Source organism: Pholcus phalangioides, unplaced genomic scaffold (genome assembly GCF_987345545.1).
Source record: "Pholcus phalangioides strain wild (caught in Gottingen) unplaced genomic scaffold, Ppha-v1.0 ptg000015l_1, whole genome shotgun sequence".
NCBI lineage: Eukaryota > Metazoa > Arthropoda > Arachnida > Araneae > Pholcidae > Pholcus > Pholcus phalangioides.
Genome location: NW_028301608.1, coordinates 16,289,857 through 16,434,035, shown reverse-complemented (window position 1 = coordinate 16,434,035; position 144,179 = coordinate 16,289,857). Strand labels below are relative to the sequence as shown.

The 144,179-nt window shown below is 34.2% G+C and overlaps 6 protein-coding genes and 1 long non-coding RNA gene across 16 annotated transcripts; 4 read left to right on the top strand and 3 right to left on the bottom strand.

The window, feature by feature from the left end:
- Nucleotides 1–5,669: 5,669 nt before the first annotated feature.
- Nucleotides 5,670–11,462, top strand: LOC149075558 (uncharacterized). Its single transcript, XR_016194187.1, has 3 exons — nucleotides 5,670–5,779; nucleotides 7,725–8,030; nucleotides 11,364–11,462. It is a non-coding gene; the product is annotated as an uncharacterized LOC149075558 (long non-coding RNA).
- Nucleotides 11,463–28,676: 17,214 nt separating this feature from the next.
- Nucleotides 28,677–68,317, bottom strand: GramD1B (GRAM domain containing 1B). The gene is made up of 17 exons (XM_089243041.1): nucleotides 67,731–68,317; nucleotides 65,733–65,831; nucleotides 61,362–61,755; nucleotides 57,669–57,753; nucleotides 53,855–53,958; nucleotides 48,309–48,485; nucleotides 46,147–46,380; nucleotides 45,263–45,419; nucleotides 44,665–44,811; nucleotides 44,339–44,457; nucleotides 41,713–41,908; nucleotides 40,173–40,226; nucleotides 37,995–38,147; nucleotides 36,873–36,948; nucleotides 35,510–35,620; nucleotides 31,943–32,063; nucleotides 28,677–28,913 (listed from the first exon to the last, which is right to left on the bottom strand). The coding sequence occupies exons 1-17, from the start codon at nucleotides 67,919–67,921 to the stop codon at nucleotides 28,749–28,751; spliced, it is 2,583 nt and encodes an 860-aa protein (XP_089099167.1). The 5' UTR covers nucleotides 67,922–68,317; the 3' UTR covers nucleotides 28,677–28,748.
- Nucleotides 68,318–71,808: 3,491 nt separating this feature from the next.
- On the top strand, nucleotides 71,809–72,904 carry Manf (mesencephalic astrocyte-derived neurotrophic factor). The gene has a single exon (XM_089243040.1). The coding sequence runs from the start codon at nucleotides 72,016–72,018 to the stop codon at nucleotides 72,544–72,546; it is 531 nt and encodes a 176-aa protein (XP_089099166.1). The 5' UTR covers nucleotides 71,809–72,015; the 3' UTR covers nucleotides 72,547–72,904.
- A 3,985-nt stretch (nucleotides 72,905–76,889) lies between these two features.
- On the bottom strand, nucleotides 76,890–85,135 carry LOC149075555 (ATP synthase peripheral stalk subunit F6, mitochondrial-like). Its single transcript, XM_089243039.1, has 4 exons — nucleotides 85,025–85,135; nucleotides 82,713–82,889; nucleotides 80,545–80,678; nucleotides 76,890–77,020 (listed from the first exon to the last, which is right to left on the bottom strand). The coding sequence occupies exons 2-4, from the start codon at nucleotides 82,880–82,882 to the stop codon at nucleotides 76,986–76,988; spliced, it is 339 nt and encodes a 112-aa protein (XP_089099165.1). The 5' UTR covers nucleotides 82,883–82,889; nucleotides 85,025–85,135; the 3' UTR covers nucleotides 76,890–76,985.
- A 346-nt stretch (nucleotides 85,136–85,481) lies between these two features.
- LOC149075554 (uncharacterized) lies at nucleotides 85,482–91,367 on the top strand. The gene is made up of 3 exons (XM_089243037.1): nucleotides 85,482–85,701; nucleotides 90,888–91,100; nucleotides 91,244–91,367. The coding sequence occupies exons 1-3, from the start codon at nucleotides 85,620–85,622 to the stop codon at nucleotides 91,309–91,311; spliced, it is 363 nt and encodes a 120-aa protein (XP_089099163.1). The 5' UTR covers nucleotides 85,482–85,619; the 3' UTR covers nucleotides 91,312–91,367.
- A 69-nt stretch (nucleotides 91,368–91,436) lies between these two features.
- Nucleotides 91,437–125,337, bottom strand: AMPdeam (AMP deaminase). 8 transcript variants are annotated; one of them, XM_089243029.1, is made up of 18 exons: nucleotides 125,043–125,249; nucleotides 121,539–121,758; nucleotides 119,806–119,826; nucleotides 117,460–117,607; nucleotides 116,374–116,557; nucleotides 113,144–113,182; nucleotides 110,842–111,061; nucleotides 109,389–109,518; nucleotides 108,379–108,510; nucleotides 99,709–99,771; nucleotides 98,771–98,902; nucleotides 98,522–98,685; nucleotides 97,364–97,490; nucleotides 96,721–96,884; nucleotides 94,690–94,810; nucleotides 94,071–94,244; nucleotides 93,100–93,210; nucleotides 91,437–92,610 (listed from the first exon to the last, which is right to left on the bottom strand). In XM_089243029.1, exons 1-18 carry the CDS (start codon nucleotides 125,110–125,112, stop codon nucleotides 92,422–92,424), a joined length of 2,409 nt encoding a protein of 802 aa, XP_089099155.1. In that variant the 5' UTR covers nucleotides 125,113–125,249; the 3' UTR covers nucleotides 91,437–92,421. The 8 variants fall into 8 exon arrangements, with proteins under 8 accessions (XP_089099155.1, XP_089099156.1, XP_089099158.1 ...); XM_089243030.1 differs by having other exon boundaries at nucleotides 110,842–111,043; XM_089243032.1 differs by lacking the exon at nucleotides 119,806–119,826 and having other exon boundaries at nucleotides 110,842–111,043; nucleotides 125,043–125,328.
- A 57-nt stretch (nucleotides 125,338–125,394) lies between these two features.
- On the top strand, nucleotides 125,395–142,029 carry IFT57 (intraflagellar transport 57). 3 transcript variants are annotated; one of them, XM_089243025.1, is made up of 11 exons: nucleotides 125,395–125,680; nucleotides 126,510–126,685; nucleotides 127,969–128,077; nucleotides 129,298–129,351; nucleotides 129,515–129,633; nucleotides 133,480–133,576; nucleotides 133,977–134,078; nucleotides 134,681–134,803; nucleotides 137,719–137,985; nucleotides 140,960–141,026; nucleotides 141,524–142,029. In XM_089243025.1, the coding sequence occupies exons 2-11, from the start codon at nucleotides 126,525–126,527 to the stop codon at nucleotides 141,688–141,690; spliced, it is 1,266 nt and encodes a 421-aa protein (XP_089099151.1). In that variant the 5' UTR covers nucleotides 125,395–125,680; nucleotides 126,510–126,524; the 3' UTR covers nucleotides 141,691–142,029. The 3 variants fall into 3 exon arrangements, with proteins under 3 accessions (XP_089099151.1, XP_089099153.1, XP_089099152.1); XM_089243027.1 differs by having other exon boundaries at nucleotides 125,422–125,439; nucleotides 141,524–141,949; XM_089243026.1 differs by having other exon boundaries at nucleotides 125,482–125,736; nucleotides 141,524–141,949.
- Nucleotides 142,030–144,179: the final 2,150 nt, after the last annotated feature.

The window sequence follows — 144,179 nt, the reverse complement described above, 5'->3', positions numbered from 1 at the left end:
TACCAAAGGATGTTTAGAGGTGTCGCGAGTTCGATACCCGGTTCGTCCTTGTCAGAAATTTTCTTGACACAGGGGTGCAACAGAAATGGTGTCATGACCACAGAAACACATTACTACCGAGGCAAGTCCCACATCGAGGAGCTAACGCACCAACTCCTCGGTGAGTGTAAAAAAAAAGGTTGCCGTTCAGAATCGGCTATAAATTGTAGGTCCCGGTCTAATTAGTCTTCGTGTGCAGAAAATGACCGTGGTGCGACAAAAATGATCAAATAAACATGGATATGTGGACGCATGAGCACGCATCTTTGTCTAATGTTTCTTACATATGTCTACAACAGAAAGTACAACTTTTTTCAACCAAAATAGAACCGCTTTTAATATGTATACATTTTTAAAACGGAGCTTCTCAACATTTATTGATTATCAGGCATTGAGTGCTTTCACCCATTTTGTTTTTCTCTTAATTTGATAAGGAAGTGATTGTCTGATTCTTCGATAAATTAGCTCGGGGCCGTCCTCACACATGGCACAGCCCGAGGGCCTTCTCGGGTGCATAAGGACACTCCACGACATTAGGATCAGGTGCTATGTTAAATAGCAGGTGCCACTTGGGTAAATACCTCATTTTTCCACGTGGAAATTCGAGCATTTGACAAGGTCCAAATAATTTTAGGGCCGGTTAGGGCTTCATCCGAGGCCATTTCAGGAGGGAGATTTATGGGGGTTCTCTGTGGGATACACAAATTTTGTCACCCTTCACCTATTCTACTCTAGTTTTCCTGAATACTCGTTCCTCCAAATTAGCTGTCTTGGACTATGGCTGACTTAGCACAACCCCCCCCCCCCCCGTAAATGTGACTCTGCGCCTAATTCACTTTTTTGAATAATGTTGTACACTGTCTAGGTCAAAACGTTTGAAAACGTAAAACTTCTTGGGAAACCCTGGATAAGGCTGTTCCGCGGACCTCTTAATGATATTGAGACTCTACGGAACTCACACAAATTTTGAATATTTACCCGAAAAAAAAGTCTCCTTACAGCATCTTAGTCCACAAGGCAAAATAAAAGAGAGCTTGGCACCCTAATTTCTTATTACAAATACAAAAACAACGCCACAACAGGCAAAATGCCCAACTAGGAGGATTTTGATTTTAATTTAGATATTTATTCTCATAAATCATTGTGCCAGATCTTATCGTGGAAACCCCTATGCAACGTGTCGTTCCGGGGTGACTCATGTGTAAAGATGGCCCTGGGTGTCCGTAAAATACCCGTAAATTCTGAAATTCTAAATCCTTAGTTCTGGTGGATAGAAAAATCGCAAAAACCATCGTTTCCCCGACCCGCGAGTTTCGTGTGATGTTTAAATCTGCCCGCGGTGTCTGACAGGTTGAAAACCCCTGTTCTACAGTATATGGGGACCACCCATTATTAACGCTATAACCGACGCCGAGGTATCGTTATAACCAAATTTGACTACATATTGCGCAGTACATAGGTATGTAGGACCGGAAACCCCAACCTGATCAGCTGGAGGATAAACGAAGATGCAGAAATGACAAGCCAATAATTAGTGGAAAACTATTTTTTTAACTATACTTTACACGAGGATAGTACGTGTACACGTTCAGATTCACAACATGCTCTAAGTTCTTACCATCCACGTCGCAAGAATCTCCGTCGCAGCTGCAAACGTCCGCGAAATGCCGGGTATTTTTGAAAGGGTTCGACAATCAATACAACGCCGTTATGAAGTGTGCATAACTGTGGATGGTAAGAACTTTGAGCACTTTATCTATCAGCTTGTCATCATTGCATCTTCTTTTATCCTCCATCTGATCAGGTTGGGGGTTTCCGGTCATACATTCCTATGCGATTCTGTTTTGTTTTCTACCTCCCCTGAAAGTTTGTACGTTGATTTTTCAATCACCCTGTACAGCGATCTTCTCCTACGTATTCTGAACCCGATTCACACCATTAAAAACATACATAATTCCTATAAATAAAAAATTCTGTTTTTATTAACACAAAAAATGTTTTCAAATTTTCTCTCCAAACTATTTAAATTTCCAATTTTCAATTCAAATTATAATACTCAATAATACAAGTCCAAAATAATTAGTATTTGCAAAAGCAAATATTTACGATACGTAATTATTTCCGGTATATTATCTCATAAGACAATCTTCATCTTATACGAAATTAGATGTTTCGATATTAAGGACGGTAATATAAATTTCGATTTTTTTCCTTCAGGAGGGAAAAATATAGAATAATTATTATAATAATATTTCATAATGTGAATAGAGAGAAAAACGACGCCCCAAAATGTAATGAGATATTCCAACCAGAGGAGAAAAAATAATAATATTTTAGAAATAAATGCCTATTTCTCGGCAAAAGAATTTGTCATTAGGAAATTGTTTTTCGGAAGAGAATTTTTCCTGTAAACGGCAAACACACAATGGCGTGAGAAATTCGTCAACGGATTGAACAATCGGCAATTTAAGACTGATTTCCGCACTATTCTAATTCGATTTCCGGGAATGAATTCCATTGGAAATCTCTCCCCTGGGAATCCCATTAGGAATGAAATAAATTGCGAAAACAACTGCAGCTGTTGTTTTGTTTATTGCCGATTGTTCGATTGATTGCTGCGAATCTTCCGACTATTTTTCCAAGGGGGGCCAATGTCGTGGGAGAAGAAACAGGCTCAAGGAACAACAGGTGTATAATACCTCTTCTGGTTGGCCATATGACCCGTATTTTTCCGTAATTTTGACGGTCCCGAGCCGCTGTGGGGGTCGAGTGGTTATAGTGACGGACTCGCGATGCGAGGATCCGGGTTCGAACCCCACAGTGGTGGTCGGCTGAAGTTGGTTTTCTGTGGTTCCCAACTTCAAGGCGCAAATGCGAGCCGATCTCCCCGTTAAAAAGTCTCGCCACAGAGAGCAACAGTCCTACAACGATAAAGCATTCAGTCATAACGCTTCACTCATAGTTAGAAACACTGGTAGCAGATGGCAGCACTACACATAACAAGCATTACAGAGAAACAAAAAAAACTTCACGTCAGGTTTCACTACACGTACACGCACATTCCCGCATGTACCGATTCGTTGGGGGTTCCGCGGGGGGTGTGTGGGCGGGGTGCATGTGTGGTGTAGCAGTAGTAGGTAGGGCCTCCAAAAAATGGCTCGGGGATCCATGGATCCATGATGTTCTTAAGTCAGCCACCTCGTTGGGCAATTCGCCTGTTGTGGCGTTGTATTCGTATAATTTACTTTCATAGACATATGCCGTTTTTCCCGGTGTTATTTTTTCTCAAACAAATATGATCACCCTAATAATATGCATTGCTATACAGGATGTTCTACTATTAGTACTAAACCACACATGCACCTCGTTCTTGTTCCTCTATGGAATTTCTAACGAATTGGTACATGTTGGTGTATATTTGAATGTGTGTGTATACGTGTAGTAAACCTAACGTGAAGTTTGTTTCTTTGTAATGCTTGTTATGTGTAGTGCTGCCATCTTCCGTCAATTTTTCAAGCTACGAGTGAAGTGTAATGATTGAATAATTGTATCGTTGTAAGCCTGTTGCTCTACAGGATGTCCTGTAAGTCCTAATGCGGCCTTCATTTCATGAACCGTTCATCGTAGAGGAATGATTTCAATTTGAAAAATACTCAAAATGTGTTCAGAAATCACCCTGTGAAAGTTTTGAGTGAAAATACAGTGTTACAAAATAAAAAAATTTAAATTTTTATACGGACACCGTCCTAAAAAATTCAATTTATTTCCCTGTCCCTCCTGAGGCCAACAAAAAAATTAAATGTTTTTAAGTGCAATATTCACTGAGATATTTGAATTCAAAAATCGGTAGAGAAAAATAGGGAAAGAACGGCATATAAAAATGAAGGAAAGAATCACATTGTCCGTTATATATAGTTTATGTTTATATCAATTTTTCCCCCTCAAGAAATATGGGGGCAACAACTTTCTCATTGGGTTTTTTAGAACAGGGTGACTAAATAAAAGGGTAATTTTTGTGGCACACTGTATTTTCACTCTCAAAACTGGTAAAGAGTGATTTTTGAACGCATTTTGAGAATTTTTTAAAATGGAGTCATACCCACTACGACAAACGTTTGATGAGATAAATGCCGCATTAGGACTTATTGCATTATGCGTGACAATGCGACCAAACGTAGTTGTGTGTACCCCTAAGTTTGTAAGTTTGCAGGAGGCCTACATATTCCTAGAAATGTGCACGAGGCTTGGGTACGCTTAGAAATTCTTAAGGGACTTGCGACCGCTAGAAATTCGTAGAAAGCGTGTGTACTCCAAGAAGTGCGTGAGACTTTTCGATCGCTATAAATGTCTAATAGTGTGCGTAGGAGACTTACCAATCGCTAGAATTGATTAGAAAGCGTGTGTATCCTTAGAATTGTGTAGAAGACCCCTAACCTTCAGACATGCGTACCCTAAAAAATTCGTGGGGAGCTCTTGTCCCTCCCTCCCCACCTAGTGTGATGACATAATTAATGTGTGTGTTGGACACTTTTTATTACTTTAATAGTGGTTTTCCACCGCATTGCTCATTATTTTTCACGTGACCTTGAATCACCCGTTACTTATCCCCAGAAGTAATACAGGTTGAAAGCCACGCTATTCCTAATTTCCATTCTAATTTCGTCTTTAAATTTGGACACCATTCATGCACGGTATCGGAATAAAGAATATGTGCTCAGAACATGGAGTATCCGTGTTTGAATGGTTTACGGAAACTTTGCCCCATGACATTTCACTGCCCTGGCCGTATGAGTGACCAAGTGAGTGAGTGACAGCATAAGTCACCAAGTGCGTGACTATATGGGTGTCCGAGTGAGGTGATTGTGTAAGTATCCAAGTAAGTGACAGTATAAGTGGCCAAGTGAGTGGGTGAGTGAGAATGCAAGTGAACAAATAAGTGACCTTATGGGTGAGCATGTGAGTGGGGAGTGACCAAGTGAGTAGTAGAGTGATCTTTGTGAGTGATTATGTGAGCGGGAGACCATTTATGTGACCAAGTGAGTGGATGAGTGGACAGTATGAATGACCAAGTAAGTGACTATGCATTACCAAGTGAGTGACCGTATGAATTACCAAATGGGTGATCGTGTAAGGAATCAAGTGAGTTGGACATTTATCACTGGGCATTTCAACCCTGACATTTCACCTGCACTGACTGTATGAGTGACCAAGTAAGTGGCCATCTGAGCGATCAAGTGCGTGACCGAATGAGTGACGGTCATTCAATTCGTCACTCATACGGTCAGGGCAGGTGAAATGCACCCGGGAACGGAACGTACCAGATGCGAAATATCGGGGACGAAATTTCCGGATCCCGTATGGAATTCCGTCGTATTCTTCCAAATTGTTGCTCATTGTTGTTCCTTCGATACAGTAACTGACAATTTCAATTTGCCTCTCATATTCATGTATCTATATATATAAAAGTTGAATCATTCGCGGACTCACTTTGCATTTGTTACGAACCCGGAAGTTCTGTGGAGATTATAGATTACAGAATACACCCGTATATGGCGAACCATCATCATTATATGTCTCTTCAGCTAGTGGCATACTGACATCAATGTGTTTACGCCGTCATCATTCGACTCTGAAATAATGTCCTGAGCATGGCAAAATTTCTTACCTCGCTGATTCCGTTTGTGATTAGAAATTTCCGATAATATTAACACGGGGTCTGTTTTAGAAAGAGAAAATCAAGGTGAGTTCCGATTCTCGGGATAATTATTATAGCTCAAATCTCATATAGTTTAGAGTTATCGTGTGTATAATTATCTGTAGGTTTTAAATTATGATTGATATACAGTAGAACCTCGTTATAACGGACTAATAAGGGCTGAAGGTCGTCCGTTATAATGGAACTCCGGTTTATAACAAATAATTCCTATAGGGGTGTAATGCTACAGGGTGTGTATCAATGTATCAATGAAAGTACAGTAGTTAGCTGTAAGGAGTGTTTATTACACAGCGTGCATAGCAAACAGGGGGTATGGCAATTTACTGGCGAACCGTAGATCTTAGAGGTATACTTCCAATTAGAAAACGTTTCCAAATAACGTGTAGTGCTCAGATATGCCATTCATGTTTCAAGTGGTTGTGCAGATATTAAAATATAAAAAAAATTAACTTTTTATACAGTCATATCTAATTATAGAGTTGTTGCCCTGTCTCTCCTGATGCCAAAAAAAATCAATGTTTTTAAGTGCAATTCAAACATCACTGAGATATTTGAATTCAAAAAACAGAGAAAGTTTGGGTAAAATACAGCGTAAAATACGGATAAACCGTTTTACCCGCAACAAGTTAACGCTGTTTTTTCTCAACTTTCCTTCATTTTTCGAATTCGAATATCTCAGTGAATATTGCATTTAGGAACCTTTTTTTTTTTTTTTGCATCAGAAAAGACAGGGCAACAGCTCTATATTTAGATTTGGGGGGGGGGGCGTATAAAAAGTTAATTTCTTTTATTTTAATATCTGTACAACCACTTGAAACATGAATGGAATATCTGAGTATTACACGTTATTTAGAAACTGTTTCTAATTGGAAGTATACACACCTCTAGGGATCAACGGTTCGCCAGTAAAATGCCATACGCCCCTGTATATCAAATAAAATACAGCCTTCAACGTAATTGAAAAAGATGTGTACGGATAAAAAAAAACTATATTTTTTCATTTTAATTTTTCTAGCTGAACTATGAGTCATTAATTTTAGTTTCACTTTAAAATGAACTACAGTCGAACCCCGTCGTAGCACCCCCCGATTTAGCTCCAACCCCGCCTAGAAATAAAATTTTTCAGTGAGAGAATCTTCTATATCTATGCATTACACGCGTTAATTTGTGATTCGATATAACGCCAAACTCGTCATACCGCCAGAAATCTGCGAGACAAATGGTGGTGTTATATCGGGGTTCGGCTGTATATGATACAAGCCTCAAGCACTCTTCGTGAAACACTATATATATTTTAAGGATGATTTTTCTAGAAAACAAAAAAAAACCCACTTTTTTTTTAATTTTAAATTTTAAAAATATTTTTCATAAGGTTCATACTCAATCTGTGACCATCATTTAAACCAGTGGTTCCCAAATGCGGGGTGCCTGGACCCCCCAGGAATCCACAGCTTATTTACCGGGGGTTAACAGCTCAATTGTAGAGTTATAAAAAAAATTAAAATGCGAAGTTGAAAAAAAAATAGTGTAACATAAATGAATATTACTAAAAAAGTTTGAATTAACTGGCAAAAGCACCGCGGCAACGTTGATAGACTGCAGTAGTGATATTGTTATGATTTACAAAATTTTAGTTCACAAAAATATACCCTACAAGTGGTGAAATTTCTCGATAGGAGTATGAAACATTGTAGTCTTTAGATGGCCCTTTTGTAGTCTAGTAGATGGCATTGCTATCGCATCATATTTACTAGAACTGGATGGAATGCTCCCCATTGTTCGAGAACATTCTCGTTGAGGGAATGACTGCAGTTTCATTATAAATAGGGATCTATGGTAGATTCCAAGATTTCCGAGGGGGTTGGGGCGGGTGAACGACTAAAAGTATTTTCAAATCTCTGAGATTTAAATGATAGATTCTATACATATTTCTATCACTTTTGATTTATTCATGGTTTTTTTATCGAAGGTTTTGAAATCCGTTTGGCTGTAGTGGCTATTACAGGAGCTCTAAGATGGCATCCGCATTTCGAATGTTTCACGTTATGCTAAAGATCTTGGTGGTGTGTGCGATGGCAGTTAGCGGCCTGTTCATGCCAGTCTTCAAACCTCGGGTGGTGATTCTGCCGATGAACCTACAATACGGCAGCAGCATCATGAGGACAGCGATGAACCAACAACGGCGACCACCGCCAATGTTACCGAGCCCTCTGATGCCGAGACCGGTTCCGATTCCACCGCCGTATTATCCCGTCGAACCTTTCCCGAGCGATAGGTATATAAAGTTCGTTTTTTCTCTATTTATTATACAATATAACATTATTAAACAAAAACTTCGCGCATCTGATATTTGATACACTAATTCTTATGGATTTTTCGGATGTTTTTAATACGAATCTGCCTTAAGAAATAGTGCACCATTTTTAAGGTATTTCGTACATTAGATTTAGTATTATTTTTAATTATATTTTCTCTGGAACTATGATTTTTGAGAGTAACAGGCTGCAATTTGGTAGGCTGGTAATTTCAGTCAGAAAGGAGCTCCCGGAACATCACTACATCCGAGACCCATGTTACTATTGAGACGGCGCTCTAGATATATCTACTCATTTTCCCCAAAGCAGAATATTTTGCATTGTTCTGCAACGAGCCCTCTGTTGAATGGAAATGTTCTGTGTGCATAAAAAACCACCATAAAATAGTGTTTTCTACACCTTTCCTTAAAATTCTTCCAAATTGTTCTTCAGTGGCACTGATTGTTCTGCGACGTACGTCACATATTTCGGCATATTTTGCTTTGGGGCTCATTTTCATACCTTTGACCTTTGAAGACCGGACACACCCCGCTTCCCATCTCAGAGAGATATCGAAGCATTCCCGAAGGATAGGTGTGTCCGGAAAGTTTTACATTTTCATACCAGATGCAGTTTTAATTTCACCTATTTCAGTGTAGAACCTCGTTTATAAATCGGTCATCTATACCAGTGTTGCTCAACCGCCGGGCCGAGGACCGGTACCGGGCCCTGATATCATTCATACCGAGCCGCGAGTGATTAGCCGTTTCATTTTTCCCTCATTCATTTTCCGTTGGTCGTGTGTTTGACCGGGACTCCGACTCACAAAAATGAATGAAACCGGGCCGCGGGCTTGAAAAGGTTGAGAACCACTGATCTATACGACTTCCGCATTTAAACGACATTTGGCTTTGGTCGTAGTTGGCACGCGCGCGCGCTTGTGTGTGTGCGTGCGGGCGTGCGATCGCCTATACATTTCATTGATAAAGTAATTCATTTATTATACGCAAAACCTCAATTGTTCGACGTTTTCACTTCGACTCGAACTCCATATTTTCTAAAAAACGTCATTTATATCCATCAAATGCGCGCAGTTTTTGTACATAGTGAAAACACGTGTTGCTGTAACAATTCTTCTTGCATAATGTCACCGCAAGAGCCATAAATTTTAGGGTGATTGCTACTGCCACTACTCGCACTCGCGCCTCGAAGTGGGGAACTACATTGAATATTGAAGGACCGGACACACCACGCTTCCCATCTCAGAGAGATATCGAAGCTTTCCCGGGGGATGGGTGTATCCGGAAATTTATTAATTTAAGTGAAAATAACAAACAACGATATACATATATACAATAAAGAATCTGGAGTAAAAATTGTGATCATAGCATCATCCACAGATAAGCAGTCCGTAATCGTAATAGTCCTTATGTAAATAATCAAAGAATAATTTTGTCTTGTATGTGGTAGAATCTGGAATTAAGTTTATCCAATCTAGAATATACCAATCTCATCAATCAAGCTGTAATAAGATATAAATTGACGTCTATATGGCGGCACCTCCATTTCATTCCCACCCGATGGAAAATGATGAAACCGTTGACACTTGTCTTCTTGGGCGTAAATTATATCGATTATCAGGTGTCTTGGCTCCTAAGACGGGTCCTCCGGTCGCGAATGTCGTCCCCTTGATCCCGCAGCTCGCGTCTTATTGTGCATTATATGTAGGTTACGGTTCAGGAATCGAATCAACCTCTGCAAACGTTGAAAGTTCAGAGGGCTGTCTAGAATTCTTATCTTCCAAGCCAGCATTCTGGACTCTGGCAGTTGGCCAAAGTGGAAGTCTCTCGTCTGGAGACATGTGGTGATGTAGTGCCATAGGTAACTATTTGAACCGCAGTAGGGAATCACAGAAAACCAACTTCAGGCCGAACACCACTGTGGCGCCGATGGGGTGCGAACCCGTGTACTCACGATGTGAGTCCGTCACTATGACCACTCGACCACCATACCCGCAAGGTGATTGCTCAATTGCGAATGTGCGTGTACGTATTGTGAACCTGACGTGAAGTTGGTTACTGTGTAATGCTTGCTATGTGTAGTGTTGCCTTCTGCCATCAATTTTTCTAACTATGAGTGAAGTGGGATGACTGGGCTCCAACCTCTTGAGTAACAACCATGAGTTCAATCGGGTACGGCACAGAGATCCAAGACCCCCCCCCCCCCCTCTCCCACACCATCCTCAGCTCCTAAGCTATCTTTGTTGGACTCCCAAGTCAGTCTCATCACACGGAGTCTCTCTATTATGAACTTATAGCGTGAAAAACAAAAATGATGAGAATAATCTCGGGCTCTGGGTTGGAACCCCGCCAGCTCCAACCCCTTGAAGGAGCCATGCGGGGACCTGTATATTAAGAGCAGATATTTGCGCAATGGGAGGGAGATAGGCGGTCCATGCCTGACCAAAATAAAAAAGTTGAAATATTTCTGTTAAAAAAATTAAAATACCAAAAGAAAATACCTTTTATATGCTATTTTAACCTATTTCTGTTGATTTTAATGCTTTTTGGAGAGTGGTAACTAAAAATTTCTCGGGAAGACAATTTTTGTACTCTTGAGCATTTTGTGCCCCTTTCAAGGGTCGGTCCTGCGTACGCCCGATTAAGAGTTACGCCCTCTTTCATTTTACCCTGGAGCTATGAAGCTGTTGAGACGGCAGTAGGGACGCATTTTCTGGATAAATATTGAAAATGTTGTTTGAGATCCGTAGAACAGCCATCAAGGGTTCCGCTAAATATCCTTATAACTCGCAAGGATTCCGCCAGAAACTACGTTGTAAACCCCTGACTATATAGTTGTAGATACTATGTGTGATGAGGGCCATATATACTATATAGCCCTGATGTGTATAATTTTTGTGTTGTCCTGGTTGGTATACTTTGACGAGATTTATTTTAAACGAAAATTTATTGAAGTTTTCAACTTCAGTTATAAACCGCATTATATATTCGACCACTACTGTGTAACCGTTGGTACTGTACTTGAAAAATAGACTTGTATGAAATAAGTCAGAAAAATTTATTATTTTTCGTGTAAAATATTTATGAATTGTTTTTCGTGTAAAATATTTATGAATTGTTTTTCGTGTAAAATATTTATGAATTGTTTTTCGTGTAAAATATTTATGAATTGTTTTTCGTGTAAAATATTTATGAATTGTTTTTCGTGTAAAATATTTATGAATTGTTTTTCGTGTAAAATATTTATGAATTGTTTTTCGTGTAAAATATTTATGAATTATTATTTTTTGATAGGTATTACCCACCCATGCAGTAAGAACAGCACTTCATCAAGCTGAATATGTGTGAACTATTGATCAGAAAAAAGTTTAGAGAAAAACGTCTCAATAAAGCGAAGGGGAAAAAACAAGCGAAAAAAAAATCCATTCTAATTTCTTCACTAATGAATACTAATTTGCACTAATTTCACGCTAATTATATATGTTCACAAGAATGTGTTTTGCCGGTAAAGCTTTTACGAACACGCTGATTTCACACCGAAAGGTATGCTGAGATCTTTAATTATAGCCGGCAACCAGAAATCACTAACCCCCCGCCCACTTCCGTGCAAAATGCTACATCTTTTTTTAATGACGTAGGCTTCCTTCCGATTTTTAGCAGGTGCAATGTAAAAAGCTGATGAGAAATCAGATCTAAAAAATATTTAAGCTTGTCATTGATTAAATAAAAAAAGGTTTTCTTGACCGGGACATATCACCTCCTAAATTACAAACTTATCTTTATTAGAGGGCGCCGGCAGTAAGGGAATGACTTGGGGACACCATTAGACGATGGGAAATGCGATTCCTCACCCATAGGATTTCGTTTCTGTTTATTTTCTCTTGTTGGAGACCAAGACCAGTTCTTCTTTATGATCCGCCATTGGTGCCAGAGAAACTAAGGTGAATGGGTAAAGGGCTTACATCCCGGAAGGGACACAGCCCAGGTCGTGTCTGGTCTGAGGAACTAAGGTCCAGTCTTTATAGATTTTTTTTTTTCCGTGGACATATGCAGCCTCACCCATTGAAGGGTTAATTTGAAAATTCGCTTCAATTCTTCAGTGAGACATCCCTTATGTTTTATAATTTTTTTTTTTTTTTGATTAGTTTAGGTTGCAGAGAGCTGTGAATACACAAATTTTAATTACAGGCACCATGTATGCAGGGACTGTTCCTCATAAGTTACAAGTTACGGCCCTGGGCAAATACGAATTTTTGAAGACCCCTTGTATTTTGTGTCGAGGCAGAGACATGAGCGGGGGGGGGGGGGAAGAAGGTTATGTGGGCTTTACCTAAAATACAAAAGGCAACTAATTTTGGAACCTTGAGCCCGTGTCCACGCTTGCCCATGCGAGAACAGGCTCTGCTTATACGTGAAGCAGATTAACCAGTGGTTTATAACATAAAACGATATGACCCCCTTCCAGTCCCAGAAAATTCTAAGAGAATTATGGCAAGTACCTGAGAGAAGCCCCAGAGAGCTGTGAAGAAAAGTTCAGATATGAAGAAATGGAAGATTTCAAGTGAAATACCGAGGGGAAAAAAGAATGTAATTGAACTTCAGAATATCCAGCAAAACTGCATGGAAAACCAGTGTCATCTCAACACGGAGGCCCTATCAAGACCTCATCTCCATGGGGGGGGGGGGGGGGGAACTATATAATGAGTTCCGGTACTATGATTTTCAAAAGTAAGTGATCATGCAAGCGTTTACTCCCACCCAAGTACGGGGCCCACACATCATCAATCTGCGTGGCGGGCATGATTTTGAGACGGCCTAGAGGTTTGGCATACAGAATAAAAATTTCCTCCCCCTAAGAGGAAAGCTCACTGATCTCTTCCTCAGGATTCCAGAGATTGATTTCATTTGCACAATTTTTGCTCACAATAAATTTGTTCGAAAAAGACATTCAATAAGTATAAACGACGTCACTTCTGGATGAAGACCTGGAGCCACGAACAAAACGTAGTCCAGAGAGGTGGCCAGGGGACAAAAGAAAGGTTATGAAATCCTGTCATATACCAGTGACTGATTGTAAAATCGAGCAATGCCTATTATGCATGATGAGTGTTACGCTAGGAAAAAGAAATGTACGTGATCATGCATGCATGCATTTAATTAGCATATCAACAGCAAAAAAAAAAGTCGCATTGGGTAGTACGCAAAAGAAAAAATTCTTCATAGTTTCCTTTTATTTCATTAACTCTTCTTCAGTTACATATGTACATATTATACATGTTAACCATCCGGTAAGCTACACGCAGTATTAGCAATCATACATCACCTTATATGGTTGATATACAGATACACATCGTATTATTCATCATCATCATGAGCATAACTCGAGTCCATCCATGAGCAACAAGACGTTTTTAATTGTTCCAAAAAATATTTCTTCATACAAATAGTTGGAAATCAAACTCAAAAATTGGGCAAACAAAATGGCCTAAAATTAATTAAAATTAGTAATTAATTAGTTTAAAAAAAAAGTTAGACTCAAAACGAAATCGAGGAAATTTGTGACTCCCTGCACAGCATACACAATTTTTTAAGACTGATTTAAAAAATTAATAGGAAATTATTAACTGACGGCAGTTTTGGTAAGAGTTTTGTGAATTCTTCCTGGCGCACACAATTTCATTACCCATTGAACTAATTACGTATATATATATATATCATATTCCAGATATTGCATGTTACGGTAAATGCGATAGATTATACATAATAACCGGTTATCGTGCATACTTACCGATCGCCCTGGTAAGTTTGATAAATTTATCACACTTTTATCGGAGATTATGCATAATACCCAAGCGTCGTTGGTGAATTTAATACTGAAAACAATATCGCTTATACCGGCGATTATGTATAATAACCAAATGCCGTTGGTAAAATTCTGAAATGTTTGAAATTTATCGTCTTTATCTGATTACGCGTAATTGGTGAATTTGATATGAAAAAACTCCAAATGAGTTCAGTATGTGGGATGAATATACTTGGACCCCGATACAATAAATTTTACGATCGTATCCCGATATAATGATAAAATACATGTATGAATTATCATGTACAGTATATCGTAGAGTACAATTTATCATATGATTGTCATACGATATAAGATTATAGATATCATAGTACGATTTATCATGCCGAAATGTTCGGCGATTATTCAAAACACCGGATTTATCTCATGTACCGTAACATATGCATCTTTCCCTGCTGTATAGCTAACTCTTCAACTGGACTAGCCGTCCTAATTTGTTTTATGCAGATGTCTTGCGGATAACCCACCACCGAACAAAATGACAGTCTCTATAAGACAGTCAAACTCAGTTAAAACTATTGTTACGACACCATCACAGCACTTTCTGTCCCGATATTGCAATATTTCCCTACTCAGAGAGTAACAGAACCTCTCAGTACAAACATTCAACCATTAAACTTCCATCAAAAATTTAAAATATGTATGGCAGCTTTAACTTCTTCGCATTTCCAGCACAACTCCCTTACCCCTGACAGATGGTAAAAACGGTAGTGAATTGCCCAATGTTGTGATAGACCAGAGCTGTACTCGGTTTAGAAGTTATTTTTCCCATGAAATTTAGAATTTGAGCTTTGACACATTCATGAATTGTTTGTCTGCATTTCTTACTAATAAATATGCCAAAAAAAACCATGATTCGTTATATGATTGTCAACCATTGTTTCGTTTTCATCCATTGCATTTTGACCCTTAAATGCACTTTTTAAAATAATTATTCTTTAAAAATTTAAAGGTTAATATCACAAAAGAATACATTGTCTTTTTAAAGTACATAAATGGTATGCCATATTTCCTTTTCCTACCATATACATAAAAAAATGCATAAAATTTATACGTGTAATATTAGCCATATTCAAGTTTAAAAAAAAAAATGTTGCACATACACAAAGCTATGCATGTAAGGATTAAGAACATCCGCATAGTTCTTAGTAAGGTCAAGAATCTAGACTTCAGAATTCTCCCAAACTTATGTCTCATCGCCCCCTATTTACAGGGAGGGGAAAAAATTCCTTCCTCACCCTTGCTAAGCTAATCCCATAAGATATTACGTCCTATCTGTGGCTTGTACTTCCCAAGAGGCAATATGGCCCACTTTAGGAAACACTGCATTGCTCTCTTGCTAAATCCATGCATTTGCTACCTCTTTTAAGCTTTGTCTTTCATTTCAGTGAACTTTTCGAATTAACTTCAGGATAATTTTTTTTTTTAAATATGTACTCTCTCTGCATCTGTGTGTATGAAAACCATTTCCTGAGGCAGAATAGGCAGGCTTGTATTAACACATGGGCCCATCCGGGCAACTCAGGTGCACATAGGGTCCCCACAACAAGATCTGGTGCTATGATTTCTGAAGGTAGGCATATAAATTGATATCATGGCGCTTCCAGCCAGGTAGGGAAGCTCATGGTTACAGGCTTTTCTTTCCTAATGTGGTGCATATAATGGTGAAATTAAAATTTCATGATAGCATCTGATAATGGGTATATCTAACACATGTATATCAAAAACCTTCACCTCTGTTATGAAGACAAAATTTTCCGGTCTCTTTAATGTCATCATAACAAAGTTTAATTGCATGTACTTATATGGTCTATGTTATACCGGTTCAATGCAAGTGTTTGATAATGAACCTATATTGCTATGAATGCTCCACATCCTGTATTATCAAAACTATATTTTAGCACATTGAGTGGATGGAAAATTTGGACAGCTGCACATAATTACAAAATCCATGTGTCAAAAAGATATAAGATACATAGTGGAGACTTAGAAATGGCTCAATCATCATTCCTCATTCAATACCGATGATTCTTATCAAATACAGTAGAACTTAGTTAATTCGAATTTCTATGTTATTATTAGGTGAATTTCTATATTCTAATGTAATGTTAAAAATTTCTTGTTTAATTTGAACTTTTTTTGGTAATTCGAAGTTTGAGGGAAAAAAACATGATTTCTGTAAGAGCAAATTTAGTTTTGAAAAATTCTAAAAGAAGTCAGACATTTTTTATCTCTATCAAATTGTTAAACAATTTTTTAAAGACTAATAAAAATTTGAAAATTGTTTTTCTTTACTGTTTCTTAGACAATTTAATGTCCATTTTATCATCATTGTTCAGATGAAATGCAGAGACTGTGTACCACTTAAAACTGATTGTGCTTTTCAAACTTATAGATCAAGGTGTAATATTCAAATTCCGAATCCTTTTGTCATCATTAAAAATATGGGAAGTATCAAAAAATACAAATTGAAAAAAAATTTAATGAGAGTACCGATATGTTTCCTTGACAACATAAGAATGATGAGCAAAATTCGGAAACAGTTCCATAACAGATGATTATGAACTGTTAATGAAAATCAGGCTTTGAGCATAGTCAAGAAATTCTGCAGTGATGCTGATTCCAGAACGGTGTAATAATATAGTAGATAAGAAATCAATTATTATAATCATAAATTATTAAAATTTGGGAATCAACTTCGTAACTGATGAAATTTTTTTTAATAATTGATAATTATTATCCTATATGAATGTTAATAATTAAGTTGCAATTCATAGCAATTTCACAGATCCAGAACAGATTAATTGGATAATTCAAACTTCTTTCCAGTGTGACTTTGGACTTCGAATTAACCAAGTTCAGCTGTAATATCCATGTTCTGACCATATAATGAAATTTTAAGACAACAAATCACAAGCACCACTATATTCTCAATAAACTGAGAAATTAAACTCTTTTTCAAATTGAATTTTACAATTTATGGTATTCAGTTTCATGTTTATTTTCATATTTAAAAATTAGTTTTGGTATTTTTATTGCACACAGATATGTGTGCAGAGAGTTCTAATTTTCATGCCTTTGAAAATTTTGATGCACAAACAAAATGAAAGTTTTGATTTTATTTAAGAATGGAATCAATGAAATAATTATTTTTCCCATCCGAGATATGCATAAATATTTGACTATGTACAATAAATAATTTAAATCTTTCTCTTCTTTTCACCATGAAAATACAACTCGCAATTCATTTAAAAATATTTCCTTACAATTGTCTTTCGGGTTCCAGAACAACCACCAAGCCAAAAAATGATGCAGCATACATCATAATAGTTTCAGAATGTTATTCATACAAGATAAAATAAAATGCTCAGATGGAATTTTGATTCCCATTGATATAATAATTAATAATTTTAGTTGAACAAAGATTTTAGTGTCAACTAGACAAAATTAACTATCACATAAATGAACTATGAACAAACCATTCTTCAAGTATGATACATCAATGTAACAAAAGATTCATCTAATTAGTAAAAAATATTACCCAACAACAGGGCTTGACCATTCAGAAAAAAACTTAGGTGCCAGGCATCTTTTTTATTGACAGAATTTGTCCAAAAAAAAAAAGTCTATTTTTCACTTGTCCAGAGACCTCTTTCCACACTAGCATACAAACTTGACATAATTTCCGATAATTTTGTGCTGTCCCAAGATTTCAATTCAGTTGTGGAACAATAGAAAAATTAGGTGTCAATTTTTTAATTGCCATGGCGACCTGGTGCCTGGGATTCGTCTAGCCCTGTCTAACAACACACATAAATGTTGAAAGAATAAACAGTCACAACTCCCTACATTATAATGATAAATTCTATCTATAAATAAACATAGAATATCTGATGGCTATTGGGATCAAAACTTTAATCATTTTTGTAATCAAAAACATCTTGAAATTCCTTCAGAGTACAGTACAATCGTAGCAATTCAAACAGTTTAGCTTACCTTGAAAACCTGAAGGCGATATAATTTGGTTTAAAAATCAGAAAATTCATATTATAAATCACTGAGCACTCTTTAAAAATCTTTAAAAACATCTTTTATCATAAAGCTGCCTTTCTTGTAATTTTCAGCAAGTACGATGAATGATGGGGGAAAAATATTCTCTTGAAAAATCAGTTTTCTGAAATAAAGGGGCTGTATACATTGAAAAGAAGATAGAATTTTTTTAGGAAAGCTAGATATCTCATCAATACTAGTGAGAGGGTTTAGAAAATACCACTTTCGTTAGCAGTGAACTCGAATATGGATTAAAAATAGATAAGGGTACTGGAATGCAACATTCTGCTAGGAAAATAATGTTCTCATAAGTCCATAAAAAGCAAAGAGAATATAAGCTAGGAATCATTATCTAAGTACTTTGAAGCAATGAAGTATTTGAACAAAATTTTGAAACATATGAGATGAAATACAATATCTTAGAAGCAATGACCATATAATGTGATTCTTACTACAAATTTATGATCAAAGGGAAAAAATGCATATGCACACATATATACATCAAAACATTCTAAATTAAAACATTACAATAGTTGTTTGGTTATTGGGAATGAAGGGCCGGGAAAATTTAAATCAGGATATACTGTATTGTTGGGTGAATACTACAACTAGTCAACTCAATTTGAGATATTCTGAGGAATAAAAAAGTGTTTGAACAATAAATGAAATGCAAATTGCATTATCTACAATTGAAGTAACAAATATAACCCTAATCTGAGATGAGCTACAAGTTGCGCTGTTGTAGTAGATTGCCAGTGTGCGGTCATGTGGGCTCTCATTGCTAGAAACCAGGTTCAAACTTTGTTGACGATATAGTGGTGGCCGGCTAGGGTTGATTTTCAGCGGTTTTCCAAGCCAATCTCCCATTAGAAAAAGTCTCTCTGCAGAGAGTAGGCAGACCTTCAACATGATACTTACAAGTGCTTGAATTTTCATGTTATGTATTTTCACTTTGAAATATGGGAGGCAGATGGCAGCACTAGTATAGCATGTAAAAAAAACAACATAACTTTGTCAACAGAAATATGTTAGGGGACACATATGCACTCAGAGCACACATTCTGGTATGTGCAGATTTGTTAGAAATCTTATAGAGGAACGTGTACGAGGTGCATATACCATTAAGTAGTATCAGTAGTAAATTGAAATGCATGCAAAGAGGCTTTGTCTTTTGTGGCTAGTCAAAAAAAAAACAAATTTTTAAGTTACATAGTTGTAGTATTCACCCTTACATATGCAGTTTTATTTGACTGGAAACAAATCCCTGAAGGCAAATACTTGTGTATTTAGTTTTATAGCTGGAATGTTGTAAGAATTAGCAATTAGAAAAATCTATTCCTACAAGTGGAGAAAAATCTTTTTCTAATTCTAAGTTTTTGAATGCATAACCTTTTTTGGATATCATAAAATTTTGACAGAAGCGAAATTTTTCATTAAATGGTCCACTTAAATTGTCAATTGGCCCTTAAACCCCAAATCCAAATTTTACTGAGCAACTTCTCTCTGCAAAAACAATAACTATATCTTAAAAAATTAAATATGGGTACAAAAGAGTAAGATTATTTTCTATAGAAACATTACAAAGCACAAGTGTGTGCTTTATTAAGCAGTTGAACGTAAAAATTATAAACACAAAAGGTCCACAATAGGCAATAAAGCCTAGTGAGGTGACTTAGACTAGGAATTCATATTAAGGAAAACTGACTGAAGTCTGTTTAAAATATACATAACTTGACAAAATAGTACATTAAAAATATTACCATTATTAAGTGAAGCTATGGGAAGAAAATTATGAAAAAAATGAAAAAGCAAAATACATTCAGACTTTGGTATAACATCACCTTTAGGGACTGAATAAAAGTGAATTTATCAGTAGGATGACTTAAAATGAATAATGATGTTATACCAAGGTCTTACTGTATTGACTAATCTCATCTGATTTGAAATGCATGACAATCATCACAGTTTGTACCAGACAAACATCTCTAAGAAGAAATGGGTTGGAAAAGTTGCAAACTTCACTAAAATTTCAAAAAGCATATATAATTTTATTAAGAGTTGAATATTTCAAAAAAATAATAATCTAGCTTTTTTCCTTTAAAAGTATTAATGTGAAAGTATGCGTTGACATTATATCATGTCAATACACTTTTCCTTTGAGCTATGTAAGTCAACAGCACTCAACATTGATCTTTGTCTTCCCAAATAAATATGTATGGTTACGAAATAAATTTCTACAATGTCTATTAATCACATCAGATATAAAAAAAAAGCAAACAAATTATCACCATATTTGTTTTCTGAAGTGACCACCATGCACATTACATTGAATATGTCTAGTAGTTTGTAAATGGCATACAAAGTATGTTAATGCATCACAACATGGCATTTAATACAAATCGAAGTGTGCAAATTAAACATACCCAATCAATGTTTAGCACTAATATGTAGAAAAGCATGTATAAGTAATTGTGAATCTTGGTTAACAAAAATTCAAATTCACTTTACATTCTTTCAAAAAACTGCATGCCACATCATCTTTCTCACCTTGATACATTCAGTTCTTGAGTATTGAACACAAAAACTCAATATACCCCCCTTTTTTGAACAGAATCATCAAGCGTTTAAGCAGACCCCCGATATCAATGAGTCAACTAGAATGATTGTCAAATTGTGTGGATTTTAATTTTGATTTGAAAAATTATATTCTACAGAATAAAACAAAAAAATTAATCATTCTTCAATGAAAAAAAGTCAAAATTAATAAAAAATAAAGTAATATTAGTAAAATAAAATAATCTAAATTGAAATTATTACTTACTCAAACTGAAGCAATAAAAATTCAAGAAAGCAGGAACAATGCAAATTAATCAATTCTTTTCCAATTACCTTTGCTTGCTCAATAGAAATAACATTCGCAATATACAATAACCAATTCGTTATGAACAGAAGGTCAGTTCATTCAAAGCAATTTTGTCAGAAATTATTTTATTATTGAACCTGATTTTGTTATCACCAACGATATTTCCACCTACCTCATGTTTCATACTAGTAGTACGCAACACATAAGCAAGAAAATTTCATCAATTATGTGTAATAATGCATATAAATGATAAAAATCCTTAAAACATTTTTCGCCATGCTCATCCAAAATTTAAATGATTTTCTTTTCATCAATCGCAGCTTTTTTTTTGTTTCATTCAGAATTAGGGTTTGTAAAAAAACTTCGTGCAAAGTAAATTGCTGACATAAGTCTGGCACCCATTTAAATATTCTGGGCATCACGTACTGGATACGTTACAGTCATTCACTTAATTGATATTTAAAAAATATCAGTTTCTCTAAAACCTCAATATAATGATATTCTGTGAACCAAGAAAAAATATCGTTCTGAAGAGATCATCGTTATATTGAGAGACAATATTAGCATCATGTGCTATCAAATTTATGCTTTTTTCAAAATCAGTGTTGTTAGTATCACCAGAAAATAAACTTTTGAGTATTTATCCACTTCTCTCTCTTGTATTATAATTGATTAATAAAATTCCATTAGATGCATTGCCCCAGTAAATGGGTTTACCACATTGCACTTGTGAATCTTACATAGAAAATAGCAACACCTATAACTTTTTCGGTGGTCTTGTGGTGCACAATACAGATGTTATTAGATGCCCTCAGAAGAACGAAAAAAAGTGACAAGGTTAAAATGGAATACAAGATGACAGAGCGAGCAAAATATAAAAGAATATTGTTGTAACAGTTTCAAAATTTCTCCTGAAAATATCAGTATATAGCAGTGAATTTAATATATAAATTAAATAAATGATAATTAAGGAAAAAATATAGGTATTTGTCTCGCATATTTTTCAGGTTCAGCATTTTTCCACAATTTTTCAGCAATTTCAATAAAAATTGGTGATTCTTACTCCCGGCAATGTTTTTGATGGCAATTGGTTATGTCCCGAATTTTATCCTATTTAAGATCACAGTTTACCATATTTTTTTCAATGAAATATGGCCATCTGATCATCTGAATATTTTTTTGTGAAATACATTTTTGTTTACTGCGATTAGTAGCAGCCCTTCACCCTCCCCCCCCCCCTTAAAATTCAGCAATTTCAGAATTAATTAGCAAATTGCATTTAAGGCAATATGTGAATTGCATTTGTTGGTAAAATTTAGTGATATCTTGAATTTACAATCAAAATTTCCCGCATTTTCCTCAATGATATATGGTGAATATAAGTATGAAGGTATAATTTTTATTTGAACCCATATGGATATCGCCAATATCAATTACAATGGTAGAATAATTTTTCATTCAGTGAGAATTAAATTACCAAGTCTGCCTGCCCGCAGACCATAAGTTGAGAAATGCTGGTATAGAAGGATTTACCATAGTAAAGGATATCGTTGTATCGAAGGAGTTTAACTTTAGACTATATATTAGACCAAACAAGATTTGAAAAAATATTGTATGAAAGGGGGAATTTATCATTATATTGAGTTTTTTTTTTTTTGTAGTGAGCTTTGAATGCATTTTCTTGCATTCCGTAGAAACTGATGGTTAATTTTAAATTAAAAATATGACAAAAATAGATGGTAGAAACATGGTAAATTTTGGTTTATAAAACAAAACTTCATGCATCTGAAGTTAGCAATTTACGATGCATCAGCAAATAAAGATTTTGGATATTTTGTGTGCTCTTCTTTATATTTGATTCAAAGAAAGGAAACAGGTTCTTAAAGCTGAAATATAGTCAATCAAAACACCCTTATTCAACTTGAAATAACAATTTATGAACCAAATATTACGCATATCACAAAAACAATTTCTTTATGCATACAAAACATATTTCGCAGTTTTATAAAAGAAAGATTTGTGAAGATGATTAAAATTACCACACATTAACGATTTAAACTTTAATTCAAATGCACTTTTTACACCTTATCAGGTGTTAAGCTCCACTCTCTGTTGCTCAACACAACTAACCATTTCTTCTTACAAGTAAACCACACCAATCCTTCACATTTATCTGAACCTGTTAGATTCAGACAAGCGCACAAATCCACTCACTCAATTTTCAACACGAATTACAATAAGATACACTATAACATACAAAATCAAACAAATGGATAGAAAGGATTCAGTGAAAAATAAAAAATTATAATTGAAAAAAGAATAGTTTCTGTAACAAATTCTCAAGTATTTTAATGTAACATATTTAAGTAGAATTTTCACTGATTATATTGCCTTATTATTCGAAGTAAAACTACTTAATATTTTCATAGTGAAAACGCATGAGTTCTATCGATTTAAACTGAAAGTGAAATAAATAAATACAAAAAATTCTGATTTTAAAACCATTCATGACTAGATTTTAACACACTCAAAGTGCGGGTGTGCAAATAAACTTAATCACTTAAAATAATGGATCATAATTCCAAGAAAATACAGCAAAAGATAGAAAGTTATAAATAAATAATAATGAAACTCACGAAAATCAATTCACAGATATGAAAAATTTATGCTGAAAATAACCAGGTGCAGAAATATTGTTTTATTTTCTTGTTTTTTTTTTTTTGGACCCTATTTGAAGATTTTGCACTGGTAAAACCTTGAAAGAAAAACTAATTTTTTTTTTCCACAATCAATGATTTAAAGATGAATGCAACAAAACATTGCACATACATAAATATTATGTAAAATAACACTAAAAAAGACAAAAGAACTGTTGATAATTTATGATGAATATTTTGCTTGCTTTCAGGTTTTTCCTCAACCAACAAAATGTGTTAAAATCTTTGGTACCAAATTGAACACAACACAACATATTTAAGGCTTTTGCGGCAAAAATGCAACAACTAAACTTTTTAACATAAATAGTGCACTAACAAATAATGCTGTCATTGAGATCAAGAATAATTTTAGGACAAATTTTTGATAAATTATTCGTAAAAAAACAACAGTTGTATTGGCTTCACGAAATATTTTCAGTAAGTCACTGAAAAATAGATTTAAATTCTTTTCTTCACAGGTAATACAGACCGGTTCTTCTCAGTGAACTATTCACTTGCTAGGAATGATAAAAATTGTGTAAATACAGTATCCACAACTGGGCACGCTTAGCGAACAATCTGTATATATGAAATTTATGTTCTGTCTGTCTGTATGTATGTATTCCATACAAATCTACAATTTTAGACTAATCATTGCCAAATTTCGCACATGCACCAAACAGGACCCGACTTGAACGATAGCTATTTTAAAAGCTCGTCAGAGCTACACAAATGCCTAAAATGGGCCAAAAACTATCGGGTTCGAAAACGATAAATGGTTCGAAAGCCTCAACAATGGCTTTCAGAATGTTTATTTGGCTACCATGGTTCCTAGCAATGCGTTTCAGACATGAATATATGCCTTTACAATGGTTTGTAACTTCCAGAGTAAGTTTGCCAGTATTATGTATTTCTTTTGCAATGGTTTGCCACTTTTGGTTTGCCCGGGTTGTGGGTGCTGCCCACAACTCGGGCATCACCGGGTATTATAGCTAGTTATGTCATAAAATGTTTCCAATGTTTCAAAATTTGTTTTATGTGCCCAACAAAACAAAATTATGCTCAGCCCATATTAACATAAGTATATGAATGATACACATTTTTTCTACACAGATGTTTGCCCAATAACCAAAAAAATTAAAGACAATGTGGAAAAAATAAGTAAAATTGAAAAATGTTTCTCCCAATATTGAAACTGTGACTGCAAAGTGGTACACAACCAAACACAAAGTTTTTATTCAAGTTTTTTTTTAACTCTGAATAATCACTTGGGCTCTTTGAATGCTTTATATATATACTTCCAAGACAAAGCTTTCTCTCCTTCACTCAGAATATGATCACACATTTTATTTCATTCAGATTAAAAAACCATGACTGCACCTGCCATCAGAGACTTTAAGAGTTTTCACGATAAATGTTCATATAATCTTGAAACTGAGCACCAGAAGCAACCATGTTTGTTTTGCTGTGGGGGTTTGACGTTGCCTCTTTTATCCATATTATTTGTAATTATTAGAATACCAATTAAATTTAGAATTATAGTCCGTTTCAGGTTAACTTTGCAGTAAAGAGAAAGGTAGAGAGTATATTCCTTCGTCGCAAAATATAGTTCCCATATATCAGAGGTTTACGATGATCCTTTATACAGAATATTTCAATTTTTTTTCTATGATTTTGAAAAAAAATATCATTTTAAACCCATGTTTATTCATTTAAAATTTTCAAATTAGAAAAAATATTGGTTACCATTATCAAAAATCCATAGTAAGGGCAACATTACTATGGATGGTTAGATTACTATTCTGGCGTGATATCCTAGAAATTTTCCCCACCAATATCACTGTCGTATTTCTTTGATCATTATTTGGTGAATTTTCCATAACGATACAATTTTTCATTCAGTTTTGCATGCAATTATAGGCTTACATTCAGACGAATATTCAATCATTTTTATTTTCTCCCGAAAATAGGCTTCAGTGAATTCAGATATTCACTCAGTAGATTACAGGAAAAATTCCTCTTCCATGAGAGAGCAGATACCATTGTGAGAGGCTCTTTATGGATGCAGAAGTTTTGGTTTTAGGCCCTTCTTTTTTAAAATTACTTATTTCTTGTCATGTTTTTACATGACAAGAAATAAGTAATTTCTTGTCATGAAAATTCTTAAATAATAAGGATAGTAGTGATTTCCGAATCCTCCCCGATCATGGAGAGTGTTGACAAAAATCGCATCTTCCACCCACAGCAGGGGCCACCTGTTTCTTCAGATGCCCCTTGCTTTTACTGTCTCCTCAGATAAAATAAGCAAGAGAGGGGGCCCACAGTGGTTTAGGCTTGCATCTTTTATATATGTGAAAGTTGTATCTTACTTTTCACTGGAAATAGTGATTCTAAAAAGTTCTCTGCTCTTTCATTCCTGGATACTATATTTTTGGTTTTTGATTATTTGCTTTAAACAAAACTTGATAACAATAATCCGTAATAACCACGAGCAGCACATCAACCATAACAAAAGACTAAATCTGTTGTGAAAACAAGTAGCATCGACGTATACCATTCGGGGGAAGGAGGTGGGCAACAGAAACTTTGGCAAGAAAAATGAGTAAAAAATTCTAAACTTTTCCATATCATTATTCGGTGCTATTCATGCATTTACACGTGAAAGCAGAGTTAATCTGCTTGTTCTTAATTGATTAATTTGTTTATTGGTCTCAAAAATTTTATTTAACGTTCATTTCTTCCACATAAATTGAAGAAAAAATAAAAATCCCCAAGTTTTTGAGAGCCATGGTTAATATAGTGTTTTAAAATTATACATTGCTTTTATATTATTGTTTGGAATTTTTTTTTATAAATAAATTTCAGCTGAGGGAAAGGAAATATTGCAGAAAAATATTACTATGTTTTTCGAAATTTTTAGTGTTACTTACGGCACATCAATGAAGAGTAAATGACACACAGATAATTATTTTTTCTAAATTTTAAAACACTTTTCAATCAAAAAAACAAAACAAATGATTTCAAAAACCTTATTTTAATTTCTGAAAGTATCACGCAGCGTTTTTTTTTTTTTTTAAATTCTATATTTATTACTAACTTACTGTGAAATTTTTTTACACGCATTATGTTACACGTAAAAAAGATTTTTCTCAGTGAGATTGGCAAGAATCGGCCATACCTTATCAAGGCCATGCATTGATACATTGGTTAAGATGCTTTCGTTCTCATAGCAATGAGTGATGCGGTTCTCCCATAGCTTCCCCTTATTCTCACTGCAAAAAGTTAACCTTAAACAGACTATAGTATGTATAATTACAGTAACCAGATTAATGAACCAATGGCACAATGTTGCCATACTACCAAAGGTATTCTACGCTAAGATTTTTTGACAAGTAATAAAACAACCTTATCTCTTCTCTGTAGCTAAGGTTATTTCATTACGGAAAATAAATTTTTTAACTAGGTCTTCTTGAAAGGAAAAAAAATTGGATCTAAAAGAGTCTCAATAACTGGAAAATCACAAAAAAAAAACTTTATGATCAGTTTAACCAACTGATAAAAGGTCATAGCCAAGGTTTGATAAAAATCTACTTGAAGGTGGCTAAGGGTATTTTTAACAAAACTTGCTGCCACTGCTAATGGATGATGGGCCCAATAAGCTGCTCCAATCGCTTATTCATGATTGTGATGCTGAGGTGATAAGAAAAGACATTTTTGCCTTGCATATATGGTTATGATGAAGAATATCTCAGACCATTTTACGGACTTCAAAAACTTAATCTTTCAAGTAAAGGACTTTAAAAATGGTTCTGGTTCCTTTTCCACATGAACAGTAGGATATGGAACATTAGGAAATACAAATACAGTATTTTCTCTTACAGATATGTGCAGAACATTTGGAACATAGGAAGAAGGAAAGTATGGCCTATGTACAAGGTCTGGCCAATTTACAAAGTGGCCAGCCATTTTGCACATTTACCAGACTTTGAACAATGGCCATGACACACACACTCAGGACTATCAGGATGTTTTTGAGCAACGGTCTTCAAAAAAAAAACCCCTTTCAATATTGCAGCTTATATTCTTTTTATACTCAGAGAAAATAAAAAACTCAGAGGCAACAATGTTTTTCTTCCTTGGTTACCCAACTCATTGAAAACTTTGATGCACTTATAATAAACGAAGATTTCTGTAAAGTTTAACTGTGATTTTAAAAAAAACTAGATTTAAAAAAAAACTATATTCAAGAGTAATATAGCAAGACTATATTCATGTATATAGTTTTCAGTTTTTATAATTGTATTTTTAATTGGGTTGCTGTATTTTAGAAATATATAACATCCATATTTGTTATGGGCATCTTTTCCTCAGCCACCTCATTGGGCATTTTGTCTGTTGTGGCCTTATATTTGTATAAGAGACAAGACTGGTATAAGCAAAACTTTGTTATGGACACATTCTATAAAAGAATCTGTACAAAAACAAGTGATACAAAAAATACAAGAAACTATATTTTAAGCAAAATAATATATTTAATTAACATAATGCCTGTAGACGCTAAACATATATGCCTGTGATACCATTTATTTCTAATTTTTTATTAAACTTCATGTCATTCAAGTATGTCTTATTTAAAGGAAACTTAAATAAGAATACTTTTATTGATTTTTAATGATAGTTAAGATTAGGATCATTACTTAAACAAACTTATGATTTTGATTGAAAATTAACAAAATTTTGGCAGCTTTATTTTTATGTATATGAGAGTAACAAAATAAAAAACTTTTGCTGTTTTGATTACAGTAAGTAAAAAGTCACATCAATGCCCATGAATAAGCATTTTATGAAGTTCCCATCAACCACTATTTTAAAAAATCTCCCATTTATTTCATTTTTTAAGCAAAAATCATCATAAATTATCAACCGGTTAGAGTACTAGTGTGTTTTTCTTTTCTGCAATTTCAATTGAACATAATTCAACACACACAATATAAACTATACTCTTCACAAATTATTTATAGATAAATAGTCTATCAACATACACAACAATGACAATATACTTTTGTATATATACAATATACCCATTCAAATCCAGACAGAATATTCTAAATAAACATGACAAACAGACACACAAATGTTTGTTAACACATTACAATACAAGCACACACATACATAATTCTTTTACTCTTACATAATTTTTTAAATAATCAGTTATCATCTAGGTTTGTAGGTTTTTCCACTGATGCAGTATTATGAGAGCTCTGCTGAGAGTCCTCTGTAAATAAAGTGTTCCGAAAACTGGCAGTTTTTAATACTGAGTTGCTGTTATAAATGTCAATGCTGTTTCTTAGGTCAGATAGTGAATTTTCAACCTAAATGGTAGAAAAAACATGACAAGGAATGTCAGCAATTTACATTACATAAAAAAAAATCATACTCTGTATAAAACCCACCATTACTCATAAGGAGAGTTGGAATTTTATCAGAAGAAAAAGATGTATGCAAATGACCATATTGAAATAATTGTTTTTCCCTGTTATTTATTAAAATTATTATAAATTATCTTATTTTAACATGCACAAGGAACCCTTCTGCCAAAAATTGGGTCCCCAAAAATACGGGGAGAGGGGGGTTCTTATACATAGATAGTAAGCAACAACATGAATGGTACTGACGATGATACAATTTATGATGAGAGTGACTCCGATGATGATAATAGCTAGTTGATATAGCTGATTGCAGGGCCATGTTAACAGCATTACTGGCCCACAGGCAGAGTGTTTTTTCTGGGTTCTCCCCCCCCCCCCCCAACTGGCTAGAAATACCTGCTACCCTAGCTTACAAATTCATTGTCAAAAATTTGACCAGATCACATTTTCATGAGGCCCTTTTTGCACCTGAGTGAGGTCCTCTTCCCCTTCCGGGATCATGCCCTGGTGGAATTGTGATGTATCGGATGATAGTGGTGAGGAATTCAATGGTTTCTATGATGAATAACAAATATACTTTTTTATATATCTTAAAAGAAAATATTTTTTATGAAAACTTTTTTACAAATTTTAAGCCAAAAAAATCAGGGGGTTTATTATACATGTTAAAATAAAGTAGTGGAAAGTATTCTAACATTACTAAAATATGATCTTTAATGTTACAAAAATTATAAAAATAATTATTTCTATTTTAAGTTATAAAAGGTTTATCAAAACCAAACTTTGGTAAACTAGTATTAACACATTTTTAGGGCAAGAATATTATATGAAAAATGTTCTTCAGACGCTTAAGCTCTTGATGACTAATACAACATATTTCCTGAATATAGAGTTTTGTATTTGATTCTATTTCTTTATACTTGACTAGGGGTCTTCAACCCGTGGCCCGCCGTCGCTATTTTGGTGGCCCACCAAAACATTTCGATCGATTGACACAATATCATTCAAAAATAGGGTAAAACAAAGATTTCAACAAAAAAACGTCACCCAGCTTCATATAGACTTATAACAAGGACAGGCTGATCAGTGTACAGTATTTAGCTTCTTAATAAGGCTTTTAACGTAAAAGAAAACACACCATGCACTTCTTTACTATAAATAACTTAGAGTACATCCCATTCTCCTTGAGTGGGAGAAAGCAGAAATGAACGGAATTTCCATGGTATCGTATTTCTCGGGTGCATGGTTGGGTAAGGAGCAGGTGGATGTATGCATCTTGATTGGTTGGAAAAGGATTTGTACAATATTGGTACAGTTCGTTTAGTTGTGTTTTAGGTCTTTGAAGCCTTTCATCAGAAGCCTTTTAATGAGTGCACGATGGCAAACCGTGATAACAAAAAAAAGGAAAGTTGAAGAAAAAAATGAGATTTTTTTCAAGAAAAGTGGTCATCCCTAGATGCTTTAGCGCCTGTTGTTTTCCTTGAAGGAGGAAGGCGATGAATTCATGAAATCCAAAAGAAAACTTACTGGAGAGTTTCAAGATAAAAAGTGGGTGGGAGATTTCACATTTCTTGTCGATGTCACTGGTCATCTGAATGATCTAAACTACCACTTACTGGGAAAAGACCTATTTGTCCATAATTTTTATGACAACGTAAAAGCGTTCAAAACTAAATTAGCCCTTTGGAAACGTCAATTGCAAAACAAAAACTGCATACAAAATTATTGATGTTGGTAAACAGATCTACAACTTAGAAACCGGACAATTATGGACAGTGCATTTCAAATCTGAGAATGGAATTCAGAAGCAGATTTTCCGACTTCCGCGAGAATGAAATTTCTATGAAAACATTTTCCTGACCATTCTTGGTCGATATCGAAAGTGTTCTACCTGAGCTACGATTAGAATTTGTGAATTTGCAATGTGACTCTGCAGTTAAATGCAAGTTTTTTTTTTTTTTTAAATTCCTTCATTAATTGATTTTTATTCTAAGTATATGTCCGAACAAAAGTATCCAGAAATACGCATATATGCATTGTTCATATCTTCTATTGTTCATATTTTCTATATATAGGCAGCATATTTTTATTATATTTCCTGCCTTATAATTTATTATATTCGGCAGCACTCACATATGTGAATAGTTGTTTAGTCGAATTAAGAATACAAAATCAAAAAATAGAACACGTCTGACTGATCAGCATTTGGAAGATACTTCACGAATAGCAACAACACAAATTTTGCCTAACATTGAAGCTTTAGTCAAGCAAAAACACAGTCAAGTTTCGCATTAATTTAGAAATTACATCCACTCACATTCGTAATGTGATTAACCAAAGATTTTCTCTTTTATTTGGTGCATAATTAATTCAACATATATATATGTATAAAATCATCCATTTTCATTCTGTTTCATACAATGCAAAAAATACCTACTATAATTGGTCTTACTTTAATACAGTTTAATTTTTTAAAAAGAAAATGCCACATAATGGAATCATAAAGTATGCAGTACGCGTCTCATTTTAATTTGTCCTATCTGAGCGTACGTGGGATCAACCTTTGGCAGGGGGGTTGGACGCACTGAGATTGATTGGAGGCACAACAAATCTCTGAGAAAAATTCAGATTTACCAACTTTCAAAAGCATTTTCCAATGACAGAAATGTATTGATATAGCAAAAAAGAAATTTTTTGACACTATAATTTGAATTTTTTTTTTTAAATCATTCAAAATTAATATTTGTTAAAATTAATTGAATTGAATGTTTAAATTCTATAAAATATTTTGAAATATATTTAATTTGTGATCATCTTTGGGGGGTCACCCCCCCCCATGCCATTAATGAGTGGCCCGCGACAAATTTTTTATGTGGCCCTCGAGCGTAAAACGTTGAAGACCCCTATACTTGACAGTAATAGTGAAAATTTGCTGACAGCACATTAAAATAAGAATGCTTCGAAAAATTTACCAAATGTATGAGCTTCATAATTTCACTAAGAGCATCTCTCCACTTATCAGTTTCAGCTCTATGCAATGTGTCTTGCTTCCTCAATAACTGCAAAATGTCCTCTTTTTCCAAGGCAGATAAACTGCAAAAAAAATTAAGATATATTAAAATGGAATAAAGAACATTATACTCAAATTATTCTATCGAAAATCGCAATACGCTATGAAATAAATAAATCATACAAAAAAACTATTAATCGTTACAAAATTTCTGTATTAGCCAGTCAATTAAATTAACTTGTTGAACAGAAAGGTGTCTATCAGTTTTTGACAGAAAATTGAAATTTAAGTTTAAAAAATTTTTTTTTTCAAAATCATGAGAGAAATTTCACTGTCCGTCAAATTTAATTGAATCACTCAAATCTATTATTGATTTGAAAATTTTGCAAGAAGAAATATGAATTACGCTATCGGAATTAAAAGAAACAAAAAACTTGCTTTTAGCATATTTATATGAATGCAAGAATATCTGAATTTTCTAACCACTGAGTTTTCCCCTATAATCAGCAGATTATGTTTAAAAAAACATCTAAATTTCTTAGTGCAGATAATATCTTATGCAAACTGAATACTTTCTATAGCTTCTTTTCTGAAAGAGATCGGAACAAATATATATTTTTTAAAACAATCTACAGTTGGCTCATTTTTACAAACCCATACAGACGTGATAATTAGTTTTTAAATGGGAGAGGCAATAAAAAAATGCGAGAAATGAAAAATGTCAGTCACGGTTATTTGATGATTTTCCAAAAAAAATCATATTTTCTAAATTTATTATGCGATGGAAGAGAATCAAGATTTTTATTTAGTGATTTAAGATTCATATTATGATTGCATGATTTATTTATCTTGATTTATCTGGACTCCTTGATTTTTCTGGATTTTATGAATCATTTCACACTCCCCGCGAGTGTTGTTGTATACTTGAGATTTGTATTAATAAATTTCCGGATCCATGCACCCTTCAGGAATGCTTTGATACCTCCCTGAGATGAGAAATGGGGTGTGTCTGGCACTTCTCTCTCTCATTCTTCATGTTAAAAAATCTTCATGGTCAACCCCCCAAACAATCAAATTCTTTCTGGAAGATGTTTGCAAAACCCTTGTATGTTGGGATGACAAATTGGTGAACCTCGTCCCCCTCTTCCTAAATTTTCTCTTAAGACATGTAGAACATCCGAATTAAAGTTTACTTTTGGTTATAACGAACTCTGAGGCAGCTGGAATAAATAAATAAATATATATATATATCAGAAGAAAAGTTCGTAAAATAGGGAGTTAATAGAAATGAGAGTTTCTAAAATAAAGTGGAATTTAACATTAGCTCTATGGTGTGCTGTTCAGGACAGTGGACCACTTCGTAAAACAGAGCATGTTCATAAACTGAAGGGTTGTAAAATCAAGCATCGACTACGAAAAACTATTTCATCTGGATGTCAGGTGGGGTATAATAGGAAGACGATAATTTTGACAATCCGTTTCTCTGTAAAAAAAAGTATCACCAATAATCCCTTCCATTCCTTAAGATTTTATTGGTGGCGATATTGATAGCTACAAGTAGTTTACCTAAGTAGATTATGTGCCACTACAGGAAATTACAATCTCATCATAGTACTATAGAAATAAATATAAGACACAAACTATTGGTTTGAGAAAGGAAAATTTTTTAAGATTTATCATTGCAGATGTGCCAACTTATAGAATCCAGAAATCTGGAGATTCTCACAAGGGGGGGTATCCCCCCTCCGGTACTCATACTCTATCAAAAAAAAATTGTAATCAATTAAGAAGAAGGTCAATTCTTCCACTCCCCCCCCCCCCCCAAGGCAGGCTCTGCATTGCCCGAGTAGAATATAATTCCAAGTCAGTCTTTCCATGCAGAATATAGAAATCGCATCTACATACTGTCCATAAAACATAAGTGCTTCCTTTCGTGGATGCTATCAGTGATTGATAACACTGGATATATGAACTCTTAAAAGCTTTATATTTAGCTTTATATAGCTCTAAAGGTTTTATATTTTCTTTCTGAAGACATATTTAATTGGAGGAAACAATTTAAAAACTTCAAAATACAAAGCTGCTGATGGAAAAATTTGTGTTTACTGGAAGGCAGTCTGTTAATGGAATGCAATAACGATTATACAGGAATTTCGGTAACCAAGGTCATGCCCCTGATAAATGCTACATAAACAAAGTCACATCTTTGCCAGTTGCTTAAATGTGGTCACCAAGACTTTTTTATGGCTGCTCGATGGAAATGAGCACAGCTGTCCTCTATGGGTGTTTTCCCTAACGATGACGGCAGTCATTGATGTCACGACAACGTGAAAGCTCGCATAAAATCTAATTTTCTGCCAAAATCCAGAGAAATTTTAACAAATCCGGAGAGCAGGAGGAAGGATGGAAAAATCTGGAGTTTCCCGCCTAAATCCAGAGAGTTGGCAGGTCTGATTGTTATTTAATTATTGTTATTATTATTGTTGCTTATTATTATTGATTTAACAGTAAAACTTTTTTTACCGCTATTGGAAAAACTCATGATACTGCTATAAATGTTGATATATTTTTGGATTAAACGAAGTGGCATAAGAACTAGGGGGTTGCCCCTGTATTGAAAAAGTGTCACATGAGGATTTTTAGGGAAATGCCCCCCCCCCCCCCAGCTCCAACCCTGTAAAAAAATTTATGCTAATATTTTTTGGAATGTATATTGCGTATTCACTGATTTAAAAATTTTGGAATGTAAGTTTCTTCTCGGCAATCAAGTGACACCCCCCTCCATCCGATAAGGCAAAACAATGAAATGTTACTAGGGCTGCCAGACTTTTCGTATATAAGGAATTTGACAAAACCTGCCGGGGGGGGGGGGGTATGTGCATTGCTTTGTATGTTCATGAATTATTTATAGCTTACTTCACAAAAACTTTTTGGGGGAATCAAGAACATGAATTTTTAACTGGCAAAAAGAATGTGAGATACTGTTGCATACAGCAAGAAATTTTATCATTTTTCATATTATATAAGGATGTCACAAAAAATTTCAAAATTTCCAAGTGGGGTCAAAATTACTGCTTGATAATTCTAGTGTTAAACCACCTCTCTGATCAGAAAATTTTTTCCCATCACCTCCCTTCGAGGTGATCCTATACTGTATTTGTAACCGTTATCATCCCCAGTTTATTCCATAGTCTCCAAGGGACAATATTGCCCACATTGGAAACCACTGATTTAAACTGATGATTCACTTAAAACACAATCTCCAATAGGATTCATAAATATTTCTACAAGATTGTGTACTTCTATTTTTTCAAATAGCACCGTCAATTCTTTAAAATGCAATTTTTGATCAGCCATATAGTAACACCAATCATGATAAAAGCCAGACTGAACATCTCTGCAAACTTTGAACTTTCCTTCATTATATGAAAATGTTCATTTTAGCTTCAAAATATCAGCAGTTTAAACATGCACCCGCCAAAAATGCTCAAACTTTTGGGAATAATCCAATATAATAACAAAAACAAACCTATCAATACTAAATTCCCATGAAGTGGAAGGCATCTGTTTGGGAGCCTGATCTTCCAGTGACCAAAGCTTGTAAAACAATAACATATTCAGAAATAGAAGGACAAGCAACCTGAAATAATAACAATGAATTAAAGAAATATATAATACTCATGTAAAATAATAATTTACATGACACAATGGAGTGGCCATATGAAGAGTGTTTTGTGATTAATGTAAGTTTACAAAAAACATTTAATGAAAATTAACCCAAATAAAATTCTTGTATACAAAAGCAAAGGTTTGAGACCTGCTCACAAGACCTGTAATCAACAAGGTTGCTATTGGGATGGAGGAAGAATTTGTAGGTTTAGGTTTGATCTTTTCCTAAAAAAACTGAGCAGGAGAACCTACATGCAATCATATTTTTAAAAAAACAAAAACCCTTGAAATTTACTCACAAATGCGCGGTCTTCAATTTTGTTGTCAATTACATTTGCACAGGGCGTTCTGTTAATGGACTGGCAAACTCAGAGGGTTGTTAGTAGACATCAAGAGGAACAAAAATTGCAATGGAACATGGTGTTACAAACTACGATGAGAGGATGAAAATTGCAAAAAATGCATGCAGGTTTTGACGTCGCGCTGGAACTACAAAAATATTTATTTGATTAATTATTACAAGAGTTGTTGAAAGTGGTGGCCGCTGACGTCATTGCACAGCCTACAACACAAAAATGATTCCCGGATGCACTCAAAGATACCAAGTATGCCTTTGATGTCTGCCGCAGCAATGATAATACGCGCAATGAGATCCTCCGGTGTGTCCACAGGTGCTGCTTACGTCAGATATGGTGAGCGAACAAACAAACACATTCAGCGATCAACTGACGTCCACCTTTCATCTCCTTTGGACTCAGAGCATGCATTTTTTCTTCTTTTTTTTTGCGATTTTGACCATCTCAACGTGGTTTGCAACACCTTGTTCCTCTTGATGCCAGCTCGTGAGTTTGTCGGTTCATTAACAGAACACCCTGTATATTTACTTATGTGTAATTAACAAATTCAGATATATTCATTCATTCAATTTGAGCACAACTCTAGTCTATCACCATGGGCAATTTACTAAAAATTCAGATAAAGTGAATCACTAAAATGAAACATAACAATAAATCACTCAACACGATATTTTTAAAAAAATCTTGTTTGGAATTGCCTAAAATCTAATGTTAAACTTCTACAGATTTGACCATTGAAAGATGAATGGAAACTTGATAGTTTGAGAATTTGATTCGGTGAAAATGAATCTGTGAGAGTTGGCAATATGCTATTGACACTTGATTATATAGACAAAACTGAAAATAAAATGAAAATTATTAACTTACGTAGCAAGTATTACAACAATAATTATATCAGGATTTGAACCAACTCTAGTCATGTCAAAACCTAACAGACTTTGACCTAAAAAAGATTTAAACACAAAAAAAAGAAGACACATAAAAATCATATTTTCACCATGAAAGCAAACATTACAACATTCAATAAAAAACATCAAACTGCATGGAAAAAATCAAAACTATGCCCCTCCAGTAAAGCAATCAACCCTTACAGTGTTTCAATATAAATTTAAAGAAACGCATGCTATAAATACCAGAACCAATAGTCAATACCAATTTTGTCAATTATGACAAAAAAATAATTCATCTGCAACATTAAAAAAAATTATTTATATTAATTAGTAAATCCTATTATTCACCAAAAGTAAAATAAAAACACTAAGCTGCCCTAAACTTAAATGTAATTGTCTTTTTTCCACATTTTTAATAACATACAGAATGACAATATTGATATTTTATGAATTTCTAAGATGTTTCTCAATAACATACAAGTTTCAAATAGGCATTCATTTACATGTGTAGTAGTAAATTTTAAGAAAAAACATTGATAATATATATATTTATTTTTTTTCCAATTTCATTGATTTCTTCCTTTGAAATGCATCAGATAAAATACAGAAAATTCTTCCTACTAAGCTATATCATACGTGACTTGACAGCTGACAAAATTTTTCAAATGTCCTTTTTATTCAATACTTTATTTCAGTGGTCCTAACCTGTGGTACACGATGGGTCATTTAGGAGTAAACAAAAAATAGCCAGCTATGATAAAAGCTTGAATGGAATGGAAAAACAGGTAAAGTAATAACAAAATGCAAAGCATTGTATCACATATCCCTCATATATTATGCCAACATACAAGACAGCAGTGATATCTTAACAGGTGAGCCCTAGGGGAAGAGGGACTGATTCTTTTTTTTTTTTTTGGGGAGTTCCCAAATTAATGAGGGATTTATTCATTCTGAAAATTTTTTATAGTGTGTGCAAATTTTTTTAAAATTATTTTTAGCATTTTTGTATGTTCCAAGTATTCGAAATATTCCAATTTTCTAAGCATTCCAAAACACTTCCAGATAGTTACAGACAGAAAGTAATAATAATAACACATACCTATTTTTCTCAATGTAGGCTGTCTTTGAAGAATTCTAGGAGTTTCTTTCATGCTATCACATTTTGACTGGTCCACTTTCATACGCTTTCTTCGCCTAATCTTTTTACTGGATGGTTGACTAGAACATTCTGCCTCTTTATTAAGTGCTGTTTCTGTAATCAAAAGTATTAAAATTATTCCCTCGTGAACAGATTAACCCAAATTTTCCATAGGATATGTTCAACTTCTAAAATATATTTGTTTTACATTCAGACATGCTAACATTAGCTTAAAGCTTGTTAGTAGTGATGAATGTTCAAATTTCCCCTTGTGACGGGAGTACCCCCTAGGACAACATAATCATAGTAGAATAAAAAATAATCAATCAAAATTTTAATTCAAAGTTCATTAAAGACAGTACCTGAGTGGCACTAGAACCTAGAGGGCTCAGGCCACATGAGCCACCCCCTCCCAAAACAACATTCTGAGGTAGCCAAGTCCCTTAATAATTCATGAATATTCAATGCTATATGCCAACCTGCATGTGCCCTTGTTGGCGTATATATGGACGTCTAGCAACCCCAGACACCCCCATCCCCGTTTTCTTCATATCAGAGCTACGATGAAACAATCTTTTCGACACAAGTTCTACAAGCTCGACCATGCAGTATGCAAATGAAGCTGGGTCTGGACCCGCCATGCTGAACCATTCAAAAAACAGTTTTTAGCCCACATCGTGGGGCAGCTTTGATGGAAAACAGTTTTTTGCGCGTTTGGGCATCAAGTGTGTGTATATGTGTATCTCTATGAGCATGTACGTAGTCATGTGAGTATGTATGTGTATATATGAAGGTTTTGTGAAACGAAAAGGAAAATTCATTTCATAGACTAATTATTTATACAAGAAATATCGTGATTCAACAATTTCAGATCTCACAATTCAAATTTTTAGTGTGCATAAATTTTTGAAATATTCATATACTATTACATAACATTTATTAACATAATGTACGGTACTTAGAAAAAAAAATGGCGGCAAAATATAATAATTTAATCCATAGGGCTGCCTGGAAGGACGTTATGTCCCTTGGGGTTCAATATCACTATTTATTGTGTTCATGTGTTGTTCTTTCTATGTGCTTTTGTTCTGTCTTTTATATGTATTTTGTGTTTGTTTTTGCAAATAAAATAAAAAAAAAAAAAAAGTAGAGCCAACATCTTCTATAGCAGAAAGCCTTCGGAGAAGCTTTGACATCACTGAAGTCACCCATTTCACCTGCAGCCATTGGATAAAGCAGGCCGACGTATGCGAAATCGTTACTTTTTTGCCGTATATGCAATGACTATAGGTAAATTAGACGACTTCTGTTGTGTCACAAGCTTCAACTGGAGGCTTTCTGCTTCAGAAGGTGTTGATAGAGCATTAGGTTTAGACGTGGCTTTACAGATTGCCTTCCGTGCACAAACACAACGGATCGGCTCCAAGTTTGTCTTCACTCGAACTCTCTACATGCGTATACAAATTCATCGTTACTGTAAAGATCGATGCAATTTTATAAAAATAAGTAAAACACTACAAGAAATTCAAAGACCCAATTTTTTTAAACTAATTTCCGTAGTATTGAGAGTGTCTCCAGTAGCTCCATAGTTTATTGTGGCCATCCATAGAAACTACTGACGTTCTACCTTTCTAAACTACTGACTACTACAACTTGCAGTTGGCAATTCTGTACATGATATCATTTGAAGTTTTAAAACTTTTCTGAGATCTCATTAATTTCCACAGAAGTTTTAATACTATAAATCACAGATACTTAATGGATTTATTAAAATGCTTGATAATTTGGTGGCTATAAAAAAATATTTGGTGATTTTTCATTATAAAGTGTCACAAAAAATTCTAGCACTTTTAGCACATCTAAAGTATAACCTCCTGTCTCTGCAATCCCTGTGGGAGATACTAAACCACACTTTAAAAAAAGAGAGCTTCACCTAGCTAAATTAAATGCTCTATGTGTGCCTCAAAATTAGTTCTAGATGTTATATAAATATTTGGTAGCCATATATTCATACTAATCTGTCAGTAGGAACTAATTTTAGGCAGTTTCAAAGTTTAAAATAAACGTGAAATTCAAAATGACCTTGAGGACTAAGAATGAAGAGAGCAGAAGATTTTTGAGGAGGCATAAATAACTTACCTAAATCTGTAGCATAATCAGCCAAGCCCTGCATTGCACTCTTCTCAATAAGAGCTAAAAAATTATGATATGACCCATTATTTTCATGGATTATTAAAAATCAAGTTTTTATACAGGGTGATTCAAATTTTTTGGTCAAAGAACTATATTTGCAACTGTTGACTTGGAAGTATGTATACTTCCCCCAATTACAAAAACTTTTCAACTGGTACACAGTTTATTATGATGTTAATGTTTTTGAAGGGTTATCTATATAAAAAAATTGAAAAACTAACTTTTTATACCGTTCTTGTGTGCTAAAACTTCCATTGTGTGAAATGCAGAACCAACTGTGAAGTCATTTCCAGAAAAATCTATATTTTTAAATGCAATACTTGCAAAGATATTTGACTTTGAAGTTTCAATGCCTATGGCCAATGATTGAGGGTGTGATTCACAAATAAAATGCTGTAAAAGTGTAATTATCATTGTGACTAAAAAAATGTTTGTGTTAATGCTAAAAAAAAATGTGAGTAAAAAAAAGTTTCACCCATCAATACACACAAAATTGTGTAGAATAGCCTTTATAATGAAGTGGTTTCCAAACAAAGCCACCTTTTCATTTGTGTTTCTCATGTGACCCAGTGACTTGATATTAGAAACGAATGCAGCAAACATTGATGGCTCCATCTGCCAGAGAGACATTTACAACACATTGTTTATTTTTTCTTTCATTTCTCTTTTTTCGTCTTCCAAAAGTTGAACATTCTATAAATCTATTTCTATAAATCAAAATAATTTTTTCAAGAAGTATCTTTTTTCAAGTATAAGTATAATAAATATGAAGTATAATTTTTTCAAGAAGTATTCTTCTGACACAGCAGAAGAATGAGCACATGAAAAGAAACTTTTTTTTTTCAAATAACAAAATAATCTAAATAAAATAAAAGACGAAGAGAGTTAAGCTCATTTTATTTGTGTACTGGAAAAATGGATATTTTCAAGCCAATGAAAATGTATCAACACAGTAATAATCACCAAAACATGGTATGCATATAATTTCAATACCTCAATAAATATTTCATTTAAAATATGGAATTTATTGTAAATGACTTCTGACAGTTTGTCCTCGTTTTGTTATTTAGAGGTTTTAGCACATGGAGGTCTGTATAGAAAGTTATTTATTTACTTGTTTCTTGTGTACACAACCCTTCAAAAAATATAGCATTTTAAAAAACTGCATATTAGAGAACTTTTTTTTTTAATTTGAAGTATGTTTTTAAAATCAATGGTTGCAAAGATAATCTTTTGGACAAACAATTTTAATCGCCCTGTATACTGTATGCATATACACACACTTTCAATGATAACATAATTATATCACGGGCTGTGAAAATACCTATAGGTGGTTTGCAACAATTGCTGCCAAGAAATCCAGGGAAAAAAGAAAATATAGAAAAAACTAGAACTAATACTAGAAATTTAGAAATGATATTTGAATTAAATTGCTGAAAAAAAAGTGTGCAGCAAATTATAACAATACATTAATTCCAGAACTCACATGTAACAAGTCCCCACATGGGCTTTTTCTTGTACTGCACAGCCCCAAAGAGTCGTAACCGGCACTCTTTCTTAGACACTTTGGTGAGACAGTAAAGGGATTTTACCAGAAATGTATCGCAATATGGTATACCAGCATTCACAACATCACAGTCAATCGAGTACAGAAAGCCAGGTTTGGTATGTTTTAGTAACCTCTGCAAATGAAGTTGTAATGTTTTCTTCAGATGAATCAAACATACCATGCATCTGCTTTACAAACAAACCACTCATGACTAAACTACAAATCGAAATCATAATTCATAATATTATAATATTTCTCTCACACATTCCATTCACCAATACAAAACACAAACTACTATGTACAAATACAGATATTTCTCACTTAACAAATTTCAGCCCCTCAAAATTAAACGAATTTCATTACATCATGCAACATGATTTTTTGATCTTGGCTTCATTTCCCAATGGATTATGTTGGTGCTCTCAAACAGGTTGAAGACACTCGCTTTCTAAAGTAAGGAGTTTGGATGGTTTGAAAGATTATCATATACCTTTATCTCTATTGCCATTTTTATCAGGGAAACTGGAAGTTTGGAAATATATGGGAGGATACAAGTCTGTTAATAAGAAACAGGGACAATATCAGTTGTTTTGTTTCCACAGTAAACCTTCCTTTGATAATGGTGTCTTGCTTGGTAACAGTCAGATCCACTGTTCCCAAAATGGAAGAAGCGAATGACCATCTTTTGCTTTCTATCAAAAATAAAATGAGATTTCAAATGAAAACATCATCGAGAATTTTGAATTATTAATGAAAGTGGAACTTCCAAAAGGATTAAGAGTCTAAAAGCAATTTTTTGGAAATGGTTGTATTGCAGAAAAATAAAATCAAAAAGCTGTTGCGGATCACATTTTCAAATAAACTTTAAAATTATATTTTTTGTCTTGAAAAATATCAGGATACACTAGACTTGAGTGTGTCTTCCATTTATGATTTTTTTTCAGTTATTTAATAACAGTATATTTTGGAATTTAATTTCATGTGTTTGTGTATCCAAATGATTTTCAAATAAAATCCAGAAATGAAATGAAAATGTTGAATTTCTATAATGGTGACATGGAACAAAAAAAAAGTGGAAGATTACTCTGATTCCACAAACTGAATTTCATTTACATAACTTCTCGCATTTACATGATGTTTCAACATTTTCCTAAAAGTTATATAAACTGGGTTCCAGAAAACTAGGAAAAAATAAAGGAACTGAAAAAAAAACCATAATACAATAGAACCATTCTAATCCAGGGGGATCCATAATCCGGATACTTTTGAACTTTTTTCTCAAAACAAACTTCTATGTACAAATACAGATATTTCTCCCTTAAAAAATTTCAGCCCTTCAAAATTAAACTGAATTTCGTTACATCATGTAACATGATTTTTTGACCTTGGCTTTATTTCCTAATGGCTGATGTTGGTGCTCAGAAACAACAGGTTGAAGATGCTTGCTCTAAAGTAAGGAATTTTAACTAAACTGGAAAGTTTGATGTTTTTCCTTTATTCAAATTGCTTCAGCTTTTTCTAATGCATTAGCTATTTCATTTCTTTTTTGTGCCACTAATTGTTGGTGTCCACCAAAGTTTTCGGGCTTCTGAGAAAGTGGAAACAATGATGACATCTGTCTGTCTCAATAAATATGATTGTAAGACTGCCAGCTTTGATTAAAAGAACTTTTCTTTCTTCCTTTTATTTTTCAACTCTATAAAGTAAACTTTAATGTTTTATAGCTTGTTCACAGCTCTATTATTTTCTATGATTGAGTTTCCAAACATGCCAAAAACGTTGAGTGGTGTGGCAGGTACAAGCTGCAAATGGAAACATAACACTTTAAGCACATGCAAGAAAATTGAACTTCTGATTTTTTGAAAATTGAACTTTGAAAAAGTTAGAACATGAAACATTAGTACAAATGTTGTATAAAGAATATGGAATCAGAAAATCTTTACAGTTTGCGATATTCAGATTCAGAAACTAAAAAAATATTTCTGTTTTTTTGAATCCACGTAATGCTCACCAAAAATGTTTAAAAGCTAAAAACAGATTTTGGATAACTAGTAATGATATGTACTAGTAAAATATTTTTCAAAATTTTTAATTTTAATATGTAAAATGTTTTTTAAAGTGCTCACAGAAGCTTATTACTGCTTTAAATATAGAAACTTGGGAAATAAACAAAACTTGATCCTTAATCCAGAAAATTCCCTCTGGATTCTCATAGATCCCGAGGAGTCCAGATTAGGGAGGTTCTATTGTATTTAGAACTACCGGAATAAAATATATACACTAAATTTTGACAAATCACCAGAAATGTACATGCCTGACAGGCATATAACTTGAAATCACACGTGCCTGAATCAGTATTTTGCAAGACAGCATTGGGCATGTTGTTGAAAAAAAATTCCTGGTTTAAATTTTTACATGCCCAGGAATGTTGGGTAATAAATTTGTCCAGCATGGCTAAATACCTATTCACTTCTTTAAAAATACAGTAGAAATTTAATACATTGAATTTAACTCAATTCTGGAAAAGAAAAAATCTAGTTAATGATTGTAAAGCTTCCCATACCTGTGTTTCTGTAGTATGTGTGCTTTTTGCCATGGAATGATTTAAGGTAACTGTGTATGTTATTTGCCGCATTTTCAGTCCAATTTCAGGACAAACCTGCCATGGGCTATCCACTATATCTGTAATATCAAACATCAACAATTATTTCTTAAATGTAGTACTTTTACTCATTCAGTTTTAAGTATTGTCATATTTATACAAAAACCAGTTTTAAACATTCAAACCTCTTTCAAAACATAAAAAAACTATAATTTACACGAATTACAACTTTTGCTCATGAGTTAACTGTATTACAAGACATATTGATTTAAATTTTTCATACTTACCATATGTCTTTCTGGACGCTAACAAATCATAATAAAACTTTGAGCCGGTGAATACGAGAGAAAACACCTGATCAACAGGCATAGGAAAGACAGCATTAAGGAACTCTTTACCTTCATGATTTGTACAAGGGCATTTCACCTCAGCTTCTAATGAAATATATATACAAAAAGCAATATTAAGCAAGTAAGCTTCTTAACTAATACAACCACGTGTAATAAAATTTTTGTATCAACTATTTTCTGAGGTTTCTTAAGCATAATATTTACAATCTTGAACAATAAAAATTTACATATTATAAATTACGTGCATTCTATCTGGGGGTCATACTTAATAACGTGTAAGTTTGATTTAACAAGTAAACATGACCTCTGAGGAAGGTAGACATATGAAAATTCATTTCCAAACTTTGTTTTACTCATTGCACTTTAGAATTCTTATGCTGTGATTTCAGCTAGTGAAATACTACTTTATTGATGAATTCTCGGAATGAAATATAGTATTTACAAATATGTAAATATTTTTTAATATCTTAATCAATTTTTAAGAAAGACAATGGGTTGTCATGTTAATAATAATTAAAGAAAATATATTATTTACCTTCAATATTCTCTTCTGATTCTGTGGTATCACTCATGTCTGTAGGATTCTCAGAAATCTTTCGGCTTACCAATACCTCTCCTTCCTGTAAAGGCTCTTCATTAATACCTTCAAGTGAAAACTGTTCACAGCTCTCTCCGAAGCCGGTGATAGACTCCTGATTTGAAAAATATTGAAACAAAATTAGCATAACTAATTAACAAAAAATATCAAACATGAATATTAAAAAGATGATACAAATTAATTAACTGGCTCCGCAACCAAATACACATGGAAAGTAAGTCATGTTGGCAGCATCTATTTCTTATCACCATACAATACAATTAAAATTTTGAGAATTTCTAAAATAAATGGTGCAAAAAAAGATTTTTCGACAACTGCATTACTCATTGAAGTAATGTTACATTTACATGATAATGCTAAGTGTCATCAAGAGTGATACATACGATTGAGACAAGCTCCTTGTTGAGCTAGTAAGAAAACAAAAAATTTCGAGAACCTCTAGTATAGTGAATTTTTATCCAATAAACTACGTCAAATTCATAAACACAGACAATGTAAAGTAAAAATGAATGTTCTTTGCTCAATAAATGTTACATGTATACATTTATAAATACAACAAACACGCATCCTTCTGATTTCAAATCAGTTGTCATGTATTATCAGAGTGCATTGTAAAATATTCATTTTTTTTTCATTAATTTCCCAAGGCATTTATTACAAGATATCAAAAAATATAAATCAGAAAACAGAAATCTCTTGGTAAATCTTTGTGATTTATAGGTATTATGGGGGGTTTTTTTTCCATACTTTTTATTCCTTTTTGTGTGCTTTTGAATTTCTTTTCTTTGTTGATTTTGACATACTTTAAATAAATTACTTACAGCAGCCGACAGATTGTCACCATCTCCAAGGACCTCACTGGCACTTTCAGAAGGATTCAACATGCTAGATTTATCAAATCCCCTATCACTGCATTTGGAATTATCTTGACTTTTACTTCTAAGATCTTCTTCCAAGCTGGGAGGAGCTACATAATCATCATCATCACTTGTCAAACCAAGTTCATTGCCATAACTGATATGAACTAATTTCCACAACTGTTGGGACGACAATGGCTGCAAAATATAAAACAAAACTTTGAATGTGCATATTCATATGCGTATAACATATTTATTTAAATCCATTAGAGATTATTGATCCTGAAGAAATTATATATATAGTTTCCTAAAAACTTACATTGCATTAATTTTGCATTATACAGAGAGATTATATCTCAATATATAAACTCATATTGATTGAGTATATGTATCATATCATATATTGATTACATCTCGATATATAAATATATAAACTAATCTCTATTAATTTATTAGAGATTATATAGCTATATAGACAGTTTATATATATATTATTACTTAAATCCGGTCTACTTGGGGACACACGAGTCCCAATTTTGGGTCAGATTGTGTTTATTTCATTGATTATTTTTGTCGCACCACGGTCATTTTCTGCACACGAGGGCTAATTAGACCGGGACCTACAATTTATTGCCGATTCCGAACGGCAGGCTTGTTTTTCATACTCATCGAGAGGTTGGTGTGCTAACCCCTCGATGGGGGACTCCCTGCGGTAGCAATTTTTGCTGCGGTCAAATCGCCGGTTTTTTTTTTGTTGTACCCGTGTCAGGAATGTTTTCTGACAAGGACGAACTGGGTATCGAACTCGCGACACCTCTAAACATCCTTTGGTACTTTAGGCGAGCATCTTATCGACCGGGCTACCGCGCCCCGTGTTCATTTCATAAAATTAACTTGGCTGAAGTAATCTGAAGTCCCAAATTTTATATTGTTATTGGCAATTGACCCCGTATTGATCAGATATTACAAACATTGATATAAAAAACCAATTCAATGCCAAATTTATATAATTATATTATGCACTTTGAAGCATAGATTCAAAAACTGTCTGGTGGAATTTAGTTTACTTCATCACTTCCTTTACCAACAAAGTATTGATTTTGATAATTTACATATATTGAATATACAAGTTCCTTTTAAATTTAAAAATAAATTTTCAATTTACTACTTTTTCAAACAATATTACAGATTTCCACATTGGTAAATTTTCAATGGTTAGGATGCATAGCTATCAATATCCATCATCTTCTCAATGTATTTATATTTCCAATTACAAAAAATAATTGAAATTGATTTTCGATTACAGAACAGTTCCTACTGACTTGACTAGTGAATACATACTAGTTACATTGTTTTTTTGAAAATTCAATTCTTACACCACTGTGCTGATCACTCAAAGATGATGGATTAGTTTGAAGGTAAATTTACACACATCGATAATTTCTTTTTTCTTACAGAGATTATTATTGTCATCTGTTTTCTATTAGCCTATTTAATCACACTTGTCAAGCACAGTTCAGAATCCAATCCATGTTTCAGAGAGACAAGACATTTCTCTTAATGGAAATGGGCTATGACTGTTGTATTTGAACAGACCTTTAGAAGTCAAGAAATTTTTTTCCCCTCCCATTTATTCTTAGTATGAAAGGAAGAATGACTAACTCTATGTCTTGGTCTAAATGTGATGGTTTTCCATTTGAGAGGTATTTAAACTAGCAATGCTTCAGGTATCAAGTCCTAGGTATCAGGTATCAAAAGAGTATTTGTACAATGTAAGCCAAGAAATATTTTAGGTGTGAATAATAAATAAAATTATGTTTTAATAGATGCTGCAAGAAAATTACATTTTATAATTGGATAAAATCTTGTGTACACAAGGAAGCTTAAAATATCCAAATTGATATTTTACAAGCAATAATTATAGTGCATTATTTCAAAAATGGAAAAAAAAAAATTACACATCTATTGGGAAAAAATTATTTGACTGCATTGATAACAAGTCTCTGATGGTTGAAACCAATTTTTAACACATCTTCTGATGGTTGAAGCCAATTTTTGGTGCTTTGTCACCTCACAAAAACCCAACCATGTTTATGTTATGTGAAATACGATGGAATTGTACTCACTTGCTCCATCAATGCATTTTGCCAAATACGAAAGAGCAAAAGAAATGTCTTGTCCCTAGCTCCAAAAGAAGTGAAGAAATGTTTTTCTGTCTCTGTTGTTACTTGTATAGCATTCGGTATAACCCTTGCTGTCTTCTCCTTTGTAATGCTAGTTACATCTTTACACTGTATAAGTAGCTAAAAAACAGGGGAAAATAATTCAGATACATGGGTATCTATTATAAATAATAATGTCTAATTAATCTAAATACAATGAAACACCTCTAAGATGGCCACTCAGTGTTCCGTAAAAAGTGGCCATCTGCAGAGGTGACCGCCAAATAGAAGTTGTATGACAGGAAAAAAAAACATTTCAGGGAGGCATATCGAAATAAAAATTTTTAATGTCACAAAAAAATTGAATGCTCAATTTATTTACAATGCCAAAAATGCAGATACATTTTCTGTGAAACTTCGCTACAATGATACTCAATATAACGATAAATCCTTCTATAACTGTATTTTTCCAAGTCTTGTTAGGAATCCCCCCCACAGTCTAAGAGTTTAAACTACGATAAACTCTTCTATAACAATATTTTTTAGGAGAGTTTGAAACCATTAGAATATGTTTTAATTTTTTGCATAAAATATCTTTCAATATATTTTTAAACTTGTCACATATTTTAGTTCTTCAGAGGATGTCTAATAACATCAGCATTCTGCTTACTTAATCACCGAAAGTGTGTGTTTGGTATCGCTATCTTTTTTTTAAATATATACCAAAGTGTATCACAACAAAATTATTTGCCAGGGTAATACATTTCACTGAATTTTCAAAGGAAACATATATTTTCTGGATATTATGCCGAAGGAAATTCGGAAATGAAAGCCACCTAGTCTCTGCCGGAACTCGAAACCAGGCCCTCTAGCAAACTGGGCAAGCATGCTACCATCTACATCACTGGAGACACAACCCTCTCTGCCTTTATTTCCTGAACTGTGGCACGAGATGCTGAAGTAGAGGCATTAGTAGCCTCTCTTAACTTCAGCAAATGGCCCCCAGGTGGGACGGTGTAAAGAAAAACAGAGAGAGAAAGAGAGAGATACAGCTTTTTTCTCAACCCAATATATCAAGGAAACAGATATTTTCTGGATATTATGCTGAGAGGAACTTAGAATACAAAGTTATCTGGCTTTTCTTTCTGAATTCACCTCAATTAATTTCATTTCATTTTATTGCTAAAAAACATAACAAAAATAAATTTGTCATATCTTTCCAAAGATTTATTGATGTATGTTTAATTACAGTGACACCTCAAGATAAAAGTCTAATTTATTCCTGAAAATGACTCGTTATGAGATATTTGTATCCTGAAACAAATTTTCCCATTTTAAACAATGGAAATATATAATGTGTTCCTCACGACATTATTAATTTAAAAAAAAAACGAAAAACAATTAGCATAGTATAATGCTTTTATGTGTTTAATGAGTTTTTCCCACATGTTTCAAGCTCATAAGTCAACCAATTTTTAAATTGCTTGGAAGTTGGGCACGTTTTTAGCAAATAGCTTTAGCCCATAACTTGGATTACATACACACAGTAAGACAATTGCAACTTGGGGAGCACTGTATATAATGATAAGATAAACCTACTAACGTCTGAAATTTGTGAAAAAGACAAAAAAAAATAGGGGGCTAATATGTTCTTTTTTGACAAAAAATTCTAGAAAGATCGGATAAAATAATAATAAAACTTGATGCGTCTGGTTGCTTGATCAGATAAATTTAAAGACAAAGTTCCCTGATACAGGCTTTCACAAAGATTGAAACACAAGTGCATTTTTTAGAAAAAAAAAGTGTTTCTGCATATACATTTTAAAACACTTAGAATTTAGGTTTGCGAAACTCACAATGATGCAGTGCATAAATTATTTTTCACTTCAAAAAATTATCCACAAGACATTCACAACTAGCATTGCCTTGTGTAATTCAAATATAAATTAATTTAACAGTATTCCAGCCATCTCCCCATTAGCAGACAAAATTTTCAGTCTTAAAGGTGTTCATTATTGAGAAGATACACTTTATTTGAATTTATTTTGAACAGTTGAGAAAACACAAATTAAACTTTATCCTGGAAAGGTGTAGCATGTACAATTATGTGTCATGTTAAGCATACAAATATATTTTAATTTTCTGGCAGATTGTCACATTCTCAGTAATACAGTATTTCCCACTGTAAATGTAGCCCCAAAGTCTATATATGTGTTACTTACAATAAATATAAATATATACAGACACTGATCAACTTATGAACATTCAGACCTAAAGACTTTTTGGAAGACTTTTTTTTTGGGTCAAGTCTCAACTGACTCAACCAATATATTTGGTGCTGCTATAGAAAAATTTTAGGTTGACCTTATTGATAAACAAAATTATTCCAAACAGACCCAAGCCTCCTCCTCCAATTTAGTTGTAGCCATTAGTAGAGAGTTAAGAGTATTCAACAAATATAAAATTCATTTACATGTCATGTAAACAATGTTTGCCATATTGAATACATTGCACAAATTGAGCATTCAAGACATTTATGTATGAATTTTAAAATATATCTTCAAAATACCTCTGACATGGCCATAGCAGCAACAGAAAATAATAATCAATCGACTGCTTTTACAAGTGGACACAAGTGTCAATTAGTAAGGGCCGATGTGAGGTTATAGTGTCAAAGAGAATTTTTCTCTAATAGGGTTTCTAATAAATGAATAGCTTACCCCCAGGGGTAGTAAATTCTAAAACAATTGACACGTTTAAAAAGAAATATGATAAACATGTTGGGGTAAATCGAGAAGCTATCCATACTTAGAATAAGACAACCATAAGTATTCTTTATGGGCATTGAATAATATTTTATCATATATATATATATATATATATATTGTTTGCATTTTTTAATTGGGTTAGCATTAAATTGCATTTTTAATTGGGTTGCTGTATTTTTGAAATGAATCCATATTTGTTATGGGAATCTCTTTATCAGCCACCTCATTGGGCATTTAGCCTGTTGTAGCATTGTTTTTTGTATTCGTATTTGAAAGGCGAATATACGTTCACGCCATTCATAACTTAGCAACTAAATGAGATGAAGTGACTGAAGAGAATGTGTGTGTGAGAAAAGAATTCAGGGGAAAAAACGCAAATGATCCATAAACCATTTTGAAAACCTAATAGAATAGAATTTGAAGACATTAGTGAATATAGCAAATGAGTTGAATTAAAAAATGGAAAATGGGGACATGATCCAACTCCAGGGTTCCTAGCAAAATCTGCTTGATAATTTCCCCGACTTTTCCTGACCAAATTCAAAAATTTCCCTGACCAAAAGCATGTACACAGTAACATGAATTATAATTCTAAACCATCCAATATCACTCTAAATTATCATCCCCCCCCCCAATATTCATGGGGGTTACATTCCGGGGGTGGGGAAAATACGGGAAATCTGTGAATAACCGAAAACAGTTTTATTTGTTTATCTCGTTTCTTGAACATTATGAGAAGAGCAGGACGACGCAAAAGTATAAGGGAATGTAAAAGAGGGTGCAGCGATTGATTGTTGGTGATGTTTTCTGAAAGAACATTGCAATTTCTGTTTGTTGTTTCTTTTTCATATCATCAAGTATGTTGGAGTGTGTTGACAAGACTTCCTCTACCAATTTTTCTACATGTGAAGAATGTACCATAGAGGGATCTATATCATGAAAATAATCTATCGCTGATTTCAACTTGTGAAGCCCTCCCCTATGTTACTCATGGTGAACTTGTATTTTACTTCTTTATTTTGATTCATCTGGTACTGCTTGTTTCATGAGCAATCAACTGCATTAATTCTTCCTCTGTCGATGCCTCAGAATTGCTATTAATTAGCTGTTCGACTTTTCTTCTATATCCATATCATTGAACCTTTCTCCACCCACCTGTTTCGCTAGCACGACAATGTCTTTTATAATCTCTTCAGTTGGCTCTGTAAAAATTGTTGTGTCTTGGAGTGCACATTGTGGCCAAAGATCAATCCAACCGAGTTGATTGTTTCTCTCTTACGAGCTGTCATAGTTCTATTGATGACAGTAATGGCATTAGTGATAGCGTAATTCTTCCATACCTTCAAGATATTTTCTGCATTTGCATGCACAATCATCTTCATTGAGTGACATGTATAGTGAGCCTTGAATGCTCGCATTATCCCCGATCAAGGGGGCTAAATGATAGATGTTGTATTAAAAGACATATAACAGACTTCCACACCATCAACTTTGAACTAATTGACATCTGGGTGTCCAAGAGTTCAAAAAATATCCAAGAGTTCAATAGAGTCCAAGAGTTCATTCAGTACCAAAAAAACTTTGAATGGCATGTCTTCCCTCTCAAGGTACTTCCATACTTTTGGAATGAAACATTGTTTAAACCAATCCAGGAAAAGTGTTTTCGTAGTCCAAGCTTTTCTAATGTTCGTCAAAAATACTGTGCGGGAGATTTTACTTATCCTTTCCCTTCAATGCTCACGGATTCATAGATTTAAAAATGATGGTGGGCTTTACCATGTACCCATACGCATTTGCACAAACAACATAGTAAGTCTACCTTAACTACCGTAAGTCTGCCTTAAAACCAGGGGCTCGCTTTTCTGCATGGGTGATATATGTTTTCTGCGGCTTTTTCTTCCAAAATAGTGCAGTTTCATCAGCGTTAAACATCTGCTGAGGTGAATATCAATTCTCCTCAATAATTTTCTACAAAGTCTTTGGAAATTTTCTAGCTGCCTCCTGGTCAGCAGTGGCTTGATCGCCAGTGATTTTTACATTGTGTAATCTAAATCGTTTATTAAACCAATGAAATCAACTTTTACTTGCATAAAATTCTGATGAAAGAGACGTTTCACTACCCCTTCCCTTTATAGAAGAGTAAATTAATCTTTTCGATATTTCCCATTATAATATTATGATCAATTGGACTACCTTCTTTGTAGCAGAAGACTGCTACAAAGAAAATGCTGATAAGGATTTTTTTTCCTCCTTCTGAGGATCTGAAAAATAATCTTCCATGGAAAAAAGTGAGGGTAAACCACTTGAATGTAGATTTATCCTCTGATTTTTTTCTCCTTCAGATTTTCCCTGACTTTTCCCAAGTATTTAGAATTTTTCCTAACTTTTGACAAATATTTAACATTTTCCCTGACTTTCCCTGACCAATTTCCAATTCCCTGACTTTCCAGGTTGCTGGGAACCCTGAACTCATTGAAGGTAGTAAGAAGGAATATATTAAATGGAATCTAATAGAATTAAAAGCTCTGAAAAGAAAGAAAGAAGAGAACCATGGAGTTGTGGGGTCAGAAACATTTTCTGAGACAAAATGTAGGTCTGGCTTTAAGTAAAATTCACGAAGGCTTACAAATGATTTAAAAAAATGGGTAAAAATGCAAACAAAATACACATATCCTACTGTTCATTGACGATTGAGTAGCTTTTAAAAAATTTAAAAAAAAGTTTTCTAAGATATTGACTTACGAAAGTTTCCCATCGAAAGATATTAGCATAGAAACACATATAATTTTGAGACACATAAAGCCGACCATGGACTAAGATATCTTTCTGCAGAGCACAAGAATAATCTGAAATTTCAAAATATAAATATTTTAATATCAATAATTGATCATTATTAATCACAACCTTAAAAATTCCCATTATTCATTATTGGGAACTTCAAGCATGATTTTATAATTTATTTTTAAAACTTTGAAAAATCTTCAATGCTTCCAGTACATGGAGAAAACTCAGGCAGTACCGTGTATTTTACCGCTAGTTCAAAATACAGTGAAACTTGTATGAAATGAAACGTCAACAGGCTGCAATAATATTCCATTTTAGACAGGTTTTATAAGGGCATAGCTGCCAACTTTTGAAAATGAAAATTCGGGAGATTTTCGCGCAAACCCGTATTTTATGCTAAAACCACTCCCTAATAAATACAATAGGGATTTTTCCAAATGAAATAGGGATTTTCCAAATATAAAAGTTAAAGCGTAGGGAATAAAATTCCTACTGAAGTCAAATGAAAATAGGGATTTTACACACATGGAAGTTAAACCCTTGGGAATAAAATTCCTACTCAAAAAACGAGTGAAATTGGAGGCCAAAACTTCAATGATGTAAAAATAAATATTGTGTTCAATCAGAAACGCTGTGAACAAACATTCTGCGCGAATGACCCCAAAATCATCGGAAGATGAAGGAAAACACCGTCAATTTTTGAAGAACACTGACTTTTTGTGACACTTGCTTGATGTTTTTTTTTCATTTCACGAGTGATGATGGCAGTCTTTCCATGACCAATGTTTATGTCCGTAACACAACTTGTACAAAAAGGAAAAGTCGGCCCTCTTCTGGAACGTTTGATGAAAGGAAATTCATCGGAATAAGTATCTTTAAAATTGATTAAATATGTTTTTGCTTATCATTATTCATGCTTTGTTATATCGCACGTACGCAACTTCAACAAAAGAAATTTTGACCATATGCGCGTCACTAGAATCTTCAATTATTATCCAGGACTATTGGCTGCTAAGCCATTTCCCTGCACGATAAGACAAACAACTTTTAACTTTCTTGTTACCATCAGAGGGTTTGTAAAACTTCCTTAAAAAGGGAATTTCCCCATTTACGACGTGTGACGTCATTTCAAAAGGGAAAAAAAAGAGGCTTCATGCCCCACAAGAAATTCCTTAGGGATTGTTTTCATAAGCGGGGATTTTTTTTAATGAAGTAGGGAATTTTTAGGAACAATTAGGGATTTTCGTAAAAATTCGGGAGATTTAAGAACTTTTCGGGAGGTCGAGCGATGAAGCTAAAATTCGGGAGTTTCCCGAAAAATTCGGGAGACTTGGCAGCTATGTAAGGGTGTCAATCAAAGCAATAATCATTGAACAGATTATATTTCGATTCCGTTAAGACAGGTCTCCATCTCATACAGAGTCTGTCTTAGACAGAGGTTTCACTGTAATTAAGTTATTAAAAACACTACATATTATCACGTTTATATGACACTGCATGTTGATGTTTAGCGTTGGCAAGTGCATGGTAGCTCATTTTGGTTCGAACAACCCATTTTCTCTTATGAGTTGAATGGTGTCACTATCCCGGATGCAACTAGGGTCACAGATTTGGGAATTCTCATTGACGAACAGCTCAGGTTTTCTGAATATTGTTCAGCGGTGGTCAAAAACGTATAGAATACTGATTTCATTTTCAAAAAGGTCTCTTTGCATTCTCCTAAAGTCATTCTTCTACTTTCCAAGGCTTAGTTTGTTCTGGACTAGAGCATGCTGTACAGTTTTGGAGACCATACCTACAGAGGCACATAGACTTGGTTGAAGGGGTACAGAGAAGAGCAATGCCTGTACTTATTGGTACACAGGACTTGAGTTATAAAGAAAGACTTCATTTTTTGAAAGTGTTTACATTGGATGAATTCAGGTGTTTGGGAGATATGATTGAAATGTTCAAAATTTTCAACAGGATGGATAGCATGAACCATGAATTACTAGTACACTGTCAATCGACTGCTTTTATAAGGGGACACCAACATTGATTGTAAGGGGACAATTCTAGGTTAATGGTGTCACAGCGAATTTTTTTTCTAATAGGGTTGTTAATAAATGGAATAGCTTATCCCAGGAGGTAGTAAATTAATTCCGAGGCTGTGGGATTACACTATAAAAGTTTCTCTATAAAACTTCAAAAATGCAGCTAATAAGACTATTGGTTGCATTTGCGCGAATATAACTGGTACGATTATTGTGTGGTTGCATTTTCAAGTCTCATAAAAGAACTTTTATCCAACTTCATAGTTTAATCCTGACCTAATACAATTGACATGTTTAAAAAGAAATACGATAAACATGTTAGGGTCAATTGAGAAGCTATCCATACTTAGAATAAGACAACCAAAAGTATTCTTTATGGGCATTGTATAATATTTTATCATGTATATATAAACAGGGTGATTATAAAAAAACTATCCCGACATATGGGCCCCTAAATATCATACCATTCACAGAAACTGAATGAAATTTTGGCATAAGGTATTTTGATGTATGCTCTCAAGAATGATATGGAAAACAACAGTGTCACTCTAACAGTTACGGTTACAGTGAGAAAATTTCGAAAATATCAAATGGCAACACCAAGTTTTTTGTATATGAATATGATCTCCATTGTGAAAAACCCTAAATAGCGTTCGAACGGCAACTGTAGCATGAAAATCACCGGCGGTAGATAGGCTAAAAGTGAGGACAACCAATAAGGACAGAGAAGCAGCATAAAATAAAGCATTTTATTGTGTTTCACAAATTTTCCACGTGACCTTGTGGAGGACTAATCAGGCTGGGATCTCAGCCGAAGAAACGGTGTGACGAATGAAACGAACATTAATGCTCTGGTGCACGGCAAAGTCCTTTTTACTTTTTCCTTGCCTAGCGCCGGGGATTTTCGTGCTACAGGTGCCATTCCAATGCTATTTAGTGTTTTTCAGTATGGAGATCGCATTCCAATACAAAAAACTTGGTGTTGTCATTTGATAAAAAATTATACAAAATTTTCTCACTGTAACCGTAACTGTTAGAGTGACACTGTTGTTTTCCATATCATTCTTGAGCGCATACCTCAAAATACCTTATGCCAAAATTTCATTCAGTTTCTGTGAATGGTATGATAGTTAGGGGCCCATATGTCGGGATAGTTTTTTTTATAATCACCCCGTATATATATACAGTCTAACCTCATTAGTGCGTCTACCGGTTAACACGTCACTCCGCTTACCGGGTCACTTTTTGGAAGTCCCAAGTGTCCTCAGGCAGGAATTGACACAGCTATGGCTTACTCCGTTTAACGAGTCACTCCGCTTACTAAGTCATATTTTTGCTCTCCCAAGAGTGACTCATTAACGAGGTTTGACTGTATATTGTTTTCAATTGGGTTGCTGTATTTTAGAAATATATGACATCCATATTTATTATGGGCATCTTTTTCTCAGCCACCTCATTGGCCTCACAGGCATTTTGCCTGTTGTGGCCTTGTATTTGTCTAATTGATTTTTTTTATATCTTCATAATTGCTAATTTAAAAGTCACCTTTGAAATAAATGTTTTTTTTTGTTTTCAAACATTTTCAAGAAAACATTTAAAATTTAAGCAAATAATTAATGATTATAATTAAATAGTTAATAAATAATAATTCAAGCAAATAAAAACATTTATTTTTGAAGGAAACAATGCAATTAATGGTTGTTTTTGGTTGTGTAAAAAATTAAATTGACGCAACTTACCAACAATGAGCCTCTCTGAATCTGGTAAATCTTTGAACAAACGTCTGAAATCATCACTTTTGGACTTGTAAGTAGGATTCAGCATCTAATTTTAAAAAAATGAAACAATACAAATTATATAATTTTTTAATTTTCTTTATAACTTCAATCTTCATTACACAAATTTTCAAATCTTAAAAAACATTTGATTAAATTTAGAACTTTGTTTCTATCTCATATTACATTATGCAATTTGATGTAAAATTTACCATCTAGATCATGGTTTCCCAACCTTTTTTGCCCCCTTCTTCAGAAATTTTTTCTCACATCAGCCCCCAATGCAATCCTACCTATAGGATCCTATGTTATCCTCGTAGCTGTTAACGTCCACATTGGGAATCACTGATCTAGATCAAGGGGAATCTAGATCAACTGACCCATGACAGATATCAATGCAGCCCAGCAAGCACTTTCAAACCAACACTTGCTAAAATACTTTTCTAGTATTTTCAATACTACAGTCGTTTTGCGAACTTTTGCTCGTTTGTGCGAACCTATACAGACTTCATAATTAGTTTATAAAATCAAAAGTGAGGCGAGGGAGCCCAGGTTGATAAGATACTCGCTTAAAGTACCAAAGGATGTTTAGAGGTGTTGACAGTTTGATACCAGGTTCATCCTTGTCAGAAACTTTCCTGACACAATGGTACAATAGATACGGTGATATGACCACAGGAAAATATTGCTAGGGGAGTCCCACATCAAGGTGTTAGCGCACCAACCTCTCTATAAGTATAAAAAAAGGCTGCCATTTGGATTCGGCAATAAATTATATGTTCCGGTCTAATTAGCCCTCATGTGCAGAAAATGAACGTAGTGAGACAAAAATTATCAAATGATCAAAATCAAAAGTTCATAATGGGAGAGACAATAGAGAAAATGTGGGAAATAAAAAATGAGTTAGTCATTCATCTTTATCGATGATTTATATAAAATGCTTGCTTCATCGCAACATTTGGTAAAAATAAAGATTCTGTAGAATTGATGCAGGATAAACATTACACACAAATCTTGCTTTTCTGAAAGCTTTAACCACTTAACAGTTTCGTTTTTTTTTTTTTGCCATATTGTGTCCAAAAATAAGAACCTTTTTTGATAAACAATTTCGTACTCAAATCGATTACATAAATTCAAATCCGCAGTCAAAACTGTTACAAGTATTATAAACTTATTAATTTCTAATCATTTTTAATTACAGCGAAAAAAATGACATTTTTACCTAAAGTTGACTTTTTTTCTGAACTAGCTGAACTAGAATGAACACTTTACAGAAATGGATGTCAGCATTGAGCATGCATTTTTTGATACTTGCATCTTTATTTCATTTCAATACTCAGCTTTTGTATGGTGAATTTTAAAACATAGATAAGCAAAGTCCTATATCCCAATCGGGACAAAAATATCTGGTTCTTTTTCTCACCCATTTCCTGCTATCATTCCTTATTTGAACAACACACAAAGCACTGCCTTGTCTGCCTCAGTTTCTTTATGGTGGGAAAAATCACTTCTAAGAAATCTGTCAGTTTTATTTGATCACAAAATTAAAAAGAAACAGTATTCACAACGTGTGATACACTGAACACATGAAAACAAAATTTGCTCTTTTTCCAGCATCAACAAAATGCAGTAAAACCTGTCCTTGAAACTGGTTTACACTAGTTTTGATCCAAACTTTTTACTTGACAACTACAGCCTCCTATTAGAAACACTGCAAACAAAAAGACAAAAAGCTGGGTAAATCAGAGGATTGGCATAGAAAAATATGCTGCCCGAGTGGCATACAGGCAAATCAGAAAAAGACCCTTTTGCAGGACCCGAACGATGTCCGGCAAAACTGTCAAGTGGTTAACTAATTGCCATAGAAACAACCTTATGTGCTGATCTTTGATTAGACGACTTAATGTAATTTTTTGAATCTTGTAGTTTTTGGAAGTTTTTGCCTTTGTAAGAGTTGACACATTTTAATTTATTTCAAAATCTTTTTTTCCCATCTACTGTCAAGCACAATCTTTTCAGTTTTGTTGACATTGCAAAGAGGAAAGTAGACGAAGAACAGCTGGTTGAAATAGAGTTTGATTGACTCTTGACTTTGAAATGGTCTATCAATAACCTAATGTATCATACCATTTCTAAACCAGTCAAGTGGTTACGACAGCGTTTGCCGTCGCTGATATACGTAATGGTGTTGCCTATGCGCAGGCTTTTCAGTCTTTTTCACATAGCTATGACGAAATAATTTGTCATACATGTGCTGCCATCTCTGTACATCTATCCTTCTACTTTATTATCTCATCACTAGATGGAGTTGACAATTATATTTCAAGGTCTGAGATTATTATTACTATTATCTTTGTCATGCTTTGCAAAGCTGCATCCCCATCGCTTTTTTTTTCCGATTTCTGATCCCCTTGCGAAGATGCATCTGTTTTATTACTCATATATCTTTTAGCAAAGGTTCAACTACTATGGTTCCACATAAATCCAACAGCATTTCTTTTAGTCACAGGACATTATGACCCCCCCCCCCTTTTGGGATGTCATATTACGTCTCGACACATTCGAGCTATAAAAAAAACATGCTATAAAAAATATTTTAATATTTCAAATTTCCAAGAAAAGGGAAAAAGCGTGCGCTTTTCCAAAAAAAAGTGGACACTGCAGTTAACGCTCGGAGAAATTAATTGGACAGTTGACTGGTTAAACCACTGGTCTATCTAATCATAATGCACAAAGAATGAATTACATTGTCAACACGTCTAATTCATGGTCACCCCCACTAACACTTGAGCCTTTTTCCTGGCACATTTAAAAAACACCTGTAAATTGGAGATGACAACATACAGGTGAATCTCTATACCTCTGTCGCTCTTCCTCTATTTTCTCCCAAGACCGATTGAATTGAAGTTTACTTTTGATTACAACAAACTCAGCGGTGGCTGGAAGAACAAAACAACCAGAAAAAAAAAAACGGGAGAAAAACCAAGTTCGTAAAATATAGAGTGGATAGAACACGAACTCATAAAATATAGCAAATTTTAACATTAGCTCTATGGCATGCTGTTTGGACAGAAGACCAGTTTGTAAAAAAGAGTGTTCGTAAATTGGAGGTTTGTAAAATCAAGCACGTACTGTACTTTATACTTTTATACTAAGTGGATTTTAGTAGGGGCAGCCTAGATAATTGTTACATTTTTTAAGTAGAATTGCTAATAAGACTTCAAAATTCCCTCATTGATATCATTTGCACTTTGAACCCAAACAGGACCAGTGCAAGACATTATGTCGAATGAGCTGAGGTGAGCTTTTGTAAATAATTGTTGATATTCTCCAGAACACTGAGGGCGAGACCTTCGTGGACCACCGTTTAAGAATTCTTAGTCTAATGATTAAATCTTTATAGGTCACTAGGAGTGAATTGTTCAATTCCTTTCCAGACACCTACAGAATCGCAAGATCAGTAACACTAATAACGGTGGGGGGGGGGGGGGGGGTCATTGCACTGCTTGCTTATTGAAGAGCAATACTGTATAACTTGAAAAGACAAAAATTTTCAGGCAAAGTAAACATATTAAACACTTCAACATGCCATTGAAACTTGATTAAAACTTGAGTGGTTATTATCGATAAAGTTGAACATTGTCATACTGAACTTACATTATACCATGAGGATTTTTTCTTTTCTTTCTTATCACTTTTTACTGACTTCTCCTTTATTATTTCTGGCTTATATTCAGGCGATTTCTGAGCAACGAAGTCTCCTGACTTTCCTGACTCAGATGATCGACTGATATTATCAGGAAACTGGGAGCTCTCGTGACTTACTGCACCAGGGGAGGGGTTAGAAGTACCATCAACAGCAAAGTGATTGTCCTGGAATCTATCTAGGATGGCATCATCTTTGGATATTGGAGAACTATTGGCAAAAGGGACTGGTGTATCAGATAAGCTTGCATTTCTAGATGGCGGAGTTAGTGGTACATTTGACTTAGAGTCGGATGTTCGGCTTTGACGATCATATAGATCAGATGATATGTTGGAAGTGGTATTTCTGTTGAAGAAAAATAAGTAAAAAAATAATATTTTTCAAGCATTCACAATATTATAGAATCTATATAATTTGAACATAACAAGTGAAAATGTGAACAATTGATTTTATGATAGAAAAATTGATCAAACTCTTGTTATTATTGCCCTTGTCACACCAAGAATATTTTCACATTCAACAAGTAACTTTCTCTTTGTTTCAGGATCTTATCTATACATATAAAATAACTGACTGAGTAAAAACCACTGAAGCTATAAACATGAAATTTGGTCAGTGGTTTTACTTCATGATGCTAAGACTCACTAAGATGGGGCTTTTCGAACTTCGACTCATAAGGGGTCAAAAGGTTACATAGAGAAATCACGTTGAGCCAAAATCGCTGAAGCAACAAATATGAAATTTGGCCAGCAGTTTTATTTCATGACGTAAAGACTCACTAAGAAAGGATTTTTCAAAATTCGACCCCTTAAGGGGGTTTTTGGGGAGGGGGTCCAAAGGTTATATACAGAAATCAGGACAAACCGATGAAGCTAGAAATATGAAATTTAGTCAGTAGTTTCATTTAATGATAAAATGACTAACAAAAGAAGGGTTTTTCAAAATTCCACCCCTAAATGGGTCACAAGTGTGTAAAGGTTGTATACAGGCATCACGCAGAGTTAGTACCGCTAAAACTATAAATGTGAAATTTGGTCTGTATTACATTTTATAGTGTAAACACCTCTGCGGTGGGATTTCTAAAAATCCAATCCCGCAAGGGGATCACAATAGGTTCCAATGTTATATGGGCAAATCATCAGAGTAATTTTCAGATTAACAAATCCATGTGAGCGAAGCCACGGGTAACAGCTTTTCCATATAATTTATGTCAGCCAAGTAGACATTAATGTCACATGAAAGTAACAATCAATGTCACATGAAAGTAACAATCAATGTCACAAGTGTTGCAACATCAAAATGACAAGACAGATATTACTATCACAGCAAAAATTTTCAATTGGAAACTTCACAGAAATTCAAGTTATAATGATTCCATGATAATGTTTCTGGTTCATTGCAACATAAAAAAGTTTCCGGTTTTGTACCGAATGTGTCATTTCCTCCGACATAATTCAATAATAATCAAATTTCAGGTTTTCTCTGACGTATATAGACACTGATGTTTTACTTTGCTCACCTCTCCAAAAAAATAAATAACACTGAATCACTGTAATTTTCTGCATATAATCCACAGATTATACTAAAAGAAACATCTGAACCCCGAAGCAGAATGTTTAGCATTATTTTGCAATATTTCATACTCTCTCGGATATAATAATCATAATCTCTTTCTCTAGCATCATAAGTCAAGAAAACTCCAGGTGTTTTTTTTCACTATTTTTTTTAAATTCTTCCAGAGATTGTTGTGTAGCACCACTGATTGTTCTGCAACACACACATCACAGTTTTCAGTAGCATTCTGTTTCAGGGAATCTGAATTTCTTAATATAGATTAAAGATGCTGCATACTATCTGCAGCTTTTATTGGAAAGATTAGAACAAAAGTTAGTATTTTTAGAAATAATTTAAAAATTAACAGAGGATCCGAAAAATGCATATACAAAAGTTTTAATTATCATTTTTTTAACCATGGACGATGGGGTTTGGGTGAAGTTGGTTTCCTGTGGTTCCCAACTTTGAGGCGCAAATGCAAGAGCCAATCTCCTCATTAAAAAGTCTCGTCACAGAGCAACAGGCCTACAACAATACAATTATTCAATCATTACACTTTACTCATAGTTAGAAAAACTGGTGGCAGATGGCAGCACTACACACAAGCATTACACAGAAACAAACTTCACGTACACACACATTCCAACATGTACCAATTCGTTAGAGGTTCCGCAGAGGAATATGGACGACATGCATGTGTGGTTCAGTAGTAGCCCCCTTCAATTCTTCTAAACTTCATCATAATTCGTGAATGAAATTTGAATATTCGGAAAGTAGAAACTTATGGTGGTAGGCAGGGTGGTATTCCCCAGTGATGTATATAGCACTGGGGTAGCGCTACCTCAGGTCGTCCGGTCGTCAAAGGTTTCTATACTGAGCTGAACTTAGAAAGAAAGGTCATCTGGTCTCCACCAGGACCCAGGGCCTCTTGCAAAACTGGCAAGTGCTTTACATATAGCACAGTGAGTGAGGTAGCGCTACCCCAGTGGCCACTGTGGTCATTGTGATGAACTCTCTCATAGCGAGGAACCAGGTTTAAACCCCAGTGGCGAAGGTGGATTGGTTTTCTGTGGTAACCAACTTTGAGGCGCGCGAATGAGAGCAGATCTTCTGTTAAAAAGTCTTGCCACTGAGAGCAACAAGCCTCTACAACAATACAGTTATACAATCATTACACTTCACTCATAGTTTGAAAAATTGATGGCAGAAATGGCAGCATTATAACAAGCATTACGCAGAAGCAAGGTTCACGTTAAGTTCAAAACACATACACGCACATTTACCAGCATGGCCCAGGACTTTGACCAACTGCTAAAATCTTTTCGTTGAAACAGTGGTGGGCCATGATCTGGTTTAGAATATGTGATATGTGTGCGTCCGGAGGGTGTAAAAACCAGAAAATGTCTAATTCCTTGCTTGGGCTGAGAAAAAGCTGTCTCATTCTCTCCACTTATGGTGGTATCGGTTAATAACCCATAAACTTTCAACTAACTCAAGCTCATTAGGTTTATACAAATTATACAATTATACAAATACAACGCCACAACAGGCAAATTGCCCAACGAGGTGGCTGACTTAAGACATCATGGATCCCCGAGCCCCTACCTACTACTGCTACACCACACATGAACCCCCGCCCCCCGCGGAACCCCCCAACGAATCGGTACATGCAGGAATGTGCGTGTACGTGTAGTGCAACCTGACGTAAAGTTTGTTTCTGTGTAATGCTTGTTATGTGTAGTGCTGTCATCTGCCCCCAGTTTTTACTAACTATGAGTGAAGTGTTATGGTTGAATGATTTACCGTTGTAGGACTGTTGCTCTCTGTGGCGAGACTTTTTAACGGGGAGATCGGCTCGCATTTGCGCCTTGAAGTTGGGAACCACAGAAAACCAACTTCAGCCGACCACCACTGTGGGGTTCGAACCCGGATCCTCGCATCACGAGTCCGGCACAATAACCACTCGACCACCACAGCGGCCTTATCTGAATAAGATAAGCATAATGTACATGCCATTGGACCTCGATTTACAGAAGATTGGGTTATTCAAGTTATTCTTCATATTGAGTTTGAAAAAATAGGTGCAGTAACACAATATATAATTGATATTGCATTGCAAGAAAATGGTTCAGCTATAACCTAACCATATAGCAGGAACTCAATATGTTTTGTGAACACTGTTTCAAAATGCATACAGTAATATTTGAAGTGTTACATATTGTGTAATACAATACTTTTAAGTAATTTTATATTGTATTAATTTCACATTTTTATTGCATCAAATACTCATTTAAAATAATGTTTGTGCAAATTCATAATTTCCATCATTTTGCATGCACACAAACATCTTTATTAGATTTTTAAGGTTAAATAAAGTAGGGCTTGACAAATCGAGAAAAAAATTAGATGCCAGAAAAATTGCTGTGTTAAATAACCCCCCTTCCCAACAAAATCAGTCCAAAATTATGTATTTTTTGACTTGTTCGAGACTACGGACCATAACCCTTTCTATGCCAGTAAGCCTGCTGACATAATTTCCGATATATATACTGTTCTCAGACTTCAATTCAGTTTCTCTAATATCATATCACACTTTAAAAAAATTATTAGGTGCCTACGCAAATTTTTTAGTCCCCATGGTGACCTGGGATTTTTCGAGCAATGAAATAAAGTGTGTATTATCAGAGTTTCTGGCAATCTGAAGTATGCCCAGTCCTTATTAACTCTGACAATCAGGGGCACTGAAAAATTTTTTGTTTTTGTTTTACCTTGTTGTGCCTCCATCACTTGAAGCTGAATGATCATCCAAAGCATCATTCGGATGATAGAGACTTGCCACAGAAACACTAAGCTTATCCTGCCCTGACCTAAATCATGAAATAATAAATCGGTAAAGCACCAGAATATAAATAAATCCATACAATATAAAAGTCCATGCATTAAAATCAATAACTTTTTTCCATCAGCTTTCAAATAAACCACTTGTACATACATGTTAAAAACAGTGAAGATCCAGCACTCGAGGCACTAGAACCCCCCACCTTAGCTGCGGCCCTGTCAGAAGACTCTGTATTCAAGCAACCCAACATTTACATTTCTATGGCACCACTCAGGTGACTAGAAAATCTAGCGACCGGACCACTAGCGATTTCACATACTAGTCAACTTTCTGCTCCAGTATAGCAATTCCGAAACATTCCTTGCAAGAAAAAGTTCTGAAACAATTCAGCACATCAAAGAGACTTCAGTTGTGTGTAACAAAAGCCTTGGCACTGCTGTCACGTGCAGGATGTGTGGGGGAGTGAAAGAACAGAAGAAAAGCAAAGGTGTGCTCTCAAAAGTCCTGCTTGATGATCTTCCAGTACAAGTTACTTGGGTCGCAACCAAATCTTTTGTAATATTCATAGCCTATATATTGATTCAATTGAAATCTCAGCAACATGGTTATTCCCTGCACATGCGAGATAATTAGACATGGAAACTACAATGTATTGCAGATTCCAAAAGGCAGTGTCCAACATTTTGCTGATTTCAATCTTGATTTTTTATTCAGTTTCAAATGTTTTATTTTTAATCTTGATCCCTCATGATGTTTTATTATAGTTTTTATCTTCATTTTTGCGTTTCAACTGCTGTAATATAATCCTGTTTTGGCGATTTTTTTCTTTGGCAAGAAAGCCATACAAAAGTTCATGACAGTTTCACTCTTGGCGACTTCTTCTCCTTCATACTTTCTGACATTTTTCACGCCAAAGAAAAAACATCAGCACATTACCAAAAGAGACTATTATAACTGTTTGCTCAACGTTGATTATAATGCACGGAAGGGGACGGGATTATAATGCACTTACATCATGGCAGGGTCGTCTTAAGAACACCATGGGCCCCGGGCCAAGTGGTTTTTCTGAGGACCTACCAGGTAAATTACAGAAAATTTCAACCAAATCTCATTTTTGTGAGGTCCTTCTTCTCTCGAGGCCCGGGTAGGCCCATGCATTAAGACGGCACTGCATCATGGGATGGCAAAGCGAGCCCGCTGATTTACCACTTCCATGCAAACCATCATGACAAAATAAACGCAGAATCATTAATTATCCCTGCATTGATTAATGGAGTTAGAGATTTAATGGAGCCAGAAATTTCCTTTTTGGGGGGGGGGAACCAAAGTGATAGAATAGATTTGGCAATCTTTTTCCCTTTTTCACTCATTTTCTCATATTTCCCCTACGCCCTTGAATATTCTCAAAGTAGAAAGTATCACATTTATAGTGGAAAGTAACTAACGAGTGATATTTTTTCTTGTGCATATATGCTTAATGTGGAAAGATTGTCTTTCATGTTAAATAAATTTCATTAAAGCGGAATTATTGCTTTTTTCCGCAATGCACAGTGGAAACATGTCTTAATGAACACCTCAGAGATGCAGTTACCCCTCTTTTACGGCCGAATAATGAAGTCAATCCCAGTTATAACGTTCCCATTTTACAACATTTCCTCGATTGGTACAACTTACTGTCTTGGTTTCGGCTTACTAATTCTCATTAAGATTTGTTGTTTAAAGCGCATAATTTCCCTTATATAATAAAAGTATGCATTTCAAACCCCTGATTAGAGATCACCCATTTTTTAAGGATGATTATTTCCCCCCCCCCCCCAAAAAAAATAGAGATTTTACTGTATTCGTAGCGAGTTTGCAAATGGTTTTCATCAAAGTGAATATGATCTAAACTTAGGAGCAAATAATTACATCCCATTAACATACATACTTTGTTATTTTCGGAGAAGAGGAGGAAGGATCTTCACTAGCGGCATTATCGGGACAAAGACTAACATCAGATTTAGAAGAATTGCTGTTTGTGGTGACTCTTGAAGAAGATCTGTTGTTGACGCGATCACTTTCGCTATCTCCAATGAAAGACTGGTTATCGTAAGAACTCCGTTTAGAAGAAGTTGACATTTCTTTTTATTTCTCAAAAAAGTTCTTCGATGAAGTTCTTCGACAATTTTCCTTTCAGGGAGCCGATTTTAAATCAACACGGCAAGCAAATACCATGTTTTTCCTTTCCAAAAGGAAAAAAAGAAAAAAAGTCATCCACACACTGTTATTGCTTTTTTTTTTTTCTCACGGAAAAGGGAAAGTCCTGAGTTTAATTACGTCATGCCGTCTACTAAGGTTTTTTTTGTTTCTACATCTCCGTTAGAAATTAGTCATAAAATTATTACCATCACTGGCGGAAAAGAGAAAATAATAATAAAGAAATTTTCTCTGAAGGTAACCTATATTGATATTTGTCAACACACGCCAATAATACACAAAAATTTTGTGAGCGGTTTGTGACATGGAGGTCAGGCACAAGTAAAATCGGAAAACCTCCGCCAGGTGGCGTATTTTATCCCCCCCCCCTTTGCTCTAGCGGCAGTGTTTGAAACTTTTTGAATGGTAAATATAAAGAGATGATATTTTTTCCGCCTGAAATATACTGAGAAATTGAGTTTTCTGGATGTTAATGCCGAAACTGATATTTGGAAAGAAAAGTGATTCGCCTCCTCCGGGAATCGAACCCGGATCCCAAATCACTTTTCTTTCCAAATATTAGTTTCGGCATTAACATCCGAAAAATTGAATTTCTCATTATATATTTTAGGCCGAAAAAATACCATCTCTTCATACAAAAACGCCAACTGGGGCGAAAATTGTTGTAGTTAAGGGAGGCTGCTACGACTCCACTCAGCGCTTCACGCTACTAATGCGTGTCAAAAAGGAATAGAAAAGTGTGTCTCTGGTGTGTTGGTTCGCGCACTTGCCCGTTATGCATAGAGGATCCGGGTTCGATTCCCCGAGGAGGAGAAAGCCGAGTTTTCCTAGGAATAGAACTTCTACGCTGTGTGCAGCGTCTTGGTTAAAAACCTGGAATTCAGGTTTTTTGGACCAATCAGCGTTTTCGCGCTGCACGCGCTGTATAAAAGCTGCTCCTAGGAAAACCAAGCCTCATATGCCGCCCTTAATGGCTACCCTGGTGGCCGCAGCCGTCTTAACAGCATCATGGGCCCCCGGGCTAAATAATTTTTCTGAGGCCCTACTTGGCAAATTCTCGAAAATTTCAACCAGTTTTGGTTAGTGCACCAATCATTTAGTAAAATCTTTTTTTCTTTATTAGCGCCCACGTGGCGCAGTGGTAAGATGTTCGTCTTCCACTAGGAAGGTTGCCGCCATGCCATAAATTCGAATCCAGCCAAAAGAACATCAGGAAAAGTTCTTTACCTATCGAGCCTGGGGTGACCACCGATAGATGTGAATTCATTTCCCACCCGTCTCCACTAGTTGGAAATTCCCATATGGCGATATATGACTGACGATGGTGAGCGGTAAAATAGTTCTTTGTTAGCATTGGTGTCGGAGCCAGGAGTGCACAGGGCCGTCTTAACAGCCTCAAGTGATTTTTCGGAGAGGCCCCTACCTAGCGAATTCTAGAAAAATTCAACTAGGACTACTTCTCATTTTTTTAGGGTCCTCCCTCTTCTTACAAGCCCCCCATGCCATGTTCGGAAATGTGCCGCGAGTAACTTGAGCGATGTAAGCCTGCTTAAGTGCACTAAAACTGCGCCACATGTCACAAGGATATCACTCAGGGGATCTTTGAATGCACCACGGATCGCTTGAGTGTTCTGGAACTGTGCCGCGGGTCACTTAAGTGATCTGTGAATGTGCCACGGGCCTCTTAAATAATATGGAATTGTGCCATAGGTCACCTAAGCAATCTGTAAATGTGCCGCTTAGATCATTTTTACAAAATTAGGTTTCGCTATATATACAGACTACCAGCAACTTTCAGACCTCCCCCAATGTTCTTTTCATAACGGTGCCTCTGGCTACAACGCAACAAATGGCAGAGCAATACAACTCAAGATCGTCGCAAAGCACATCCGTACGCTCTACAAGATGGATCTTAGAACAAATTTGTTTTAATAGCCGGCGACCAACAATAGTCTCTTTGATTTCGCTGAAAAACCGAAGAAAACGGCTTTTGTGGGCCAGAGAGTACTGATATTGGCACTTGATGAATGGAAGAAGGTTGTCTGGTCTGAAGAGTCAAGATTTCTTCTCCACGAAGTTGATGGCAAGATCCATGTGTGGCGCAAGCAGTATGAAGCCATGGATCCGGGATGCCACATGCCAACTGTTCAAGCGGGTTGCAGCGGAATCACGTCCGGGAGAGCATTTTCCTGGTATACATACACTTTTGGTCCCATATTGGAGACCACATTATACCTAGAGACATTGCAACCTCTCTAAACTTCAACGGTTGGCCTACAGATGGTCGAAGTAGAAATGAATAATTTTTTATTCTATGTTTTGATTCCCGGTGGAGAAAAAAAACTTTTCTTTCCCAAGTTCACCTCGGCATAATATCCAGAAAATCTTTTGATTTGATGTATCGTGGACTGAAAAAAAAGATCATCCATCTCTACTGCCGCCACCTCTGGCCAATCACTGAAGTTAAAATTGCGATATCTCTACTCAGCAAGTCACGCTACTGTGCGTATTAAGCGAAGAAAGATTGTGCCATTGTCGAGGGAATAGCGAAGGGGGGACTTGGGGGTCTGGTTCCCCCGAAATGTGAGAAAATGAGCGAAAAAGGGAAAAAGATGGTCAAATCTATTGTTCTATCACTTTGGTTCCCCCCGAATGAAATTTCTAGCTACGCCCCTGGCCACTGTGATATGAATGACAGTTGTGGGGCTAAAGGGGATTGAGCCCGGGGGCCCGAGACGATTCTTATCATTTTTTGTACTTTTTCACACTATATAAATTCAATATAGAAGGACCTGTGAGAATATGACTCACCAAAGATCCCAGCGCAAGGGCCTTGCTGCAGGATGTGGGGGGGGGGGGGGCTATGACCATTATAGCCTACCACAGCGCACTGGTGTGCTTGCCTAAATTGCAAGAGGTCCTGGGTTAGATTTCCGGTGGAAATAACGAACTTTTCTTTCGCAAATTCACCTCAGCATAAAATGCAGAATGTCCCTTGATTCGAAATATATTATAGAGACATGGCTCCGACATTCTACAGTAGAGCCCCCAAATTGAACCTTTGGCAAGCCCCGGACGAAATTTTTCACGGGCCCTGTGTAGTGAACTTATAGAGTAAAAAAACAAAAAGAAATTTTCCTGGGCCCCGGTCTGAAGCCCTGTCAGCCCCCACCCTTGGGGCCTTGGGGGGGGGGTTGTGCATGGAATATTATTCTTTTTTGCATGGGGCCCTCCGGTCCCCCAACCTTTTCAAGCCGTGGCCATGGCCCTCATGTACTGGAGTGGGGGCCCTTAGGGGCCATTCAAGTATTACGTAAGCAGATTTTCAGCCATTTTTGACCCCCCCTCGTTAGCAGCTTAGAATATTTCATATCTTCAAAAAGGGGTGGTTGATGATGTAAGCAACCTTCAAACCCCCCCCCCCCCCCTTGTCATCAAAAGTCAGCAAATCCGAACCCCCCCCCCCCCATCCCGATACTGACGTAATACTTCAATGACCCCTTAGACTGAGATCTTTGGGGACGCGTTCCGAAGGTTGTGAAACACTGCTCTGGCCTACATTTTTCAATTCCGGGACAAATGGTCAGATTATAGGATCGAAAATCCCACCAGTGAACATCTTTAACAAAAAAAAAGATCTTTTATTGTAAATATTATTGGATAAAATATTTTCTTTCGTATAAAATTAACTTATTTTTGAACAAAACAAAAAGATCATCTTCCATATATTCATTATTGTGGTTTCTCGACTCCGATCTCTTACGCAAATTTATTATAATAAAGAAGAAGATATTAAGACTAACTTGTCAACAACAGAAGATATTTTGCCTTATCCCCTTGTGAAACGTCTCGTAACCCGGTTGGTCCACGACGCGTTAGGTGAATTTTTTTCTTCTTTTAACAAAACGAAGTTGGGTCAACGTGTTATTTTGCTCCGGGATCGTTTTCGGCGATTACGTTGTACTCGAATAATAATTTCGTAGATAGTGTATTTTAACGGTAATAACTTACGAAACATGGTCAAAATGAGGGATATGTTGCTGAGTTTGTTGACAGTGGCCGCATACTCGTGCTACTTGGTGGAAGGAGTCTTGAAAGAGAGTGATTGCGAAGTGTGCTTCGGGGTCGTCAACAAACTGAAGGACTCGCTGCCGGAATCGCAGAAATCCTCGGTGCCGGCCATCGAAGCCAAGTTCAAGGAGTTCTGCAAGGCGTCCAAGAAAGCCGAGAACCGATTCTGTTACTACATCGGTGGCCTCGAGGAATCGGCGACGAAGATCGTGTCCGAGATGTCCAAACCTCTGAGTTGGGGCCTCCCCGCCGACAAGATCTGCGAGAAGCTCAAGAAGAAAGACGCTCAGGTTTGCGACCTGCGCTATGAGAAGGTCATAGATATCAACAACGTCGATCTCAAGAAGCTTAAAGTCAAGGATTTGAAAAAGATCTTGTCCGACTGGGACGAGAGGTGCGAGGGCTGCTTAGAGAAAACTGATTTCATCAAGAGGATCGAAGAACTTAAACCGAAATATGTAAAAACAGAGTTATAACAATTTTTTTTAATTACTATGTTGAATGCGGCATGTGACTCATGTTCCTTGGTGCGAACAAGCTGTGATGACAATGACGTACTTCCTTCGAACTCCCGTGTACAGTAGTTACTCGCAAACTTTTTTTTGTAGTTATCCGTGATGGTTCATTTGTCTTTCCTAAGTTCATAAATCCGGTTTTTAATTTAGAAATGCTACCTCTTTGTGTATAACCAAAGCTATGTTTTATTTCATTGATTTATGATTAATAATTTTGAGCGTGCAACAATGTCAAAAGTCTAGTGTCTTCGAGAAACAACCAGCAACTGGTCCGTCGCTTTGTGAATTGGCGAAGTGACTTAAGTCTGGATAATGCAAAGACACTAGACTTAAGACAAGGACAGCAACATGCATATTCATTCGTAATTTGAGCATTCAATATTTTTTTCTCCTGGCAGATGTATGTACAAAATGAATTTTCAATTCTCATTTTTATGAGCTAATAAAATTTTGCCGTGTGAATTAATACCTGTGATTAATTTAAAAATAGATAAAGCGTGTTTTTGGATTAAGATAGATGTTTTGAAATTTAATACATTTGGTCTTTCTTTAAGTATATTATTTAATGTGGAAATATTTTGATTTTCAATTGTTAAGTCAGGATGTGACATTAACATACCAAAATTGCTGAAAAAAAAGTTAGGGATACTTTACTTGTTTTCACTGATGCGGTGTAGAAATCTTGTATTTGTTTATTTATTAAATGAATTTTATATGAGAAATTTTTTTGTTAATTCTGTGTGTATTGTCATATTTCGATCCATAAATTCTATTTAAATTAGTTCTTAAAGTTCAGAAATTTGTGCCAATGCAATGAGAGATTTGTCTAGCAGAAATTTGGGTGTTTCTGGACCATGGGTGGAGATACGGGGGGGGGGGGGGGGCATTGTCTCCCCAGTGTTAAAGGTGGATATGTATATGTGAATTATCGTGCCCCCAGACTTTCAAGTCAATCTCCGCCTATGTTCTGGACCCTTCACAAAATCAAATTAATGCAACATTTAAAATATTTCATACAGATAAAATCATTGTTTTATTTCCCATGCACAAAATTATAAATCGCAAAACTAAAACCCTATAAACAAGGTCGTAACTAGCTGTTCCTGCGCAAGTATTTGTATTTACGCCCATCTGGTCTTTTCCTAGGCTGTGCGGGTGCACCTGCCTAGTTACGGCACTGTCTATAGACACAGGACATGCTTCTGGTGGTCCCATTATTTTCAAAGTAACTATTAAAATGAAAAATACTCAATATTTTTCTATTTATACTGACTCGTATTTCTTTATTACCTGCATGTTAGCCATCTATAGCAGTCTTTCTGAACCGACAGGTCGCGGTCCGGTACTGGGCCCTGACATCATTCATACCAGGCCGCGAGTAATCAGCTGTTTCATTTTTTTCTCATTAATTTTCCGTTGGTCTTGTGTTTGACCGGGCCGCAGGCTTGCCAAGGTTGAGAACCAGTGATCTATTGGGCTATGCTTCTGAAATGTATAGTTAGTATTCTAGGGTTAAGGACCTGCATTGATGAAATACAAAGCATCCTGTTAGGGAAGATATCTTGCAAATTGCTGATTGAAGGGTTAAAGATGGTACATAGGTCAGCATGTAAGAAATTCCATAGAGGTGGTATTATTAGTAACATAGCGAAAAAACAAATACCATTTACAGTCATGATTCCCATTCAACTAAACATATCCAAACCCAACATTTATATCACTACAATTAAGAAATTTAACCTAAAAGATATAGACAATGAATACAACTAAGAATTAGTTTTTGAAAGGTAAAATTTACAGGCTTCGACAAGCAATCAAATTGTTTCCAGAACAGAAGTGTGCAGACATTGAAACATTTATAATTTTCTTCCTTGGAGCATTTATATACTGAACAAGACCATGCAATGGACAGTTGAACTTGCAGTTACTTGCTCGTGAACAGCATCGGCTACCAGACATCCACTTAATACTTATGTATATACAGGGTGGAGAGAGAGTGTCATATATATATAAAAATAACTTAGCCAATATATAGAAGCACCTAGCCATATAGGTGGATACGGGGGGGGGGGGGGGCAATGTTCCCAGCATGAAAATGACAGATTGATCAAATGTTCATGCACATATCTGCCCCAGCCTTTCATATCTATCTCCACCTAAGCTCCTAGCCACTGCAAAAATCGAATTCGTGATAGATGTTTCAAAGTATGCGCTTCAAGCATGAAGAGAAAAACAAAACTAGCTCGCTCTCATGGTCATGCCTCTCATTTTAGAGCATATACTCTTGAACACATATTGAATTTCATTAGAATTTGCCAATTTTTACAGCCACTAGGTGCTCTTATACCGACAATGGTTATTTTTATAACTATCCTATATATATATATAACAGCCCGTAAAACTAGGATTTCGCCTCCCCCACTGGAACTTTAAAATTCAATAATTTTGTGTTCTTTGATCCCACCTAAAAAATTTCCGCCTCCCTAAATTTTGGTGCCCAGAACACTTCCAGCCCTGATATGTAGAGATGTCACCCTCCATTATTCATATAAGGTGTAGGTAATGATACGAGTGTACAGATGGTACGGAATCATCTCTATGTTGTATCCAGTTGCCTATTCATTTTGCAGATGAAAAGTGGCATCTCAAAATATGAAATCATAGTTTTGCTACCAGAAAAACATTTGAGTGTTCAGCGCCAGACTTCTAGTACACACAGGATTCAAGGGCATGTGCACTTGAGTGGAGAAGTTTACAATTATGTACTTTTAATTATGAATTACAGGGGGAGGGGTCTAGGTCAGTGGTTCTCAACCTTTGAAAGCCCACGGTCTGGTTGGTTTTGTTTTTGTAAAAGGCTTGGTCTAGCACACGATTAATGTGAAATAAGTGGGTAAAAATTAAACGATGAACCATTCACAGCCCAGTTAGACTGTCAGGGCCCAGTAGTCAAGAAACACTGATGATGATTCACCCCACTTTTGTATAAGGCAGCTATTTTTGTGATAAACATTTGAATCATTTTGATCAATTTCTTTTAATGTCATTCATTTTATTGAATGAAAATGATAAACATTACGAGCAAAAATGATTAAATAAAACATTTTTTTTCTAAATTTCCTAATTGTATGTGACACCAATATCTCAAAAAATGGCCACTTCCCATATTGGCTACCGCCTGAATATTAGAAGCTAAGACTACTTCAGGCTTTTTTTTTGTCGCCACAACCATATGTTCTTAACCATTTAGAATTTTTGTATTGAATTTTAAATTTGGAACGAAAAATTTAGGACACCAGAGTCCTATCGTCCTCATTCCAAAGCTACTTTAAAAGTAAAACCAATCAAAAAGTAATATAAATATAGGTGTCATAATTTTTTTAAATTTTATTACTTGAATGAGTTAATAAAGAGTTTAGAAAAGTACAGTGGAACCCCTGCAATGAAACAGAAAAACCAAGAGATCAAAAACTTTTCCATTTACGTTTCAGTTTTGTAAAAGTATATTTTTATCTGAAGGCACTAATCATCAATGGGAATATCTTTTGATTCTGTTCAAAGCAGGTTTGTATCTCAGAGTTTGTTTTTGGCAGATTTATGGTTTTGCTGCTCCTCCCATTCCAGAGTAGTCTAATTTTCTTCCTGAACTTTGCAGCTCTGGGCTGTAGCCCATTACTTCGTAAATACGCCTCTATCTCTTGAGTTACTCATGTGCTTGCATACTTTCTTGGTCATTCTTTTGGCCTTTCACAGACCTGACCCCATTCTCTCTAGGCCAGTTTGGTGAGACAGACAGACTTATGGTATTACCGCCTGGGAACTTTACAAATTTTACTGCCCTTCTAATTTCCTTTACCACTCATTCCCCAAATTGAGCTCCCACCAGTCTTAGGCTTCACTGTAATTAGAGAATGTGAAAATAATGAATGCATACATTTCCCCCTTTCTATCAAAAAGATAATTTTATTTCACTAGTGTGGAATCTGCTCGATCATTTCCCTGACCAAAACTTAAGAAATAAATGCAATTCAAAATCGTAATCTTCCGAATGTTTTCCAAGTTTTTTTTTACTTGTATGGAATGCAGTAAAAATTCTATATAACCATATTACTCTTTGGCTCACATATGCACTTTTATAGTGTTAATATATTGCCATTCTTCATAACAATATGCTCCTACAGTCCCTTGATTGTTACATAGCTGTTTCACCGTATTTGCATATTTCCTTGACTTTCACCAAGTATTTTAAACATTTTGCCTGACCATTTTTCACATAGATGGAAGAATTTATTGATAAACAGAAAAAAACATCTAAAATTTAATCACTGAAAACTACATTCGAGCCGATAGCACATTATATCAAGTTCCGAAATATTAAATTCTTTTGAGTTTTACACAAACTACTCTTTCATATTGATTGAGTCCAGCTTTGGATCTGGAATGAAAAAAAGAAAAAGCATTTTAATAACAGTTATTTTATTAATTCAATTTATATCAGCCCTCAAATTATAATGGGCTGTTGAGTCATTCTTATTTTACAAACAAATATTAAACCGTTGTAAAAATTTTGACTCCTTTATTAAGTATTTTTTTCTTCACATTAAAAAATTATGTAAAATCCAAAAATAGTAAATTAATCCATAATAAATTACAGTCGAACCCTGATTTAACAAATTCCTTGATTCTAATAATTATTTAAGAAGTTTCTGTATATATAATTGTGTTAATCTCATCCCGATTTACTTTTCCTCAATTTAACGAATAAAAATTCTAGTTTCAGCTGATTCGTTGAATCTGGGTTCAACTGCATAACTTCAAGACAAATCAATTAAATTGTGTACAATCATAGGCATATTTGGCTCATGGACCCACAACTTCCTTGATATATTCACCACTATCTCCATGATGCCTATAGAAATATTTGGTTTGAGAATCCTCCCTCACAATAGTTTTGAACACTCAAAATATTTCCAATAACTTTATGACAGTGTACTATAGTTTTTCTGCTGTTTATTAATGGCCATATTAATAAACAGCAGAAAAACTTTTACTTGTAAAAAATGAAGTACAGTAAAACCTCTCTTTTGCGGACAATGGCTAGACAAGAAAAACTTGTCTGTAAAAGAGTAGTAACCGTTAATTAGGGGTTTGAAATGCATGTTTTTTATTATACAAGGCTTATTTAATGGGGTTCCAGGGGTAACAGTAAATTTGGAAAACCCGCAAATAACAAAAACCATAAACTTATGTTTTTTTATACATCTCATTTATATCTGCAGGTGAAGAGGGGTATCCAGTGATTTTCGACAATATTTTCTGAAAGAATATTATAATGTCTTTTAGGATTTTCTTCATTTCAGTTAATTTGTTAGAGTATGGTGACTTCTAACAGGGACAATGGCTAAATTTGATAGTGCCTGGGCTGTGTTTGGTTTCAAAGAAAGCAAGTATGGTACAAGGCTTTCCTCTCTTCTGTTTCTACACGTCAAGAACATACCATAGATGGTTCATGTCATGGAAACAATCCACTGCCAATTTTAAATTATGAAGCCCTCGTGCTATGTTGCTCATAATGAACTTCTTTCCCTTTTTAATCTTGATCATCATGTAGTATTGCTTCAGTTTCAGGAGCTTGACTAACTCCCCATATAGATTTTTGAATTTCTGTGTTAATTCTTTAATTTTATTTGACATTCACATCATTGAAGACTTCTCCATCCATCTGCTTCATTAACGTGACGACATCTTTTATAATTTCTTTGACTGGCTCTGTAGAAATGAATGTGTCCTGAGTCATACATTATAGCCAAAAGTTTTTCCAACATGAGATGACTGTTCTCATCTATATAGCTTCCACAGCTTTAGCATTGACACTAATGGCATTGATGAAATTCATCCATTGCCTGTACAATAATCATTGAGCAAGGAGTATAGTGAGCCATAAATGTTCGCATAGCATCCAATCAAGTAGCTAAATGATAGATGTAGACTTAAAAGGCATATAAAGGACTTTAAGCACAAGAAAAAACTTCAGGAGTGGTTTTTAAAATACTTATTCAACATGTACAATTTATATTTTGTCCCGATATGAGAATTAACACTGCAACCAAAACACTGGCCTAATGTATTTATGTTGTCAGAGTTATACGTGTTTCATGTTCTAGTGGTGCTATCTATCTTTTGTATTTTGGAATCAAAATATTGGGTATCTGAATTTTCGTATTAAAGTAGGTAGGTGGTTTAAGGAAAACACTGTAAACCAGGACTTGACAAATCAAAATGAATCAAGGCATCAGCTAAACTACTTGGAAGCTAAGCATGAATTTTCCTCAAAAAAATAATCTTAAATAATGTTTTTTTGATTTGAGACTTATGACCCAGTCCCATCTTCATGCATGGTGGGGCCCGCCTTGAGCCTAGGAGGGGGGGGGGGGCTCATAATTATGTGATCTGATGCCATCATTTTTTATGGTAAATAATTATAAATAAAATCATTTTTTATATGCAAACTTGCAGGCTGGTTATTTCAGCCAGATAGGTGTCTCTCAAATCGCTTTCCCAGAGGCCTCACGATGCTCCTGAGACAACATTGGCATTGGGAGCTCTATCCCAATCTGGAGCCGTCCCTTTGGCTAGGATCTTTTGTGTGGGCTCTCCTCTCTAGTAAATTTATAATACAGTATCCAGCAGAGTTTACACTAGATAAAAAATTCCTTTAGCAAAAAAACGAAAATGGGGGAAAAGCTTTAGCAAAATGCTGCAATGCTAATGATTTATGGTTGGATGTCTTCTCGTTTCGTACCTCCTGTACACATTTTTATGAAAGTGGCTATTACTTCTTTCGCATTCTAAAATTTTCTCTCACATTTTGCGGAAAATGCGACCATAGTTTAAACCCGGGTAATTCAGGCTGAACCTTGTTATTCACATTCTTGGTGAATGAGTAGGTATGGAGACAGAGGAACATAGTAATTTATGAAATAATTTAACAGGCAGGCTGGTAATTTCAGTTAGATAGGGACTTTGAACATCATCTGCCTGGAGGTTTACTATGCTCTTGAGATGGACCTGTTATGACCAATTGCTATGTTGGAGATTACACTGACATGAAATCTGAAAAATTTATAATTACAATTTAACGAATCGCATAGTGGAAATTTTAGGCACCAATACCGATATTCTAGTTGCCAGGTTTTATTAACTGGCTACCTGGGCTACGTGGGGTATCATACATATATCTTGTATATATTTCTCAGGGAATTTCTAACCTTTCGTGCCAGAAAGTGTTGTGTGTACGAGTGGCTCCTTACTGTATTTCTGATTCCGATTTCTTCAAACGTGTATTTCTTGTTTGAGAGGCACTATCTGTCCTCCTTAGTGGAAGTGTCACATGTTTGAATTTTCATGTGTATGTAAGTATTGCATAAAGGTAGGTCTACATATGTTTACTAGCTTTGACTGTGGGAAAATGAAATCTTTTCCTGACCACTTGCAAAACAGTTGCAATTGCAGCACCATACTGATTCCTAGAGGTGAAATGCCAGCCAAAACTGTAATCTGATCCACCTAAATTAGACGTCTGTCAAGTGCACGTTGCTGGGCTTACAATAAAATATTTTGCAACATTGATAGGATAGGAAATTTTATCAAACTACTTAAGGATAACTCGTTGCACGCGGATGTAGATGAGCTTTTAAAAGTCTGCTTCTTCTCCATAGAGAGAGATTTCAGCAAATCACTGAAGAACAGCCAATAGCGTTTCCCCTGCTCAAGGGTGAATGATATATGTCAAACTTCTGTGCCATCACGTTTCATGAAACATTTTAGATAAATCAATACAAAAAAAAAAAATGATTTATCAAAATGAACTCGCAACGGAAAAACTTGATAAAGCTTTTCACATGGTGAATTTCCCCAATCAGGAAGATTCAAAAGCAAAAGAATATCACTATATATTACCTTCAAACTTGAAAGTGGGAAACTTTGTGAGATCTTCTTTATCTCCACCATACTGTTTCTTAATTTTGACTAGTGTATCTTCCAACTCTTTCTGCGTTGAAGCACTCGCTCCAACCATTTTGCCTCCCTGTGCCCTAAGTTAGAAAAATATTACAAATATATATAACATATATAATGTTTGATTAATATCTTCAAACTTGAGCCAAAACTAATCATCAAAATTTTTTTCTGATCGATTTATGTGTATTACATGTCAAAATGCTCTTTAAAAAGAAAGGAAAAAAAATTAATTAAATTGGGTTGATATTTTTACTAGGGCCATTTGAGTTAGGTAACCTAACACATACCTCAAGTCTTAACTTGAAAAAAACAACCATTAAAAATGAAGGTAAACGTGTATCTCTGGAGCGAAAAGATTAAACTGTCATTTTTGTCATACCTATAAAAACATTTAAAATAGCTTTTCCCAACTCACAAGTTGACAGCTATGTTATGGTCTTTGTAATACATGACATGCCACAATCAAGATGAGTGAATGAGTATTACGGACAATCCAACACAACAAGTCAAGATTTACAACTCTGAATTATTACTTAATGGCAGGAAGTTATTTCAAGTGTATTAACAGAATTTAAACTTTGAAATATTAGAAATTTTGACAAAATTTTTAATTTCATCAAAGTCTTGCTCCTTCGCAATGACAATCCACAACTTCAATCAATGGAGAATCAATCATTCCCTCAAGTTGTTCCCAATCACTCACAAACCATGTCTCGGACTTCCTTTACTTCTATGGACCTTAGAGGGCGATCAAACGGCCAGAACTGAATTCAGGAGCATCGAAAATGGAGAACCAGACTTCCCAGGTGGAGTCGGAATATGACATTTGAAGTAAGTAACAAAGACGAAAATGCAAGACCAAGTCAAGTTGAACTGTGCACATAGATGCCAGAATCTGGGGGCTGAAGTTATTTCAGCTCCCCAATAAATTTTTGTAAGTGGCTGATCCTCCCTATAATTAATAAATATGCAATTTAACGCATCCTCCCCTTCTACATGCGGGCTTGAGTCCTTTACATTTGAGATAAACAACAACTTTTAGCCCCCGCAATCTTTTCATGTGTTGGCGCCTCGGACTACGCAGAAACGATCTTGCTACTGCCTTATATACATGTATATGGCTGGCTACTGTCAAGGTGGCCTATTAGTACCGATTACATTCCTCATTTGTATACCATTTATCACTCTGGAAACGTCAGATGGCGGTACCAGCAGCAACACCATGGCGTTTCCCACCGAGCATCACATCCGATGACTTCAGCGCGACTCCAGACAATGTGACTTGGGATTTTAGGTGAAAATATTATTAGAGATATAAAAATTAATTAAATAGCACTTATGTGAATTGGGTGGGCTTCTCTCCACTCACGACAGATCCAATCCCGCTACAAATATCAGCTTACCTTGCTCTGAAGTTTACATTATATTGCTGGTATGAAAACATTTTCAAATCAATGCTGCGATAAATACACTTGTTCCGAATAATGTCTTACAAGTCCTTGAAATGATCAGAGGATGAAAAAAATTTTCAGGAAGTCACAGATTTATTCACCGAAAACAGCTATTTACAATTATTTACAAATCGCAAGAATCTCAAATTGAGGATAAAGTCCAACAACACTCTTCTTCTTGTGACTCGTCAAACGTTCTGGAAATAGAAAATTCCAGCAAAACTCAATCACTGCTCGTAGTTCTAGGAAAAAGTGGCACTTCTGGATGGGGACAGACTTTTCCCCAGAGTGTTCTACACCAGCGGTTCTCAACCTTTTCAACCCACGAAACCTTTTCCAGTATGTAATTTCTATGGCAGAGCCCCGGATGCCTATTTTTCATTTATTCATCAAAGTTTGATTTATTTTTATTATTCAAAAATATTTTTTTCAAATTTACTGGCTTTCTTTTCCTCAAGTGGCCACAGAGCACCGGTTGAGGACCGCTGTTCTAGACCAATAGAATGATCTCTCTTCTTTTCCTCATGACTGTTAACTTGAGGGATCTTTAACAAACTATATTACAAATATTTTTCGTAGCACATTCAAAAGAAAAACACATGCCATCAGCAAAATACAGTATGTACAAAAAGTATACAACTCTCAAAATAATCTTACATGCTTTGCTTATTGTATTCCCTCAATTTATCCAAGAAAAGCTTCTGAATCGGATCGCTAGCAACCTTGTCTACATACAGAGCCGAACATACACCGAAATTCCTTCGCAAGCTGTACAGTAAAATTTCTCGGAACTGAACGCCACTTCTGAGAGCTTGTAAGGAAAGCATCTTCTACCTACAAAAGAAAAAAAAAAGAATGAAAAGTAAAAAAAATTGCTGTATATACTCTCATATTAAGCTGATTTTTCCCCCCCCCCCCCCAAAATGATACATTTCAGAGAAAAAAAATATAGGTATATTTCTTGAGAAAACAATGAGAGAATTTGAAGGTAATTGAGAAAACAATTAAAAAAATTCCAAATACAAAGCTGCTGACGAAAAAACTTGTGTTTACCACATGGCTGTTAATGGAATACAATAACGATTATTCAGGAATTTCGGCAACCAAGGGCTTACCCCTGATAAATGATTGCCGATAAACGCTACGTAAACAAAGTCACGTCTTTGCCAGTTGCTTAAATGCAGCCACCAAGACTTTTTTTCCGGTTGCTCGATGGAAATGACCACGGCTGTTCTCTATGGGTGTTTTTCCTAATGACGACAACAGTCATTGACTTCACGACGTGAAAACTCGCATAAAATCTAATTTTCTGCCAAAATCCGGAGAGTAGGAGGAAGGATGAAAAATCCGGAGTCTCCCGTCTAAATCCGGAGTCTCCCGTCTAAATCCGGAGAGTTGGCAGGTCTGTCTATTGTATATAGGTCTGCAACGGACCCTCCACTGACTGAAATATAACCGTATATAAAAAAAGGTTTTTTGGGGTTGAACCCACACCATCTTTGAGCCGAGATTATGGAGTATTTTCACAGAAAAAAACCCTTTATCTTGAGAAAATCCTGTGCATGCTACTAACCTGAAATATTCTGCGGTAAAAGTTTCCATAATAGTATTTTTCTACACTTTACTTAAAATTCTTCCAGAGATTGTTTTGCAACAGTACTGCAACATCACAGATTTCCACATATTCTCATTTAGGGCCGTCGACCACTTTACAAGAAAACATTAATATGCTTTTCTATCTAGTCTGGACGTCCCATTGTGCTCTAAGCTACTGTTACTTGACCATACATGCACTGTGCAAACATTTCTCTGCAGCATTTCTAATGAATTGTTACATGTCAGAATTTATACTCTGAGGTGCATGGATAGACCCTAACGTATTTATGTTGCCTGAGTTGTACTACCATTGATCTTCCATATTCAGAAGTGAAGAGGACAAATTCTTATATTTCAATATTACATAATTATGTTGAAGGTCTGCCCGCTCTCTGCGGGGAGACACCCCATGATGCTGCAAGAATTGCTCTATTTTTTTGAGAGGGGGACCCACTTTAGGGCAGTAAGAGGACATTCCTGCTACTGGACAAAAAAGGGACGTTAGGAAAACGTTGGTTGAATTGTTTTTCCAGAGGCCTCTATGATCCCCTTAGGACAGTGATTCCCAACGTGGGTGTTAACGCCAGTTGGGGACAAAAAAGACTGGGAAAGAACAATCCTGGGCCAAAAGAGGATACTAAGCTCCACAATGCACCTCGTCCATATTCCTCTGCGGGACTACTAACAAATTGGTACATGTTGGAATGTGTGTCGGTATTGTGAACCTGAGATGAAGTTTGCTTCTGTCTAATGCTTGTTATAATGCTGCCATCTGTTTTTCAAACTATGGGGGAAATGTAATGATAGAATATTTTTACTGTTGCAGGGCTGCTGCTTTCTGTGGCGAGACTTTTTAATGGGAAAGACCGGCTTGAATTCGCACTTCAAAGTTGAAACAGAAAATCAACTTCAGCTGACCTTTGCTGTGGCGCCAGTAGGGTGCCAAAGGAGGTTACATGACACACCCCCATGGAGTCACCGGTTACTACTTTCGTTGTTACGATTGTTATAATTTAAATTACGCCAATTTTTATATCAAACGCATTAGTCTTAATATCGACACAGCATCAACCTCCGTTTTAACAACATGCAATTTGCAGCCAATTTTAGGGATATCGCCATTTGGCGTTCAAATTAAACAAACTTAATACTGAATGAATAAATATTTTTTGTTATAAAATTTATGAGAACACACTGTTTCATTTAATCCGTTTTAAAACTAAAAATCTATCCCACATATAAGGCACGTCTTTCCTATCTAAGTTTATGATTACCACTGAGTCACGTGAAACAAACAAAAATAAGGGGAAAAAAACATTTAAGGAGTTAGTAAACTGATTTCTCAAATATAATAAAACCACTAAAATACACACCGATAATGTATTTCAAATACCCAAAACTTAATTACAAACACAATACGATCATAGGAGAAGAGGGCAGAACAGTATCAAGTTAAATTACATGAGGAGAAGGAGAACAGCATCATGCATCCGGATTACAACAAATAAATTAAAATTGAAATAATTTTTTTTTCGATTGATGTAATGTAGTTTTTAGAATTTATGTGAATATTTTTTTGCAAGAGTTAATTCTCTTGATGAATAATCAATATATTTCTTACTGGATTTTGAAAGAATTATTTTCTTACCATACGTCCCGTAAACAAATTATTTATTTTTTCAGTATTTGATGAACTTGATCATTCTAATGAAATGCAAATTTTGTCAAATATGCTAAAAAACTGGATTTTAATTTTTTTTTAGTTGTGACTTTGTAACAACGAGGGTGTTTCATCAATGAGGTGTCCTGTTTTTTTTTTTAAATATGGTCATAGTGATGATAATTTCTCACGTGATCATAGCAACTGTCGTTAAGATGTTGTTTACAAACATAACGGATTCAGCACTAAACTAATGTACTTCTAATTCAGAGTTTTTCGTTTTCGTTTTTTTTCCTACTCCATCCATCATGGAAAAATTGATGAAATCTCCGATAAGTGATGAAGATCGTGATGAGTTCGAGGAGTTCATGGCCAAAGTGGAGCAGATAAGTGGGCACGATTGAATAAATTTCAACAAGCTTTACGATATATTTCTCATATCAACCATGGTTGATATGAGAAATATAGTAGCATGCAGTAATAAATATAATGCTAATATATATATACAGTAAAACCTCGTTAAGTCGTCACCCTGATAAGTCGTCACTCCGGTTAAGTCGTCATTTTTCTTCAGACACTTCCAGCTATCATAGACCACAATGTTATTAAACCCTCGTTTACTCGTCGCTAATTTCGGTTAAGTCGTCACTATGAAAAAGTTTGAGAAAGAGGAACAAACTATTTTTATGGCTCCCATTAAAAAAAGAGCTTGGTAACAGCATTGCCATATGCTTAAAAGTCACCATAAAATCCTATATACCCAAATGGAACAGTTTAAGTAACGAAAGTTACGCTGGGGGGAAGTTCATTTGCCGACCAAGGGTTTTTGGAAAGTTGGGGACTGTTCAAGCTAGATCTCACTTTTGTCTGGGCTCCATTGGAGAAACTGGACAAAGCGCGAAACACCCAAGCTCTGTCGCAAGAAGCAACGTAAGCACTTCGCCTCCCTCCTGCCGGGGGGGGGGGGGCAGGGCATCTCCGGCAAAACCAAAATTTATTGATATGTCAAAGATTACATAAAGGAAATCAAAAATTACGTAAATCAAAGAATCAAATTAATCAAGTTAAAGCCAAAGTACAACGGCCATGGATAATAAATAATCATAGAAAGTGCATGGGCTCTACTAATTTAGGGCTTGAAATTTAAACAAAATATCTTTGTTGAAAAAAATTAGACATTCTTTCCAAAATTGAACTCTTCTGTTTACCTTTCCCTGCCCAGGGCCCCTCCCCCAAGTCAAAAGTGTTCGAAATTACTTTGTCGTTGCATCATGAACTACTGACGAAGAATTCAAACACTAAAATTAAATTTGATGTATATGTAAAATTAATGTGCAATAGAGAGTTCTGTTATGAAGAAAAGCTACTTATTTAAACAGTTGCTCTGTTAGTCTAAATTAAAAATTACTAGTATAAATCAAAGTGTACAGTACATTTCACCACAATAATTTAAGTAATGAGAGATAAAAAAGATAAAAAATTGCTATTCTTTTTTCCTTTGCAATCTATAAATTTTATTAATATTGTTATTTTGATTCATACTTTAATAAATGTCATATTACTTCAAATTTATACGATTTTCATAACATTGCACATTGAAACTGACGAAACTCCTCTTAAGTCGTCACTCCGCTTAAGCTGTCACAATTTTTCGATAACTTGAGGTGTGACGACTCATCGAGGTTTTACTGTATATATATATATATTGATCATCCTTGAATACTGGGAGCCCCAGGGCTGTCTTAACAGTGTCTGACCCCCCCCCCCCCCACCCTGAGTAAAGTAATGTTTTGCAGTGTCCCCTATCTTTCTGCCTGTTCAAGTGCAGACCGAGAGGGGGAGGCAACCAATCTTCCCAAGAGTTGAAAAATATAGGAAATATTTGAATGTCCTGATTTGTGTAATCCAAAATGTCTTTAAACTCTTCTCCGCTAATAAAAATTTTCCTATTATGTATTATAAGTACTTCACATTAAATCAATGGCCCATCACACGAGAATGGGATTTTTTTTCTTATTTTAACAAAAATTATTGATTTCATTGTGACAATATATATGTACTGTATTTTGAATTTTTATCTGAACTTTTAACTAATAAGTACAACAAAATATGCAGATGTAGCTAAACTTTGATATCTTGAAGTGCTTGCAGAAAGTTGTATCTCTCTGAGTTACAGATCATTTTGTGGGAGATTAAAGAGATACAGTCAAATCTTGTTAAGATGAGCTTGTTTGATATGCATTAAGTATACGTATGTTCTATTGAATGAAGCTGGAGAATATAATAATAATATCCTTGTTCAATATAAACATGTAATATTAAATTCCAGTTCAAGATGAAATGGTAATTTTTATCCTAAATGTGAAAGAAACTCCCTTCTCTTCTAACTTTTTCCCGTAGTAACAGGGACATAATATGGTCCTTTTTGGATCTGTAAGGACGTGCATACAGAACCTTTTGGATGTACAATTCACTTGGTTCATTCACTGCTTTATTAATTTAAAAGGTTTTACATGTACTGTATGTTTTTAGTTATGTAAATAGTGTGTGAAACACAAGGGCGTAGCGGGGGGGGGGGGGACTTGGGGGTCTGGTCCCCCTCCGAAATGTGAGAAAATGACCGAAAAAAGGGAAAAAGATGGCCAAATCCATTGTTCTGTCACTTTGGTCCCCCCCCCCCCCGAACGAAATTTCTGGCTACGCCCCTGGTGAAACACATATTTGCTTTATTACATTTTTTATACACTGAAGAGCCAAAAAAACTGGTTCACCTGCCTAATATCGTGTAGGGCCCCTGCGAGCCCGCAGAAGTGCCGCAACATGACGTGGCATGGACTCGACTAATGTCTGAAGTAGTGCTGGAGGTAATTGACACCATGAATCCTGCAGGGCTGTCCATAAATCTGTACGAGTAAGAGGGGGTGGAGATCTCTTCTGAACAGCACGTTGCAAGGCATCCCAGATATGTTCAATAATGTTCATGTCTGGGGATTTTGGTGGCCAGCGGAAGTATCTAAAGTCAGAAGAGTGTTCCTGGAGCCACTTTGTAGCAATTCTAGACGTGTGGGGTGTCGCATTGTCCTGCTGAAATTGTCCAAGTCCATCGGAATGCACAATGGACATGAATGGGTGCAGGTGATCAGACAGGATGCTTACGTACCTGTCACCTGTCAGAGTCGTATCTAGACGTATCAGGGGTCCCATATCACGCTAACTGCACACGCCCCATACCATCACAGAGCCTCCACCAGCTTGAACAGTCCCCCTGTTGACATGTAGGGTCCATGGATTCATGAGGTTGTCTCCATACCCGTCCATCAGCTCGAAGCAATTGGAACCGAGACTCGTCAGACCAGGCAACGTGTTTCCAGTCCTCAACAGTCCAATGTCGGTGTTGTCGGGCCCAGGAAAGGCATAAAGCTTTGTGTCGTGCAGTCATCGTGGGTACACGAGTGAGCCTTCGGCTCCAAAAGCCCATATCGATGATGTTTCGTTGAATGGTTCGCACGCTGACACTTGTTGATGGCCCAGTATTGAAATCTGCGGAAGGGTTGCACGTCTGTCACGTTTAATGATTCTCGTCAGTCGTCGTTGGTCCCGTTCTTGCATGATCTTTCTTCGGCCGCAGCGATGTCGTAGATTTATTTTTTTACCGGATTCCCGATATTCACGGTACACTCGTGAAATGGTTGTACGTGAAAATCCAAATTTCATCGCTACCTCGGAGATGCTATGTCCCATCTCTCGTGCGGCGACTATAACACCACGTTCAAACTCACTTAAATTTCGGTAACTGCCATTGTAGCAGCAGTAACCGATCTAACAACTATGCCAGACACTTGTTGTTTTATATAGGCGTTGCCGACCGCAGCGCCGTACTCTGATTGGTTCCATATCTCTTTATTTGCATACGCATGCCTGTACCAGTTTTTTTGGCTCTTCAGTTTATATTGTGATCACATTTTCCTATTTAATTACATTGTTTATTTTAAATATATAATATTAACTTACACTGAGAACGTCATTCATCTGTATGCAGTGTAACTCTTATATAATGGTACTCAAGGGACCAGAGAAAAATGTGTCATTATGAAGAATTTATTATTATAGATGACATATTTCACACTATGAAAAATGCATTGGGACCAGAGACTAATATTTCCCCAGCATGACTCAACCCATATGTGCTTACATCCCAGAAAGGACAGAGCCCGGGTCGCGTCTGGTTTGACAGAAACTAAGTCATACAGCCGACTATCCGTTATACAGGATTTTCACTGTATATATACAATTGATGCTTGATGACACCCCCCCCCCCCCCCGTCCAGTCAAAAGTTGACGTTATATTGAGAGGGTCATTATATCGAAAGTAAAACATATATGATAGTTGGTTGATGAAAACATTTGGGACTTATCCTATCGGTCGTTGTAATGGAATGGTCGCTATCCTATCGGTCGTTGTAATGGAATGGTCACTATCCTGTGGGTCATTATAAGTGTTGACTGTATATATTTTTTCATAATCAAAACTCTATTTTGGCATTTGTGTGTGTGTGAACCAAATATATTTTTTGGTGTGTCTTTGACTTAATGAAGTCTGGTTGGATCTTAAAGATATATAAAAAAATGAAATTTGACTTTCCCAAAAAAAATAAGTGAGAACAAAGAACTTCATCTATCATTTTTAAAGCAGCGTTTCTCAACCCGTGCTCATCAGGCAGGCTTGATAAAATTCATCCATTATAATTGATATTTTTTTCCCCATATAGATATATAGGTTCAAATAAAGTACCTTCATATACACTAAGGTTCATCATCAAAGAGAATGTAGTAAATTATATTAAATACAGAATATCTCTAAATTTTGCCACAAATTACAATTTATTGCTTTAAATATAATTTGCCAATTACTGCTAAAATTACTGAAGGGTGTGGGAAATAAAGGACTGCTACATAAATCACAATTTACAAAAATTGCAGTATTTCCTGAAAAAAATATTAAAATGATCTGATGACCATATTTCATTCAGAAAAATATGGTAAACTAGGATCTTAAATAATAATCTGTAAAATACAGGACATTGCCAATTGTCAACAAAAAACATTGCCCAAAGTAGGGACAATCACCTTGATCGTAACTAAAATTGCAAAAAAATACTTCAAACCTGACAAATATGTGAGATCAATATTATAAAAAAAATTTTCCCCCATAATTATCATAATTTAAATTATGAAAACATACTGTGTGTGTGTATTCATGACACTAGTAAATATTAAAAATTCAAATAAATATCGTTGAAAAAAATTGGACAAATATAAAAAAAACAAAACAAAAATTACATGAGTGACACAAGTGGTCCATCAAATTGTTTGACATTTTACTGGTCCATGTTTTTAGAAATGCTGATTTAGAGAAATGATTTCTCAAGCTCCAATTTATTTAACTTTCAAGACTTTCTTGATTATGCCATAGCACAGGTTTTCAATTTCGGGCGCGATGGTTTAGAAAAAATGTTGAGCTATGTGCTGTTAAGATTTAACAAAATATTAAAAAATTCTTGTTTTGTGTGATCTAGGTTCAATAATCAAGGATATATCATCTTCGGATGTTGAAGTTTCTTCAATGGGTCTATCCAAAGCTGATGATTATTTAGAGCAAGAAAAGAAAGATCCAGTTGTTGGAGAGCGGAGCAGTAAAGTGAAATATTCAAGAACGGTGCTGAACAAGAGCATTTTGAAAGAAACAGCTCCTGTTAATGAAAATGTTGATTTTTCTTCAATGTCCAAAGGTAATATAATTTTTAATTCACTTAAAGGCAATTTTCAGTAATTTTAGTGTTTTCTTATTGTTTTTTTTAATATGAAGTATTTTTCTCTTTATGGGTGTATATTTCACATGCATTTCCAATAAATTGGGGTATTTGTTTTACAGTGGACTTCATGGCCTGTGTTAAAAAAGATGCAGCTGAAAGAGCACGGAAGAAAATAGAAAAACCATGAACATTTCTAGCTTGTAAGGAAAGGAATAAATGAATAAACTTCATAACATTCCATAATTTTTTCTTGTTTTGGGAACATGAATAAATCAAAATCTGGGACAATATAGAATGAATACCTCCACGAAATCAACAAACAAGACCTTTATTACAGCACCAGTTCAAAATAATAAAACATTAACAGAGATATAATACTGAAACAGCTATAAGGCCATAATGCATAGAAAATGAACTAATAAATTCTCTAAATAAAAAACCTAAAAAGACAGAATCAAACATAAGTAATAAAAAAAAATAGAGTTTAAACAAAATTAACACAAGCTGTGGAAGACACTTATGTCTTTGATTATAATAACCATAGTTATGATGCCCGCAATAAATCTTTGGCACGAAATCATAATTCCTTTTGCAATCCAGATTTTAAAGCTATACAAAATGTTTTCAATAAGAGCTCAAAATCTTAATAAAAATGAGTTTTTGTTCCGCTATCTTTTATTTTTAAAAAAGAAATGCAAAAATACAAAAAGTTCTAAACAACGTATTTAAATTGTTCCTTTTTCAAATTTCTATGTATGACTTTAAAAAATAAATAGGTAAAGTTTCTCCTTAATAATTATTATTACAATAATTCTTGTCTAATGTGAAGAATCAACTATTAGTTTTATGTTGAATTCATTGTACATATGTATACAGATTTATTTATTTTCCTTCAAGCGTCAATTTTTTAAATCTAAATGAATCAACAATGTAAATATCAATATTAAAATTATAATCAAAATATAATTTCAGATATTCAACAACTCAAAAATTGCCAACAAATGGGAAATATAAATCATTTTTCTGTCTGATATACATAACAGATTTCTCAAATATGTCCTAGTGAATGTTTTTCTGATGACAGAAAAGATAGACATCTTGCAGCTATTTGTCTCAGAGTGAATGACACAAAAGCATTCATAGAATAAGAGAAAAATCTATCTTCAACAATAACAATTTTGGTGGTTTATGATTTAATAAAAATTTCCTTTATTAAAATATAAATATTTCGATTCTCTTCCCTGAAAAATTGAACGATTATTCTCAAAATTCCAGTGTCACATTCAATATTTCCATCTTATACTTTTTGACTGATTGTAGTATTAATCGATAATGGCATCTGAAGCGATTGTGATATTGTTGAAAGTTCTTCAAGCAATGTTTCATGTCTGTATGCTACTCTTATGTCTGGGACATTTGTTCGGCTTATATCATTTCCAGAGACACCTTCCTTGGCATAATTTGGACCAAGCCAATACTTTTTCCACTGAAAAAAATAAAATTCAAATATACATATATAAGCATTCAACACTGCGTAACAGCAAATCTTAATTACAATTCATCACACGACTAAAAATGACATATTATCATCTAATGATATAGCTCATTTCACGATTGGTGGGATTTTGAATCGCTGCCTACATTGTAAAAACTTGTTACTCAAGCCAGACTTGGAGTAGCAATGACAAAAGACCACGAGAGGTAAATTGAAGGAGCATGGTCAAAGTCAGCATAGCCAATGTATGCAATGATACATTACTTTTTACACATTCTGCCTATATGCAAAATTTATATATTAGTTATGTCTAAATAACAGATGCATTACACTGTGTGCCAGCCAGTTCCTGAGTATATATATATTTTTAAAAAATCTATGTTAATCAGACTTAAAATTTTTATAATATATTTGTGCATCATATAATTGCATGTGTGCTGGATATTAAAGATTATAAGTAATGAAATAAAATTTGCGAACCTTATCTGGGAAGCCACTCATCAGGACGCTGTTGCGAGCTAGTTCACACATATCACAACTGCTCAGTTTCCACACCTGAGCAGCAATACTATACTCTTCTATGAGTGGCTCCTGTAAATGAAATATTCACCCAAAAATAAATGAACACATGAAATAAAAAAAAAATTAGATATCAACAGAGAATTGGTGTATGGAGAGAAATAAATACCTAGTGCTGGAGCACAACAGCTGATTTTACATATCCTCTCTCTAATATTTAAATAAGCAGAAAGAAATTACCTTATACCCTGTGCATGTCAAATTTTAGAATAACCCTATTACAGGAAAAGCAAAGTTAGAGACAATTTATAGAGCATGTAATATTGATACCAAAGATTTAGGTTTACTTAATGAGATACTGTGGGTGTGTGTATATATACATATATATATATGTATTTACCGATACCTAAACTACTCAGATATCTCTATATTAGTTCTTAGGAATATTTGTTATATAGAGATAAAAGAATTTATCGCCTACTCTTATACTAAAGAAACAACGATGATCAAATTAATCTTAAATCATAGTATAACAGAGTTCTGATTGCAGTGTTAGATATCTAGACACCAACCTGCAGGCCTTTAACTAGCAGAAGCAAATGCTCGAGCCTCCCAGGGAGCAGCACATTTACAGAAGCAAATTTTAAATGACATTTATATTAATTATATTTTATTCAACAATAAGAAATTCCCTGGACAGATCACATGGATCACGTTAGGATCATGTTAAATATATATATATAAATAAATACAATTATTAACTTTTTTTTATGGTAGCGTGGGTGGCAAAATACTGTTTGCCTCCCCCCAGCAAAAACCATACTTACGACCCAGCTGACCTTTATATCTATTAGACTTCAATTACTATATGACGGAAAAAGTGGATTTAAACTAAAAAAAATAAATATTTTAAAAAAAACCAATATTTTTACCTTAGTAAAGTGGAACTGAAGTGGATCATCTGTTGACAAGGACACACACAATCCTCTGCTCAAATATTCAGTCAATGGGTTACGATGATAATTCAGAAACAATGAGTTATTGCTAAGAGGTGACATCGCAATGCCAATTTGAGCAAGATAATACAGATATTGCAACACAGGTACCTAGACGAAGCAATGAATATAAATAATTTATGATATATAGGAATGATCAGCTTCTATAAACATTTAACTGCGCTCTCTCACAATGAACAGATGAGTTTTTGATATCTAACCATGTTTAAGACTGCCAGACTGTTATCTGCATTATTTTATGATGAAGAAGCTTAGTTCATTCTCAATTTGTAGAAAAATGAATATTTTTTTTATTTGTAATGAAATAGTTAAAATATTTGTGCATATGTATTATGGCAGGCCTGTAGCCAGAAATTTTGTTCGGAGGGGACCACTTTCATGGGGGGGGGGGGGGGGGGGGAAGAAGACCAAAGTGATAGAATTCATTCATTTTCTCACATTTTGGAGGGGGAACCAGACTCCTCAAGGCCCCCCCCCCCACGCTACGGCCTTGTATTACAGAATATAAATAATTTTTTCTTAATGTTATATTCACCTTTCTCAGCAATAGTCCATGAGATATGTTTTCGCTAAGTAAAAATCCACTAATCAAATGTTGTATAGGACCAGCTTCTCCACAATGAGGTCGAAGAACAAAAGTCCCAAGTCCTCTCTTCCTTTACACAGGGAAAAAAATCATACAGTTAATTAATGTATAGTGCAGTCAGACGAAATAAAAATTGTAAGGAAGATTTGGCTATAGTTTTTTGGAATAATTAAATTTCTTCTGAACATTTTTACCATAGTAATCAAGTTTTCTGTCAGTAAATCAAGTTAAAATTTATTCATTTGAATTTTTCAAGTGTTAAATTCAAATTTATCAATCAAATATACAATCTGTGATTCATTAGCAAAATCCATTAATTTTCTTAAAATAAATACACACAGAATTCTGTCATCTTTTATAAAGACTATGGTCACAATGATGAAGGAGATGTAGACCATTTGTTAAAAAATGGGTCTGGCGCTCTGTTTAACTGTTTCACGGTCATGGTTTTATAAAGAAGAAATAGTTCGTGTAACATATTACATTTTAGCTTTGTATTAGTCATATGCATTTAGAGATCTGCTCTTAAGACCTGTTTACACTGGTCAAATAATTAAGTGGACAACTAAGTTTTAACTGAATTTTTGGGATGGGATGAATAGTGATTCGGCCAAATAACCAAATACTGAATACCCAGCTCATTTTTTGGCCGAATATCAATTTTCTTAAAATTCATCACAATTATAAATAAAATTGGTGTTTTTAATTGAAAATGAAATTATTGATGATTCCAAATAATAGATAATTGAATTATGCAATTTATTATTTAAATAAATATAAAAAAAACTGGTAATTAAATTTTTTATTGCCATGATACTCACAATCAAATTTTAATATTATATTGTTTTTTAACATTATTACAGAATCAAATTTTTTTCAACACTTGGTACAATTTTACATCTAATTAAGATTATGTCAACCATTATTTACTAGTAATGCGTCATAAAAGTTATGACTTATTTATTTTTCCTCTTTAGATGTTCTTTGCCCCTTTCCTTTTTTTCAGTAGCGCAATACTTATCTTGTCTAGGTGCATTCTTCAAGTTAGTGAACTTGTGTAATTAATGCTCACTTCCACCTTATTAAAGTAGGATTCTATTTTGAGTTTCATGTTTTCCTTATCCTAGAAATGTACCCTAAAAAAACTTCTTTCACAGAAAGGAATATACACCACACAATAAAATATAACTAGTTAATTTTTAATTCATGAGAAAAATTCCAATCAATTTCTTAAAATTGGTTTGTTGTGCTTAGATTTACACAGATATTCAGCTGAATACTTAAGAATTATTTGGCTAAACCACATATTCCGCAAAATGGCTGAATATATATATTCTTGTCCCATCTCTACTTAATTCTAGATTTAATTGAAAATATAGACTAGCCTCTACTTTGCTTGTCAACTTAACCACTCAATCATTAACTTGCAAATTGGATAACTTGCACTGTTCAAATGCTCTGAACTCAAAATTAAGTTGACTACTAAATTACTTAACCTGTGTAAATGGGTTTTTAGAGATGTGTGATAGGTTTAGGTGCACAGGGTCCTGTGTTGGTGTGTGTTGGTTCTGTGTGGTGGGGAAATAATCAAAATGAAAAATGCATTGATCTAATTTTTTGCAATAATAAAACCAGGTGGCAGCTTATCAACTATGAAAATATTAATGGAAAAAGAAATAGTATAAGGACTCGTGAGAATTATTCATCCTATAAATGGGCTGCATGATTATTTTTGTACCAGGTGTCATGTCAGGTAAGGGCAGCCCTATATGCATTCCTGATATCTATAGTTTTGGGTTAAATTTATTCATTTGATTTATTTTCTATGTATGTTAAGTGATTCAAGATAAATTATGTATGAATTTTAATTTTGTTGAGTGTGAATGATTGAGAATGTCAATTAGCTAACTATAATGGGGTACTACTGCTCAGTGAATAAATAACATACTAATATATCAAATGAATTATTATTGAACTTACTTTCTAAAATGATTCAATGTGCAAATGTTAGCAAACATGTAATACATGTAATAAGCATATGGTGGATTCTCTGGATCCGTCCACTGTTCAGGATGAGGGACATCTTTGTCGAACATTGGATTTTCTGGTTTTGATTCATCATCAACTGAATCAAACCCTGTAACCTTAAAAAAAAAAAAAAGATATTTTATACTTCATTTACTTGAGCAAATTCTTATTTATATACAGAGCAAAAACTCATTGAACATTTGTGTACTAAAATTTTTCTTTCTAGTTCTATAACAATTGCTTATTTTGAAATGAGTAATTTTTCACTTAATATAACACCCTTTCCTGAAAATGCTCAAACTATCATTAGATAGACCTGATGTATGAAAACATAGCCAGAATTTTACAAGTTCTGTGGAAACATATAATCAAATCACAAAGCATCTTATCAATCTTTGTCGTTACTAAAGGCTGTTTTTAACATGAATGAAAATGAATCATCAAAAAAACAAATACATTTTACTAATCTCTGTTGCAGATTTCAGTCACAGCCTAATTCTAACTATATAATAATGCTGTAAAAATTTTTTGTGAGTATATATATTTATAGAGATATAAGTACAGAATCATTTCGTGAAAACCAAATCAAACTCACATATTGTAGAAATAAGTGAAGTTCTGGATGACTAGAAGGTTTATTCGTAACTTCAAAGAGTGGTTCAAATATATTCCGTAAGATTTCTTGAAAGTTGTTAACCAATTTGTTCGACTTGTATATATCACTGTGCGAAAAATAATGATAACCATGTTCAGTCAGTACGAGAATTGATTTTACAATACAAATGATGTGGTGTTATCAAAATATGAAATTGTTATGTGTTAGTTTATTACATATGTAGAGATTTACATTAGAACCACAAAAATATTCATTAGATAGATAATGATGTTTGCTTTATGTTTTATTATGGCATAGTCTGTTTTAAAAATTTATATGCAATACGAAACTATTATGGTTTAAAAACCTACTGAATGTAAAACAAAAATACTTTGAATTTCAATAGAAAAAAAAACACATTAGACTATGTATAATGAATATCAAAATAAAACTGTCGTGATTTCAATTATGTCATAACACAAATTTGCAAGCCCATTTTCAAGACTAAAATCAAACTACAGACCAAATTTTGCAAATTGCAATTTCTAAAATCAACTTTTCAAAATCGTATTATAGTGAAATTACGTAAAGCGAGAGAAACCTGCATATTGTTTCTAATATTTTGTAATAAAACAAATTGATTTTATAGACTTAAAATTAATGGAAACCCTCTATTAGTCCAATAAATCAAGGGTTCACTGTACCTTACTATAGTAAAACCACTCTTTTATGGACAACAGCGGGTAAAAAAAATTTGTCTGTAAAGGAGAAATAACTATAAAAAGAAGAAGCACTTATTGAAGTCTTCGGGAAAATACAAATTTAGAACATTTTGATATATTCAGCAGAGTTCATATTCAAAATGTTAAATTATTTCTAGGTGAAAATCTTAAACAATGCTAAATCATCTAAAGCATAGTTTCCCAACCTTTTTTGTCTCATCGCCCCCTTCTTCGGAATTTTTTTTCTCCCAACGCCCCCCAACGTAATCTCACCCATAGAATCCTATGCAATACCCGTAGCTTCTACCGCCCCCCTGGAACATGCCATCGCCCCCGTTGGGAATCACTGATCTAAAGCATTAGCATACATCAACACGATACACAAGATAACATGAAATTATTATAGAAATAAATTAAATTATGCTGTAGTACTTACTACAAACGAGGTATTTGAATCAGCCATCGAACATTATCAGAATAAACATTATGCTTGACAGCCCATTTTGCGAGGCGATCCCATTCATCAGTTTTCTTTCCATATATTGATAATCTTAATTCAGCATTTTGATATTTACTTTCTTCCAAATCACTGCTGACTTCCTGATAAGGAAAAGAATTGCTATCAAAACTAATAATATTACACAGCCTTAAGAAAAATTGTATTATTAATGAAAATTATAATCACCTTCAATATTTCGGCAAAGTATTGCCCTTCAATGTAGTTGTCTGTTTTCAAATATATTTCTCTCAAGCTACTTTCTCCAATGGGATTGTATTTTGCATTGAATTTATCAAAGCGATGAAATGTATTTCGGTCCTGCAACATAATTTATAAAAGAATGTTTGCAGTTAAAATTCTTTGATGAAAGTTAGTATAGTCATACCTTCATACTCTACAGTTTTGGAATTTGTCCAATTTGGTAATTTTCACTCATTTCAACAGGATAACAAGTCTTGTCACTCACATGCTTGTAAACTAGTCACCCCATTTATAAACAAACAACCCACTTTTGAGAGCTTAATTTAAAAAAAAAAAAAATGTTTTGCTTAACGCCTTACAGTAAGGGTTTCAACAGGCCACAGGTATGCTTAACCTGTGGCCCAGAACAGCTAATAAATGCAGCCTAACAAACAATTAAAAAAACTAAATAAAATATACATTTTATTATTTTACATATGATGTTAGAGGAAATTTTGGGTGTCTTTTGCCCCCAAGAAGACAGAACAAGAGCTTTGCTTATCTTTTTTACTTAGAATGGTTCTCATAAGCTATCCTTTGCTTTTAAGTGAGACGCAAAATTTTTTTGTATTCTTTAACATGACCCAGTAAACCCATAAGGTTGGAATATATCCTACTTTTCCCTCACATTCTCAAAAAGACAACTTACTGAATGAATTAGTTACTTGGTTTCCTGCACTAGTCATGAGTTCCGGAATGAATTACAGTAAGTACCAAGGTACCAATGTATAAACAAAATGGGTTACAAAGCTAAAAACATAAGAATTTAAGAAGGATTTTAACATTTATCTCTTTCAGAAAATTTCACAAAATCGCAAAATTACAATTAGAATATAAAAGATGATACAAGAAAAAAATTCAATCTGATAATTGAATACACCTACAGCATGAACGTCTAGCATATCCACACTCAGATCATATGTTGTAACAGAAAGAGTTTCAAATACCTAAAAAAAGAAGTATTTTACATAAGTAAAAAAAATAAAATTGTAAACACATACACACGAAACTATGAGCTAAAAATGAATAGCAATGAGAATTCATAAAAGAAATAAACGAGCACTGAGACCCACAATTCAATAAACTTAAAATTCTTTTTTTTTTAATTTGGTGAGAACTTCAATCCACCTTTTCCCATGATTATAAAAGTTTCTGATTTTAAGTAAGCAGCTACATGCAGTATTATCTATATATATAAAATTCATTTTCTGTCTGTGTGTGTGTATGTTCTCTATACAAACCTACAATTTTAGATAGATCGTTGTCAAATTTTGCATATATACCAAATGGGACCCGACTTGAACGATAGGCTACTTTAAAATTTCGTCAGAGCAGGGCAAAAAACTGTAGCGCAACAATGGTTTTTGGGCCTCAACAATCACTTTCCAAACGTTTACTTTGGTTACCGTGGTTTCCTAGCAATGCGTTTCAGACGTGTATATGAATTTACAATGGTTTGTCATTTCTTCAACGCTGTCAGTATATGTATAATAATAATCAGTATTGTGATAATATGTATAATAGTTTATGCCCTTATAATGATTTGTGCCACATTTTCAATATTCCCAGTAATGAGGTTTTTGGAATGACGTCGTAATCATCATCAGCATCGCTTTGATGGTCAGAAAAGGGTGATCCTCATAGAAATCAGTGTTAAAATTGCCGATTTTAATGTAGAAATGCGGAAATTTGGTGGGGTTTTCTGTCACATCAATAATTTTAAAAATTTTATTGAATTCTAGATTTTTGAAATATTGAGTTCGCTTAGAGGTATACGAATCCCAGGAGATTAAATATGAAGTAATTAGCTGGACCTACTTTTGAGTTGGATATCCATATAAATAACATTGATTTCAACTTTTTATTTATATCTTCTCAAGCATGAAAACTAATGTCTCCATATTGTCTTTTAATATTCAACTGCATAAATTCATATAGTTTAGGTTGTTTTAAAATTAATTATGGGCCCGTAAAAATTACATCGAAAAAATTCTACAGCTTTAATTAAGCATTTTTTGAAGCAGAAATGGGCAAAGATGGATAACTTGAAATTCAAAGGGGGGGGGGGGATCAAAATACCTAGCACCCTTTAAAAAAAGAAAAATATATATATTTATTTTTACGTTTCTTTAAATCAAGATTTGTTTCTTTCATGAGGTCGCCATATTGGTGAACTTAGACACGGTTTGCATGTCCCTCAAAGAAAGGGAGATATCACGTGATCCAAAAAAGCCTCATTGAAGAAAACCCGGGCAACTCTGGGTATTATAGCTAGTAACTACATAAATTAATGCATATGCAGTGAGATGCCTAATAACAATATTTGAGGGACTGGAGAAACATACCATTATGAATGGAATATATTGAAACTATGAAAAGTGCACTGAGACCAGAGAGTAATATATTTATATAGGCAATTATCATTATAGAGGCAAAGCCGCCCTTAGAGGTGTGTGACAGGTATGGTCACACCAGGCAGTTTGGAGGGCCCCCCCCCCCCACACTTAGCAAGAGAGAAGTAATAGAAGTGAAAAAATATACATATATCACACAAATATATATTTTTTTCATAGCAAACAAGGTTTCTGCGCTTCAAATGATTAAATTCCGAATTTCCATCAATTCTGGAATTATTTCTTTCCTGAATTCCATAATTATTTATCATTAATTCTGAATTTCAATCAACTGGAATTTTTTCTCTAATTATTTCTGAATTTTCATCAATTATGCGATTTTATCTCATTTATTCTCAATTTTCAACACAATTCTGTGGGTTTTTTTCATTAGTTCTAAATTTTCATTATGAGAAGATATTTTTCAGTATTCCTGTGTATAACAACACAATTTTTAGTCAAATTTAAAAAATTACACATACAGGTCCTTGGTTTGGAGAGAAATTCAGAGTTATTCTTTGAATATAGAGAGAGAAAAAAATGCAATGTATCTATTATTATATGTGTGAGTTGTCAAGGGGTAATTATACCCATACTGACAACCAATCAATGAGATTAATGATCATAGTTAAAACAGTTTCATAGTCATATATAATGCACAATATTAATAATAATTATAAATATGGAACAGAAATTTTAATTCAAATACAGTATTTACAGATATAGTCCCATGATCTACATTTAAAACAGTCTTCAATTAGTGATAGCAGCAATGTAACAAAATAATTCCTTTTTAAATTTATAATATGAAGCTATATTTATTAGTTTGAATGGCAAGGCACTGAAACTTTGGGAGCTAAATAGACAAAGTGTTTTGAAATATTTCATCAGTTCTCCTTGGAGAAAAGAATTTAGAAGAGCATAAATTCTTGTTTTTATGAAGTGTTAATATTGATTTATAGACAACTGAATGTTGTAAACCCAAGATGGCTTTGGGTTTCTGTGATACTTTATGAACTTTTGGATGCCTGATTCTTCTCCCCTGAAACATATAAAAAATTAAGGCTAAGGGTATCATTATATAGGATGTTCACTGTATTTTTCCTTTGGTTTTGTACTAAAAACTAACAGTTCTTATTTCATTTAAATTAAATTTCATTTAATGGGATAAAAATTTGTTACATGAAAATTAGAAAAAAGCAATAGATATGACTACAGAATGAAATTAAACTTACGTAATAATCGAACATTAATATTCAAGCGCAGCCGCACCTTTTAACATTTGATAACACATAACTAATTTAGCTGTCTTATCTGTGCGAAGATGATTTCCAAGATAAAAAAATTTGAAAATATTCTTTCAATTGATGCATAACTTGGGGGACATGAAAATAAAAAAACTGTTAAAAAGGCAGTCTTTTGATAAGCCTTCTTCCAGTGTTTTCTTATTGCTGTTCTTCATGTGATAGAATTGTAAATATAGCTTGAATTTATTCGGTGGAATATTAGCTTCTAGCCTCATAAAAGCAACAATTTAAATTTAACAAAAATTTTGGGTCTTGAAGTCTTTTTATCATCATGTAGGTGTAATCAGTGTTTGTGAAATTGTGTTCTGTTAGTCATGTGTAGATGCTACATAGTGGCCTCATTTTCTTCGGATATTTTCCTTTATTTATAATTAGTTTTTTTAAAATTGAGAATGTAAAATAGAAAGTTCACTTGAAAATTTAAAGAAAAAAGTTTGAAAAGTCAAAATAGAACAATTTGCATTGAATAAACACTACATCATTGATATTTATTCACATCGTTATATTGGTATTTAATAAAAAATATTTATTTTTAGTTTCACAATAATGCAATGATTATAACTGTGACTATGCGTATTGGTACCTTCAATATTATTTATTTTTTAGAGATAAATGTTTGGATAAATTTCGGCAGGGTTTTGGACAAGCACTGTCCTAAATACAGTACCTGCTTCATAATTGTTATATATGTGTTATATTTATATTTATGACTTGGCAACAGCGCAGAGCGCGAGCTTCAATAAGCGCGTGCCGTTCGATTGCCGGGGATTCGAGTTCTAGCGGCCATGGCGGTCGGTTGTGTTTCTCCGTAGCTATTGTACTAATGTTGGAATAAAGCGTATTTATGCTATTGTGTAATTCCGAATGCTCCTCCAGTCTGACTTTTATAAATGTCTAGTGAGAGACATTTCAGTGGCGACGAGTACGGGATCTATCGTCATTCTGCAGGAGTTGAAAATCAACGTCTCGGCAGGACGGGAACAAGATAGAAGCAAGCGCTAGCGAGGTAGGCCTAGTTTTCTTCAAGCGATTTCCTCATACGTTCCGGATGGCAGGTTTCGGTATAATCGGCGAATTCGACCGCGCGAAAGAACCGTTTTCGGAGTATGCCGAGCGATTGTATCAATATTTTGTTGCGAATGAAGTTACGGATGATGTCCGCAGACGTGCGATATTCCTATCGCTGGTGGGTGCGCCGACGTATGGCTTGATAAGAAGTCTGGTGTCCCCAGCCTTACCCACGGAACGAACGCTAGCAGAATTGATAGACGTTCTCAGGAATCATTTCGAACCGGCTCCGTCGGAGATCGTAGAGCGGTTCAAATTTAACTGTCGCTGTAGGAAGCCGGGAGAGTCTGTGCCAACCTTCATAGCCGAACTTCGAACTCTCGCCAGGTTTTGCAGTTATGGGCGTACTTTAGCGGAAATGCTACGAGATCGGCTCGTATGTGGGATAAATGATGACGCTATTCAGAGAAGGCTGTTGGCGGAAAGAGATCTGTCTTTCGATCGGGCGTCAGAGATCGCGATGTCGATGGAAGCGGCCTCGAAAAACGCCTGTAACCTGCGTGGTGACAACGCGTCTCCAGCGGAAGTGCTGTTTGTAAAGCAGACGCAAGCGAAGCAGCAACGGAAAAGTTCCAGAGGTCATCACCCGTCACAAGCCAAGGTTATGTTTTCCTGCTATGCTTGTGGTGCAAGTGGACACAAGTCCTCAACTTGCAAGTTTGCCAAGAGTACGTGCCATTCATGCGGGAAGACGGGACACTTAGCCAGAGTATGCAAGTCAGTGAAGAACAGATGGAGTGTTGGAGTCAAAGGCCAAGGACGTTGTGCGAACAGAGTGAATCAAGTCGACCAGCTGGATAACTCGTCTCCGGCGTTCGATGTGTTGACGTTGAACTCGATGTCTGATTTCCCACCACCTTGTACCGTGCAAGTCGTGATTGAAGGGCTACCTATGGTAATGCAGGTGGACACGGGAGCACCATTTTCGGTGATGCCTTATTCCATGTTCAAGAAGCACCGATGTCGATTTCCACCTTTGAAAGAGACTCGTATCAAGCTCAGATCTTTTACAAGGCATAGTCTGAAGATAGTGGGCACAATGGATGTTTCTGTGAAGTACGAATCCAAATGTGAAATGCTTCCGATCCTGGTGGTGGATCAGTGTTCCGTGATCTTGATGGGACGAAACTGGATCCGCGAACTAGGGGTATTGTGCACTATTGATCCGGCTATCTCTACAAACGCGATCCAGGTTGACGTGAAATCTTCGTCACGGTACTTGCAGGCCGTCTTGGATGAACATCAAGAACTGTTTTCGGGGGGCCTCGGGAAGCTGAAAAATGTGAAGGTTCGTCTGAAAAGAAAAGACTGTGCTTCACCGAAATTCTTCAAGGCTCGTCCCGTGCCTTACGCTTATAAGAAGAAGGTAGAAGAAGAAATAAGTAGACTTTTGGATTTAGGCGTTTTGGAACGAGTGTCGTCATCGGAATGGGCGACACCTGTAGTACCAGTCCTAAAGGCGAACGGTAGGATCCGACTGTGTGGTGACTTTAAGCTCACCGTCAACGTTGCTACAGATCTCGAGAGGTATCCGTTACCCAAAGTCGAGGATTTGTTCGCTCGTCTTTCAGGGGGAGTGACTTTTTCAAAGATCGACTTATCGGATGCGTACTGTCAATTGGAACTGGATGAAGCTTCCAGGGACTTATTGGTAATTAACACTCATAAAGGGTTGTTCAGGTACACGAGACTGCCTTTTGGGGTAGCGTCAGCTCCATCAATTTTTCAGAGAGAAATGGACAAGCTCTTGCAAGGGCATGAAAATGCGTTGTGCTACCTAGACGACTTGCTGATAACAGGCAGCTCTGTTTCGGATCATTTAAGGAATCTGAGCAAAGTGTTGTGTACTTTGCAGGAAGCTGGTATCAAGCTACATCCCTCGAAGTGCTCGTTCATGCAGACGTCAGTAGAATATCTGGGGCATAGAATCGATGCAGAAGGCCTACATCCAGTGCAAACGAAGTTGGAAGCCATTGAGAAAGCTCCTGAGCCAAAGAATGCGGATGAACTGAGGTCTTTCATAGGTTTGCTGACTTATTATGCAAAATTCCTTCCAAATATGTCCTCTATGCTAGCACCATTGTATAAGTTGTTGAATAAGAACTCATGTTGGAAATGGACTGAGCAGGAGAGGAAGTCCTTCCAAGAAGCAAAGAGAAGATTGTCTACGTCTTCGTTGCTGGTCCACTTCGATGAAAGTAAGGAAGTGCGTCTCGAGTGTGACGCTAGTCCGTACGGAGTAGGAGCTGTGTTGTCTCATCCCTCAGCTGTGGGCGATCGTCCTATTGCTTTTGCGTCTAGATCCCTGACGAAAGCGGAAAGGAACTACAGCCAGATCGAAAGAGAAGCCTTGTCGTTGGTCTTCGGGGTTACACGGTATCGGAAATATCTTCTGGGAAGAACATTCACTTTGGTTACCGATCATCAGCCCCTAGTGAGCCTGTTTTCTGAGACTAAACCAGTGGCTCCAATGGCTGCTTCTCGCATTCAGCGATGGGCGCTTGTACTATCAGGGTACTCGTACAACATTGTGTATCGGAAAGGATCTTCTCATGCTAATGCTGATGCTTTCAGTAGGCTACCTGTGCCGACAACTGTGGCTGATTCTCCAACGCCTGCTGATGTAATATTATTGCTGGAATCTATGGATGATGGCGCGGTGACCAGATTTCATTTCCAGAAGGAATTAGATGTTGATCCTGTTCTGTTGAAAGTGAAGAGATACATAGCACAAGGCTGGCCCAGGCGTGTAACGGCTGAAATTCGTCCTTTCTGGCTCTGCCGAACTGACTTGTCAGTAGAAAACGGTATTATTATTCGTGCGAATAGAATATATGTGCCACCAAAGTACAGGAAGTACGTGCTGTCGGAGCTTCATGGGGGTCACCAAGGTATGGGTGCTCTCAAAGCCTTGGCTAGACAGTCTGTGTGGTGGCCGAATATTGATAAGGACATTGAGGACTTGGTACGTTCGTGCATCGATTGTCAAGTCGAAGCTTCCGTTGCTTCATCAAACTTGGCACCATGGCCTTCCACAACGGAGCCTTTGAGCAGAATTCATATCGACCATGCAGGCCCGTTTGATAACCACATCGTTTTGTTAGTAGTGGATGCTGCCACTAAGTGGTTGGAAGCAATTCCGGTGTCTTCGACATCGTCAGCTGCTACGGTCGCTGCATTACGATCCCTCTTTGCGAGATTCGGACTGCCCAGGACAATCGTCAGTGATAACGCAACATCGTTCACTAGTCAGGAGTTCTCGGATTTCCTTCGCAGGAATGGAGTCATCCATGTCCGAGCTGCGCCGTATCACCCGCAGTCAAATGGGTTGGCTGAAAGAGCGATGCGCTCCATGAAGAATGCGTTGAGGAAAATTAAGGGCGGCTCCTTCCAGGAAAGGCTTGACAGATTTCTGTTTCACTATCGAAGGACACCTGTCTCCTCAACTGGTCAAGCTCCTGGAACGGCGATGTTCAACAGAGTCATGAGAAGCAGGTTGGACCTGTTGAAACCGGGTCAACATCTGGCGACGGATCCCGATCTCAAACCCAAGTTTGCACCTGAGGATAAGGTATGGTGCAGAAACTACGCAAGTGGCCCAAGGTGGATCCCAGGAACGGTCTCCACTTCAAGGGGTAGGGTCATGTCGGAAGTGAGTACTCCTTCGGGTCACGTGGTTCGGCATCGGGACCAATTGCGTCAACGGCGTTCGGTGTCACCTTCGCGTTCAGCTGGTTCCGAGGTATCCCAGCAGCCCAATAAATCAGAGGGGCCCGATCAGACGGAGAATACCGAGTCCATCAGAAATGAACCAACGAAGGCAAAGAATCCTCAAGCTGTTGATTCATCACCTCCTCATCTGAGGCGATCACAACGTCGCAGGCGACCACCTGAAAGACTAGGTGTGTAGTGAGTTGCGTAACTGAACTCGTGCATTGTAGTGCAGAGTTTCTTTTAGAAGGGAAGGTGTTATATATGTGTTATATTTATATTTATGACTTGGCAACAGCGCAGAGCGCGAGCTTCAATAAGCGCGTGCCGTTCGATTGCCGGGGATTCGAGTTCTAGCGGCCATGGCGGTCGGTTGTGTTTCTCCGTAGCTATTGTACTAATGTTGGAATAAAGCGTATTTATGCTATTGTGTAATTCCGAATGCTCCTCCAGTCTGACTTTTATAAATGTCTAGTGAGAGACATTTCAATAATCATACATGAAAAATGAGATGTGAAGTAGAAATAACATTTACAACAAACTAAAAAATTGAAAAAAGTGTTTATTTAAACAGTTATATGAGTGATATTAATTTACTATCAGATTTCCAGCTTAAAATCATAAATTTGGTGAAACAATTAACTTAGAAAAAAAACCAAATGACACTTTTTGAAATATTTTTGATTTAGTTAGTTTTATTTTCTGCTAGTATTTTTTTTTTAATATGTTAGTATCATGGAAAAAAAAACCCAAAGGTTTCCACATAACATTTTGAAACTTGGAGATTTTGGACAGTTTCAGACACTTTTGGACTGTTTTAGACAGTTTTTTCCACATGCAAAACCCCAACCCTGCGCACAATATAACGTGTTTGAAAAGATGTACGCTATCAATCTGCAAATTGTGAGTATAATTTTACCAGTCTGATTCAAAGAAGAATGAAATTGAGAGTATGCAATGAAAGCAAACAAGAACATGACACAAAATGCCCTAGTCTCAAAATATCCGTTAAATAAAATTTATGCACATATTGATAAAAATGACTTCTAGTAGACAAAATACTGTATATATTTACTTGACTAAGAGTCATTGCTTTACCATCACTAAGCCGAACGACATCATCAGCATGCTTTTTCATTGACTTTTTAATGAACCGAAGAAGATGTTTTTGGTTCATGCAAGACGCAGCATGCACATGGGTGTCAACCTATGAAAACAATTGAAATTTGACATTCAGTGATAGATAGGGTAGTAAAGGAAAGTTCCCTAGGCCACATTTTACTGACAAACAATTAATCCTAGAGGCACGCTTCCAGTTAGAAAAAGGATCCAAATAACGTGTAGGCCTCAAATGCCTCATTCATATTGCAAAGGGTTGTATAGTTATTAAAATACAAAAATTAACATTTTCTATAGACACCCTATTCTCAAAAGGCCAAAGGGAGCTTCCTCTTCTCTAAGGCCAAAATAATGAAAAAAAAAATCTATTTCTATGCGCAATACTCGCAAAGATATTTGAATTCAAAATTGGAAAAAATTAGGAAAGAACAGCAAAACTATAGACAATGCTTGTTTCCCTTATTTATGCTGTTCTTTCCCAATATTTTTGAATTCAAATACCTCAGCGAATATTGCACTTAGAAATGAGGAAATTTTTTCGTTGGGTTCAGAAGAGACGGGGGAACAACTTTCAAACTCGGTTTTTGAGGACAGGCTGTCTGTATAAAAATTTAGTTTTTTCATTTTAATAACTATACAACCCCTTGCAATATGAATGATGTATCTAAGGTTTATACATTATTTAGATACTTTTTCTAACTGAAAGTATGCCTCTAGGATCAACAATTTTCCAGTAAAATGTGGCCTACAGACTTTCTTTACTGTTCTGTATAATAATAAAGGTGTATAAGTTATAAATCAATATAAAAATGAATAAATTCTAATCACAAAAGGATTTTTTTCAAAATATGTGCTTATTCGTTCACAAGTAGGAAACAGTTCTTTAAGTTAACTATAGTTAAACTCATATTTTTCCGAGGTTCAAGCAAAAATTTCTAATATACATAGGAGACAAAAAAAACCAACTTTTCTAGTATTGTAAAAATCTCTATGAGGAACTGCTTTCTGTGCAGCAAGCTCTCGAAGTTCATTCAACAATACATGAAGCTGGTATTTGGATGTCAAGTAACTAAGTCGGCGATAAGAAAATGATTTTCTGAAAATAATTAGAAAATACATCACTGTGAAAAAATTATATTACTTAAATAAATTTTAGGATAAATAATAAAATTATCGTATAGAACTGTATTGTATTTTAAGTACTGGTATACTTTAAGTAAGATTTCTTAAGTATTGTAGTGCATATTAAGTGCATTTACTAAGTAATTTGCATTTTGTATGATCACAAAACAGTTTAATGAAAGAAATGTGAACAAGTAGGTGTTGACAGCTTTCGAGATGTTGAATAATTAGGATTATTTCAAGTCACATTCTCATTAGCAGCAATTAAAAAAAGAAAAATTCTTCAAAGGAGCATTCAAAATAATTTAAAGAAGAAAATGATTGTTTCAACATTGGAGTTGAAGTTTTTGTTCTTAGCAAGTTCTATCAAGCAGCAACTGGTTTACATGTGGCCTTCATGTGACGTGTACTTGTTATATATTTTATGTATGTGTTTGTTGCTCTCCCTGTGAGATGACAGGAAGGGGGGAAGGTCATAAGTTCACATATCTACCCACAGGTGGTCAAAAGACAGTTTTTTTAACAGGTCTTTGAGAATTAATAATAGAGAACTTGATTTTTGACTTGTAAGAATTGAATAAAATCAAATCCACTTTATTTGTTTCATAATGAAAAAAAAATCGATTTCGAAGGAAGCACATTTACCATCTAGAAGCAAATAAATGCCAGTATAAGAGCTAAGAAAAATTATAGTTTTTTAAAAATTTCAAATAAAAGATACAAAATAAAAAATTAAATTAAAAAAACACACACATAAACAAAACTCTCAGTGCCAGATAAAAAATACAAACTAAACAAAAACACAAATATACAACACAACACAAACATGAGCAAATTTCGATGAGCATTCTTTTTCTAGGATTAGCTTTAAACAATATCTACACATCTGTCTTTTTCTTACTGTACAGCAGATCATGTTCGTTAATAGAAGTCTTACCACTTGAGATTGGTAAGACTTCTATTAACTACTATACATCTGTCTTTTTCTTACTGTACAGCAGATCATGTTTGTTAATAGAAGTCTTACCACTTGAGATTGGTAAGACTTCTATTAACTACTATTCGCAAGACTGTTAAAAATGTTTTGATGCAGGGAAACTAAACAAAATTTAAATATTGAGAACATTTAAGGTTTTTTCAGTTAACACGAGAAATTAAAAAAAATATATATACCTTTTAAAAATTTAATGGTATGTTTGCTTAATTGGCAGCAATAAATTAAAAAATATTGATATTTTTTTTAAAGCATTATTCCATAAAATCATGCAAAAAGTGCAAAAATTTTTTAAAAACTTACAGAGGTCCATCAGCAATCATAGCACACATGAGTGTCATGTCATTTACGAAAGTACTAAGTAATGGAAAAGGGAAATCACAGTGCCTGCCATCTTCAAAATCTTCACGAGTAAGATATACTTGAAACACACCATCCTCGATGGCAAAATGACATTCCCAGTCTTCTGGGAAATCTGTACTCCATGGATGTTTGATTGTAGGTGCTTCAAGAAAATAATGATCTGTTGATTTTTGAAAATAAAAAATTGTATATCAATTAGTATTGATATATTATTACTCTATATTAATTTAACAGGAAACTGCTGAGAACCTGACAAAAAAAAGTACTTTGCCATTTTAAACTGTACATGCTTCAAAATCAACCTTTCTTTTACATAGAAAACTTAAATTTTTAATTTCATGATTATTACGAAAACATATTGTTACAACCAAGTAAATAGTTTTTTCAGTAGCACAAAATAAGGATTCTCTAATAAAGTAATGCTCAAGATAGGTAAAATATGTTGCAATGATTGGAAAAATGTATTCTAGTTACCATTAAGGTGAATATTCCACACTTAACTATAGAAACGTCCGCACTTTAAGTGTGGTTAATATGTGAAATAAGTGTGTTACTCCGCACTTCAACTAGTTATTCTATGAAATGGCTGAATTACACACTTTCACGGTAACATATACATGAAAATATATTATGTACATCAAGAATCTCAATGAAATAAGCAGATTTAAACAGTGAAAATTGTGTATAATGATAAACCTGGATATTTATCTAAAACAATATTTTCTTTGGTCCCAGCAGGACCAAAGAAAATTCAATAGGAAATAACGCAAATGCTCAAACTGTCTACAATGATAGCCTGTCTATAACAATATTTTTTCTAGGCCCTTAAAGTATAAGGGGGGGGGGGGGTTACGGTAATTAGGTTCTTGAAACTACCCAGATGATGTTCCCCATAATCTTTATCACTATTTGACTATAAGTTTTACTGCAACATTTTTCAATGAATAACACATAAAGTTGCACATTATTACCATTTACATCCAAACAGATACGTTTCTATTTATCAACCCATTGCAGTGATTATTATTGCAGTGACCCCCTTCGTAGTCCTACAAACTCTTCTCAAGGTCTTGTCAGATTTCTGGAGCCGAACTTGCATAAAATGCATGACAAAACCAGAGGGGCACGCGAACTGAGAAGGGGCACCGACCCTCCGTATGTACCATCGAGGGAGTGCTGCAGTCAGGTGAGAGAGTACGACTTGCAGCCAAGACGGAGAGGAGTTGCTGATGTCACATACCCACCCTCGCGAGAGAGCAGCAATCAAGCGAGGCCATACAATTTGCGGCCTAGACAACAGCGGACCTATGACTACTGAAGACCGATGCAGACAATTGAACTGATGTTGAAGCTGGCCAATCTAAAAACATGGATGACTGTAATTAGTGGATCCACTGCGATTCAAAATTTTATATTCATTGGATTTAGATTATTGACAATAATTAGATTTAGATTATTGACAATCATTAGATTTAGATTATTGACAATCATTAGATTTAGATTATTGACAATCATTCGATTTAGATTATTGACAATCATTCGATTTAGATTATTGACAATCATTCGATTTAGATTATTGACAATCATTCGATTTAGATTATTGACAATCATTCGATTTAGATTATTGACAATCATTCGATTTAGATTATTGACAATCATTCGATTTAGATTATTGACAATCATTCGATTTAGATTATTGACAATCATTCGATTTAGATTATTGACAATCATTCGATTTAGATTATTGACAATCATTCGATTAACTGACGATTACTAGATTCTTTATGAGAATGCCATCATCGTATAATCTTGTTTATGATTTTGATTGCCTATCGGCGTTTGTTGTGTTGATTTTAATTATCTGTTATATGATCTCAGATTGATGACCGTTTTTATATATATTTTATTTTTGTTGCCATTGTCTGAGGCGACAATGTTTTGTTGTTTATAATAAAACTTTCCAGATACACCCATCCTTCGGGAACGCTTCGATATCTCTCTGAGATGGGAAGCGGGGTGTGTCGGGTCTTCAAAGGTCAAAGTGATTATTATTATATGGTTAGTGCACAAAGCATAGTTAAAATTCAAAATAAAGTTCAAATATAAAAAGCTCAAAAATAATTGCTGGGTAACAAAAACTAAACACACAAAAACAAAAAGAGGTTAGTTATGAGTGCAATTTATTAGTTGGGCAGGATAAGTGCATTAGCACGAACCAGTGCGAAGGAAGCAACTAGTATACCTCTGCGCTTTTGCAATTTGCCAGTGGTTGCCTTTGAACCTTCAGAAAGTAAAATCATTTAAAATCACATTTAATTACCAAAAAAAGTCATTTGTCAAAAAAGGAAGAATGAAACTAAGCTAAAAATTTATGCAGAACCATTTTTTCATCAACAGCAATTACAGTTTCAGTTAGAAAAGCAGATTATCAGAAAAATGTAGAAACTTCAAAATGCATGAAAAAATAAAAATTTCAATGATGGAATTAGTAAACAGATAAACTGGAATGCATGCAATTTGTTTGGACAAAGTTTTATTGACTTTGTCTGACAAACAATATCATGTTCAATGAATTTCAAATTTTTTGTTCCATCAGAAGTCCATAAAGACTTATTAATACCATATCAATTAAATTATAATTTATTTTATGCAGGATGGTAGAAAAACCGATTGCTCAGAATTTTTATTACTCATGATATGGATGATCCAGCTTGATATGGTCCCCATCCAATTGTGTGCACTTGACCCAGTATGTCTGTCATTTTTGTAAAACGTGTTGCAATACATCTTTAAATATCACATTTAAAATTATTTCCTCCTTCCAACTGAATCATCATTGATGAGAAAGAAACAGTAAGATTTCATATTGTCAGTACCTAAAAAATATCTGAAATGTACTGCATTTACCATAAAAGCTGATTAAGCTACTGTAACTTTGGTTACCTTTTCAAACAAAATCAGAGCTGAAAGGGCCAGTGATTTCACTCATCAATGATTCGGAAGAAGGCAAAAGTGATTTTGAAAGTAATGCTGAAAGACAGGTTTCATCGTCTTATAAGAATGACAGACATCCTGTGAGAAAAGTTCATGAAAGACAATGAGAGTCATCAAAACAGACATATTTAGCTGGACTAAATATACAGTAGTGCTCAAAAGTCTTTTGACAACAATAAATTTGTCTACAAATTTTGTATTAGAGTTTTTTAATGAAATCTATCCTCTGTGAAACACAAACACCAAATCTCACTACAAACTATTATGACCAAAAAAAGTGTTTAACTATAGTTTATAAAAACATTAAAAAAAATTAATCACCTGTAAGGTGGATCAAAATTTTTTGACACAAGCAAGAATGCAAACAATTAATAAATAGTGAAATCTGTCATTTTATGGGCATTATAATAAAGTAGAATGAGTGAAATCTTCACAGGAAAAAATTTGGATTGCATAATTACTTGCCATGCTTTAGTGTGAACCTAATAAGTTTTCCCATGGGGTATCAGTGGCTATTTTTCCCCCATTCTTTTTTTCACACAATTGAAAAAAATCATCGAATTTACATAATTTCTATCTCTGACTCGACTATCAAATTCAATTCATAAATGCTTTATAGCATTCAAATTATAGTTCTGACTTCATCACCCATAAATTTTGTTGCCTTTCAGGTAATGTCTAATAACTTTTGAGGTATATTTACGGTTATTGTCTAGCTGGAACATCAGTAATAACGGCATGTGTCATGTCGTAAAGGACCACATGTAATTATGAAATACATTTTTGTAACAAAACCTGTCCCTCATTTTTTTTCCCAGAAGATAAAGAGGACCGATATCAATAGCTGAGAAGCATTCTCACTTCCATCTTCATGTTTAACAGTAAGAACCTATAATACCTTATTAACTACCTTACAATTTACTTTATAACTACCTATAAAAACTGTAATACCTCATATGTATTATAGGTGTATTATATGTCACCTATTTGTAACTTGCATTGGTTCTCTCCTCAATGGAGAGATTGGCGTAACCCTTCTTCGCCCGTGCCCTTCTGTAATTAAATAATTTTTTTCTTTTGTTTGGAAGACAACTAAATAAGTCCATAATGTTCAACGAATGTTTTGAATTATTATCTCGGGAACCTGTAAAAAGTAATTTTCTTTCAATATGACCAAAGAAAACAGCATGTAGGATAGATAGAACAATCAAAATGCAGGCAAAGAGAGACCCTCAAAATGTCCACTAAGCAAAAAAACCTGATGAATTAAATTGGACATTTCAAGGGTCTCTCTTTGCCTGCATTTTGATTGTTCTATCTACCCTACATGCTGTTTTCTTTGGTCATATTGAAAGAAAATTACTTGTTACAGGTTCCGGAGATTATTGAACCTAGTTCTAAAATTATGAACTTGAAATTAAAAAATCACTTGCCACTTGAGCTGGAATTCACTCCATACTTAAAGCCTTAATTACGCTTTCCCGAAAAAAATCCATCAAATATCTTTGTTTTAGAGTGTTCATTATGTATTCTGCATAATCCTGCCATAAACTCATATTAAATAAAAATTAATTTTACTTCTATATTTCATTAAACTATATATTTGACAAAACACTTTTAATCCATCCAAAAACAGAAATTAAACAATAAAAGCTTACTAACCCCAAACAAACAAACGAATTTCAGCTACAGGTGTAGATGAATATCTTCCTTCTGCTCTGCATATGCCAAAGTCAGTGCAATGCATGCAAATGAGCTGGCGCTACAAACATTATTGCAGTTGTCAAAAGACTTTTGAGCACTACTGAAGTTCATGGGTAATAAAATAACTTTCATTCTTTTTTGACTTATCCATTTTTCTCCCTCATACACACATCTTTAAATTGGAATCAGTTCATGAAGAATCGGTGAAGTAATTAAGTACGAGTATTAGTAAGAAAGATTTACAAATCAATTGAGGAAAAATAACTTGATAGCTTAAAAAATTATACCACTGAAACTTTTTCTTTATTACTTTATTTGCAAAAAAACTAAAACATTCATTCAAAACTCATCTAAGGGATCAAATTTTTTATTCTTTTGAAAATTTTAACTAAATTCAATCTTGAAATTTTTTTGCTTCATTATTCAAGAATGATTTAAAAGTTATGAGAATGATACATTAAAATTTTAAATTCCATCATTTCAAAAAAAAAAAATCTTAACTACATAAAATAATTAACATTAATTCTTCATTCATTCCTTCATTCTGTTAAGAAAAATTAAGAATTTTCTTATATTATAACTAACTCATGAATAGAGAAAAAAAGAAATTTTTTTATAAATCAATTAAAATCAAACTTATAGCATAAATTTGCAAATGGCATTAATATTCACAATTTTTTTATGCATTAGAATTTTGTTTGAGCCATTGAAAAAAAGGAAACAGCTAAATTATTTAAAATTAAAACAAACCAATTATTAAATAAGTCAACACACCTTCCTCCTCAGAAATTGGTACCTCAGTTTTTACATCCAAAAAATCCTTTTGTTTTCTTTCTGAATGCAGAAAGCGAGAAGTAATTGAAGGAAATGTTTGTAAAGATATATTCATGTATTTTTCTCTCAGCCTCAATGACTGCAGCAAAAGAATTGATGCTTGTTGTAAATCCTCTAAAGGCACCTGTTGAGAAAGAGATGCGATTAAATTATGCATCCAAGTCTCCAGTATAATTTTAAGGGCACTCATTATGTTTTTCGTTCGTTTGGTAAGGAACAATTCTAGGTTATAGTGTCGATGGGAATTTTTCTCTAATAGGGTTGTTAATAAATGGAATAGTTTATCCCCAGAGTTAGTAAATTCTATCACAATTGACACAATTAAAAAGAAATACGATAAACATGTTGGGGTAAATCGAGGAGCTATCCATACTTAGAATAAGACAACAATAAATACATTTTATGGGCATTGTATAAAATTTTATCATGTATATATATATTTTTTATAATTTTTGTGATTGCATTTTCAATTGGGTTGCCGTATTTTAGTAATATACATACTTGCTATTGGCATTTATTTCTCAGCCACCTCATTGAGCATTTTGCCCTTTGTGATCTTGTATTTGTATAAAATGAAATAAAAATTATTTTAAACCACGAGACAAAAAATTGGTGAAAAAAAAATTGTAATAAAAAATTCATCAGATAACTGGAAAATGACATTAAAAAAAATTTGAACCAGAAATTTTTCATGAAAAATCAAATTCGCAGTTATAATTTCAAAAGAAATATCAATCTCTCAGTAATAATATCAGTATTAAATGTGCTCTCTAAAGAGTGAATAGCTTACATCCCCTATGAGACAGATCACTAGTCATGCTTGGTCCCAGTGGTAATCAGTGCTGATTTGAAGATTATTTTTTTCCATAAAGAGTTTAATATCTGAAATTTGTACTGAAAAAAATAATGTCTCAGAATATTTCATTGAACCCTGGGTGGATCATGTGATTGCTTGGATTAAAAAAAACTTTTGTGAAAAGGTAGACTGTTACAAAAAACAGTAACGAATTAGAATAATTTGCTTACACCAGAGTTATGTTCACCACTGATGGAGACTCTTTGAAAATGGGGAACAAAAAGTTCCTCTAAAGAAGGAGATGAAAAATCGGGGCAGTCTTTTGGTGACGCATCTCCACCATAATAACTTCGTTTTTCTTCAAATTCTCTTTGAGCTCTATATTAAAATATACATAAATCACTATATAGTTCCTTATAAACAAATACAAGCTTCTCGAGACTTTATTTCAATTGGAAGGAAAAGCTACTCAGAAATTATCAATGAATAAGGCAAATATACAGGAAAAATGATTCCATATATTTCCATAATTTCTGAGTATTATTAAGCAAAGTTTATCTCCTCTTCCATAAGAAAAAGAAATGAAGTCTATACAATAACACAGATCACTAATAAAAACCATACCTGCAAAGAACAATGCTATTTATGAAGGCTGAAAAATCATAAAAAACCTTAATTATTAAGGCATGAATGAATTACAACTAAGTTAGATAAGCTAAAACAATATATCAACATAATCTTGATGCATTTTATTTGATAAAATAAACATTATTTATCAAACTTTGACAATGATTTTTTTTTTATGCTACTATTTAAATAATATGTTTGATGTCTATGCTTCTGATCAAAATTTTTAATTTTCTTCATTGGTTGAACAGGAAGAAGAAAATCTTCTCACCATTGAATGAAAAAAAAAAAAAAAAACACACACACACACACACACACACACACACACACACACACACACACACACACACACACACACACACACACACACACACACACACACACACATAATTTTTGAAGATTTTTTTTTAACAATGGGGCACAAAAATTTAGAGCAACGAGACCAATATTCAGTTTCAAATATGATAATTTAAAACATAAGTTATCAAAATTTTGAAAAATCACTCATTGCCATTATTCTTGTGTATAGTGATAATTCGGCTTACAAATTTTTTGGCTAATGCAGACTTTTATATATTTTTCTGCCTCAGCAAACAAAGACTTTTATATATTTTTCTAAACTTTTATGAACATTTTTAGATATGAATACATGTGCTGACACAAAACAGCCAGATCGTGAGCTAAAGCTCTAAATTTTTGTGTGAATCAAAATAAATTCAATGAGTATCTTTCACTTAAGCCAGATTAATTCATTTCCATCATGTGCAATTGCTTTCTGGAAGATTCACACACACACACATCTCTCACCTCTCTTCATCTTTCATAAAGATTTTGAGCCATTTCATGTGAAATTAATGATTAAGCTAAGAAAAAATGTTTTTAACGAAAAAAAAAACCCTTAGACTTAAATGGTTTAAGTGAATACTGTAAGACTCAATATCAAACTGGACAGTCTGAACATTCTAGGAACTTATCTATTCATCTGCATGTGTGGGAGAGAGAAATGAGCTGACTATATCACACCAACTAAACCATAACCAAATGACCATTATACACCACTCACTCACTTTTGTTTTGACTATGGCCCATGAACTCGACTGCATAGTGTTACATAAAAAGATCTTCTGTGCATATCTCATCTTCCTTCTCCCTCTCTCCCTGATCAAGTTGCAAAGTTATTTATCTCAGCCTTTTATGAAAGTTAGAAATTTTGGGGAGTTCCTAGAACACCTCAAACAATTTTCCATAGGAATCTATGAGAAATCATGTTTTGGCTTATGTGTGTGAACGTGATTCCAGATATCACTGTAATTGCACTTCCAAAGTCTTTTCACCAACATTTTCATTAGTAGGTAAATTTCTGACATTAGCAATAATTTCATTGCCATAAAAATAAATATTATCCCTGAAGAAACTAACATCAGTTAACAGAAAGCTCTGGATAATCAAGGTTCAATCATATTCCAATATTTTATTAAAAAACCCATGTCACAAAAAAACAAATTTGACTGAAGGCTATACATAATTTAAAATATAAGTTAATATTTAATGCTTAATCTCAGCTAATGATAAATAAAACTAGTTTTTCAAAGAAAAATCTTTTCATTCCTCATAGTTGAGACTATTTTTTTTGAACATTTCCATGAATATTCCACTCAAATAATTATTTGAATCAGTAAGAGTGATGAAGCTATAGACTGATGAAGGAGGGAAAACATTATTGTAATAGGAGAAAACTTTCAAAAGCTTGAGTATGTATGGCACATTTTACAGTCAACTATAATTATAAACTAAAGCCCCATTGCTGTGAATATAATTGGCTCTTATCAACATCAAATCTCTATGAGATGTACTACAATGTTAAATTCCATGCAAACAGTGATGTAGAATGCCAAGCAAATGAGCTTACAATAAATGAGGAAAACAATTTTTTTATTAATATTACTCACTTTTCATCTTCTTTTGCTTGGCTGCATGAAAGTGTTCAGAAAAATTGTTCAAAACCAATATCAAATGAATAATAATCATTATTATGCTTTTTCTGAATGAGAAAACTATTGTCTAAAGCAGTGTTTCTCAACCTTTTAAAACTCAAGAACCAGTAAAATGTCTGAAACATGTCGACGGACCCCTATGAGAAGTGACTATAATACCCGCATTTTAAGGACATTCCTGTATTTTTGATTGGACTGACTATTTTATACAATTGTTTTGGTTTTTCAATAAAGTTCATTTTAATTTATTATTTTTACTAAAACTGTAAAGGCAGATAATTTCCAAACTTACAAACCATGTGTTGATAATTAAGACCATAAATATTCATATCATACATTCAATGTTTTATTACTGATAACTGCAATTCACTGCGATTTCCACTAGTCCCATTCACTTACCTTACATTGGCAATTTTTCAGTAATAATTGGTGATTTTACTAACATTGTTTTTTGATGACAATTGGTGTTATCCGTATGTCCTCTTCTCGTATATATTAAAGACCCTTATTTTCCATATTTTTCCTGTTCCTTGATGAATTTTGATCACCAGGTTTTGAAGTTTTTTGTGAGATACATTCTTCTACTTTGATTTGCAATAAATAGCTCTTAATTTTATTAATTTCAGCAATGATTAGCAATTTAATTGAGAATTGAGTGTTTTGGCAGCAATAGAGATATTCTGTATGTAGGATGGAAATTTTCCGTAAATTTCGTGATGAAATATTGTCACTCAAAGTATGAGGGTCTAGTTTTTTAATCAAACCCAAGAGGATATTAGTAATATCAGTTTGATGATTGGATAAATTCTCATTGAATGAGAACTGAAGTCTGCTTGCAAACCACCGTAACATCGTCACGGATCACCTCTGGTCAGCGAACCATAGGTTGAGAAACACTGGTCTAAAGCCATTCTTTTTCTTTAGAAAAGTTTAATAAATGAAGATACCTTCCCCAAACTAACATAGAAGTAGAATATAAATAATAGAAGAGATAATGATAATAGAGAGAGAATAGAGATCTATAACATACACCCCTCCTATTAAAACCATAGCTGTTTATATGGGTGTGCATTAGGTTATAAGTGACAATGTTAAGAAACAATATGCATTTCATAGCTGAGAAATATAGTGCGTGTATGATTTGAGTAAATATGACAATAAATATGAGAAACCAAAGAAAAATTGAAATGCCAGCCAGAGCTGGATGAATCTCCAAAAATTTACATGCCAGACTTAAAATAATACATGCCCAAATCAATATTTTATATGTAAGTGTCAGGCATGTGATTGAAAAAAATACATGCAAAGTTAGAACTTTTATACGCCTTACACATGGCAGACTGAATAGATTTGGTGCTAGCCAAAATTTCATAGGAGCTATTTTTTTTTCTTGGAAACATTACAAGCCTATTTTTTTAAACAGAAAACAGTTTGTAGCACATAAACTGGGCTTCTAACAATGCAGCAAAGTTTGTGAATAAGATTATAAAAATATTAAATATTTTATTAGTTTCTGAAGCTGCAACTCAAGCTTTAATGTTTCACCAAAATGCAAAACGTGTAATTATTTTGTTTGATAAAGCTACTTTTGCCCATTAATTTAAATATACTAACTTACAAAAAAGATGTCCCCCTTCAATTTCATTAATAAGTTAAAACAGTTTGATAAGGATAAAATATCAGTTCACCTGGAAGACAATTGTCTCTGCAGAGCCCACCGAGATTCAGTCCTCTCTATTGGAAAATGTGGGACTTCATACGGAGCAGAAATCTCTTTGACTTTGACACCATCTTTAGTATGATGAATTATTGTCTCTGCTACTTTTTGATACGATTGATCCATCTCTGGCGATGTCAAAACAGAAGTGGGTATATCAAATGATGGTGATGCAATTGGAGAATCACTACCTGAAATATTTAGATTAAAATTTAACAAATTTAAATTCATGAACTGAAATTTTGATATGTGATTGAAAATAAGTACATTGTGTGCATTCAATTGAAAATTGCACCCATCGAAAAATACACGTGTGGTAAAATTTTAAACCAAATTCTTGGTTGAAAAAAATGGAAAGTTTCTTAAAATTTTACTAATATTCCTTGACAGTCAAGACAGTTATTAAAATAAAATTGTGTGGCAAAACATTATCCTGTATTCCATAAATTGAGGAGCTCTCATGAGGAAAGTACTCAAGTCCAAAATAGCAATTTTAAATGATAAGCAAAAACTGTTTCAAAGCATTTTTGAATAATTTATTGGGTGAAACTTTATGACATTTTGTCAAAGTAAAGAACACTAAGCTCAAGAAGACAAGTTTGAGAAAAAAAAGAAAGGTGAATCCAATAATATATTGTTATTAAGCTGTATAAAAAAAAAAGAGATTTTTGGACTTAAGTATTTTCAAGCTGGAACTCCTCAATTTATGAGCAAAAAGCATTTATTTGCTATATATTTAAAATGAATCTTCCTATCTGAATAAGCAAATTATGACTGTATTCAAGTAAATAACTTAATTTTATTATGTTATTATTTATTGTCGTTAAGTTAATAAGATATAATCGCAATTGAAATAAAAGAATAAAAGGAAAATCATAGTCTTTAGTTATCTTGTTAAAGTGTTCTTATATGTGCATATTCAAAGATGCAAGTGGACTGAGTAGAGAGTGTATTGCAAGGTTGGTGACCAAATTAATGGCATAAATAATTTATAAGTTAATTCTTTTAGATTCACATGAACTTGTAAAATAAAAACAAGCTCAGATCTACAATTTTTAGTTGCTAAATACATTAATGTACAAGTGAAAATTATAGGTACAGTATATGCTCATTTTATTTTTACACACTCACATAAATGTAATGAAATTAGCTCATAAATTATTTATACTATTTCTTTGGTCACTGACCATAAAAAAGTCTCCTGTTTTCATTCTTTTACAGCTTTACAGAAATATTTATTCGTATCTGAAATGGATTCAGCAACTTGCATTTCCGATAACTGAGGATATACTGTATATATGGTGATGGTTAAAAATTGTATTTTACAAAAAAAAAAAAAAAAAATTCAGGTTAAAATACATTTTTTTGTTTGTATTTGTAAGTTTGAAAATTCACGTTTAAATTATCACAAAATAATTTTTGGTATTTCAAAAGTAGAAATAATTTGAGATTTGTATAACACAAATGCTTTTAGAGATTGTGTGCATTAAATGCATAATGAATGATAATGTACACTGATAACAATAAGATGAAAGATTTAGACTGCTGTATTTTAGAAATTATTTAATGTTTCCTTTAGAAAATGTTTTTTTTATAAAAAACAATGACATTTTTTTTGAAATCCTCTCTGTAGAGCCAATTTTTTGTTGTTCAAAAATTTCTCTCATATATTTGCACATCTCTATTTTTTTCTTAGAAGAGAGTGAAAGTGACCCTCTTAAGCCCCGTTTACATGTGCAAGGTTGGGGTTGCTTTAATGATTATTAGGGAGATTTTACTGTTGTTAATTAAAATAAATATTAAATATAATAATATGGTAAATGGGATAAATCAGGTGGGACCGTTCAAGTATTACGCAAGCAAATTTTTAGCCATTTTTGACCCCCCCCCCTTGTCAGCAAAATTTCATCATCAGCTCTGTCCCTCTGAATCCTAACTCATATTTTCATAAAGGGTGGTTGACGACGTAAGCCCCCCCCCCCCCCCGTCATCAAAAGTAAGCAAATCGGAAACCCCCTCTTCATCTATGATGACATAATACTTGAACGGTCTCAGTTACTATGCATAGTCACAGATTGTTTTGGTAAGTAAGATAAATTTTGTGAATTCACCACATTTAACAGTGGTTATCCACAGTACAGTACCCAGGATTTTCTCAGGGGTGTTTGTGTGTGCTGGGGTTGTAAAATTTTTTTTCTACCCTCTTTGGATGTGCCTATGATTATGTATAATCCCCTAGTTCATGTTGGTAATTACGGTAAATAATCAAAGAATTACTTAAATTCACCAAACATCCTACGTACATTTCAGTGATGACAAATTCAATCAGTAATGTTGGTTATGTTTACATATGACAACATGTATGTAAAAGTCAACACCACCAGTATTACAAGACTGATAGAAATTCTCATGATTTCATATTCTTCACACTTATTTTGATTTAATTTTAATGGAAAAATACATGTTGTGAACACATCACACCCCAAAGAGAATGTTTTGCATTGTTCTTTCACACAACGGCACTTGCGGTAAAAATCACCATAATAGCATCTTTCTACACTTTTCTTAAAATTCTTCCAGATTGTGCTGCAGCAGCACCAATGTTTCTGCAATGTACGTCTCATGTTTTGGCACATTCTGCTTTGGAAGCATCACACATGGGCAAAACCAATAAATTGAACAAATTAAGAGAAGAGAAGTGATAATTTTCTATATTTATCAAACTTACCAACTTCATTTGGGAATGATGAATATACATCAGTAAAATTGCAGTATAATTTATCAAACTTACAAAGACAATTGGTAATGAATAACTTCCAGCAAAGTGAAATGAAAAATGCAGTGAAATTCATCAAACTTTATGAGACAATTGGTGAAAATACATAATTGCAGGAAAGGGCGGTAAAAAAATTATCCTAAAATTAATCAAACTTACCAAGACAGATAATTGTGCATAACTGTTGGTAGAAGCAATAAAAGTGCAAAAAATTTACCAAACATCCCACACAGGTAATTATACATAATTGCCAGTAAAGTGATAAACACAGTAGAATTTATCAACCTTACAGAGTCGATCGGTACTTATGCATAATCACCGACAAATGTATCAGACTTACCGAGACGATCGGATATCATGCATAATCACAGGTTAAAATTTATCATACTTACGGAGACGACGGGTAATTATGCATAATCGCCGGTAAAAGTGATAGTGAAAATTTATCAAACTCACCGAGCTGATCGTGATTATACATAATAACCAGCGATTGCTGCATAGTTACCTTTTTTTTGTCACATTTACCCATAACGTATAACAATCTATTGAGTATTTCCGAATCAAACAATAGCAATACAACTTGAGTTTGTCAGTACATTAATTGGATTAATACGGAAAATTGTGTTCTCGGTCAATCGATTTATACCTTACTGTAGAGTAAAGGTAATTATACATGAAAAATATATCTATGCAAAAGACCTGAAGTTTTGTCATTCAAATCCGATTCAGCATCCGATTCCTGTTCAGCTGATGATTTGTATGGCTCCATACTGAGAGAGAGAGATTTTTAAAGACTTCCGCAAGTAAAAGACAATTCGAGAATTTTCTAAGAAGCTGATTTCCGCATTAATCGTATATGAGACCAACTGGGGGTGAATATTTGGTAGGGCGATAACAAAGGCTGTGACAAAATTAGAAGCGTATTTTGTAGCTAAACATAGATTTCATCGCAAGAATCGCAATGTTTACAAGCGGATGGCGCAGCGGGATACCCATTGCGTCATGATTGGGATGTTTTACACGCATGCGCGATAGATGATAAACAAGAGCCGACTTGAGATGTTTCACCTGCCGCGAAAGCCAATCAACATTGCTGGTATATTCAGATCAGATTAAAAAGCTTTTCTTATTGATCGGCGTTGATTGAATGTTTTATAGAAGAAAAGCTGTTTTTTCGACAACGCACAATGAAAAAAACTTATATATTTTTTAATTTGAAACAAAATTGAAAAGTTACTTTTCTTTTAGGCCATTTCTGTTTGGTTGATACGAAATGTTTGCATCTTAATTTTGTTTTTTTATCACTATTTGGTTGCTACTAGCAACAGTACCGTTATGTATGTAAACAAACAAAGTGATGTGATTAGCATATTAATATCATTACGCATTTCAAGTAATTTTTAAAATAATTGTGTGCTTTTTTTGGAAAAAAATTGCTGATTTATTTGATTACATCTTTTGTTACATGTGATGAATTAAGTTTTTAATTGAGTAAACTTTTTGGGGGTGTACTGGTAAAATTAATATAATTTTAAGTTCAAAGAAGAAAATAAATATGAAAAAAACAAAACATATATATATATATATATATTACCGTAATCCATTCTTCTAAGTATATGGGGATATAATCAAGATGTATGAATTTTTATATTTATTGCACATAAGAAAAATTCTCTATATTGAATTTCTTAAATCCTTTGAGGCAACTTTTGTCCCACTAAAAAACTATCATCTCTAGATTTCAACTCTGAAAAAAATTTTCAGGACTTTTTGAAAGTTTAAAAAAAAAGATGATTGACACCATCTTGCCTACAAGTTGTTCCTTATTAAAAACAAATTTGAATATAAAAACTGAGAAAATCGCTATTCCAGTCTACTTGAACGAAATTCTCTGCAATCTCAAAATCATTTATTTAAAAACATAGTAAATACTTGGTATGACGATGCAACAATATGCAACATACACCTATATAACAATATTACTTTCTGGTCTCTTCAATGTGTTAATATATTCCACATTTATAATGATAAATCCTTTTTCCATACTTTCTCCAGTCCCATGAGAATTATTGCATAGGAGTTTTGCTGTGTGAAAAAACATATATTAAGATAAGTTACATTTAACCTTTTAAATTTATGGCTGTAATAATGTTCTTTCCCAAACAGATTTATTAGACAATAATGGCTGAAGAGAGACGAAGGCGAGAATCCTTGGCTGACTCAGCAAGCCATGGCCAGACATACACATCTTTCATTCAAATGGAGCTATTGTTTGAGAAACTGAAGCTTTTACATTATGACAATGACTTTTATCGGGAGATTCGATTAAAACCCATGAGCAAGTAATGTGCATATCTTAGATACATGTGCTAATCATATTTTTTTTAGAAATTATGAAGAATGAATTTTTTAACTTCTAAATGAATATTATAATCTTCCTAGATAATGGTTGAAAACTATATAATATACTATATATTTGTACATATTACTCACAACCTACATTTATAATTGTCAAACTGAACTACAGTAAAATATCTTCAAAAAGACTATTCTTTGTTTTTCAGAGAAAACTGGTCCTCAAAAAAAGTGTACCCTCAGTAGAGTTAAAGTATAACATAGGAAGGCATTTCCAGTAAAAAAAAAGTGTCTTCCATTACGGACGTGTCCCCTCAAAAAGATTTTACTGTCTCATCAATATCTGTATACCAGGCCCGTCATTTAGGCCAGGGGGAGGGGCTGTGCCCCCCCCCCCCCGGCTTTTGAAAATACACTAAAAATGGTGTATATATATATATACACATACATTGAGTACATGTGCTTTGCCCCCACTGGAAAAAGTTGAAATGACGACCCTGCCATATACAGAACTATCAAATTATACAGAGCTGCCCTTAATTAAGGGGTGTGTGGCAGGTGCAGTCACACCAGGCCCCACACTTTGTGAGACCTCGCATTCACAGAAAATTATTGGAGTCTTTCACCAATTCTTAAATTATTTCTTGCATTAATTTTCAGCAATTCTGGAATTTTTTTATACCATTGTCTTAATTTCCATCAATTGCAAAATTATTACTTTCATTAATTCTGAAGTGATTTCTTTCATCAATGCTGCAATTGTCTCTTTCATCAATTCTGAAATCATTGTTCTGAATTTTCATTAATTTCTGGAATTGCGTTTCTCTCATTAGTTTAAAATTACCTCCAATGCAGAATTTTCATCAATTTTTGTGTTAATTAACATTCAACTGTGTGTTTGATACTTTTTGTATGAATATTTCTCAGCATTCCTTTATAATTCTGAAACAATATAGATTAAATTCCTCTCCCCCACAATATATATAAAACCAAAGCAAACAGGGTCCTAAACAATTTTGGTACCCTAGAATTATTTTCGCACTAGGTCCTGCATGTGGTAAGAGGGCGGCATGAGAATTATATTATAATAACACCTCGTGGTATCACAAATAACCTGGATGAATCCTATTGAAATTGTTAAGCTTGCTTCAGTGTATGCACAGTTTATATGAAGCTATGTTATCAGTAACGTTGAATTGTTTTGTCACATGTTTCCTTAAAAAAACCATTATTTTCATATTCAATTGAGAAAAACCTTTTAATTTTACAGGCATTTCTTTGCTCTGCCAACAAATCCAGGAGAGCAATTCTATCTTTTCACAGCATTGGCTGCATGGCTTATTAGGAAGTGTGGGAGACACTTTGACACCCCTCAAGAAGTGAGAAATATTGTTTTGTGCTTCTCCTCAAATAATTGACTGATCATTTTCATTTTGTATAAGAAAAATTTTGCCAAAAAATATTTCCAAAAAAACCCCAGATTTTCATTGTTTAATGTATCACTAACATAGAGACTTTTTTCTTTTTTAAAATTTAAAATATTGGATGCTGTGAAATTCCAATATAAGAAATTTCCATGAACTGCAGAGAATTTGTTATTTTAAAACATTCATTACAGTGAAGGTTTTAGACACAGAAATATAGAATTTATGATTTTATATTCATATAGATATATTATTAAAAAATTCATTGAAATTTAGTACAATAAAATCCTGAGTGCCTAACGTAATTGAGATATGTTGGATACAGCTACTGCTTACATGAATGAATCAAAATTTTGGACAATGCAATGTTTCAATTCGAAGATCCAGTACCTCTTATACAGGGTGATTCAAAACTCAACGTACAAACTTTTTGGGGCGGTAGGAAACACAGAAACAAAAAAGAAACACAGGAATGTATGACCGGAAACCCCTAAACTGATCAGCTGGAGGATAAAATACAGAAACGACAAGCCAATAATGGGTGGAAAAACTCTTTATTAGGAGGGTAGTACATGTTAAGTTTCACAAGTGCTCAAAGTTCTTATCATCCAGTTATATACAAAAACTAATTTTTTTTTTAGATTTTATTTGGTTTTTGTATTTTCTACCTCCCCTAAAAGTTTATACAATGAGTTTTGAACCACCCTGTATATACTAATCGTTAATGAGATTTAACAGACATTTTATCACTTTTTGCCATGCTTTTGCAGCTTTACTATAGATTTTTTAGCAGCATTGTTAATTTGTCTCTCATGAGTTGTCATATTCTTTCAGCTTCAGCCAAAAAACACTTTTTTGAAAAATCACTCTTAAGGGACACCATTGTATCTTATTTTCACACGTGAGGTCTTCTCACCTTTATTAATATTTTTACATGAGAAGTTCATCCTTCAGCAAAAATTTCATCAATGACGAAAAAAAATTATCTTAAGAGAAATTGACATCAGTTAACAGATAAATATATTGAAATCCAAGTTAAAATGAGATTTTACTGTATCATTATTTTTTTTCCTTTCTTTCTTTTTTATTTGAATAATTATCATAAAATTCCTTTTTCCTCTTACCTATTTTTTCCATAGTCAATGATTTTTGATTTATACCTTTTCTCTTTTCAGTTTGATGATCCAAATTCCAGCATAGCAAACATTCTGGGTGTCCTGAAGGAGATGGTACACATTTTTTGAACTATAATCGAAACCCATACGTGTTACTAAGCATTAGATTAGTTATATTTGAGTTTCCATTTGCTCATATCTTATGTTTAACTATTTAGTGTCGTTCCTGATGGTACATGTCTATATAAATGTTTATGTATAAATTTACTTTTCAAAGGGCACACCAGTAGATTTCCCCCCAAACAGATTGAAGCAAGGCTGTGGTGAGCATGTTATATTTGTTCTGAACAAGTTAGCTGATTCAGCAATCAAAAGAGCAAACTTCAACTTCAAAAAGTAAGTGTAATTTTAATTTCAGACAAATTACAAATCATTGCAGGAGTATATTTAAAAATAATATTTACTTTTGTTAGAATGATTAATTACTAGTTCTGTACATTAATAATAGATTTCTCTCTCCCCTTTTTTCCATTCCACACTCACAACAGATTTGAACAGTATGGAATAGATCAGATTTGTGTGAATGATTTTTTTTAGATTTTCATTAAGATCTCCAATTATGTACGGGGTAATTCTAAGTTCATGGGACAAGCTTTAAGAGGTGATATGTCATCTAAACAAGCGCTTTTGATCATAAAATGTGCGATAAAATCGCAATAGCAAAGGTAGTAGAAGGTGTTTTTAGAGTGCTCAAAAGCACTTCACCAAAAACAAATATATTTTCCCAGCAGATTTGCTGCGATATGTGCTATCAACTATTCAAGGGTGCATATGCACCTTAAGATTTGACTGGACTTTTTTTTATTGGTGCAAGGTTCTGCATATTAACACAAAAATCACATTACTGCAGTTATCTTTCTTCAGCTTTTTTCTTTTGATATTAAAGTGTGTGTGAAGTATCCTGTATAGCAACTAAAACTTACTGTGCCATTTCCTTTATTTTCTTCCTTGTATAAGTCATACATGGGTGATTGTTAGTTCGGTTGACAGATATTCTGTTTCACCACTCCCTCTTCGACAATAGTGGAATTTATATCAGGGAAACTTATTATGATCCTTTATTTTTTGAATTTCATCTGGGGAAATTCTAGGTTGTCCTTTCCTGTGAGTTTCTCTTGTCAGTTCTTTTGCAAACAGAACCAACTGCCAAAGATAACCTTGTTCTGTTTAAGTAAAATAAGATAAAAACTCAGTTTGGTAGTTGCTTCAAGTGCACACCGACGCATTACAGCTTAGATGTTACTTCGTTCTATTTAAATAAAAAATTCCACCTCTTTCCCCAATAGATCAGATGTTAGTATTGCTCAAAAATGTTAAAAATGGCACTTGGTTCCTTTTATATAGAAGCCACCCAAATACAGTTTTCCAATATAACTTATTCAAAGAGTCTAGCTTCTTCCCAAAGCTGAATCTCATCAGGTGGTGTCTTAGTTCACTTTCTTTGTGACTCTCTCAAGAAAGTCTGTATTCTTCTGTGAAAAAGGTATAGGACCTATCACTGCATACTACCTGTAACTAAACAGTGTCTTTGCTGACATCTCTCCCAATTCTGCATAATTGACACTACCAAAAATGCCCCAGTGATCATTAACTGACCTTCAAAACTGCACATGGATTGCTATGAAGATGTAGCCTAGAAATTTGAAGAAACTTCTGAGCATGATATTAATCATTTTATTGGTTTTCTTACCACATTGCAACACTTGAAAAATTGATTTTTTACGATCTAAGTTGCTCATTTATGGATTTACTGATTGATTTCAAGCATTCAGACATTCTCTATAAATACATATATGACAGCTTTCCTCTAGTCTTGTATACTGTATCATAATTTTTAGCACTTTTTTTATTACTCTCTTTAATCTTTTTACTATCATACAACTTTTGAATTACCTTGAGTAGGTCATCACATACATATAATGACCCACATGATAGGAAGATACTTATATTTTAATGAAATTTAACAGGCAAAAATCACATATGCTATTATTTACACATGGAAAATGTGCATTACGCAACGGCAGCATCTCACAATTCGACACTATTCCATCAATGAACCAACGTTGAATTGTGAAAACTATTGAATTAAAAAACAAAAATTGATTCATTGTCCTGCAATCCTCGTCATAGATTCATTTTCGTCAGAAATCTTTATTGCTACAGCAGACATCCCAGAATATACAGAGTGAAAATTTAAGTCTGTTTCAGCTCAAATAACTTGTGAAACATTGGTTGTAGAAACACACTTTTAATTAGAAAAAGTATTTATCATATAATGTGTCCATGTTAGAGAGATATGCCCCATTCATTTTACTTAAATAATTTCATTAACGTATATGTACTGAGGTACAAAATTTAATTTTCAATACAATTCTTGTCTTTTCTGAGCATAAAAAAAATCCATATTTTTAAGTGAAATATACACCAAGATATTACTGATTGAATGTTAACGATAGACATCTTGGAATTTAGAAAAGTGTTAATAAATTGCAACTGCAAAAAAATGTTTAAATTTTTTTTTCTTGAGTTTGTTAATTAACCCTTTAACCCCTCATGCTGGTTTCAGAAATTTAAATACCAAGGACCTGTTTTGTCATATTTAATTTTTAAAAAAAAATTTAACTTTGTGTATAGCTCTATGAAAATAATTTATATCTTTTTTCAATTTTAATTCTAACATTGTATAAAAAAAGTTGTCTTAATAAAGTCTACTCTATGGAATGAAAACTACTGTGATTATTTCAAAAATAATCAGGTGGTAAAAAAAATTCACCGCCTGTGACACACCATGTACTGAGATCAGCATAGGAGGGGGGGGGGGGTTATATGCTGTTATTTCCCTCATTTTCACCAATTTTAATTTTTAAACTATAATATCTTGGCTAATATTGCACTTTTTAACATGAAACTTTTTTTTTTTGGTTCGGGAGAGACTGGGCAACAACTTTCTGATTGGAAGTTAGAGGAAGGGATACCTGTATAAAAAAAATTAAATTTTGTATCTCAGTACAAATATGTTCCCTAGTAAAAAAAAAAAAAGACACTTAAAATGGGCATGTTATTTGAGTAGTTTTTTAATTAAAAGCATGTTTCTTTAACCAACAATTCACTATTTTTTTGAGCTAAAATACACCTAATGTTTTTTTCTCAAGCAGTTCTTCTCAAGAAACTGCTGCATTCAACATAAAAATGATGTACTCTTGAGCTACATGACATCTGTATTTTTTCTCTTTATCCGTGATTTCTTCCTTTTTCTGCTCTATACTTAGCTGAGTTGAGGCTTCTCTGTCCTATGTTAATATTCACTTGTTTTTATATATATAGACACATTCTTAAACTTTACTAAAATAAATTATTTTTTATGCATTAATTTCAAATTTCTTAGAAATGCAAAACTGGAAATTAGCTTGAACAACAAAATGTTTTAAATTTTTTCTCGAGTTTGTTCCCTAACCCTTGTATTTGGCAACATGAGTTTATTTTTTAAGTAAAGGCATTTGATATTTTGAGCTCGTTTTGACATTGATACCTCTAAGCAACTCCTCAACATTCAATTTTTACTTGTGAGCTTTCGTGAAGTTTCTATAATTACTAGCACCAGGGCTCAAAGTTACTCATGAATTCTATTTCTTGAAAAGCCAAGCAAGAACAATTTTTGACCCTTTGCATTTTGGAGAAATACCATGTGTGGAGGAAACATATTGCTGTGCATTCTTCAACAATGATAGAAAAGTAAGTTGGAAAACCATAAATGGCATTTTTAAACTATTCAAATCTATGAAAATCATATAAATATCGTATGTTCCGTGAAGTGCAACATCCCATATCTTTTTGAATATTGACAATAAAAATTTTTTTTTGTCATGTAATAGTATTCAAGGTACCTCATTTGTGTAATATAATCCCTTAAAAAATTTCTCCTCTGGATATTTAAGTACTTGATAATTAAAAGGTTAATATATGCTGTTCTAGGAAATAAGCCCCTAATTTCATGTGTGCACATGTGTATTCTCAAGGAATTCAAGTGTTGAATCACAAGGTGTCCCTGTACAAGCTTATAGACCTTCTGCTAGAAAATTAGATGTAACTACAGATTCAAATTTTTTTTAAAATAGGAATATAAAATTATTTTTTATAAGCAAAAATTCATAAATATTCATGGAATATTTCCTCTCGATTCAGGCCAATCTACAAGGTTGAAGAGGAAGATGAAGAGGAGGATGATTCAAATGAACAAGATTCTGAAACAGGATCTGATGGAATAGAAGAAATGATTGAGGTATGTTTTTTCAACTGTAACCAGTTTATTCAGAGTTAAAAAAAATTAATGTATGCAAAATCAGAAGACGTTTCCCGTTTAAAACCAACATTCAACATGAGTCCTACAAATCTGAGTAGCAAGGTTAGCAGCTAACATGGCAAGTTGAACTGGAATGGGATCACAAGACTAATTTTAACCCCAGAATACCAACTAAAAAAAAAAGCTGATCACAAAACTGCTTATACCTCTACATCTCTGAGACATAGAGTTAGTATTCTAGGGTTAAAAAAAATAATTTTGGACTTATCTAAAATGTATACATACATATATTTTTATGACAACTAATTGAGCATATTATTTATGAACATTGTGCAAGTGCTTTGACAGCATCAAGCTAGTAAAGAAATTATTATTTTAGGAAGACTTTATGTTTTCTGCTGATGATGAGGATGATGACGATAATGAAGCTGATATATTAGACCTAGAAGGTGTGAAATCATCATTTGGTAAAGATAGTTCTGTGAGTATAAAAATCAATCAGTTACACCTAAATACATGTAATCAATATATATTTTTTTTTGTGGAAAACAGCCTGGTTTCTCTGATAAAACAGTTTTCAAGGTATTTATTGCTAGATATAATTGTTTTTTTTAATATGCAATCAAAGGTACTCAAATTCTTAAAAAAAATATTGAGAGAGATACAATAAAAAATTATTTAAATTACCTAATTGTTTTTATGGATCTATTTCAGTCCTAGCATTTGATTCTATTAGCTCTGAATACAGGTTTTCATGACTCATCATTAGAAACTCTTAGGTTATAAAAATGTGATGCAAGAAAAATTCATTCCAATTACTTTGGCCACATTCTACAGTATTCTGGCTAGCCAAGGAAATTATTTTGTCTCTGTTCCCATCATCTACGTAGATGTTTATTGTCAAATGTAGAAGAAACATTTGGAACAATTTCTTCTGAATAAATACTTTATAACCTAGAGCACTTTTAATTTCTGTTATTTATATTTTATTTCACTATAAGACACTCTCAGTATTACAATTGATGATACACAATGTTCATTATTCAAGATTAAGATAACCCAACACTACTCTTTGCCTTCTAGGATAAAGATGAGTTCATCAAACCTGAAGGTATTATGGAATCCAATGTAGATTTAACGCAATGGAAAATGGAAGTTGAAAGAGTTTTGCCTCAGCTCAAAGTAACAATTAAAAGTGACTCCAAGGTGCGTATCTAATATATTTGTTAATAACATTTATTGACAATCATGTTTGTATGAACCAGGGTTAGCAGGTTTTTGAAGCATGGTAATTTTTTATGGTTTAATTTGCCACGTATAATTCCCTCAAATATTGCTTTTTAATATAAAAATTCCCATTGGAAATACACATGTTAATTGCATGTAATGTTTAAAGTAGCGATGTTGCACTAAGAATAAATACTTGATATGATTGCAAAATAATTTTCTACTCTCTAGAATTATTTTTGTGCAATATATGTTTCTTTTCTTATAAAATATAAAATTTGAATAAAGCATAGCATAAATGCTGAAGTAAAAACCATGGGGAATGATTTGATGTTCTTCGATTCGAGATGATTCTTAACCTTCAAAATCTCTTCAACAGCTTATATAGGTGTGCAGAAATAAACCATTTGCTATACTCTTTTCATAACAGGCAGATGTTGAAAAAGTTCTTTTAAACCATGTATGTAATGCTGATTTCTGTTACTAAATTATCAAGATAACCACAGATACTTAAAACAATACCCTTATAGTGCATAACATTAGAATACATCTAGCAATCAAAATAGTAAATTGTAGGACTAAAATGTTCCTTTAACTTGGCAGTGCCGATAGTATATGATGCTTAAGAAACCCCTGTAACTTATTCTTAGTGCAAAAGAATGACTAAGTTTGACTACAATATGGTGTATTTACTAGCATTTATAATGCAATGGTTTTCTCAATTGAAGCTGTATCTAAACGTGCAAAACAATGCTTTGGATATCAAGTACTGCCAGCTCTGGTTTGATTGAAAATACTCTTTAAAACTCTGGTTTGATTGAAAATACTCTTTAAAACTCTGGCTTTATATAATCTGAGATAAAATCATTTATTCTCACCTAAAAAATGTCTTAACAGATGCTATGCAAGAATTTTTGTATGGAAAAAAATTTGGGCAGATTAGAAAATTTAAAATATCAAAATAGACATTCTTTCTCAATAATTACATAATTCAAAATATAAAACACTTTAATCTACACAAAAATAAGTGTTTTATAATTTTACCTATCAATCAGGTTGAAAAAAACTATTTGACAATATTTTGACTGTTTTAATACTGAGTTGGTTTCTGAAGTCAAAAACCTCTCTGGTGCCCTATCACACACATATTTTGAACAGCTCTATTTTGCTTAGCAAATTGAATACAGGTAATCAGCAGTTTAGATAAATAAACCATAAAATTATATTTTATATGTTCTAGACTATTTTTATGGTGAAAAATTCAAAATTGCAAATTATAACTAATATTGTTTTAATTATTGTAATAAATTAATGTTTAGGGGAAAAAACCATTGCTCAGTAAAACCTGTTTTGGGGTCACCAGTGGGACAAAAAAATTTGTCCATAAAGGAGGGAGGATCGTTAATCAGGAGTTTGAAATGCATGCTTTTATTATACAAGGGGAAATCACTATTTGGCCGTAAAAGAGGGGTGTCCATAAAGAGGGGGTTTACTGTAATATGCAAAAATGTTTTTCATCATGTTATACACCTAATGTGTTCAAAACATTATCTAAGGGCATTCATTTAGGTTTGACAGTTTAAACTAGTTTTTGATGTTAAAAACCCAATCCTGGTATGAACCTTTGTCGAAGAAAAATATAATTTTATTCATAATTTTTTAATATAACTGAATTTATAAAATTATTCTGAACATGCTGAATGTGAAAGTTTTTCTTTCAAATGCTCACTGGTGATTTCATATGATATACTGGGTGATGCCTTAAGTTTCTCCGCTGCAAATTATTGGTGAACCATTGATCCTGGTGTCATACTTCCAATTAGAAAAAAGTATCCAAATCACTCTACAGATACATCGTTCATATTCCAAGGGGTTGTACAGCTATTAAAATAAAAAAATTAACTTTTTATTTGATCTCATTTACAGTCTTAAAAAACTCTCCAATTATAACACATCCTATCTCTCCTGAGAAAAAAAAAAAAATCCATGCTTCTAAGTGCAATATGTTAATTTAGATCATGGTTTCCCTAACTTTTCATTTCATTGGCCCCAGTTTCCAATTTTTTTTTCATCTTAGCACTCCCAACTCAAGCCACAACTCTATACTAATCCTATACGAAATCCTAAGCTTCTATCGCTCTCCTGAACACTTCCATTGCCCCATTGGGGGGGGGGGGGGGGTTGCGATACTGCCAACTTTGGGAAACACTGATCTATATATTCAAATTAAAAATGAGGGAAAGAATCACATAAAATAATGGACGAACCCATTTTGCTGTTCTTTACAGAAATTTTTTTTAATTCAAATATCTCAGCAAATATTGCATTTAGAAACATGGAATTTTTTCTGTAACCAAATATAAAAAGCTAATTTTTTTATTTTAACAATTATACAACCCCTGGCAATATGAATGATGTAGGGCCTATCTAAAATCTACACGTTATTTGGATACTTTTTCCATCTGGAAGTATGTTTCTAAAATCAATGGATTTGCAGTAATTAGTGACCAAAGGACTTGAATAATCCCTTTTTATATTATACCATTCATTTTTATCATGACCAAATATTATTTATTCATGCAATAACGTTTTGCTAAGTGTTATACAAGAGGATGTAGGTCAAGGGTTGATATTGACCATCGACACAAGCAGTGCTTTGCATCATGAATAAAATCAATTTTCATCACATATCAGACATTCGATAATGGTGGATGGGTGGTTACTTCAGCTGGTTATTGTTTTTAAAAATAAAAACAGTTGTATTGTTTTCAATCACAGACAGAATTGGATAACAATTTGCTCATATGATTTTTTTTTTGTTAAAAACATTTGATCCATTAAAAAAAAACAAATTATACTGTTAGTCAAAAATAAAAAATAGAATTCATTTTCAGGATTGGAGGAGCCATGTTGAACAGATTCATCAGCACAGACAAAATATTGAAGAAAGTCTGACATTAACAAAAACTCAACTTGACAAGCTCTATTCTGAGATATCTCACACACTTGAAAAAATTGGAAGCAGAGAGAAGTACCTAAACAGTCAGCTTGAGCAACAAGTGCTTGAATATAGAGCTGCACAGGAACGGTTGTCACAAGTCAAAGATAGATACAATTCTGTCAGTACAGGTATTACAGAGAGGTCCAGAATATTAGCTCAGGTATATTTTTCAGCATATGTAAAAAACGCTTTCATAAAAACCAGCACTGATAACATATATTTAAGGCTTCAACAGAAAATTTTGTAATGAGTCTATTATCAAAAAATCATTAAAGAAATCGGAAAAAAAATTAAAGAAATTCCAAGGATTTTTTTAAAAATACAAATGTCATAACAGGCAAAATGCAGAATGAGGTGACTGAAAAAAAATATAAAAAATATGGATGTCAAATATAACTAAAATACAGCATCCCAGAATAAGAGCAATTGCAAAAAAAAACCCAACTAATGATACACTAAAATAAAACTAATAAAAACTAACGATTATAATAAAATACTGCCCATAAAAAAAAATTATGGTTTTCTTATCTAAGTATGGATATACTTCTCGATTCATCCCATTTCTTTTTAAACTTCTCAATTCTGGTAGAATTCACGATATTCTGGAATAAGACATTCCATTTATTTACAACCCTGTTAGAGAAAAATTTTCTGTGACACAACAATTTGGAGTTGTCCCTTACTAAACGATACTAGTGTCCTTTTGTTGATGCAGCTGATTGATGGTGCATTAATAACACGTGGTCAATACTATCCATTCCCATGAATTTTGAAAACTTCAATCATATCTCCTGACAATTGCACTCTTCTAATGTAAACATATTCAGAAAATCAAGTCTTTCTTCATAGCTCAAGCACAGTGTATCCACAAGAGCATGTGTGGCTCTTCTACGTATGCATCCCCCTAACCAAATCTATGTCCCTCTGTGGATGTGGTCTCCAAAACCTTAAGGCATAATCCAGTCCATGATAAATTAAGCCCATGAAAAGTGTAATGATCACTTTAGGAGAAAGCAAAGACACCTTTTAAGAGTAAAACACAAGCATTCTGTTCACTTTTTTGACCACCGCTGAACAATGTACAGAAAACCTAAGCCGCTCAGCAATGAGAATTCCCAAAGGCTTCAAGTTGCGTCCGGGATAGCAATACCATTCCACTCCTTGGTGAAACAGAAGGTTTGTTCAAATCAAAATGAGTGACAGCAGAAGCATCTCCCTATTGTTTCGATTCCCGACTACCCCCATTAGCTTCATGTCATCTGCAAATTCATTAACAATCCTATTGATACCCTGATTGAGTTTATCAAAAAAAGTGAAAAAAAAGCATGGAACCAAGGACACTTTCTTGAGGGATTCCACTTGCGACACCTACCCAATCAGAAATTTCCATGTTGATCATAACCAGCCGATAAATGTAAATTTTTCTTTCACTGGTTCATGTGTTTCAGCCATGCGACAGAGAGTCATCTTCAGAACACAACAGGGTAGAAAACCATAAATAAATAAAGCTGTTGAAGGGTGAGGGAGGGGGGAGTCACCTTTGATCATCTAGATAATTTCTTTGGATTAAAAGTGTTTCTTGAAGTGTGCATCACAGCTCTCAGGGACTTTGCTAATCTTTTTCAGGGATGGATGTCCTTGCGAGCTGGAGATATTCATTTATGATTTATGTGCTTATTTATGTTTCAAAGTGAAAATATCTACTAAGCTACTTTGGGAAGGTGTGATGAACCACAAATCGGGGCTAGGGAGCGAGTGATCAGTGACAGAGGTTTGAAAACCCCTGGATTAAAACCAGGCAAAGTTTCTTTCACGTCAAAATAAATTAAGCGCATTTCAAATGAAACCTCTTCCCAATCTAACTGAAAGATATGCATTCTTTTTGTTTGTTGATTATGTTATGGTAGAGTTAACCCCCCTTTTTTTCATGGCAGAAAAATAACCTGAAAGAGATGAAACGAAGTGTGGTTTCACTAGCATTTGTTTTGTTAATGTATAGAAATGTTTAAATTGAATTGAAAATGACCAAGAGAAAAATGGAGAAAGTGTTATGTCAAATGAAGGGAATCTGCAAAATACAGTAAAAGTCTGTTACAACGACAGGTCATGATAGAAATAAAAACAGTTATTATGATGACTATTTCATAATAAGCAACAAGTATCATGATCGTTGATTACAAATCACTAGTAATAATAGGATTGTCTCTATAAGCAATATTTGTTAGATCAGGTTTCTACTGTACAAGTTTTACTTAATCTTTTAACAGCCAATGTTCCCAATTGGGAGCATCGGTTTTATAAATTAGGAAAAATATTTTTCTTACACAAAACCACTTGATTTTTTTTCCTGAATGCGAGATTCCAAACTTAATTTAGGAAACAAAAATTTCATTTATTTCGGCACTTACAGCATAAATTTAATTTTTTAAATCACCTGTTTTTAAGAACGAATAAAATTTATTTTTTAAAATTTTAATGTTGTTTCTATGGACATGAGCAAGTCCAGAAAACACACAGGGAAGTTTTTCCCATAAATTTTGTGGTTGATATCTCTAAACCAGCGGTTCTCAACCAGTGCTCCGCAGAGACCTTGGGGCTCCTCATGCACTCTACAGGGGCTCCACAGCCGCTCTAGAATTTAAAAAAAACATTAAAATTAAAAAAAAAATTATAAATATTTTTAAATAGTAAAAATAAATCAGTAATTTTAATGAGTAATTAAAAATTGGCCTACAGGGCTCCGCCAAAGAATTTTTTTACTAAAAAAGGCTCAGCGAGTCAAAAAAGATTGAGAACCGCTGCTCTAAATTAAAGGATCAAAAGGTGAAATAACAGAAAAAATTGAGAAAATCAATTCAAATCTTAATTCCATTACCCAGCTATTCTAGAATTTTTGACCCAAAAAACCTGGCAATGTTTTTCAGGTGGTTTCAAAACCTGAATTTCAGTTTTTTTAACCAATCCATAATAATTTCAAATTTTTAGGTCATAAAAATCCTAGCCCTAGTTATAAAATTTAATTCAAATCGGATAGTGCTCTCATATTTTTCACAAATAAAAGAAATTTGTGCCTACAAATGCTATTAAGGTTTATGATTTCCTTTTTAAAAAAAAACAAAAACTTTACAATCTAGATTACTGAAGAGTTGGAGCAGATTAAGCAAGAAATGGATGAAAGAGGTTCAAACGTGACAGATGGAAGTATGTTCATTTTGTTTTTCTTCTTGGCTAGAAATCATATCTATATAAGCTAATACATTAGTATTTTACATTTTATATTTTTCATGAAAGAGAAAAATCAATCAATTGTTTGGAGCAAATGAATATATAGTAGATTCTGGGTATTTTGAATTTAAAAGGACTGAGACTACCCCTGTATTACTGAAAACTTGGATTTACTGCAAAAAATGTTTTTGAATTTAATTAAAGTTTCACGATATTCACATATATACTTGGTATTCTCAATATTTCATATTTGATTTTTATGCACTAGTCCTTATTTAGAAAGCTTTGGCATATGTACTATTTGTATTGTAAAACATAGCTTATGTATTAAGTCAAAATTTGATAGAAATTCTTGCTTTTGTCTTTTACAACACTCGTGAACCACAAATTACTCGTAATCTAAAGTTTCACTGTAATTTGTAATTTACAATAATGCTTGAAATTTGTTTAATATACATATTTTTTCATTTCAGAACCATTGGTAAACATACGAAAAGCATTAACCAAAATCAAATCTGACTTGAGTCAAATGGAAGTTCGCATTGGAGTTGCGTCTCATACTTTGCTGCAGGCCAAACTAAAGGAAAAAGGAAATCTGCAGCGAGAAACAAATATTTACACTAATCCAGGGTTTTTGTAAAAATGCAGAAATACCTTATTTCAGAATTCTAGTCTGTATTTACATTTGATATAAAAATTATTTATGAAATTCATCAAGTGAGAAACAATATGCTGGGTTGCATAAACGTTAACCTAATATTTCAACATTGCAATGTAATAAAATGTTACGTAAATGATCCACAAATTCAGCTGATTTTTTCCAGGCATCAATATTATAGTTTTACGCAAGATTTTGTTAATTTTGATATTTGTTTCAACGTCGCTAGCACAAAGTTATTAATTTCAACACAAATATATTACATATTGCAAAAAAAAGATAATAATAATCTATATATATAAAATTTATTTTCTGTCTGTCTGTCTGCATGTGTGTATGTTCTGTACACAAATCTACAATTTCAGATTGATCATCACCAAATTGTACATGTATGCCAAACAGAACCTGGATTGAGTGATAGGCTACTTTAAAAATTTATCAGAGCAGGGCAAATGCCTGAAATGGGCGAAAAACCATCAGGCAACAATGGTTTCTCTTCCTCAACAATCACTTTCGGAATGTTTACTTTGGTTTCCTAGTAATGCGTTTCAGTCATGTATCTGCCTTTACAATGGTTTGTGACCAAATAATGCTGTCAGTACTATATATAATAGTTTATTCCTTTACAATGGTTTGTCGCTTCTTCAATCCTCCCAGAAATTGAAGAAAACCTGAGCAGCGCCGGGTATTACAGCTAGTAATAATAACAATTTTTCATTTTAACGTTCATCGGTGAACTATTTATGTTTATTTCATGGCATATCTAAGATGTTTTTTGTTCATCAAACAAATATATAGGTGTCATATGCTGTCAGATATAGTAAATTCAGTCTTCACAAATTTCAAATACATACCATATTTTTATGTCACCTTAATGCCATTTTTTGTAGTTCTTTTAAGAAAATGAATCTGGTTTGATATTCAAAATATGGAAGACAGATGGCAGCACCAACAAAATAGCCACATGAAACAATCACAACTCTGATAACATAAATATGCTAGGGACACACACTCATAACACATTCCAGCATGTACAAACTTGTTGGAAATCCCACAGAGGAATATGCACGAGGTGCATGCACAGTTAAGTAAGCAAATGGATTTTAATCCTTTAACCATCATGTACAAAATATCTCGTCCATCTGCGAATGGAAGAAATACATTCCAGCTCTCTCTCTCTTCTTTCAGGAAGCTTCATTAGTAACCCTGAAAAAAAAATGTCTCTTTTTGCTTTTCCTTCACCTCAACATTATTTCTTTATCCGATTTTTCCAACTGTTGGAATTTACTTACCCACGATCACTTATGGCAAAGAAGGAAACCCCAACTTTCATAATTGAATCATGGTTTTTAATTATAGCGACAAAGTACTCTTTGGAATATTAATGATTCTGCTATTTTGCTTTCGACATCCGGCATGCTGCTAAGCTTGATATATACCAGATTTTTGAATGTAGGTGTCTGGTTCGTTCCTGTGACGTGCTGAGAAAAGCAAGGTTTAATAAGGATTGCAATATGCATTTAGCATTTTAAATGGATTATTTTTGTAATAAAGATATTTAAGAATTTTTCAGAATCCCTGATTCAAATTTCCTGGCATGAACCCCAGAAAGGCTGGGCTGACAGAGCCAGGGACGATTTTAGTCTTTTTTTTTGTACTATAAATACACCATAAAAGCCCCAAAAAAGTCCGGTCTGCGGTCCTCCACAAAAAATTACAACCTAGGGGCACTGTTCCAGGATGTAAGGCCCTGCATGTTGGTGTCCCTCGATGTTTCCTGGCATGCCGCAGAATATGGAAAAAATATAGCATTCCATTTGGGTTCCGTTCACAATCCCGACAGACGAAATCCCGACAAGTCACAATCCCGACAGACGAAATCCCGACAGGTCAAAATCCCGACAGGGTCGAAATCCCGACAGGTCAAAATCCCGACAGGGTCGAAATCCCGACAAGTCAAAATCCCGACACGGTCAGAATCCCGACAGGGTCGAAATCCCGACACGGTCAAAATCCCGACACTGTCCAATTTAAAAATTCAATTTCGCCGTATAAGCCGCACTTCGCGATTTCTGTCGGGATTTGAATTTCTCGCGATGAAGGGCGTTGGGGTGACGATGAGAATGATAAATTGCTATCAAATAAATTTTCAAATTTTAATTTCGCCGTATAACCCGCACTTCGCGATTTCTGTGGGGATTTGAATTTCTTGCGGCAAGGGGCGTTGGGGTGACGATGAGAATGATAAATTGCTATCAAATAAATTTTCAAATTTCAATTTCGCCGTATAAGCCGCACTTCGTGATTTCTGTTGGGATTTGAATTTCTTGCGGCAAGGGGCGTTGGGGTGACGATGAGAATGATAAATTGCTATCAAATAAATTTTAAAATTTCAATTTCGCCGTATAAGCCGCACTTCGTGATTTCTGTCGGGATTTGAATTTCTTGCGGCAAGGGGCGTTGGGGTGACG

Bases quoted from the DNA above. Each gene is read 5' to 3' on its own strand.
- GramD1B (XM_089243041.1), bottom strand. From the start codon at position 67,921: ATGTCAACTTCTTCTAAACGGAGTTCTTACGATAACCAGTCTTTCATT. The intron at 45,420-46,146 runs GTAAGTAATTTA...TTTTCAAATCAG, and splicing joins GTGACAATCTGTCGGCTGCT to GAGTCTATCACCGGCTTCGG. The intron at 40,227-41,712 runs GTGAGTTCTGGA...ATAATTTTTTAG, and splicing joins CATGTGGGGACTTGTTACAT to CTCTTATTGAGAAGAGTGCA.
- Manf (XM_089243040.1), top strand. From the start codon at position 72,016: ATGGTCAAAATGAGGGATATGTTGCTGAGTTTGTTGACAGTGGCCGCA.
- LOC149075555 (XM_089243039.1), bottom strand. From the start codon at position 82,882: ATGCTTTCCTTACAAGCTCTCAGAAGTGGCGTTCAGTTCCGAGAAATT. The intron at 80,679-82,712 runs GTAAGATTATTT...TTTCTAACTTAG, and splicing joins GAATACAATAAGCAAAGCAT to GGCACAGGGAGGCAAAATGG. The intron at 77,021-80,544 runs GTAATATATAGT...TTTTCATTCCAG, and splicing joins TCCCACTTTCAAGTTTGAAG to ATCCAAAGCTGGACTCAATC.
- LOC149075554 (XM_089243037.1), top strand. From the start codon at position 85,620: ATGGAAAAATTGATGAAATCTCCGATAAGTGATGAAGATCGTGATGAG. The intron at 85,702-90,887 runs GTGGGCACGATT...TGTGTGATCTAG, and splicing joins GGCCAAAGTGGAGCAGATAA to GTTCAATAATCAAGGATATA. The intron at 91,101-91,243 runs GTAATATAATTT...TTTGTTTTACAG, and splicing joins TTTTTCTTCAATGTCCAAAG to TGGACTTCATGGCCTGTGTT.
- AMPdeam (XM_089243029.1), bottom strand. From the start codon at position 125,112: ATGGAGCCATACAAATCATCAGCTGAACAGGAATCGGATGCTGAATCG. The intron at 119,827-121,538 runs GTGAACTGATAT...ACTTTCATGCAG, and splicing joins CAGAGACAATTGTCTTCCAG to CCAAGCAAAAGAAGATGAAA. The intron at 108,511-109,388 runs GTTGGTTTTTTT...TTGTTTTCATAG, and splicing joins ATTTTTACAATACTAGAAAA to GTTGACACCCATGTGCATGC.
- IFT57 (XM_089243025.1), top strand. From the start codon at position 126,525: ATGGCTGAAGAGAGACGAAGGCGAGAATCCTTGGCTGACTCAGCAAGC. The intron at 129,352-129,514 runs GTACACATTTTT...TACTTTTCAAAG, and splicing joins TGGGTGTCCTGAAGGAGATG to GGCACACCAGTAGATTTCCC. The intron at 134,804-137,718 runs GTGCGTATCTAA...ATTCATTTTCAG, and splicing joins CAATTAAAAGTGACTCCAAG to GATTGGAGGAGCCATGTTGA.